This window comes from Thermobia domestica, chromosome 4 (genome assembly GCF_964235325.1).
Source record: "Thermobia domestica chromosome 4, izTheDome1.hap1.1, whole genome shotgun sequence".
Classification (NCBI taxonomy): Eukaryota; Metazoa; Arthropoda; class Insecta; order Zygentoma; family Lepismatidae; genus Thermobia; species Thermobia domestica.
In genome coordinates, this window is record NC_137457.1 from 309,972,507 (window position 1) to 310,111,105 (window position 138,599).

At 34.6% G+C, this 138,599-nt stretch overlaps 3 protein-coding genes across 5 annotated transcripts; 2 read left to right on the forward strand and 1 right to left on the reverse strand.

The window, feature by feature from the left end:
- Positions 1-716: 716 nt before the first annotated feature.
- On the forward strand, positions 717-42,123 carry LOC145684297 (uncharacterized). Of its 3 annotated transcripts, none has more exons than XM_081756469.1 (2): positions 717-1,414; positions 41,725-42,123. In XM_081756469.1, the coding sequence occupies exons 1-2, from the start codon at positions 927-929 to the stop codon at positions 41,759-41,761; spliced, it is 525 nt and encodes a 174-aa protein (XP_081612595.1). In that variant the 5' UTR covers positions 717-926; the 3' UTR covers positions 41,762-42,123. The 3 variants fall into 3 exon arrangements, with proteins under 3 accessions (XP_081612595.1, XP_081612596.1, XP_081612594.1); XM_081756470.1 differs by lacking the exon at positions 41,725-42,123 and adding an exon at positions 9,970-20,263; XM_081756468.1 differs by lacking the exon at positions 41,725-42,123 and adding an exon at positions 9,965-20,262.
- An 8,201-nt stretch (positions 42,124-50,324) lies between these two features.
- On the forward strand, positions 50,325-76,142 carry LOC145684298 (uncharacterized). Its single transcript, XM_081756471.1, has 2 exons — positions 50,325-51,026; positions 71,909-76,142. Exons 1-2 carry the CDS (start codon positions 50,539-50,541, stop codon positions 72,888-72,890), a joined length of 1,470 nt encoding a protein of 489 aa, XP_081612597.1. The 5' UTR covers positions 50,325-50,538; the 3' UTR covers positions 72,891-76,142.
- Positions 76,143-102,711: 26,569 nt separating this feature from the next.
- Positions 102,712-114,950, reverse strand: LOC145683196 (uncharacterized). The gene is made up of 4 exons (XM_081754559.1): positions 114,904-114,950; positions 108,632-108,747; positions 106,843-106,965; positions 102,712-103,354 (listed from the first exon to the last, which is right to left on the reverse strand). The coding sequence occupies exons 1-4, from the start codon at positions 114,948-114,950 to the stop codon at positions 103,266-103,268; spliced, it is 375 nt and encodes a 124-aa protein (XP_081610685.1). The 3' UTR covers positions 102,712-103,265.
- Positions 114,951-138,599: the final 23,649 nt, after the last annotated feature.

A 138,599-nucleotide genomic window follows, 5' to 3' on the forward strand; every position in this document is an offset into this window, starting at 1 on the left:
TATCTATACCAAATTTCAACTCCAGTCTTGCAAGTAGTTGCAACAAGTGAAACCGGGTACTAGCAATCGACACAAACGAATCTTCACCTCAACCTAAACATTATTTTTGTAATGACATTTACTGTATTTCTGTAAGGTTTTTTATTTTGTTATGGGAATCAAATTAATTAAGCATGACTCAGGTGCTTTTTTCTAGCTATTTTTAGCTATGATTTTAGTCAATTTTTCTCGTTGAGTATTGGCAAAACTAATGTATCCGTGGTTTCGCAGTATAAACAACGGAGTTCGACAGTGTCCGTTAAGTCGAGTACCTCTTGTGTTTTGGTGCACTGTAATGAAGAGAGGAGTGGGATTTCCTTTTTCACCTACACTACACTTACACTTTCTTTTACATTTGCACGTACATCCTTCCCCTTCTCTTTTATAATCTTTCCTTTTTCATTTTATACTTTTCACGTCTCTTCAAGTTTTACCTTGTTCAACTTGGCTTTCAGCTCTCTTTCACTGTTTGAATTTCCTTTCCGATTTTACCTTTTACCCGATTGTGTCCTTTCTTAACAGTTGTGTCCTATATTTTACTCAATTTTGTTCCTGAATCATAAAAACTCTGGGAGATGTACACATGAGAATATTCTGCAATTGTAGCACATAGACTTTAATGCTGGTGCACCTACCTATTTGACCGATAATGGTCTCAAGCGGCTCTTGAGTCAAGACAAGACTAGATAAACCAGCGAAAGCGTATAGACGTCTTGTTTCCAAACAGCAATTTTCTGTATTTGTTTAAAATCTGCTCAGATGTTTGATTGTAAGTAAAATGTAGCTTCTATGAACGTTATGGTAAGTCATTTCATTAACACTGGCAGCATAAAATAAAATGGAAGTATCTAGCACAGTTGAAAACTCGTTCAAAATGTGAAGTCATAATGGCTGATGAGGCGTCTGTTAAGTTGGAATTGATATGCAAAAAAGAAATCGAGTATGGGTTTCCTCAAGAGGATCCACTCGAAGGGAAAGGGTGGACATACGAACTGATGACTAACAACAAGGAGTTAATGTTATCTACAACGGAAGGACAGCAAACAGTGAAGAAGGATGAAGCTATGTATTCTACAGATGTGAAGTTAAACATTCATACGGTAAAATCAGGATTTTCAGAAGAACCTTCATTTAAAAGTAATATAGAAACGCTAAAAAACGAAGAAGAGCAAACAATGGGGAAGGATATAGCTACGTATTCTTCCGATGTGAAATTAAACGTTGACACGGTGAAATCCGAATTTGCAGAAGATCCTGCATTTGAAAGCAATATTGAAACGCTAAGAAAAATAGAGGTTAAACAAGTTTACGCGTCGTACTTTAATGACTACAAACAAACAACACCAGAAAGTTTTAACTCAGTTGAGCCAGAAAGGTAATGTTAACTTTTTCTTTTATGTGGTAATCGGTTCAGATGGACAATATGGTTACATGCGTTCGGATATTTCAGAGATAAAATGCAATACTTTGCGTGAAATAGTTAGATATGGGAGATACCTCCAACATACATTAGTAGTCTATAGTTCGTCTCTTTACCACTGTTATTACATAGTTTCCTCTTCCCATCTACAAATTAATCGCTGTGAAGCACATATTGCACTCGAAACGGATATTTAATTCTAAACCGAAAACTAGAATTTGCACGTTGATCTTCCTGTGATCTACATGATTCTTTAGCTTTACTGGAAAGTGTTATTTTTATCAAAAACATTGAAATTTGCAAAATTGACAATGGAACAAATTAATTTGTTTATTCGCGCCAAAAATCTCATTTCTAATGAGAGCAGACATGGGAGAAAAAGATACGAAATAAAGATAAATTGAAACCGGTCCTAAGCCAAAAAACACAGAACAGTGTGTTTTGTAAAAATCATTTCGATAGATTTTATCTTGTCTGTAGAGGCGCTTACAGGGTCCGTAGAAATATTGTTTGGTACGTTTAAAATTATTTGAAGTCAAGTTGAACAGTATACCACATTAGATCTTGGCGCTCGGTAAATAGTTTGACATACTCGCTTTAAGTTAAACAACAAATATCTAAATAAGGAGTGTTTCCTGGCTGTTGACAAAAACCAGTACTATTTTATAAACTGTTAGAAATCAAAAGATCTACACTTTAGAGGAATGAAACCCTTTTTTTTCAGCTATTCACCTTTATTTCCACAAAAGAACGTAACACAAGAAAAATAGCTTTTACAAGCACGATGCGGCCACACTTTATAGTCCTTCTTCTTCTTCTAGCAGCTGAACTGCAAACAAAGCACAATGTTGCCAGCTCCTATTCCCAACATCCTCCCACCTTGAGTCACGTAAGGGAACTAGTGACTCAACCATCCCATCATTAAAACTGTGGATTACAATACGTAAAAAGAGACAATCTTTTGGGAGGTTTCACAGCTCTTCCAGTTCTAGTAGTGATAATTTGAGATTCCTTTCCACCTTCACATTGATCAGTTTCACTTCTCGGTTCTCGTACCACCAGTCTTCTCTTAAGTACATTCTGTTCAACAGCTTCTTCTGGCCTGATTTCCAAAGGGAAGATACGTTGAAGAGGTCTCACCATCATCCCCGCGCCGGTCTTTAGTCTCACCAGACGAACTTTTCCATCACGGCCAGGTATAAGTTCCACAACACGTGCTAGGGGCCATTGGAACCGCTTTAAGTTGTCGTTTCCCACTAGAACAACCTCTCCTACTTCTATCTTCTTACAATTTACTCTGGTTCTCCAATGTTGAACCAACTGTCCCAAATATTCCTTTCGAAACCTACTGCGTAAAATCTTCCGTATATCCTGAATGTATTTCAGTCTTCTTCGTAGACTCCCCGCTTCTATGACATCAATGTCAGGTACTCCAATTTCAGCATTGTGTTGTAGGAACATTAGAGGAGTTAAAGGCACAAAATCAGAACTTTCTTCCGAAACGTATGTCAAAGGACGGGAATTTATAACTGCTTCACAGTCACAAAGAATTGTGTTAAATTCTTCATAAGTCAGGGAAGCTCTTCCAAGTACTCTTCTCAACAACTGTTTCATTAGTCTAATCAGACGTTCCCACCAGCCGCCCCACCAAGGTGATGTGGGAGGAATAAATTTCCATTTGATACCTCTGCACCGACAAAATTGGTACCATTATCACAGTAGATTACTGATGGACGTCCTCTTCTAGCGACGAATCTCCGCAACGCTTGAAGGAAATCGGCCGTTGACAATCCAGATACTAATTCTAGATGTACCGCTCTATACACTGCACATGTGAAGATACAAATCCATGCTTTCTTGCCATCTCTTAGTATTACTGGACCCGCCATATCCAATCCTGTAACTTCAAAGATTGCTGATTCCTTAACTCTATCTTCTGGTAAGGCCACGGGACAGGTCTCCATCTTCTTGGCGTTGTATCTTCTACAGACGACACACCTTCTAACAACGGATCGAACGCCTTGCCTTCCTCTTATAATCCAGTACCGTTCTCTGAGAAGACTCATCAGACCCTGCACTCCAACGTGACAAGATTCTACATGTTTGTCATGAATCAACCGCTTGACCACAGGATGTGCGTTTGGCAATACAACAGGATACCGAAACACTTCTGAATCTGAAAGCTCTACAATTTTCGTCTTCAGCCTAATGATCTGATCTTTGTCTTCAAATGGGCATAGTGACTTCAACTTTTGGTCTTCTACGCCGTCGAATGACTCTTTCTGAACGAGTTTAAGGACTGTTTTCTCAGCAGCTGTCACTTCTTCTACCGATAATTCTCCTTGTCTTCTCTTCTTTCCATTACGACAATTGAAGATGAATCTCTTGATCCAACCAACCATGCGGATTATCTGTTCATATTTTGAAAAACGGCGGTAGTACCAATCACGGTTTTCTTCTTTGGCATTAATCATTACAGATACAATGTTTTTTCTTATTTCTTCTGAGATTATTTCTTCTTGATAAGTGTACTTCTGCTCCGGCCACTCTTCGATTGGTCGTCTTAACCAGTCAGGACCCTCCCACCATTTTGACGCAACTAACTGTTCAGGTGAACATCCTCGTGAGGGCAGATCAGCTGGATTCATGGTTCGTGGAACAAATCTCCAACACTCGTTGCCTGAATTGCTTAATCTTCTTATTTCTTGTATTCGATTCCACACAAAGGTATTCCATGGCATATCCCGCTTAATCCATGCTAAAACGGTGGTAGAATCTGTCCAGAAATAAATTGGTACATCTTCAACATCCAATGTTTCTCTCACTGTAGTAGCTAACCTTGCGCCAATTGTAGCTGCCAGTAATTCCAGTCGAGGAGTGGTTAACTTCTTCATCGGAGCAACCCTGCATTTCGCCTGTATCAATTGCACCTTCACTTGTCCTTTTTCTTCAGTTCTGAGAAAGACAGCCGTAGCATACGATCTCTCACTAGCATCGCAGAATGCATGTAGGCTCCAATTCTTACAATCTCCAGCAGCCCATCTTGGAAAGACAAGTCTCTTTAAATGAGGCAACTCTTTGATCCATTGTAGGAATTTCTTCTCAACTTCCTTTGGTACCGCTTCGTCCCAATTTACCTTCGATGACCATACTTGTTGTAAAAGAATTTTCGGGCTTAACGTTACTGGACACGTGACACCAATAGGATCAAATATTCTGTTAGCAAATAACAAAATTATTCTCTTCGTGACAACCGCAGGTTTTGTACCCTCAAAACATTCTGGTCGTAATTCCAACATATCTGAAACAGTTTCCCATTGTAGGCCAAGTACAGGAACTCTATTCTCTTCTAGTGTGTTTTCTAAAGAGGTATGCTCCCACCCTCGAAGTTCGAATTTTGCTTCCGCCATTAAGTTCGTGGCTTCTTCTCTAAACTGACGAAGCTCATCTTCATTTTTGACACTAGTGACACAATTATCTACATAAAAACTATTCAATAACTTCAAAATGACTTCCTTAGCATAACTACTCTGACCCTCATTACACTTTTGTAGTGCTCGCCTAAGATGATGCTCTATTACGGCTCCCAACAGGAAAGGACTGCAACTCACGCCAAACACTACTCTTTTGTGACGATATATTTTTATACCACCTTCTCCATTTATCCAAAGAAATCGTAAATAGTCTCGGTCACTCTTACACAGGGAAATTTGTAGAAACGCCTTCTTTATGTCAGACACAACTCCCAACTTGTTCAATCTAAAACGTGTCAGAATCGCTGGAATAATTTCTATCAAATTGATTCCTTTCTCTAAACACTGATTTAAAGATGGATGATTTTTCTCTCTCGCTGAGGCATCGAATACTGGACGGATCTTCGTCGTACTACTAGTCATCTTAACAACATGACGATGAGGTAAGTAGTAGCCTTTCTTCTCTATCTCTTCCGCAGGAACTTCCTCTACGATGTCTTCATCTTCCCACTTCTTCAGAACCTTCTCGTACATTTCGTAGTAGTTTTCAGCCTTCAATCTAGCAACTACATTCTTCAGTCTTCTTTTACAGGTATCTATGTTGTTGGGGAGAGGTGGATGTTCCATTAGCCAAGGCATTTTTACTTCATACCTCCCGTCAGCGTTAATGGTCGTTGTCTGGTTAAAATATTCCATTACTTTCTGTTGCGCCTCCATTTTCGTTTTCTTTTCCGCTGGATCAGTTATGCCTAAAACATCCAATTTCCACAAGTCTGAAACAGGTGTTGATTTGCAAAACATCGTTGTGACTTGCATTGTAGAAAACCTAACAGAATCCTTCCTGTTTATTTTTCCCATTAAAATCCAGCCGAGCAATGTCTCCATAGCAATCAGGCCAACTTTCAAAGCAATTCTCTTACCTGTGAAAAGTTTACCGGCAATGTCCGCTCCTATTAAAATTGCGATTGGGCCAGGTTGATTATCGGATATTTCTATACCCATTTCCCGTAACTCTGATAACCAAGGACCATCTATGATTGATGTAACACTACTACAAATAACATCCTGATTCAGTGCTTCAAAATTACATGCATAATCACCATTGAGGTTGGTTAGCCTAACTCGAAAACAGTCATGTTCACATGGTTCTGAAAATACACCTCCAAAAAGAGCGTGCGCTACAGTTTCTTTTCGTAATACTTCATAGTTCATTTCCTGCGCTAAGCTAGTACAGATATAAGATAGCTGTGAACCAGTGTCTATAATCGCCCTGACGTTCTTTTCTGAATTCCGCCCTCTCACTTTTACTACCAATGTTTGTAAAAATGTTTCGGAACGTTCATTGTTTGTCAGTGTGTTTTCGATAACATGCTTCACATGAGTCTGTTTATCACCGTTACTTGACGCATTCTTAGATTTATTTCTGCCACTACACATAACACTATCGTGACGCCCCTTGCATGCACTACAAGTCAACTTAGCATAACATTTTGAACTCTTGTGCGAATTCTTAAGGCACCGAAAACAGCATCCCTTTCCCTTCAAAATGTTTATTTTTTCCTCGTATGTCCAATTACAGGCTTTTACACAGTTTTCACTTGCGTGCGATTGATCACAAAAAATGCACTTTGCACTATTTTTACAATTAACTAATTCAGCGGCAGTTGGTACAAAATCGGAACGATTACTGCGTTCTTTCTTTTTCTTTCCCACATTACTGGTGTCTTGTATATCAAACCCGGACACAGCAAGAGCTATTCTTTCTTCATTTTCTACTTCTTTCCGCAAAAATGACATAAAGTCTTCCAAACGTTTTTCTAAAGTTGCGTCTGCACTGTTTGTACTGTCCCTCTGCCACGTACGCAATAGTTCAGCAGGTAAGCATGACTCCACAAGGGGATACAGCATGGCAGCACATTTATCTGTTGTGACACCTAAAGTACTTAAAGCGCGAAGTTGAGATTCCAACTTGTCATACAGGTCTATCAATTCTAGATTACCATTGTTACTTAGATTATGAAACACTAGCTTTAAAAGTTCACGAACATATACCTCTACTAACATATCGTCACGTCCAAAACGCGCTTTCAAACCCTGAATAACCTTCGGGTAGTTATCTTCACACAGGGGAAAACTTTCTACGAACTGACGTGCACGTGTGTTCGGTACAATAGCTTGAATGAGATATTGGAATTTGTCTACATTAGGAATCCGTTTATCTTCGTCTATGCGCACAAACTGTGACCAAAACGGAAGCCAGTTTTTCAAATTACCATCAAATTTCTTAATTTCCACTTCTGGAAGTTTAAAGTTTCTTTCACTACTCGTGCTACCACTACTCTCGTTCGTTTTACACGCATGCAACGCAGCCTCAACCTTGTTTTTAATTTGGTAGAATTTTAAAGAATACTTATCTGCTTGCTCCGTTTCTTCTAGTAGTTCTTTCTCGCTCCAATTATCTTCTATTGCTGATGTCATTATCTTCTCATCTATCTCCTTCATTTTCATGTATTTCTCTTCTAACACTTGAAATGTACCACTAATATCACTTTCGTTTTTAAGTTCTGCGCTACACAGTTCCGAACAGTTCGTATGCAACCTAGTGAATGCTGCTCTCAAGATTTTACGCTGTTTTTTCATTTCCTCCATGGTCTATTGTGCCCTGTTACAGTCGCCAGTTGTTAGAAATCAAAAGATCTACACTTTAGAGGAATGAAACCCTTTTTTTTTCAGCTATTCACCTTTATTTCCACAAAAGATCGTAACTCAAGAAAAATAGCTTCTACAAGCACCATGCGGCCAAACTTTATAGTCCTTCTTCTTCTTCTAGCAGGTGAACTGCAAACAAGGCACAATGTTGCCAGCTCCTATTCCCAACATAAACTGTTGGAGCAACGAACTGCATATACTGAGAGGAACAGAAGAGATTCAGATGCTTCACAAGAAGGGAAAATATGCTATTTAGGAATTGAATCCCGAGTACCATCAAAAATTATAGTAAATTGCCGCAACAACATTCGAACACCAGCCTCGTCTTTAGCAGTCCATGACTTTACTGTATGAGCTTCCTCCATTTGCTTGTTTTCGTACCATATATCAACGTATTTCGGGCACCAATTTAGTACATGAATATGAACATTGAAGTGAAATAAGTAGAATGATGAGATTGAAGGTTTCAACTGCTCTCTATTGCAAGATTGGTGGAGCAAACTCTCTTTCATATATAACCATTATTATACATTTCATGTTCATAAATTGCCTTTCGTAAAAAAGAAACTGATTTCCTAATAAAATGCAATGTGTAGACATTTACAAAAACAAAGAAAACAAATAAACAATCATTGTAAATAAATAAAAAACCTAAGATATTACAGATTACTGTAATTAGGATTTAGTTCAAATTTAGGAAGTACACATCTTTAATATGATTGTTCAATTCTCTGTATAAAAGTGCAGAACATGAATTACAAATTTTACGTCCGACGATTCTGTCTTCTACGCTAAAGGATACGGTGATTATGAAGAATGAATAAAAATGGTAGAATGAAGAAAATTGGAGGAAAGGGGAGAACTCCCAGAAAGCCTACGCTCACGGTGTTTGTCTACTACAAAGCTCACTTGGTGGAAGCTTGGATCGAACCAAGGGCCCATGCTTCAGATATGATCGCCCTATCACTAAGCCACCGCGGCCTTATAAAAAACAATGTTTATTCTCTCTTCCCCTCTCTCTCTCTCTTTATCTCCCTCTCTCTCCGTCTCTCTCCCTCTCTCCCTATATATATATATACTTGTATATTGAAACATATATCAAAAACGTGAAAATTTAAATGTGCTTTCAAATTGGCATTTAACTCAAAACATTGTTAATAAGTTGAGTTGATTTACAGTTTGTCTCTTGAAGAAACCTGTCTATATGAGGCCTGTACGTAGTGATTAACATAGATTCAAACTACCTGAGCTCCTGCCGGGAATCGGAACCTGTTCTCATTATAAGAATGTTACCTTTCCGTATATATTTGATGGCTTGGCGAATAAATGTGACTGAGTTTTGAAACGTTACTCTTCAACTAATATTTCTATCTTCAAGCATTTAAATTAGACATTTATGACTTTAAAATACACGTCTATGTATTCAAAGAAAATAAATAAAACAACTTACTATACTGAGGCTCAAACTGCCACTCTTTATTTCTAGTTGTTGGAAAGCACTAAAACACGCTTGACCACAGAAGAACTTGTACGAAAACCGTTGTGATGTTGCTAATGGAATTGTTCTCGGTTTCTGTAATTTCAACGAAAGAAGTTGATTGATTTCGGATATTAGAAGTGTCGTTCATGTGCGAATTGTATGTTCGTCCCAAAATATATAATTTTCTACACTTTTAATTTTACGTATTTATGACTTTTCCTAATACCTGTGGCGAGTCATTTTCCCTCAAATTTCCCCCAGCATATTCTTCAAGCAATTATCTAACAGACTACATTTTCACAACAGTAAAAGCTTTTTGCTTATGATTTTTTTTATTTTGCTTTCTTTGATTTAAAAACTGAAAATAACATTTCTTTACTCCACTACTTTATTAATAAATCCCAAAGAAAGAGTAAATATAAGAAGAAAACCGAGTTTGTAATAAAAATGTGAAATTTACAATATACAAGAACTCATTTTTTTTTTTTTTTTAGCTGACGATGGTAGTTTCGGATTAACTTAAGTCTGGTATCGTATATGTACTTATATGTAAAAATTTGATATAGAAAAAAAAGGGCATTCTGGAAAATAGAATACAGTTGTTTTCCATATTTCTACAAGAATTCACAAAATAGCATATTAGTACCATACTTCATTTTATGACGAATTACTTATGAGTAACTGGCAGTTCCTCATATTTATGATGCAATTTAAAATTGTATACAATACAAGTATTTACCCATTATTGCTGTATCTTACATGGAAGCATTTTCCATTATCTGGATTGATTTCTTTTTCTTTTTTACTCAATTCCTCGCAGTTTCATAAACATATTCTTTCCAGAAAAGCCAGAGCCGCTATTAAACGAAAAGAAGCTATCAGTGATGAGAAAACAATTCCAGATGAGAAATCTCATACTTGCAAGAGCATTAAAAAGGGATTACCTCACCAGTGTCAATTTTGTGGAAAGGGATTTACTAAAAATTCGCATTTGGCAACACACACCGGTGAAAAACCTAATAAGTGCAATGTCTGTGGAAAGGGATTTATTAGAAAGTGGGAGCTGGCAAAACACACGATAACACATACAAGTGAAAAACCTCATAAGTGCACGATATGTAAAAAGGAATACAAAGATCGTTCTTATTTGATAAAACACACGTTAATTCACATAGGTGAAAAACCTTACAAGTGTAAGGACTGTTCAAAGGGATTTACAGAGAAATCACGTTTAGTATCACACGTGCGAATACATACAGGTGAAACACCTTACAAATGCAAAGTTTGCGGACAGAAATTTAGGCTGCGTTCATCTTTGGCAAGACACGTGTTCATTCACAGTACTGAAAAACCTCACACATGCCGAGTTTGTGGTAAGGGTTATATTATTAATTCTGAATTGACCCGACACATGTTGATATATACAGGTGAGTACCCCCATGAGTGTGCAGTATGTTCAAAGGGATTTAGAAGGAAATCACACTTGGCATCACACATCTTAATACACACTGGTTACAGACCTTTCACATGCCAAGTCTGTAATAGAGGATTTACTACAAAAAATTACTTGAACAGGCACATGATAACACACACAGGTGTAAGGCTTCACACTTGCAAATTGTGTGATAAGAGATTTGCGCAAAACTCTTGCTTGGAAAGGCACGAGATAAGATACACAGATGAAAAGTCACACACATGCCAAGTGTGTAATAAGAGATTTTCTAGAACCTATCATTTGGAAAGGCACGTATTGACACACTCTGAAAGAAATCAAATATGCAAAGTTTGTGGTAAAACATATGCTAAAAAAACACAATTGGAAATGCATATTTTGTCACACACCTGGAAGGGGAGTTACGAAAAACGTCAGTTTTTTCTAACTGCTTGATACACACAAATGAAACAGGTCACGTGCAAAACAGTGCGAAATGCGATATCTTCCAATTTCATGTTTCGTAATGCGCGTCGTGTGAAAGTGACTCTGTGTGTCTGGCTTGTCATATATTAGAAATTAAATACTAGTACGTGTATATACAATACTGGTAATATTTCGTTTTAAATTTTGATAAGTAATATGATGTTTTCAGGCCTGGGTATCATTATTTCATATATTCAAATCAGCATCTTAAAATTATGCAAGTTAGTCAAATTCATATCACTGAATGAGACGAAAAAAAATATTTAATCTGTACATACATCTATCGGGAAGAATGTCAGTGATATAATATACTTACTATAGGTACTAAATACTTGCGAGCTCACTGAAGTCGTCTTAACCTGTTCACCACTAAGTTCAAGATATAAATACCAAGGACCGTTTCATGTCAAGTATCTGCACACTTTTCATGGGGAATAAATGATATATCATCCATTATAGGTCATTTAGGTGGTTAATATCCCGAAGCTTCGTACTGTAAATACGCACGTTCTTCCCCATAACTAGAAATCGCATGTTGTTAAGTCAGGGATCAGAAAAGAACCAACTACTAATGGATATAGGAAGACCTGTGTTCTAGAACCTTTCCCTATTCCTCCATGGATAAAACATGCATCCGCTCATTTTAACCGTAAAATTAGTTGTCGACTAGCTCACTTTAGCCTCCCATATGCTTTTATTATTATCTAAACAAAATTTCATTAACTTGTACAGCATTTGATTAAGTTATTTTATGTAATCCTTATACATACTGACTTCTAGTATGTTGTTCACTGTTCTTGCTTTGTCGTCTTCTTCACTGTTTAGAGTAGTTGATAGATGCACCAGACTTCAAATTCCTCGTGTGCTGAAATTGCATAGACCTTATATCACTTCTTGACTTAAATAAAATAATTTAAATCGAAAGGACTAAAAACTGGTTTTGAATTTTCAGCTCCGTTATGATTATTACGTAAATACAGCATACCTCAAATTCAACATAGCGCGCAGGATATGCCGCTTCAGATTTAGGCTCAAGCTATTTTCCTTCTTTCTGTTCAGATGTTTGGTTCCTGAAAAAAATTTAAAAATAGCAAAAAATAATGTACTGCTCTTTTTTCACTTGAAGTTTTCCATTTTCTTTTTCCACCAAAATTCAAGAAGTTCTTTTTCATTTTATTCTCACTTAGTTATTTTCCATTTACATTAAAGCCTAGCCTCCAAGCTAATTTAATCAAATATCCTTCCTTTTCCAAGTCACCGTTCAGTTTCCATGTTTCCTTAATTTTTATGGCTTCTTCACATTTTAACAATAAGTGTTCTATTGTTTCGGATTCTTTAATACGTAGTTGACATTTTTCCTTCATTTCTTCATTTTTTTTTCAATCTTATCCTTGTTTCAAGGCTCCCTGACCTGGCTTTGAAAAGTAAAATGCTTCGTAAATCATTGTCCACATAATTTATTTTCTCGTAATGCTTTTTATGTGTGTATATTCCTTTCAAACTGCTCTTCTTGACAACTTCTTCATACCACTTTTCCTGCGCTTTTTGCTTAATTGTTTTTTCGGTGATTTTTACCCAATTTTTATAATTTTCTTCTCTGTGCCAGCTGGTAGTTTGACCATATTTGCTTTCTAATTTCCTAACTCTCTCAAACAATTTTGTTTTTTCTCTTTTTCTTGTATGTTTAGTGGCCTCATGCACAACTTTAACTAATCTTGTTTCTCCAATAAATTTTAATCTTCCAAGATATTGTTATTTACTTTTAACTTCTCTTTTTACAAAACCACTAAATCTCTTCTCTCCTGTTATCGTTACATTTGAACGTAATTTATTTGTTCCTAGGGCAAATCTTCTATTTGATGTTGTGCTTCTTGTAAATACTCATATTTTTTTTCCCATTAAAGTTATCGCGTCATTTGCATATGTTAGCGCCGGTATTGCTTCTTGCGTTCTAGTATTCTTGACACCTCATATCTGTTGTATGACCACATTGCTTTATATTTTATAATTGCAGTATATTTTGGTAGTTTATTTTTCAATTTTTTTCTCCTGTTCAATTAAGTATTATACTTCTTCAAGTTCAATTCCTAAAAATTCTTCTATTTTTCCAGCGTTGCTTATTACTATGTTTCCTGCTTGTATATTTTGATCATTTATGTCTCCACAAAAACCATGAACTTGCTTTTTTCTTCATTTATTTTTAAACCAATTTCATCTCTTTTCCTAACTACTGTTTCTAACATTTCCTTAATGTCTTCAATATTAGTAATCATCAATGCTACATCGTCTGCAAATAGAGTGTCAGAAAATTTTCTTACTTTTCCTTTTCCTTGGAATCTTAATTCTAACTCTCCGTTTGTTTTGAACAATGCTTCTTCCACTTCGTGTATGTATATCAGGAATAAAACTGGTGATAGAGGACATCCTTGTTTCAAACATTTGTTACTGTCTATCCATTTTGATTTTATGTTTGCCATTTCATATCTGTATTTGTTATCCTTATATACTTCCTTAAGAAGCATAATTAATTTCTTTGATCTTCCTAAGTTGACCATTACTTCCCATAATATCTATCTCTTGACTGTATCATACGTCTTTTAAATATCAATAAATACTACTATGAAATCTTCTTTTCGTTCTCTGGATATTTCAATGAGTAGTGTTGTAATGTTCTTCTATCGGTTCTGAATCCATTTTGTAACTTACTTAATATTTTGTTTTTCTCTAGCCAGTTCATTAATCTGTCTCTTAGAATAATTGCAAAGAACTTATATACGCAGCTCATAATAGCTATTGGCCTATAATATTTATGTCATGTTTATCTCTCCCTTTTCCTTTATATATTAACTTAAACTTTGTTTGCTTCCAACTTGGAGGAATGGTTCTTGATTCAAGTATATTGCTCATAATATTCTTTAAATTTCCAAAGATTTATTATCTAGGATTATTAACACCCCATTTGATACCTCATCTGTTGCTATTGCTTTTCCTCTTAGCTTTTTCCTAGCCTTTTCTATTTCCATATTTTTAATATATGTTAATTCCTGACTTTCTTCTTCTGCACTCTTATTACTAATTTTTGCTAATTTATTGGTTTCATTTTTCCGTCCTTTATAATTTCCCTTCATCGCCCAATTTGTTAGGTATACCACAATTTTCGTCGTGTCTTTCAGCATTTGTCCCTTTTCATCCCTAAGAATATTTTCTTCTTTGTTTTGTTCTTTTCTCACATATCTCCAAAATCTTTTCCGTGCTTCTCTCCCTCCTGACTTATTTTCCTCTGCTATTTCATCATTGAAATTTCTTATTTCCTTCATTCCAGCTATGTGTGCATCTTTCTTGCTATTTATATATTTGTTCCATGCTTGAATTAAATCCTCTTGCCCAATTTTTTCTATTCTTGAATTTCTTTAGTATTAATCGATGGGTTCGGCTTTTTTCTTTTCTCGTATTAATTTTTATTTCTGTATTTTCGGTCCAATTGAACTTACTACTTTCTCTATAACCTTTCTTGCCTTTCTTCGCATTTGTGACTTCAGCTGCAACACTATTGATTTTTTTTACCAGAGATTCATAGCTTTATTCATTTATGTATTCTTTTTCTAACTTCTCTTTATATTTCCTTATATATTCTTTTTCCAGCCTTTTAATAGTAGGTTTGTTTTGATCTCTTTTATTTATTTCTTTTTTTCATTTTATTTATTTATTTTTTTATTGAGTATTTTCTCTTGTCATGCTGATCAAATAGCTCCATTTTTACTAATCTATGATCACTTCCTAAACTATAAATTCCGTTTTCATCAACATCAAATTCTTTAATAATTTTCCTGCTTTTTTCACTAACAAGAAAATAATCAATAGTATTAGCTACCTCTCTTTTCAAGTATGTCTTTCTTATCTGGTGTTTGTCTTATGTTCATTATATCTAAATAAGAATCCTCTACTAGTGAGTATAAAAGTTGCTATTTTTGTTTACTTCTCCTTCCGTTTCCATCAAATGGCATTTAAACCTGTTCCTATTATATAATCTACATTTTCTTTTGATAAAGAAATGACGGTTGATGTAGCGATGCTAATTTGCAATCACACATAGATGTTTATGCGATGTCATACAGGATCTCTTGATTTTCAAATTTTTAACAAATATATTTCTTTGATGCTGCTATAATTAGTACAATGATTGGTAATAATGCTACTACGATACTCTCGTGAGAGAATTAATTCAACGTTCTATAAAATATTCTGGAAATAATTGTAAAATATTGTATCAAAATATTTCATTGAAATTACAGAACAAGATAACAAAAACATTTCCATACAAAATTAATAGGCGTTTTAAAAATATTTCGCATATTTTTGGAACTGGGGGCCAGAATATTTTGCTTAAATTTCGTGCTTTGTTGCTATATTATCTGTATTTTTGGATGGTTTAGGTAGGATAGGTTAGATTGGGTTGGGTATGGTTATGTTAGGATATTTAGGATTTGGGAAACCAGAGTTCTCTTATAATTCGTAGTGTCTTCCTATATTTTCTGTTTTTGATGTTTAGGCTAGTTTAGGTTAGATTAAGGTAGGCTAGGCTAGTTTAGGATAGGTTAGGTTATGCTAATAGTTAGTAACTACATTTACGTAACATCAACTCATTTCTCCTGTAAACATGGTGACTTTACCTTATTTTGAACCCCCAGTTCCAAAATTATCCCAAATATTCCTTATGTTACAAACAGCGGCAGATAGGCCCACCGGGCTGCCGGAGCGGTACCCGGTGCGCCCACTCAACGTATCACCTGCCGTTATGCAGTACATAAAAGAATATTTTGGACTGAACGGACCAAGCTTTAAATCGTAAAACTCGATGCGGCGTCATGGAAAGAAGGCAAAGTTATTAGATGCCGATGCTGATGCCTGCAAAATGGTCATATACCTATTTATTTAGTCCCTCCAAGCCTGCTACTGACTGCCAAAAAACTGAATGTTGTGTTGAAGTTACCAATCCTACCTCACCTGCTACTTATGCCACTGTCAGAGTGGAAAATGAGCAAGAAGATTCCACTTCTATGAGTCTTGAAATTAGTGTGCTTCAAACATTAGCTACGATTGTTACTATCAAAGAAGAAAATGAACAGAAAAGCTCTAGTTCTAGCAATGGCGATTTCGAAGTCCCGGGTTCAGACTAGTGATGGCTAAATTCCCGGGAAGATATTTTTCGGGAATATTCCCTGGGAAGATTCCCAAAATGGGAATTTATGTTCAATCAGAAAGAAAATTGCATTCTATTATATATTATGATTTCAAAGTTGAATTAATTTTTATATCACAGCATATTATTACTGTTGTCCACAGAGAATTCTTTAAAATGTATATTCTGAACGATACCATGTTACGTTATTAACACTTTATTATATTTAGAAAGTACACATAAATGTATATTTATTTACAATATGTTATATCAATTAAATATGTGTGAAAAAATTATATTATCAATTATATAGTAACAGTTTAAATGTATATGTAAGTGCATTTGCTCAACTTGACTCTATTACTGATAATATGAACACATTAAAGTTATAAATGTTATAAACCAATTAGATTGGGTAAATGCTAGAAGATATATGTCTCACCAATTTATCAACATTTGCGCATACATATTTATGTTCACAAAATTTGCAAGATACTTACTTATCTTTATATTTTAGCACGTAACATTGCCATACACGACCTTTCATTCTACCTATTTCTTGAAATTCCATACGTTAATTCACATGTAAAAGAAGTCCGAGTACTTCTTCAGAAATTCGAGTCAGAGAGAGGTGACAGACCGACGTCTATTACTAATGGTGGTTCAGGGTTTATTAATAGTACTTCATCTTTATTTCTACGTAATTCTAAAATACTTTACAAAATGGTTCCTTTTCATCATTTGTAAATTAGCACTTTGCTAATTTTGGCTGTACTTTAGCATTGGGGGCCAGCTTTTGCACCTACTTTCTTTGCGATATTCTATTCCGATGCGTTTGTTTTATGGTTTCATACGTTAAATTACGTTACCAACATTAAATTCAGACAGCGTTGCAGAGCAAGAGTGAGCGAATGAAGGTGGGTTAGAGCCCAGCATGGCACGTTGTTTGCAATCTTCGTTACCAACAATTCACTTCATTTTCTGACATAAATCACTTTCACTTACCTTTCCGTTTTGTATAAATCCCCTACTGCCCTAAAAAAAAAAAAAAAAAAAAAAAAATTAGTTCGATACTTTGTTGACTACTTGAACATCACTATCAACTCATTTCTTCCGTATATCATCCTACTTTTTCCTGGTTTTGGTCCCCCAATTCTAAACAATTACCTTACTTTTTATTGCAAATGAAAATGGAACAAAAAATATATTATTAGTTTTATAAAGTACAGTCAGAGAATTTTAAATTTTTTAACCTCCAAATTCTTTAAAACCTAGAATTAAATCATAATATATTAAAATAAAGTAATTAGTCATATTGTTCTTATAATTTGGAAGATAAAGTAAAGAAATTGAAATAAATTCATTCCCGGGAATTTATAGGCCAGGGAAAAACCCGGGAATATTCCCATTTTTTAAATTCCTTCCCACCGGGAATATTCCCACTGCCCATCACTAGTTCAGACCCTGCTCGCCAAGTGAACTTTCTGGTGGACAAACCTTGTGCGTGGGTTTTCTCGGGGTTCTCCCGTTTCCTCCCACTTTCTTCATTCCACCATTTCACTCGTCTTTCATCATCACAGTCTCTTTTAGCCTAACCGGCATAACCGTGGGACGTAAAACTTAAAGATTTCATTTTTTCCTTGAACTTCAAATAATATTTTGAACAAATCGTAATAATATACTGATGAATGAACATAAGGTTTAATTATTAATACTATTGACTTGTTGTACAAAGAAAACAATAGGATAGATTGCAAATAACATGTTGGAAAATATTTGTAAAATATATGAAATACATTTCATATTCTCTTTTAATTATCATGCATGTAAAACATTTTTAGTATTACTCCGAACACATTTTCTCTCTCAACATTCAAAACACATTACATTCAACACCAGGGGTAAAAATGGATCTGCAAAGGTGGGGGGCCGGTAACTACCGGTATGATGCCACGCCGTTCCCCCTGATTATCTTTGCCCATTGTATTTTTTTTAGGAACTAGGGGGACGCGTACAGGCGTCCATTGTATTTTTTTCGAGGTGGGGGTACGGCGTACTCCCTCGTTCCCCTTCATTTTACCCTTGTTCAACACAATATTTCTAGTACAACTATTGCGAAAATTTTCCTTACATTATTTTCCTGCTAACGTTCTAAAATGCACTTCCTGTCAGTGGGGTATTTACGATATTTTGTGGGGGAGGTTTGCTAACTTTATTGCTGGAAATGTGAAAATTTTGCAAGGTATTTCATTTACTTTAATATAGTAAATAAAATTTCTGGGGGGTCTTAAGACCGGAAACCCCCTAAATACGCCACTCCTTCCTGTACTTCATTAAATGTTTTCCGAACACTTTTTGAAAAATATTTCCGGTAAACATTTGGGATACTTCTCAGATATAACAAGGAATATGTTTTCTCCAGTAACGGAAGAGTATATTCTGAAAACAATGTAAATATGTATCTATAATATATCAGAAAATGTTGTTCACTAAAAATAAAATATTTTCCAAAACACAACGGAAAACATTTTCTATTCATTTTTAGTATGATTTTTTTTCTGTGTTTTAAAGTTTCATAATCCAAATTCGATTGGAAATTTTATAATGAAATTGGTGGTAGGAGTCGATTCCGGACGCTCTTTTTATTAAATGCTCTAGCTACAAGCTATATGAGGCAAACTTTTACAATATACCTTTGATGTTAAAGACTTAAGTTTCTTAAGATAAATATATCTTTGTAATGTGTGCTGCTAGTAATGATATTGAAGTGAGAATTATTCCGAGTATTTATTCGTCGACGAGTATATTTGTGTATTGAATAGTTTTATGTGTTTATGGAGCTAAGTTTTCCTATAATGTACGACATTGCCTATTCATAATGTAAGACAGCATTTAATTGATATTAAGCCCTGCAAACTGCTATTGTCGAGATTGTTACAACATTAATTTAAATAAAGAAACTCTAAAAATAATTAACAAAAATACATCGGAAAATTGTACGTTTTGCTTAAATTTGCTCGAAAATTCGCATATTGGTCGTCTGGGTCCGTACAGCGTTAGTTAAATGAATAATTGTAAGCTTTTCTACTAACTAGTAACACGTTTAGTCAATTCGGTATAAAATACAGGTTTTTTTTTCTTTCTTTTCTCTGAGGTATTTTCGAACATTGTCGTAAGACTTTCGACGGCAAGTGGAGTTTTAAGTCTTGTCATCTGCCTACGTAATAAAGTATTTTCTGGTTTTTCTACTCAAATTATAAATCCACAGACAAAAAGTTCCATTTGCTAGACTATAAATAAATAAAATCCTTTCTTTTTCTTTAAATAGAAATAACACGTTTTTATTATATAACACCACCACCAGGCTTGCAAGTTCAAAACCTTTTGGAAACAGTGGACAATTCCGTTTTTATAATGTTTATTATACTTACTTCTATAAAATTTAGTGTTATACCTAAGCTTGAGTTTTAAACTGTTAAGCAATAAAATAAATAATATCGTACTTTGTATCTATATCCGTTAGCTGAAAATATTTTATGGTTTCTACTGCTTCTCTTATGTGTTATCCAACGATTATTTAAATAAACGTGTTGTGCTATTTCATGACAAACGAAATACGTAGTTCGTAACCTCCATAATCAATTATTTTAAGTATTATTCATAAAAAGTCATTTCGTTAGTAAGTTGAGTGAATAGTTAATTGTACTAATGCCTTTACCTACAATGTATCATGTTCGTATTCTAATACGCATAATCCAGCGAATATAAAAACGTTTATCAAGTAATCCTAGTTTATAAATTTAGTCGATGTCATTAAATATTGTTTGTGGCAATTCAAAGTTAAATCACATATGTATAACAGTTTTAAAAGTCCATCGTAAATTTTTTTACTATATCACATTACAGCTAAGTTAAGTGTTCATTCACTAAATATTATCTATCAGTGGCGGCCGGTGGATTGTGGTTTCGAGTTTTGCATTACGAACGATAAAAGAATGAAGATATAACTTGGACTCATTGACTAATCAGCATAATTTTAGATGCAAATGCTATGTGACATGTTAAGTTAAATAAAATTCTGTTTTCAAAAAAAAAAAAAAAAAAAAAAAAAGCAGAACATTTTATCCGATTAATCACCTTAATTAATTAGTAAGTTCATTCTCCTCTCTTTGATTGGAGCAAATCTGTCTAATACATGCTGGTTGAACTCTGGTATTCTTATTGTCAAGTCCCTTTCGATGGAAAGCATAACCAATGGTGATAACCTATCTTGGAACATTCAATTCCTTGAAAGTGTCAATTCTTTCTCATGTGGAAAAAAAACTTCGTCTTTGGCTGGCACCATAGATACAGTTAATATTAATTTCAGAAGCTTTGTAGATTCACTAAATATTTTTTCTAGATTATTGCGTACGATTCGTTCTAGCAAACTCGGTCCATGACAGTGATCCGAATTCCTCTTCAACGTTGACTGAAGAGAGTTTGTAGCAGATATTAGTGTTATTAAAACATGTACATTGAACACACTTTATTCACAGTTTATCCAGGAAAATATAAAATAAATTGAGGAAATGTATCTGGTGCAAACAACACTACTGCCATAAGATATCGTGTAAATTTAAACTGGATTCTTTTTTCGAAAACTCTCCTGAATTGCCCTTTGCTTGTTTTGTCTAAGCCTTAATTACAAATTTTTCCTCAGTTGAAAGCTGGTCAATGTTTTTGTAAGTTATTTACAGAGGTCATTGTATACAATTCATTCAGAATTTGTAGGTTATTTACAGAATTAAAACACACACAATAAAATTAAACATAATAATTAAAAACCAAAACATCTGATACAATATAGGTACTGGTATATGAATTCCGAATGTCACATACTCATACATCAACACATACACATGTGCGTAAAAGAAAAAACTACATTCCAAATCATCCGTCTTAGTTGTTACGCAATGCACGATGAACACAGTATACTTCAGCATGAGGCAAAACAGTGCTTACTAATGTGATGTGTTCTGGAAAGGAAACCTCGCAACCCGCCAGATGAAGGATCAGCATGTAACAAGCCAAAAACCAAAGAACTTCAAAACAAACAGCACTGCCAGTTCTACACCCAAAAATGCTAACTGGGAGGGGTCCAAAGTATTTGAGGGAGGTCCAATACGTCTACGTAATATGGAACATGCCTTATACTGCACCCGAAAAGACGATAAGTAATTCTTACTTACCGTCATCTATATTTTTAGAAAAAAATGATAGAATAATTATTTTTATAAGAAAAAAAATACTTGATGAGGCCTTAAATAAAATATTTAGCCTACATCAATCGTTTCTCTGTTAAACAAATGTAGTTCGTTAAGAAAATCTACAAATGTTAGTCAAGTGTCGAAATTTTTGGGAGGTACGGACCCGGTGGACCCCCCTCGTGGCTACGCCCCTGAGCATTGCTAACTAGTCCCAAATTCCATGTGGCGTTCCCCATTATACAGTTCCATGTGGAAATTATCAAGAGTATAAAATATACTTATTTTGTAAAACAAATACGTTTATAGGGGGAAGCGATTTTAAATACTGACTTATTAATATTTGATTCACAATTTACTCTAGAAGAAGCCTTCATTATCAATATAAGCTAAGAAATAACTTGTAAATGCGGGCCTACTTTCATTTGTTGTCTCCTCTACTAGATATTTTATTTGTTACTTTGTAATTCTGCAATCGCTTCTTTTAATTGTCACTATATTGATTTGCTTCAGTATGGTCCCGTAATTTAAAAATATGAATGTATAAAAAAAATCCATTTGTTAATTGTTAGTGAAAAATTCAGAAATTGTATTTAGCGTGAAAAACCTCGTTCACTGGAAATCGTGCTGTGTTGCAGAAGCACTGCAACCACCAGTCCCTTTAACTTCTGAGATAGGGGAAAGAAGACTCAATATTCGCTCCAATTGCCGCGCTGAAGGAATCTGGTCGTTGTATGCTCGCCGCAACACAATATAAATTACAGACTCTGTGACGGATTATTTTTCGCTTTTTAAACGGATTAACGGAACGCACAGTTACAGAAGTAAAAAAAAAAAATGTTATTTAAAGTGTATATATGCAAGTATTAAAAAGTATTTTTTTTCTGTTCTTTACTACTATTGATGATAATATTTTTTTCTTGAAATACTTTGGTCGTTGCGCAACGCTCCAACACTAACACTAGCCGCCACTGTTATCTATTATATATATACCAAATAACGTGTTTTGTTTTGTGCCTCAAACACATGTGTCAGGATCAAGCTATGATTCCATACTGAATTTGTGAATTATCGTACGATATAAAAATGATGACTTGGTGAATAGCCAGTTGTGTTTCTCTAAATAAAAAATCCTATAAACGTGAATTATAAACTTCAATTCACCTTGCTTCTAACTAAAAAGTCTACAACCGTGGTAAATTGTCGTTTTAGTCTGGAACTTCAATATAAATAGCATATTTGAAACTGGGTATCAGTTCGTTATGAACGTTACTAGTGACGTCCACACCGTTCGTAATGGTGTTTTCTACATTCTTCCCATACAGTATTCACTCTAATGATTATTTTTTTAAAAAGTGTGCCCTCATCTTACCCCATTAGGAAAATTTTAAAAAACTTAAAAACAATTAGTGCAGTAAATCTTGCATTTCCATATCATCGTTTCAATAAATTAAAGTAAAAATCTAAACTAAAATAAGCTTACGTACTAATATTTGCTTGTGCCATTCGTTAGTTTTATATTTCTTCATTAATACATATATGATAAATCTTATGATATTTCTTTAATTTTCATTTCTTTCTTCTTGCTTTTGTTTCTGTTATTTAAAATAATTCCAATAATTAATGTTCTGTAAACTAAATAACGAAATTAGCCTCTTAAATTAAACTTATCCTTCCTATTTAGGTGATTATTTTAATTTAAAAATCTATAACATAATAATGTGTTAATACTCTCTCTCTCTCTCTCTCCGTATATATATATATATATATATATATATATATATATATATATATATATATATATATAAAAATATGTGTGTGTGTGTGTGTGTGTGCGTGTGTGACTTATTAACAAATCATAAAATATAATAAAGTTATTTAGTACAAATAAATTACTTAAGTAAAATTACTTCCAAAGTATTTCGTCCACTTCCTAACCGGGTAAACTAAAAAAAATTAAAATAAAATAAATAACTGAAGTAGAATAAAAATATATAAAAATATGAAAATTTAATTACGCTTAATTCGGTCACTATCGAAAATGTTAATAAATAAGAAGTAATCATTATTAAAACTTAACCACCATTAACAAATAACCATTTCTTCAACTTTTCCCAAATAATCGATCTTTGTTCAAACTATTTATACTAATTAAGGTTTACAATCCTCTCTTCCCCAAATTAGTTTCTTTGTGCAATGCATAGTGCGGTTCAAATAAACTTCGTACTTCTTCAAATAAAGTTTGCCACATGTAGTTCCCATCTACTATTTGATAACAAGGAAACAAAAAAGATGGCAAAGAAGGTTAAGGTAACAATCTTGATGTATAAACAAATCGAGAAACAGGGTTAGGTGTGTGAGTCACTCAGGATTTATCGCTAGTTTAGTTAATTTTGAAGACAACGTTATCATCACAGAACGTTAAATTTTAGTAAGTTGCTTAACCTTAAGGCTTAATGTTCTTAACATATTTCGGATTCTCTCAGGAAAGGAATTCAAGATGAAACTTCATGTTTTTATTCAAGAAATTTGTGTTTCAGCATATAAAGAGGAATATTTTTGCTACCTTTCCTTGCTGCCCACGCCATTACAAATTATTTTACTATAAACTGTTGCAAAAATTTATTACAAAATTGTTTATCATATTCGCCACTTCATCTTCGCCATTTTCAGGTATAAATTTATTCAATTTTTTATTTATTTATGCAATGAAATGTTAACTCCCTCGTGGCTAAACTCTTAGCGTGCTGTTCTTTGTCGTGGAAGCCACGGCTGGGATTCCGACGGGAGTTCATGTAGTTTGGATTCCACGTTACGCTGTAGAACCACATTTCATATAGTCTCCATTGCAAGTATCGCTTATCTCCGATCAAGGATCCAACCATTTTTTACTTCTAAATAGCTTAATCAAAGCATCGAAAACTTGGTACGGAATGGAAGGAGTCACAGATTTCATAGAGCACATGTAAATTTATACTCAAGGAATCTGACATAGACTATCTCTGATTTGTCATTTTCAATCTTTACTTATTAATAAAATTCCAGACAGAATCGACAGAGGCTATTTCATGGGGACATATCATCTCGGAAGGGAATTTCAGTGGATAGTAAGTCGAACACTGTTTCCTCGCATATGGCATGGAAATCAAGGGTTTAAATCTTCGTGAGAATACATGTTGTTAAGATTCCACATGAAACAACAATTTCGTGTAAAAATTTTAATTAGTTACTGGCCAATGCGAGAAACTTCTCCGCGTGTATGCCCACATTTGAATCCTAGTAAAAATATTTCTGTTGGATACAAAGCCAATTTAAGGGTTTCACATTAAAGATTTTTTTAAATTATTATTTGATACTTAATTTATAATTGACAGGTATTCGCTGTGTGAGTCCCACTTTTGTTTTCATACACCCTCGGCACTACAAGAGAGAAATAAACGCTAGCAATAAATAAATTTACATTTGATGCAGTTTCTGGTAGCTTTCTTAAAGTATAAACATACATAACCATTAAGAACTAATTCCGAAATGCACATTTCGATGAGAAGTCGGGTAAAAGACTAGATATTATACATATCAGCTCATCACATTACTTGTGAAACTGAGGTACAATATCGAAAATTCTGCACTTGAAGTGGGAAGGTCCAATTTCTCTGATATTGAAACTCCTCCTTATTTATTTTCAAAATGCTGAATGTAGGAATTTCCTTAAGTTGGCGATGAAAATATCTGTTTGTAAACTCATATGTTACTAAGATAACAGATGTTTCTGCGATTTCGAAAATTCCATTCCAGAGAGTCGATTTTATAACATCCAATTCCTTTTATTTTTGGAACGTTTCCAATGTGATGGAATGTATAAGTTGAAGGTGTGATATTCGGTACATAAAGTCGTGTAAAACTAAATTAAAACACGTTTTAGCGTTTCCGAATATTCTGTTCCTGAAGCTGGTGTCACATCGATTCTATAACACTTGAAATCTTTCATTATCGACAAAATGTCCATTGTAAGCCTTAGCTTAAGTATGAAATATGAAAATCGATATGTAAATTTCTAATTAAAAAAAAAAAACTAAATAATTATTTCAGCATCTACGAAAATTTCGCATCTAATAAGGGTAATGGACCAATTTCTTTAAAATTAAAGGGGTTGCGGTGGTTGAGTGGTAGAGCGTTCACCTCTGGTGCTTGGGGTCGCGAGCTCGATACCAGCCCCTGCCAATTGAACTTTGTGGTGGACAAATACAGTGTAGTGGACAAATACAGTGGGTTTCCTCGGGGTTCTCTCGTTTCTTCCCACTTTTCTCATTCCATTTCATTCATTTCTCATCATCAATGTCTCCTTTAGCCTAACTGGCATAATCGTGGGACGCAAATCTCAAAGATTTCATATTAATTATTCAAGAAATCTTTATTCAGGAACTCACTTGAGTTGGAAGTGTCAAATTCGTTACGTAAACTGTGCACTAAGAAGAAAGCAAACACGAAATTTAACGATCGAACATTGATTTAAATGTTTTACCCAGAATAGAGTATTACGTAAATCAATGAACTTTCGGAGATAAAACTTATTATAAAATTCTTCATTAAAAATAAGTGGACGCGTGTAAAACTGTTTCAAAAACTCCTCTCGAAAGGAAAGAATCAATATCTAATTTTGTTTGTATTGAAACAATGTTGTCTTTTGTTTTGATCGCATCAGACGAAAGTGGCTGAAACGTTTCAGATTGATTAAGGAACATCCTTACTGACTACCTTGAGCTACATTTCAATCACTACTTTGATTAAGGAGCAGTAGATAAAGCATATCACTTCTAGCACACTTTTACTTTTTAAACTTTCTAGTACAAAAATATATAATTAAAGTCGAGACGTTCTATTAGTCCCCAACCGGCTTCCCTTGTACTCAAGCTGAAAATTTACCCTAACCGCCCTCATAAATAACACTCCAAATAAGCCATAAACGGTACGTGTGCGGGGTCGAAGTAATATGTTGTTGCCAACGTTAAACTTTTATTATCGATGGATACATTATATAATAATAATAATAATAAACACAACAATCATTAAAGGAATTCAGTATAATAGTATGTACAGGGGCGGTCAAGGACGGATTTCTGGGAGCGACAAAGAAATTGTATTATTTTCTCATCAGACTTTTGCGGCACTGCCTTGCGGGGGGGAGGACAGGGGCGAACTACTTAACATGTTTGGTTCGTACAAGCGTTATCGTTATGAATGTTACATAATATTAAAAATATGCTGTATATAAGAGTAATATAAGCACATATCATGAAACTAATGATTGATTTATTTTTTCTCTTCATTACAACGAATTCAAATTAAATGAAATATTTCAGTTTAATGCCCCAGAATTATACCCTTAAAGCTAAAGGAGACGCAAGGAGGAGGATGCAATGAAAACAAAATAACGAAAAAGCTAAATAAATCTGTCTTTCTGCGAAGGCTACTGAAGAATCTATAAACAAGAAGTTGAAAATTGCAAAATAGCTTTCTTTTTCAGCAGGTCGAGTGACAGGCCAACCTAACTGGAAGTACATGTTGAATTATCCCTCCCACGTAACAAAGAAACACGCGGTTTCCTTCAATTGTGTTCCACTTCCTTTGTAGCCACCTGGGGATGGTTCGAGCGATTTTACTATATAATTTAGGAAATTACTACACCGAAGTGTCTTTACGTAAAACTATAGCGTACATATCATAGCCAATCTTTGCTTATATAAATACTATTTTTCCTCCCTCAAATCTGAGTGACTTAACTCGCAGTTTAGCGCACTTTCACTTTTTAACCGTATTATATACCAGCATGCATAACGTAGTTTCACGACAGTAGTATGATAAATCGACATCACGATGGTCTACAATTAAAGGAATTGAAGCGCAATTACACTTTGATCAATATTATTTACTACAATACTTTAACATACATAGCATGTACAGGGTGGTAGGTAACTCCACCGACAAACTTTAGGATTTTATTTCTTATATGAAACGAAAGAAAAAGTTATAATGAACATGGGAATAAAAACGTCTCCTTTGAGAGTTATGAGCCGCCGAAAATTCACATATCGAAACGCTCTGCCTTAGAAACTACAGGATCGATCCCAAGCTGTTTAAGGAATTACAAAGGAACTAGTATGCGTACTATCTATATATCTATGTTTTACCATCCTCCATTATCGGTGAAACGAACTGTAAAAAGGAGATTGAGGTATAGGAATACTCCTTTAAGTGCTAATAAGGCGCTCGTTTCGCCGATAACGGAGGATGGTAAAAGATAGATATTTAAATAGTTCGCAAACTAGTTCCTATGTAATTCCTTAAACCGCTTCTTACAGATCCTATAGTTTCTAAGGCAGGGCGTTTGGAAACATGATTTTTCAAAGTTTCGGCGGTTCATAACTCTGAAAGGAGACGTTTTTCGACCTATGTTTATAAGAACGTTTTCTTTCATTTCATATAAGGAATTACCTCCCAAAGTTTGTCGGTGGAGTTACCTAGCACCCTGTATATATACAGCGCAAGAACATTTACCCAATATTATTGCACATAGATTCTCTGTATAAAAAAATCTATTTTTAAAATTTGGTTGAGTAGTTTTTCTACTCTTCCTGCATACGATTCTACTTTTAAAGGCTTACATATTTTCTAATATTTTTCTATTGTATTCCCGAATACACTGTTATTCATCAGTTTATGAAAGTCGTGTACCAAATTATTTGTTACTTAATTTTCATTTATGCGCTTAAATCATAGTTCTTTAACCAATATGCTTGTTCAAACTATATTACTCGAGCATTTTTTAATTTTAAACTAATTGATAAATATTGTTTTAAATTTCAATATTGAGTGACATATATTTCTTTAATGTAAAAGACGTTAATAGCTTTGATTGTTTTGAGCAAGGTAGACAGATATTTTAAGGAGCTAATATATAGTCTTTATAACAGGTATGTAATTGTTCTGGATAATTAAGATCTGCTTCTAAAATCTAAAACCAGTATTGCAATTATCAGGTCTCTTTGTAAAAGTTGTTTCTATTACTTCTTTCTTGCTTCACCATTTAAATCCTTTCTCCGGTGGATATTGACTCAGCCCACCCACACAGATTGTTTGCATTTTAATACATTATGTAAGAGTCTTCTTTGTTCTCATCATAATCTTCCATATAATTATTGTTTACTTTTGTGTATCTTTACGAGCATTGACTAATTCCACCATTTATAGATTTTTCATTACGACCATATCGTAAACTGGTAACAACTCTAATTTCATATTTGTCATTTTTAACATTGTATCACAAGCTAAACCTGGTGCTGTCATATACAAAGCTGGATTAAGAAAATATGTTTTTCTAAAATTGTAAAATACACTTGCTAATAACAACACATCAGTTTAAAGATATAAACCAGGATATTATTAATTTTAAATGCTTTCCACACTTTCTTTGCAAGCTCATAGATCTCATGACAAATATTTGTGTTATTCTGTAATTGAAGAATCCTTCTTTTGGTGGTAATTTTCTATTTCTAAACTCATTCCAATTATTAACATAATTATATGAATAAACACCTTTTGTTAATACAAATTTAATTTTTCCTTCATCAGAATAGAAGTGTTTTTTGTCAGCCATTTGTTCTCCTGTTTGGTTTGATGATAATTTGTTTAACCTAAATGACATAAAACTAAATTAATGTATAAATTTTAATTTGGTAATGCCAATTTTTTCCTGAATATTATATATCGTTTTTCGTTATTAGATAATGAATTATTTTTTCTTGATTACCTCCCAGCTCTTTAATAAATAAGAGGGAATCATATCCTGTTAGGTTATTTACAATCACTGGTACGTACTTAGGTAATTTAACTTTTAAATTTCACTTATTTCATAATGCTGTTACGAACTCTTCTGTTGTATGATCTGATGCTTAAATTTATGATTTTTACAGTATATGGCACTTCTCAGGAAGAGCAGCATTCAGATTTCTTAAATTCTTTCTCTGTTTACATGTTAAACCTAGTTTGCAATATTGTTTTAATATGTTTGATATTTATTTGGCTTCTTTCTTTAACATTCTTATAAATTTTTGAGCTGCATCTTTACCTCTATACACAACTGAATCTGTTACAGTTACATCATTTTTACAATATAATAACAATCCAGTTGGCTTATATTGCTGATGTTTTTCGTATGTGATTCGTTTTCTGGATAACACTCTTTTCAACCTATAATGTTATGCAGTAAGCTCTCAAAATCATCATAAATCGCAAACGGCATTTTAATCTTATGTTGGTAGTTCTTGAATTTAACATACCCCTTATATATTTTCCTTTTGCATTTCTTTTTTAACATCTTCGTGAGTAAGTCAATATTTCTCATGTTTATCTAATGAATTTTGTAAGTCAAAGTATAACAAACATATATAACATAAATATTATCGATCTCTCCTTTTAGTTATTCCATTACGAATCTACTAAAGTCTTTAATTCATCAATAATATGTTTTCTCTTCTTTTGTGTATAATAAATTCATATGTATTCGTTTTTATCTTGAGTGGCATATAAAATTTACACCATAAACTTTTCATTGTATGTTTGTACGTTAACAGATATATTGAGTCTTCTTTCAATTATTGAAATGTCGCTTAGTTTAAGTACAAAATGAATATATTTTACTTTATGTTGGAAGCCAACAAAAACATGCTTGTATTTTGATGGTCGTAGACCTTTCTCAACCTAATGTAATGCAGAAGACATTGCATATAAAATATTTTAGTTTTTTACAATCATAAAAATTTTTCCCTCTTTAATTTCGTTTGGCATTTCTACGAAGAATGATCTTCTATATGGTGCATATTTACTAAGTGGTAATTCTAAAAAGTTAATATCCATAACAGCACAACCAGAACCTCTAGCTCGAAACACATCCATTCTTGTTCTTAATACTTCTTTAGGAGTAGTTCTACTTTTTGAACATTGGTTGATTTGTGTACTTCTCACTTATTGTGTTAAAATATGTTTTGAGTTTCTTTTCCTTTTGAAATTGATAGCTTTTCCAAAGATTAACTTTTAACGAACCATGTTTCTTCAAGCTGATATTTAGACTATAAAAACCTTTGATGTTGAAATATATTATTCTAGAAGATCATGCGCCTTATAAAGTGTTTTACATTTCCCTGTTTCTAACCTTGGTATAAATGCTGAATTTTAGAGCTTTACATCGATTGGTAGTGATTCAGTTTTTACTTTTCGATCTTCAAACATGTCTTCTTCAAATGGAGATATGTTTTGTATTTCTTGACTTTCTTTAAAAAATGTAATATTACCATTTCTTAATAAATAAATAACTTCCGATTTTTACCGCTAACCCTTAATACCTCTTTTTCTGCAGAGCTGTTTTAATTAATTAACCTATCCTTATTATAAATCATCTTATTTTCTACTTTCATTTCATTTTTATTACATCATTTTTAACAGTACTATTTAACTCTTATCCGGGCAAGACATTTTTGTAACGTAAACGGGCAACCGGGGACTATGAAACCCAGTACGTATTTTAAGTGCAGAATACACAAAATCAATGCCTATTGTCACTTACTGTTTAGACTAGTCTACAATGTACCGGTATATATTTTTGTCAAGTAGCGAAACTTCGTGTCACGCTTTTGTAAGCCGCCAAGCAGAGTAGCAAATCCGGTCCAGACATTTTTGTAACGTAAACGGGCAACCGGGGCCTGTCAGGCCCAGTATATATTTTAAGTGCAGAACACTGAAAATTCAATGTCTGTTGCCGCATACTGTTTCGACTAAAGGTTACAATAGTCACGTGTTCAATATAATTATGTGACAATTTGTTCTAATATTTGACAGGAATTTCACTTAAGTCACGGTTACGTCAGGAAAAGATTTTCAAATTAAAAAAAAACATTAGCTTTACCAACTCGATATGCTCATGATTTTAACTTCGACGAAAGATAGAAGAATTCAGTATTTTATGTCTTCGAAATATGTATGGTTATTGAGAAATTTTAGAAAAATGAAGCTACTGGGACTGGGAGGCCCCGCTTGCCCGGATAAGGGTTAAACTCATATCCTACTTATTATAAAGAAAATCATTCTTAGCAAAAATACAACATATAATATCACCTGCAAAATTCTTTATGTTTATTAACATGTTGCGTTAAAAATTCGGATACCTTTATATTCCTTTCTGTTTACATATTTCTGTTAATTCTAGTACAGTTAGATTATTCTTCTTATATATGTGTCATTTTCATTTTTTAGTTTAAAACTTATACGGTTTTAATGGGTACACCTCATTAAAGTTGAAAATACATTTACTAAACCTATTTCATTCTAAACATGTACCTAACTGCTAAAAATTAATAGATCTTGTTCATTTCTACATACTCACTTCCAATTATTGCGTCAATGACATCATCAGAATATTTTCTCTGTAATTCTTTAGTGGTTTCTCGTTCATCATCATCAGTAACATTATTCCATTACATCAGTAACTCGCCATGTGAACTTTGTGGTGGACAAACACCGTGTGCGTGGTTTTAATGTGAGTTTCCCGTTTCCTCCCACTTACTTTGTTCCAACATTTCATTCATTTCTCATCTTCACTGTTTCCTTTAGCCTAGCCGGCATAATCGTTGGACGTAAAACTCAAAAATTTCATTTAATTCTTTTTTTACATTAGTAACTACATTATCACTCTTATCTTTAATTGCTGAATCTCTTAAAACCTTCCTACACATAGTACAAGAAATATTTTATCCTAACCAATAAGATATACAGTCAACTCATAATCTATGAAACAGCTAGTTTTTTTACAGTACATTTCAAATTTTGATTCCTTATATATCGGACATTCATTTTTCTCTTTACTGATTGGAAATAGCTTGATATTAATATTTCATATTTTTAAAAGATTTAATTATATGTTTATTCACTCTTAAGAAACTAAATATATCTATTTTTCTAATTTTCATTATAAAGTCTTCATTATTTACTATTATAACATCCTATTAGTAAATTTAAGTTTATACTTTTAGTTTGATAATTAGGAAAGAACCCCATGAGAAATTACTGGATGGCAAACAGTCGGGCCACCGGTATGCATACCGGCCCAGAGGTAGGGGATCGGCAGAGAGCCTTCGAGGTACAATTTCAGCTTCTCGAAAATGACTCGGCAAAAAGGCAGCAATTAGCGGCGGGGCCTCCCCTTTCCCAACGATTCCCCAACCCTTTTCCGACGGTGCGTCGGCAAAGGCACTATGCAGCGGCAGTGCCGACGGTTTTCCAACCCTTTGCCATCGAAAAAGAAGGGCTCCTTTCCAGTGGTCCTCCCACGTGTATGTCAACTGGCAAACTACAGTCGAAACTACCAATATCCGCCGATGACGCCACCGCGTGCCGCAGTCTTCCCTAACGTCTGCCACCTCAAAACTACAGTTGGATTCCCCTCCATTCTCTGACTTCGCCGCCACTTGCCGCTGCCGTCCCTACCGTCTGTGACCTCAAAACCACCGTTAGATCACCCTTGATCCACTGATTTCGCTGCTGCTTGCCGCCGTCCTCCCTGCAGTCTGCCACCTCAAACCCACTGTTGGATCACTCTCGATTTACTGGTATTTCCGCCGCTTGCCGACGTCGTCCCTACAGTCTGCCACCTGAAACTCACCGTTGGATCACTCTCGATTCATTGGTATTGTCGCCGCTTGCCGTCGTCGTCTCTTCTGTTTGCCAACCCAAAAAAGGCTGTAAATACTAGCCTTCCCAACTCCAAATATATCCTCCGCAAGTAGCCCTTTCAACTTCTTGCCCCCGTTTACCATATAGGTAGGCCACTTGATCTCCCCTTCTTTTTCTTAGAGAGATAAGGGGAGATCATGTGGCCTACCTATTAGGTGAACGAGGGCAAGAATTTGAATGGACTACTTGCCAATGATACATTGGGGGTCGGGGAGGCTACTATTTACAGCCTCTTTTGGGTTGGCAAAGAAAAGGCAAGACGGAAACAAAAGCAGTGTATGAGACAAAAGAGACATAAATACGTACAATCGTGTTCAAAAGTGTGTGCCAAAATCCATGAATAATATTGCAAAGAACAAATGAAACAGTGCCATATTAAATTAAAGTCACCACGATCTGCATGTGTGTTTATAAGATAATGATTACACTTTTGAACATGACTGTACATACAAATGAATGAGAATGTCTTTCTGCGTTCCTGTATGCAAAGGAAAAGAATTTTGAATAAGAATCAAATGTACAAGTATAAAGAAAGGAAAATACAGTTCATCTTTTTTGAAACCTTTGTTACTTTTAGTGTAAAAAGTATGAAAAAAATACCAATGCAAAATAATGCAAACATGAAATACGAATGTACAAAATGAAATATTCACATATTTACATAAAGATACAAGCAGTAAGACGTTCCTGTCCCCTGTCTATCTGTAACACGATTACGAAATTTAAAAAATGGAAAAGAAAATTTAAAGAAAAGAAAATATTGAAAATATTATAGTTTCTGAAGTACATATGTTAAAGTGCAGGTGAAGTTAACAATGTGTAAATAAACTTTTTTATAACATATAAAACTATCACATGAAAGCGGAAGGCGCTGCTTTACTGAATGCATTATAGTTACTAGGTACATGTTACAATGCACGTGAAAGTAAAATGATGCAAATTAGAAATTTATTGTAGGGCACTGCTTTATTGAATTTCATGCAAAGAATGTTGAAAAATTGCGTCAAGTAATTACGGTGCTTAATTACTTCGTTTAATTTATAACAGTCCCACCAACAGAGAAAAAGAGGGAACTAGATAAAGCATGAACACTATAGAATTTAACATTTTGCACCAATAAGAGACTAGAAAAATAAGAAACTCGAAAGGAAGTGCATACTAACTTTGATATTTTCACCATATTTTGTGGTTTATTTTGGCGAGTGCAGGCAATTACTTTTCACATACAGCATTACGAAGGATACATATATATCACTAAAAGTGAACGTTATATTTCCACACTTGATATAATTCCACTTCACTATCTATGTAAGAAGTTTGTAAGAACTCTTCTTCAACTAAAGACGTTATCAAACATACAAAACATGAAATCAACATATAAAAAAGAGCATATAACAAAATATTATTTCTACCAAAATAAAAACGTTTGTTGCTGTGTTTCCTTGTCACTGAAATCACAGGTGTAACTTCTGCAAACGATTGGCTTGTATAATGTTCATTAAGTAAAACTCACTTTTACGAAGAAATGTCATGAAAACCGTTCTCCGTGACATTTCGTATGAAGTTTTCTCACTACTTTCATGTGCTCCTTCTTCGCCGTCCACTTCATCCTTCCGCTCCTGTTGATCTGTTGGGTTTGGATATGAAAAATATCCCTGAGTGCCATCTCTGAAGCAGAGGCTGTCGAATTGAACGATAACCTGGCAAGAGTGGCAGCTGCAAGTAAAAAGAATAGCGTAATTTGTTACCTATCGACGTACCACATGGAAGAGAAAGTACATGCACGAAGAAATACATACTCAGACACACGTACCTACGTACATTGACATGCCTCAGGTTAGAAACGCTAAAAGTATGCATACTGGGAATAATCAAAATATTCATATGAATGCATAAGACTAAAATACCAGGGAAATAGTAAAATCCTATACATTAAAATCCGTCTCCCTTACTCCATTCAATGTATTACTGTCAGCGAAATTACGAATGAAGTACGTTCATAGTGAAGAACTTAGGGACCAAAGCCTAATAAAAACTTCAATTGATAGTGTGCAAGTATATATAGAAGAATGAACCAAATGCATACATAAATTATTAAAGTAAATGGAGGACAGAAATGAAATCACATTTTTCAGTTTTACGTCCACGTTATTTCGTGTAGGCTAAAGGCGACGGTAATAGCGATAATGAGAAATGAATGAAACGGTGGAATGAAGACCGAGGAAGGAAACGGAAGATCCTCTAGGAAAGCCAGACACACGGTGTTTGTCCACCCCAAAATTCACTTGGAGCGAGCTAGGATCGAACCAGTGATCAAATGTACCAAAGGTGAACGCTCTACCACTGAGCCATTGTGGTCCTAAGCCCTTAATATAGGGTAACTGTTTTTATCAGAGTTACTACAAAATGTAAAAGGAAAAACCACCTACAAATATGATGTTTTTAATCTAAAGCGAATGATTTTTTTAAATGAATGCAACGTTAAATGAAAATGCAACTGGCCATTTACATGGACCCACAACATAAATGAATGAAGTTATTTTCTTTTACGCTAACATGTCGATGGCCAACCCCCATTTCAAACATAATTTCATTCACTTATGTTGTGGGTCCAGGTAAATGGCAACGTTGCATTTTCATTTAACATTGGGTGCATAAAGAGTGTACAACCTAAACGGCTCATTCGATTTAAAAAATTCCTTCACTTTTGATTGAAGGAACATCATATTTCTTGATTCTTTTTCCCCTTACATTTTGTTAAAACTATGGAAATAACAGTTATCTTATATCAGTGGACTTTTGATACATCCTGTATATGAAGGAAAACGGGAGGCAACAAGTGGACAAGTCACAAAATGTAATTTTACAGCGAAGAGGTTTTTAAGCATTAAAAATATGTCTATTATATTGCCTGCTTCCTAGTGCGATACTTCTTTTTTCTATGTATGACATACATGGGAACACAAAGAATGAACTTGTACAAGAATTGCAGACATACAACAATATGCTATTCAAAGAAACAGAAGGATTTTCACAAAACCGTGACTTGACCAACCTTTACCCGAGTTTTCCCCTTACAGTGATTTATTTCTAGGGGGAAGGCCAGAAATAAATCTGCACTAGCACTAATTTAATTACTGTTTCCCAGAATGGGAATATTTTTTTCCACTCCTGTAACAATTACATATGTAGCAAAAGGTAGCATCCATAATGTACATTTTAAACAACAAGGTATAAAGATTTAAAAAATCATGAATAGCACTCATAAGCATCACAGAAAGCAAATGATAATTACCAAGAGCGCCGATCCTGGGGGCAATCCCCCCAAAGCTAATGTAGGCCCCCTCATTGCGTTTGTGAATATACAATATTTTGCATAATTTGAATGCAATTTGTCTTAAAATCCTCATATATATGCCTCTGCATCCGAATGCCTCCCTCCCAAATTTACAGAGAAGTCGATGCCCTTGATAATTACATAAGACACCATTGATTGCTTATTACATGCTGATACCTTTTTCTTTCTGTAGTGTTACCTATGCTGCCTTCTAGTATATGCACTGCTTTACGCTGCTATATTTTGCTTCATGCAATGCTTTATGGAGTAAAATCGATTACCTGATTTTATTGTAATAGCTATATCAAAAACTGCTTACATATTACAGTGGATCACAATGTAAACACGCAACCAACAACAAAAACTAATAGTACGAAATAGTGTCCTTTTCCAAAGAATTTTGCTACGTTTTGCATTACTGTTACCGACTATCTTGTGAAAATATCCGTGTTACATTATTTACATTACGTATTATGCTATGTACGAATCTACATATATATATATAAAGATGAATATGCATCCATGTTTATGAAGTCAGGCTATTATTTATATGTGAAGGTTGTTGCTTAACTCTCTCATGCCGTTTTTCTCTTGCACCTAAACGATCGTTGCTTTATTTAAGCCATCTAAGTGTGGTGTCTTGGACCTCAAATTCGGAGCATCTATCGTCCCCAAAGTAGCGATATACCGCGTCTTGAAGGATAGAAAAAGCGTGTGTTAAGTGATGAAGAGAAGCACAAACTTACATGAATAACAACTATACCTAGAAAAGGTATCACTATCGTAAAATGACACTTCGACAGTTCGAAAATAAAAGCAAAATGAATTTATGTTAAATATATGTTTACGATAAATAGAGATATTGGAAATATCGAAGTACAGAATAATGCACAAATGTAATGTGAACCAAGTATGTAAAAGGAAGAGACAGTACAGGTGAAATGAAAGGTCGAAAAAATTTAATGTAACACCAGGAAATACAGCACAAAGACAGTGAAGCACTTTGTAGGAAATATTTCAGAACTTCCAGTGAGGGATACACAACAAATTTTGGAAGGTCAGGTGATGGTGTGAAGTTTCAATGGTGAATTAAGGGTGACATCGACATTGTTAATGAAACTAATGTTGTGAAGCTATTACTTGAGCTATGAATTGAACGAAGAGAGCACTGCTCTTTGGCAGTGTTGGTTGCTATGTACTTACGAAAATTGTTAATATTGTATAACTTCCATAACGATAAAGTTTGTATGAACTAACCGTATTAAGTTGTAACCCCCCTCAAACGTATAGGCTGCAAAAGGGAGAATGAGAAAAAAAACAATATTTCGTTACCACCCCAGAAGTCTGTCCTTGAACCGCCCCTGTCCATATTATTATATTGGATTCCTTTAATGATTATGTTAGTGATATTATTTATATTATTATTATTTCATAATGTATCCATCGTTAATATAAGTTCAGCGAAGGCAACAACGCATCACATCGACACCACACATAGATTTTCACGGGATTTTCCCGTTTCCTCACACTTTCTCATTGCAGTAATTCTTCCATCATTATTAACACTATTACTTTCTGTTCAGTACTAATTTGCATAGTGAAACAATGTCATAAAGATGTGACAATTGATTCAGCGTTCCGTGAATAGGTTTGATCATTTAGCCCTCCATTCAAACGAGAAGTGGTTGAATTATGCATTTTCGTTTCAACATTTTTTGCCATAGAACGCAAAAAATGATAGCGACTAATGGCTGTTTGATATACATTCATTGTCTGAGGAACAGGTTCTATCGTTGATCTTATTCTTCCATTGCATCTAGTACTTATAGATGCATTACCTCATATTTCAGTACTGATTTTACATTGTTTAGAGTCTTAGTTCCACACTGTGAAATGATACTCACTTGTTTTCAAATTTCATAACGGAACCCAAGTCAACCGTTTTGTTATTTAACGAACAATATCTTTGTTTTAAAAGGGTAGAGTTATATTTACAAAATAAAGTTGTTGGTTAACTTAAAGCTGGCCCTCTCTTTTAAATTTTGACTCAAAACCAAAGTCTGTATTTATATATTTTTATACTTCTAGATATAATGTCTGTTATTACGTCTATATTTTTCTTTATATTTTTCAGTTTAACGCTGGCTCAGGATTTTGAACGCGTCGAGTCGAGACAGAATTTTCTCCATACGAGTAGAGACAATCTTAAATTTCGACTCGACTAAGGCGAGTCGAGTCGAAATTTAAAATTGTCTCTACTCGTATGGAGAAAATTCTTTCTCGACTCGCGTATTCTTAGTTTTGAAAATGGAAGGAGTGTGAAGCGTGAACTTATTTTTTTATATATCTATTTTTTTGTTTCTAGAAACAAGCGATTATTTCTTCAATCAACCAAACATAAACAGAAAGCAAATGATTGAGTAGAATTTTAGAAGACGATGGCTTAATTTCACACACGTCTATTTCACTTATTTCTAATTCTTTTGACTGCTTTAACATACTTTAATTTGCTATAATATGTGCACTGAATTTTTTCTTTGATCATAGTCATCAACCATTGCCAACTACTTATATTGTCTAGCGAAATTTAGTTCGGCAATGCTATTGTTGGATAACATTACGGCTTATGTTATACGTCCAGTTTCTAAAATGCTGTTGTTGTATTATCGTAATTTGAAAATTAGGAATCAGCAAATTTCTAACAGCACGTGATAGGAAAGAGTGTGATAATTTTAGTAGTGTCGGGAATATGGGACGCATCCAAATTTTTCACAACTGAAGTGGCTATAAAATGTGCGGCTTATATTACCACCAATACGGTATGTGGTTTATGAGAATCCTATCTTGAGTTGTATATTATGAAAAACCAAATGTCAGGTAGAGAATGTTACTTGTTTTCCATTTGAAATAACGAAACTGGCTAAATATTGACAACAAAAATTCGATTATTGTGGGTTCAAACATTTATTAAAAACAATAACTTAGTGCTAAAAATCATATTTTGAAGTACCAAGTGCCAAATCACTAGTTTGACACTAAGCAATACATTTGAACATAGTTTGCTTAGGGAATGGGAGAAAGAGTCTATACGAGACGTGCGGCTACAATCTTGCGGTGATACTATTTGGGGCCGTGCTTTACGTCGATCCACGAATCAGATATTTTCGAATAAATAGTTAGATCAGATACAGGAATTTTGAGTCAGATATTTTCGAAAAAATAGTTAAATCAGATATATAAATACCGAAAATTTTATTAATCTACATTTCCGGTATTTGATATTTACGATATTCAGTGTTTTCGATTTTTTATATTTCCGATATTCGTAGTTTTGGATGTTTTGATATTTCAATATTTTTAGATATTTCCGTTTCGCCTTTTTTCTTATAACATTACCATTTAAAACACAGTTCTGATAAGAACAAAATGAATTATATTACTAACTATACGTTTTTTTGTTACAGTTTCAAGGACCTAACGTCCTCTTCATCAGACATTTAGAAAAGACAGATGACACCAAATCTTATATCTTCCTCAGCCGTTAGTTAGCATATTCGTTTATATAATATTAATTGTTGTTTTTATATATAAATTTAAATTTGTAATATGTAACAATATCATATAAATACATTGTTAATACATGTTAATTTTCAATGCAATTTCATAATTATATTGATCTTTATATAAAACAAAATAACAGAAATTTGGAATTATTCAAATTTCACTAACATCCTTTATGTACTTTTCTTTTTACTTTTCTATAACTTCTGACATTTTTTCCCCATTGCTCATGTATGGTTATACCACTTATCCAGTTCATTAAGTTCCCCTCTTGATCTTTCTTTATTCTACTCGCTTTCTTCCACTTCTGATAATCTTTCTTTATTCTCCTTCTGAAACTGTAGCCCCTTCCCAATCTATCCTATGTCCCGTTTCTTTCACATGCTTGTAAATAACGTTATTTTCTCTTTTAATTCGAACATCATCTTTATGTTGTTTTACTCTGTCCATAAGTCTTTTTCCCGTCTCTCCCATGCATCTCATGTTACACTCACTACATTTCACTTCATAGATAACTCCTTCTTCCTCTATATTGCTTTCCCTCCTTTTCTTTTCCTTCCTTATACACCTCAACAACGTTTCTCCTCCTTTTCTATATATCTTAATACCTCCTTCTCTTAATAACTTCTTTATTACTTCCGTCTTTTCTCCTATGCTCTGAATTCCATACTACTTCTTATTTTCTTCTTTCATTTTTATATTTTCTTCTTTTCTCTTTCTTTTTATCTGTTCTATCTTATATCCATTAGTTTTAAGTTGTTTATAGAACTTTTCCAAATCTTTCTTCCTTCTCTCTTCTTCACTGTTGACCCCAGTAGCACAATTGATGGGCCGATGTTGATCAACATGGGATTTGTTGGTGGGATCGATGCCGGTGTTGATGTCGATCGATGCAGAATGGCAAACATTTTACTGACATTGGCCAAGATCGGCAAATCTATGTCGATCGACATCGGCGTCCATGTTGATCTATGTGGGTCCCATGTGGATTCTTCCAAATCAATGTTGCCTCCACATTAATCCATGTCGCCCCATCTAGATCTGTCTTTTGTCAACATAATCTATCTTGATTCCTGGTTGAACAATACTGGCCTATGTGGGATCAATGTTGGCCCATCTAGATCTTCCCCATACCCACATCGTCGTTCGAGCTCCCTAGTTGACCTATGTAGGACCTATGTTGAACCACCCAGATCTTTCCTGAACCCACACCTTCGTTCTAGCACTCATAGTTGATCGATGTTGATCTATGTGGAATCCATGTTGGCCCATCTGGACCTTCCCTATACGCACATCGTCCTAGCTCCCGGGTTGACCGATGTAGATCTATGTGGAATCTATGTTGAACCACCCAGATCTTCTTCATACCCACATCGTCGTTCCATCTCCCATGGTTAACCGATGCAGCTCTATATGTTCCTTGTAAAAATGTTCCTTGTAAAGAGAACGGAGCTCAAGAACTGGGATAAAGTGTTCTGTATTTCTTTGATTAAAGATAATAGTGATTGGTGCCATCATGTACGTTGTGTTTCGAAAGAACTTTTAGTTTCTTATTTTGCCTTTTTTCCTTTCTTTTTTCAGCTATTCCACAACGGACACGGTCCATACCCATGCCTGAATCTTTAGCGTGCTGGGGCTATGATTGCAGTAGATTTGGATGCAGACAACGTAAAAGAGATTATACTGCACTGTGTGTAATTATATTATGCATTAAATTTGCAACAAATGATGAAATTAAAATTTAGATAATGAAAATATAATATTACTCAATAAACACACGTATTACATGCACATTGACCAAGAAAATAAATAAGTTAACAACCCTTTTGTTTCATATATCAACGAAGTAGGTGGCTTGATATATGAACTAAAGAACTCACGTCGTTCTTCGGCTAGCCCATGGTGCTGTTCCCTCACTGTCCTGAGGTCGAGTCCCAGACGCTGCCTCCGTGATTCATATTCCAGGCTGGCGTTAGTGAATACAATTTTTAGTGTATATGGTAGCAGATGAGGTGGTGCTCCAGGGTTCCATTTATTGTGATATTCCATTTATATTGAATAATAAATTGACTCGACGTATTATTTACATTAAAGTTCTTCACAAATGAAACTGTTTGGTACTCACATTTAAAAATACTTTACAAACAAACTGTTCGTCACATATTAAATTAATTAAGCGCTGAGGTCCATCCCGTAGAGGGATAAATCGTACGTTTATCAGAAAGTATTCAGAGATGCGCACAATCTATGATTTTAGGCAGCATGGACGCTGCTTTCGAGTAGATGCGGACCGCACCGCCTAACAAACAGCAACGAGGAGGTAATCCTCACAAAGGGTGTCGAAACACTGAATTTCCTTTGAGTTGGCTATTGCGTATGAGTACTTGGGGCTGGAGTTTTCCGTTTATGACGTATAGTATTGAGTATAAGCACTTTGGCTGAAGAGATGCAGGTGCTTCGAATGAACCAACCAGCAATGGGCGATAACAACATGTAGGTGTTATTGCAAGTGTTCCGTTTTCTGGACTCAAGAGATCAATCACAAACGGAGTTGCTGTGTTTACATTATATGTTTATATATAGCAACGAAATTGAACTGAGGCTTACCAACACAAACGAAGAAACATACCAAAGCGATGAGAGAAGAGTTTCTAGAATATTTGAAAATAAACGAGGCTTGGTTAATAAAGTTTGAAATCAAGTTTGACTTTCCCAATATCTTTTTAAATTTAAAAATGAGCCTCAGGTCGATGATATCGTATGCCTGCGAACGACGACCGAGCAAATTGACTCAATTTGTGAAGAGGGCCTGGCCGTCAAAGGGTTAATGGTCTATACTGAAGTGTTACTGAAAAATTACTGTATTGTGGAACACCCTGTATATGAATTAAATATCACTTGGGACTTACCATGAAGATTTGGTATATTGGAACTGCACTGTATATAACTAATCACACTTCACTTTATAACTATAAGGTTCTTTAACCTGTAGGACAATAAGCCACCTTTTGTTAAAGCCACCTATCATGTTCATAAAGCCACGTTTATGTTCCGATTAAGCCACCTTTAATAAAATGTTTATTATTATTTTTTCGTTGTATTTTCAGTCTATAGTTTTTTATTTATGTATTTATTTTTTAAGTATCGGATTTTCACCATAACTGTCCATTTCAGTTTATTTTTCGATCATTTTTACTAAACATATGACATATTTAAACATGTTAAACCAAGTGAAAACACAAATAAACAATAACACAAAAATACCTACTTACTAAACAATATTAAAATGTGTGTATCGATTTCGATAGTGTTGCCTGACGACGGTGTGAACGATAATGTTGAAATTCCTCATATGTGTACCTCGTGTAATGTAATGTGTGTGTATGCACCTTTTTTACAAGAAATTTGACACTTAATATTTACTGAATACTTACTGAATACTTAAATTTTGTTATTTAAAATACTTATAATATTCGAGTACCAAATGTAAACATTTAATATAGCATTAAAATGATTATATCGACTAACATATATATTTATACACATAAAAATATTAATAACGCAAAAGAATTTTCAAAACAAGAATTCTTAAAATGATTATGATATTAATTACATACTGATCATTTAAAATACTCTGTTACAATTTATTAAGTGTTAAAATACTAAAAGAATACAAAATCATTTAAAATCTCAAGTTTCAATAATCATATTGTTTAAACAACAAACAAAACATCCATTGAATTGTTTCAAATAAATTTGGAATCACATGTCAATTTTTTTAAATTATCAGCATTACTCACAACAAACATAAAATTTTATTTTTATCAAATCATTAACTGCAACAGGTTTGTAGGCATTAACACTAGTGCACGGATTTTTATAGCATTAGCGAACGCACGATTATTGGCTGCTACCATCATTACTTAATCTTATTTTTAACAAAATTCCTTATTGGCAATGGCAAAATACAACTGTTTAACACATTTATGGGCATTAATTGCAAACACATAAAACAAGAGGGATATATCATCCACCTTTAAAAATATTAAATATTTACAATATACTTTTTTTTAATTTTTCTAGTATTTCCAAGCTAGGCTTTCGAGAAGTAACAAGGAGTAGCTATTTCCAAACGTGAACCGCCCTCTAATGACCTTTGGTTTCACGTTAAAATACGCATGCATCATAACAGTAAATTTCGTAACCTGTCCCTTTCCTCTTCCGCTTCCTGATTGTCTCTAATATCGCTCTTGTCTCTCCTGTTTTTTCCAAGACTTCTCGATTCGATTTCCTCTTTACTCAACTGACCTTTTCCATTCTCCTCCATACCCACATTTCGAAGGCTTCCAGTCTTTTCTCGTCACTTTTTCGCAAAGTTCACGTTTCGGCCCCGTAGAGCACAACGCTCCATACAAAACACTTAATAAGTCTTTTCCATAATACTTTATTCAAAGGTCCACAAAATAAATTTTTCTTCTTTCTAAACATTTCCTTCGCCATTCCTATTCTAGCTCTTATTTCCTGTTCACACTTCATGTCTTCCCTAATAATACTACCTAGATATCGAAAACTAATTACTTGTTCTACTATTTCACCTCCTGTTTTAACAGTTAGCTTAGTTCCATTCGTGCAAATTACCATTGCCTTAGTTTTCCTAACATTTATTTTCATCCCATAGTCTTCACAGCTTTTGCTTAATTTCTCTAACATCGTATTGATTTCAATTTCAGATGCCGCGAGAAGAGCCATGTCATCTGCAAAGCGAAACAACTGACCCGCCTACCACCCAACTACACACCGACTTCCTTACACAAACTCGCCTTTACTATTTGTTCTAAATAAATATTAAATAAAGTGGCTGAGAGGCAGCATCCCTGACGTACTCCCCTGCCATTTGCACTTTCGGCCGTCATTTCATCTCCTATTCTAACTCTTACTCGTTGGCTCATATATAAGTTTCTGATGAGTCTCCTGTCCCTCCATTCTAAACCGACCTTCTTTAAAATTTCCATTAACATTTCCCAATTTACTCGGTCAAATGTGTTCTCTAAATCTACGAACACAACATATACGTCCTTCCCTTTTTCTATGAATCGTTCACCTATTACTCTCAGCAACCTAATAGCGTTCCTTGTGCCCTTCCCTCTCCTAAACCCAAACTGTTCTTCCTCTATTTCCCTATCTGTTCTAGCGTATAGCCTCCTATTTAGTATTCGTAGTACAATTTTTGCTGCGTGTGATATTAAACTAATCGTTCGGAAGTCTTCACATTTTTGCGCGTTTGATTTCTTCTCTAATGGGATCATCACCGTCTGCAGAAAATCTTTGGCCCACTCTCCCGCCTTATATATATCATTACACAACCTATATCATCATCAGCATAAAGGTATCATTATTATTACTAGTATTAACGTTCTTCGAACAGTAGATCTCACGATAAACCTCTGAATGTTTTTACCCAGATTCGTCAGATCTCATTTATGGAACAATCAGTTTTCGTTTTCTGGCTACATCCTTATTTGATTTTACCCCCACCCTTCTACGTAGCAACGCTCCGTAATCCCCGAGGTATGTTTGCTCATTTCCTGTGAAAGTATCGTTTTGATGCGTCTGTTTTCATTTTTGATCGCCTCCTTTTTCATTTTCTGGCTACACACTTAACCTATTTTACCCCATCTCATCCGACAAAATAGGCCGTGATCCTCGAAGTAAGTTTGTGGTTTCATGTGAGTTTCATTTTGATTCGTCAGTTTGTTTTTTTTGATCATTCTCTTTCTCATTTTATGGGTACACCACTATCTTATTTTGTCCACCTCCGAAAAAATAGTTCGTAATCACTAATTACCGAAGTATGTTTCTTCATTTCTTGTGACAGTTTCGTTTTGTTTCGTCAGTTTTCAATTTTAAATCACATCCGTTTTCATTTTTTGGCTACACTCTTACCCGATTTACCACCACCACCCTGGCCTCCTCCGAAGCAATAGGCCGTAATTCATGAAGTGTGTTTTGTGATTTCCTGTGAAAGTTTCGTTTTGATTAGCCCGCTTTCATTTTCAGATAACCCTTTTTTCCATTTTATGAATACACTCTTATCCGATTTTATCCCTCCACTTTCCTCCCTAACAATAGCCTTTTAATTGCTTATTTATTAAGCTCTTGTAACAGAAAGGAGTCCATCAAATTTGTTTTTAATTGTGATATTCTTCGTTTTTCTCCATTTTCGCATTTTCGCACGTCCCTCTACCCCTGATTCGATTTTGTTCACAACGAACTTGACCTGTCGTTTGAACCAATAAATACTGGTAAACGAACAGTAGACCTCGCGATAAACCTGTGAAAGTTTCATTGGGATTCGTCAATTTTCATTTTTCGTTGACCCCTTTTTTAACTTCCTGGCTACAACCTTGTCCGATTTACCCCCATTTCAAAGCAATAGCCTGTAATTCCCGAAGTATGATTATTTATTTATAAAGCTCTTGCAACAGAAAGAGCACATTAAATTCGTTTTTAATTGAAGGGGTAATTTGGATAAGGGTGTATCGACCTATTTCCGGTAAAATGAGATATTTATATTTTCTGCAAGTTTGAGTATGTCCGTATGTGTCTGGGCGGTGTTTAGGTAATACATTTGCTCTGTAGCGAAAGCCTGTCTCCAAAAGTATTGTGTGAATACGTTGGTTTATTGGATAAGGCCGTTCGTTTTTCTGCTCTCCTGAAAAATTGAAGAATTGCTAGTTACGCCCTTATCTAAATTTACCACTCAATTGTTGTGTTCTTCGTTTTTCTACATTTTTTCATTTAAGAGGGGTTTTACCCCTCCCTCCTCTCTCTGGTCTGATTTTGTTCCCCAACGAACTTGGTGTGTAACTTGAACCAATAAAGAATCTGTAAAAGTTTCATTTGAATCGGTTCACGCGTTCGACTTTTATTGTGAGACATATGTATACGCACAGGCAGACAAACAATACACACGTGCCAAACGTTTAGACTTGAAGACCTTCGCTCCGCTCGGTCAATTATTATTATTATTATTATTATTATTATTATTATTATTATTATTATTATTATTATTATTATTATTATTATTATTATTATTATTATTACCCTATATAGCACTGAAAAATATTTTGTAAGCTCGTGGAAGAAGAAAAAAGTAAGGCGAATGATTGCGCAGATGAGAGATAGAATCTGGTTTATTTCTTCTGAATAAAAGCTTTGAATGCTTACTTTTACGTGGTGTAGCTTTAGATTCTGCAAATAAAAAATCCTCGATTAGTCTAAACAATTATCTCAGACAATTGATAATTAATTATGGCAAATGATAAGATATGAATATGGAGGACATTGTATTCAAATTTAGGATTTGCACAATTCTTGATCACCATTGGTGAGTAACGTTAATGCAAGTAATGTGTTATAAAATTTAAAGTAAAGTATTGTTTACTTATATTTTTGCGGTACATTTCGTATGGTTAAATGCACTCATTAACATAGCAATGATTTTCATTTGGAAGGGGCCAAAAAGAGACCAGAAACACACACAAATATCTATTTATCCATCCATCCATCCATCCATCCATCCATCCATCCATCTATCTATCTATCTATCTATCTATCTATCTATCTATCTATCTATCTATCTATCTATCTATCTATCTATCTTAAGAACGACTAAACCGATTTGAACGAAACTTGGCACACATATACGATACCTTATAGTCTGGCGGATAGTAATGTTGGAGTGGAACACTCCTAGCGCGTCCAGAGGCGGAGGTGGAGGGGCTGAAATGTAAAATTTGTCGAAAATGACCAATATTAGTGTCGTTTAAATAGGTTTTGAGATCACATAGATCAATGTTAACACTCCAAACGCCGTAATAGTAGTAGTTGCTGTTGTTGTTGTTGGAGTAGCAAGTAGTAGTAGTAGTAGTTGCAGGTAGGTGTAGTAGTAGTAATAGTAGGTGTAGTAATAGTAGTAGTAGTAGGTAGTTGTAGTAGTACTAGGTAGTTGGAGTGTTAGTAGCAGTAGGTAGTTTCAGTAGTAGTAGTGGTAGTATTAGTATTAGTAGTAGTAGGTAATTGTAGTAGTAGGTAGTAGTGGTAGCAGTAGTAGTAGTAGTAGGTAGTTGTAGTAGTAGTGGTGGTAGTAGTAGGTAGTTGTAGTAATAGTAGTAGTAGTAGTAGTAGTAGTAGTAGTAGTAGTAGTAGTAGTAGTAGTAGTAGTATAATGTAGGAGAAATAAGTAATAGTATTCCAAAATATTTTTAAGAAACCAGATCTCCCCGTACGAAGTCGGGCGTTAAGGGTAATAACCTTTAAAAAATAGGAAAATACTGGGATAAACTGCATGTAACATAAGACCAACTACAGGGTGGGCTATAATGTTTCAAACGAAAATCGGCAAGTGCACCACGAAAACCGTTACTCCCACCCCTATCTCCGAAACGAAGGGCAATAGACTCTATGTTTACATAAGCATTTTTCTTTAGCATGACCTTCCCGATCCCCCCTCCCCATCACATCCCAAAATCTTTGTATTTCCTCACCGGACACCGTGTATACATTATAATATACTTATTGGAAATATCAGTATAATATTTCCAATAAGGGTGATGTTCGTATCAGAAGTGATATTCAAAAAATCTGCATAGAAATTTTCTAGAATCTCTGGCATGAGGATCTCTAATAGTGAATTATCACCTGTTCTCACTTTGTGTGGGGTAGGATACAATAAAAAGACTGTTTATGTAGTCCCACTGCGAACTACCGTAAAATGAAATGGGGAATCAGTATTTTGCATTTCGATAATACTCGGGAAGAAGAAGAAGACTAGATCCACAGATACTACTCTATAGCGTCACACGGTGCCCCCGACACTACCTATCGTCTTGCGTAAATCGAATTTGAAAATTGTTCTTCGTTCCAAAGATATTTTGATTTGTCAAATAAAATGTACATAAAAACCCTGTATATAAAAAGTGCATACCTTTCTTTTAACTTTATGAAAGTAATTTTTAATGCTAAAATTGTATTCAAACCACATTCTATATGGTTATTACTTTTAACAAACATTAAGAAAACACCAATAGCTCAATACCCGCGAACTTGTACCTTAACATACACACGCATAAATATATTCATTTTCACAAAATTTATATTTGGATTGAAATATTTTTGGTAAAAAAGAACAAAGCAACTTTATGGAGCCTGCGGTGCTACTTTCCGGGGTATTTATCATCTCCCGAACCTGGAAACGGAACGAAACTTTTCTGGTGGAAATTCACGCAATGCTGCTCCTTCCTATTGTTACGTGCTTTGAATGCACCAAATCGGTCCATTGGAATGTGTCCAGAATTGTCGTTGGCCAACCTTGTCGTCAGCGATCCAAAATCGATCTCGACAAGCCTGGACACCTCAGGAATGTGTCCAGGCCTATCGTTGGCCAATCTTGTCGTCAGCAACCCAAACTCAGATGTGTCCAGGCTTGTCGGGATCGACTACAACAAGCTTGGACACCTCAAGAATTCGTTCGAGTCTGGCGCAAGAGGATAAATTGAGAAGTGTCCAAGCTTGTCGTCGTCCAACCTTGTCGGGAGAGACCAAAATTGAGTGCCCAGGCTTGTCGTCGTCCAACCTTGTGTGCGTCCCCTTTTAGCTATGATTAGAGTTACTTTTTCTCGTTGAGTATTGGCAAAACTAATGTATCCGTGGTTTCGCAGTATAAACAACGGAGTTCGACAGAGTCCGTTTCGTCGAATACCTCGTGTGTTGTGGTGCACTCTAATGAAGAGAGGAGTGGGATTTCCTTTTTCACCTACACTACACTTACACTTTCTTTTACATTTACACGTACATTCTTCCCCTTCTCTTTTATAATCTTTGCTTTTTCATTTTACACTTCTCACGTCTCTTCAAGTTTTTACTTTGTTCAACTTGGCTTTCAGCTCTCTTTCACTGTCTGAATTTCCTTTCCGATTTTGAACTTTTCCTGATTTTGACCTTTTACCCGATTGTGTCCTTTCTTAACAGTTGTGTCCTGTATTTTACTCAATTTTGTTCCTGAATCATAAATACTCTGGGTGATGTACACACAATAATATTCTGGAATTGTAGCACACCCAGCACAGACCTTAATGCTGGGGCACCTACCTATTTGACCGATAATGGTCTCATGACAAGACAAGACAAGGCTAGAAAAACCAGCGAAAGCGTGTAGACACGTCTTGTTTCCAAACAGCAACTTTTCTGTATTTGTGTAAAATCTGCTACGATGTTTGATTGTAAGTAAAATGTAGCTTCTATGATTATGGTAAGTCATTTCATTAACACTGGCAGCATAAAATAAAATGGAGGTATCAAGCACAGTTGAAAACTCGTTCAAAATGTGAAATCATCATGGCTCATGAGGCGTCTGTGAAGTTGGAATTGATATGCAAAGAAGAAATCGAGTATGGGTTTCCTCAAGAGGATCCACTCGAAGGGAAAGGGTGGACATACGAACTGATGACTAACAACAAGCAGTTAATGTTATCTACAACGGAAGGACAGCAAACAGTGAAGAAGGATGAAACTATGTATTCTACGGATGTGAAGTTAAACATTCATATGGTAAAATCAGGATTTTCAGAAGAACCTTCATTTAAAAGTAATATAGAAGCGCTAAGAAACGAAGAGGAGCAAACAATGGGGAAGGATACAGCTATGTATTCTTCCGATGTGAAATTAAACGTTGACACGGTGAAGTCAGAATTTGCAGAAGATCCTGCATTTGAAAGCAATATTGAAACGCTAAGAAAAATAGAGGTTGAACAAGTTTACCCGTCGTACTTCAATGACTACAAACAATTAACAACAGAAAGTTTTAATTCAGTTGAGCCAGAAAGGTAATGTTAATTTTTTTTATGTAGTAATTGGTTCAGGTTGACAATATGGTTACATGCGTTTGGTTATTTTAGAGATAAAATGCAATACTTTTCGAGAAATAGTTAGATATGGGAGAAACCTCCAACGTACATTAGCAGTCTATAGTTTGCAAGTGGCAGGCACACATAGACTAGTTGAACACTAAAACACAAGTAATCAACACCACACGTACAAATCTTATGTAGCTTATTTCGATTAAGAATGATTACACATTTCTTACCAATTCTTCTCTTCTGTAAAAGAACAGGTAACGTGTCTAGAGCGTATCTGAAAATTTCCAAATTTCAAGACTGAACTATGTTATTTTGGAGGAAAAAAGTATGTAGGGCCTACGTTTGCGATTTTACCCTCGATTTGTATTCAATGCTCCCAGCCACATTTTTTCCGGATGGCTTCAAAGATATTCGCAGAAAACGAGATAACTATGCAAAACAGAGTTCAGATTTATTGCAAGGATCCATACTTGAGCTGATTGTAGGTTTACTACTTTCTAAGGAAGTTAGCTTTTTATATTTTCAACATTCATTTTTAACGGGCGGCCTTCCTCCGTATATACTTACTCTAGAAGGCTTCCAGTCTTCGTATACGGTAAGAACTACTGTCCAAGGTACACTATCCAATTTGTGTTTTGTGGACACCAAAGCACAAATTTTTTCTAACCGAGTTAGGGCACGATCACAGCATGTTTTCCCATGGGAAAGCGACGGGATGCACCTCTTGGGAACAACCGCGTCAGAGAAGGTGAATAAACATATTAACGAAAGTAGCACTAGACACTGTATAGTAATACAGTACTATAAAATTACTATATCTACGTTTTTTTTTTTTTTTTTTTTTTTGGTACACTACGGATAACGTAATAGGAAACATTTCCATATGCTTTCATTTTTTGAATATTTGCGTTCCAAAATAGCACATTACTAACGTAAAAGATTTAACTCCCTGATATTACAATAGTTCAGGGTCATGAATTGGCATTTTTACTTCCGATACTTCACTTATTTTTATTTCTAATGGCTATTTGCGACACTGTGTCCCAATCCGAATATAAAAGTGGCGACAGTGGGCACCTACATTATTTTATTTTTACGTCGTTGTGCATCGTACAGGCAAGAAAATAAGATTTAGAATATTTACTAAGTGTGCTATTAAAATATTATTATAGTTTTTATGTATATTTTACAATATATATTTGTACCAGCGAATGTCTGCATGTTGGTTATTCTGGTATAAACATTCACACCGTATAGTTTGTGTATTTGTGCATTTCATAATATTATTTAAGATGCAATACTTTGGAAAAATCGTGGACTCTAAATAATATTTTGGTTTACCGTAAGTGAAGAATGAGCCAAAATTGAAGTGGTTCAGAATTTACTCCTTTCTCTCTTTCTTTCCATTTTTATCAGATAAGTGTAACAGATTTCAGTTTATAGCTTTCTAGAGCTTAGAAAAGTGTAACATTCCCCCTAGCCACAAGCCAAGAAGAAAGTTCCAGTTGTTCAATTTGAAATGTTCGAATTTGAGCCTCTTGTTTGCGCCGCAGTATAACCTATCGCGAAAAAAATGCTAAACCTATTTTTTTTATTTTTTTTTATTTTATTTATTTATTTTTTTATTTATTTTTTTTTCTGAATAATTTCCCTTTTAGATTAACCTTTGCAATTACCTCTCTTTTGATGGGCCGCGGTGGCTCCAGGGTAGACTGTTCACCTCTGGTACATGGGGTCCCAGGTTCAAACCCTTCTTCCACCAAGTGGTCTTTGTGTTGGACAAGCACCGTGTGCGTCGGTTTTCTCTGGGTTCTCCCGTTTCCTTCCACTTTCTTCATTACACCATATCATTCATTTCTCATAATCACCGTCTCCTTTAGCCTAACCGGCATATCCATGGGACGTAAAACTCAAAAATTTCATTTCATTTTTAACTATCTTTTGATCGATTTCTTGCGGTATTATCTCTGGCAACTTGTCTCATGCCGTTTTCCTTCTCTCTAATATTTCTTTAGTGCTATTATCTCGTTTTCTCGCTTAGTTAAACTCAGCAGATTAAGGTTATGCATTTTAGGCTTTGCATGGTATTAAACTTAAATTCGTGACTTTTTTCCGGCATTTTATTCTTATTTTAAGTTATTTATTGAATTTAAAATAATAGTTCAAAGGGATATATATCACAAACATGAAAAGTCTAAAATATTCCGGAGTGAATATAAAGAATTAATTTCTTTTTTCTTTCTCTTCAAATAAAGTAATAATGTTTCTAAGAATCCTTTGCGATTCGTTCCGGTCCGTAAAATTAATAAGATACAATGCGAGTGAAATAGAATTAAAAGAAAAAGATAATGCTGGATATCAACTGGAATATCTTTTAAGATGGATTTCGTTGTTTTTGTGTGTTTGTTCTTTAAAACATCATTTAGTTATATATTGTCCTCTTATTCGTTTGATTTGTTGCCACACTAAACACGAACATATATGTGATCACACACATATCTTATAAAGAGTAGTAGCACGGAAATAAATTGAGGCTTAAGTGTTCCATATTATTTCCAGAAAATTTTATTTTGATTATAACGGATTTCCAAGTCTTCATCTATAATGTTTTATAGTTCGTGCTAAAGTTATGTTGGACACCTTCCCCCTTTTTGTTTTATTCTTCTTGACATATTTTGGTATGTAATTTTATATTTTCGATTCTGATATCGATTGCCTCAAGTTTCAGCGTATTTCTACAGTAGTATCGATAATGTTCTCATTTGTTCCGACGTTTGTTCTAGCAAGGAGTAACATGTTTGATTGTATTCTATATTTAATCTCCTATAGCATTCAAAACGACGGCGATATGACCTGTAACAACTTCATTTCTTTCTTTGATTAATACTGTTACGTCTCTCGTTATTGTAAATTGTCTCTCTAAAATTCGGAAGTAAATTTAATTACTGCAATATAGCGCAAATTTACGATGGAATTCCCAATTCCTTTAAGTTGGGTGTTAAAAAGGAATTAATTGCGTGTTTGGAGGAATCATAGATTTCGGCCACAGATTGAACGAGCTTCCTGTATCAATTATTACAGTATGCTTTTCTTTATGAATTATTATGTTAATTAGCTACTTATGCTCCTGATTTAATAATTTTATGTTATCTCTCCTGTCAGTCATTGGAGCCACAGTGTAAAGTTATGTAAATGTATGTATGTCAGTACTTGCGACTTCCTGTTCATTTACTTCGTGTGTTACGGCCCTCAGAACATGTTCTTGAGAAAAATTGTCCTGGGACCACCTATGCGTTTCTCTATTTGTTTTCTCTATAACATGTTAGAAGAATATCCTTGTTTATAACACATACCGCAAACTGTAACTGTTTTTGGTTTGGGTATATTATTATTTTTATTATTATATTTAGAATTGCTTTTCTTCCCATTTCTATGCTTGCTATTGTTACCATTATTTTTCGTAACTTGTAATTATTACGGCCTCCCCGTCCGAACTGAGGTTTACTCATAACATTCTGAGTTACTAAAAGAGAGAATTCGGCCATGGGATTAGCAAGTTTACTAAATTCTAATGAACAATTGCCGTTCGTAGGGTTAGATGCGCTAGGCGCACGGGTGTTGGGTGGTGGGTGCGTAGTACTAACTTGAGAGGGAGGGTTTGAAGGTAATTGAGTTTAGAAGGCACCCTGTAGTTGTGGTGCTGAAGGTACAGGAAATACTGGAGCAGGTTGTTGGTAGTGATGCCAGTTAGGTGTCTGATTGCATAACGGATGAGTTGGTTGTTAGTGATTTGTGGGAAAGGACGCGCTAGCGACTGCCGAAGAATTCAACTACTATCTGTTTGATTTTGGTCACCAAGTGAATAGGTTGCTTGTTGTACTTCTACATAATCACGCTTCTTAATAAGATCGCGTGCCTTCTCTAAATTATGTAAGTATGACTGCAAAGTCTGAACCGCAGTAAATGATTCCAATGTAACTTTAGTAAAAACAAAATCTTGAAACCTAAATATAAATAATTTATTTTCTGTTCCTCGTTAGCCTGAAGCATAACTTGACAAACAACTCTTAATTTTATATAAAAATATGCTTCAGTTGGTTTGTTTTCTCGTTGAATCTGAAAAATTTCAAATTCCGCCCTATAACCTTGTAATATTTATCTGCCTAAATCTATTACTTTGGTCTTTAATTGTTCATAATTGAGTGAGTCCAACTGATTTTGTGCTTTTAATTGCAACACTAAATCAAGGGTCACCTGAAAATACCTAGGTAATAGTTTTTTCTCTTTCTCAGCTAACCAAGAATGCCATAGCGTAAGGTGGTCAAATGGCATAAAAAAACTATCAGGGTCTTCAGTAACGTCTTCAGAGTATTTAGTAAGGTGGGGCATATTAAAAGAACGTCCGGAATTCTGTTTGGTGTTTGCACTATCCTCTGGAAAAACGTTTTCATCTAATCATGTATTGGGCATACACTAAAATAGAGTCACGTCTGAGTCATTGAGTTCACAGATTAGAAAACCACATGCCTATGAAAAAACTTCACTTCCGGTTAATAATAATATCGTCCTGTAAGGGAGTATTCAGATCAAAGCTGAGCCGGTCAAAGCCTCGACCATGTAAAACTATCCCGTATAGGTTGTAGGTAGAGTGTTAAATAAAAAGTGTGTCCGGAATCGACTCCCACTACCGGCTTTTATTATGAAATTCTACCATAACAGTGTTTTACAAAAATACTACAAAGAAAATTGCGCTAAGTTTGTAAGGTTAGATATAGGTAGTCTTTGACCGCGAGGACGCAGACAGGATCACCACAAAGCCCAGAAGCAGGCTAGGCACAGTGGCGATAGGGATCCCAATGCTACGTGTAAGCAGTGGGCTAGTTAGGTGACCACAAAGCCCCGGAGCAGGCTAAATGATTGACATTAGGATTACCAACAGAGCCCCCAAGCAGGCTAAGCCACGAGAAAGGAAAAGCCAAGAATCCCAAAGCAGACTAGAGGCCTAGGGTTAGGTTACTCCTAATGCTCCGAAGCAAACGGTAGAAGGACACCACAGAACTGGTACAAGTCCGCTGCCGGACACCAAACTTATAGGGTATTCAGACGGCGGTTGCGCTGCTGCTCCGTTGTCGTCGTCTGCTTCTTGGGAGGAGCCAGAAGTCCGTCGTCTGCAGGTCGTAGTGGATCCACGTCGTGTGTAGAATCCTCTCCTAAAACGATCTGGTGATGTTTATAAACATAAGCGTGAAGAATTATTTGTACACAATATCACGTGGGACATTAGTATATATATATATATATATATATATATATATATATATATATATATATATAAATTATATATATAAAATTGCAACCTGCATCACTATATCGAAACCGAAAGTTATTGTATTTATTAGAACTTCTGGCATGGGGTTTTCTTACAGAAAACCGGTAGTAGATCTCGGGAAGTTTTTTTGCCATCAATTGAGCGTCCGAAGACAGGTTCTGTCTCCTGCCTTAATATCTACAGATTAGAAATGCTTCATATTAACGATGCTTTTTCAAGTTTTATAATCCATAGAAGAAAAGAATAAGGCATAGCCAATAATGTTTTTGAAATGCATTTTGTGTACAAGGAACAATTTATATCCTTGTTCTTGTTACTTTATTCTAACCAGTAGTTACGTATTTACTACTTGACATTTGAATATTGAATTAGCTTGGTTTAAGAATCTTAGTCTCACATCGTGAAACGATATTCGCTTGTTTAACATGGATATTGATACCTAATAACTCGTGTAAATCATTCCACCAGGTTGATACTTTTAGTCATAGTTTAGAAAATTGTAGCAATGTAACGGATATTTGGCAGAAATAATGTGAGTCGTTAAGCCAAATATCTTCACCCTTTGTCATTCAGTGCAACCATTTTAATTCTTTATTCTAATTTAATTGGTTTCGTAGTTCTAAAGCAAATGCTATTTGGTTTGTCATTCAGACAATGATCTATGTTTGACCACGACACATCGTTACTTTACCGTCATTATGTTGCGTATAACACACATTCCGCTAACATTCTTTCACTTGTTCATAAACACAAATATTTTTAACTCATATGTTTCTAGTTGTCCTACTGTAAAGAAAATGTGTCGGTAATGTGTTTTTAAACACTTCGCTATTTCCTTATTTCCATACGTATGCAAAACATTGTCCGCTTCTATTTCCATGCTAAATAGCTTATAAAAGAAACTAAAAATATTTACTCTGTAGTAAACCGCCTGGGTTTCAAGCTCAAGGTCGTTTCGGTTCGATTCCCATTTTTGTCATACTTTTTGATATGTAATGATATATTGCTTAGTGCATAGATTATTGTATCAATTAACTTTTGTCCCGTTCAAAGGTCTTTTATTCGTATGTGTGTCACCAGAGTTTACTGGTTTGTATTATTCTACAGCTTAATACCAACGATGTCACATTGTGGGAGAGAATTACTGTGGATGTATAATAATATATGTGAGAGATAGTTGTTGCTGTAATCATTTGAATAAATTTAGATATCGGAATAGGCGTATCACACAACTATAGTCGTATCTTCTAACGTATGACTTGGTAACATTACTTGCAATCCAATATGAAGTAGTAAGTGCTTCTTGAAAAGATTCGTAAGAGATAATCTCAACTTTCAAGACCACGTTGAGAAAAGAATGATTTCCCCACCAATGTTGCTTTCGTTCACGCTGGATAACGAAACATTGCAACAGGTCCAGGATGTCGTATTTTATGGACTTGACACTAACAGACAAGAAAGAAGACTGATGAATTATGAAATCAAAATCTATTACCGAGCGTGATGTGAACTAAATATAGTATACGTTACTAAAGGTATCATTGCAATAGGAACACATCACATTTTACACAAATAATGTTATCGAAATGTTTAAGATAAGGAGTCATGTCGCTTGCTTCTGTAGTACGCATGGTAATCGTAAAATTCTGGTTGAAGAAAAATTTTTATGATCGGTTTATTAGGTTAAAAAACCGTAAGAAAATATTATATAGCAGGATGTTATTAAAATGTTTGATAGGAATCTACAATGGCTTGGATTACTCCAGAAATATATTCAGTAGAGAAGTTTTATTCCCAAGGCTATGAGCCTTCAGGTTCCGTTAATCACAAATTGAATCAGTTTCGTATATAACCGAATCTCTACTAATGTCCAACCTGAAGGATATATTCTAATTTCTTCAGTTTTTATTAATCATGGTAACATTACACATCGTAAATTATTATCAAAATTTCAAATGAAATAATAACTCTTTTCGCCCGTGCTTCATACTTTCGGAAGATGGACCCCATATGCAAATGGAATTATTGGAGATTATCAGTACAAATTTAGACGAAATCTATCAACTATCGGCCAAATATTTACCATTCGACAAATACTCGAAAAGAAGTGGGAATACAATATCCCGGTATACCAATTATTTACTCATTTTAGAAAGTCTTACGACTCGGTTAGAAGAGAACCATTGTACATCATTCTTACAGAATTTGAAAGCTAATTAGATTAATTAAGTTATGTTTAATTGAATCCCAAAGTAAAGTCCAGTTAGGAAAATATTTTCCACGAGGTTTTACTTCGAGAATGGCGTAAAAGTAGGAGATGCGTTGTCACCATTATTATTCGAATTTGTCCTGGAATGTGCTATAAGGAAAATCAAAGATAGCAATCAGGGCCTAGATTTGAATGCTATTTATTATGTTATGAGGTATGCTGGTGATGCAAATTTATTAGGGGATGATAGGAATACCAAAGAAATGCAGAGGTCATATTAAACGCTTGCAGTGACATGGGTTTAAAAGTAAATGCAGAGAAAACTAAATACATGGCAGTTCGTCCGGATAGTAGTGCGTCAAATTATTGATGCGTTGAAATATCAAGTAGTACTTTGAATAATACTTTCAAATATCAAAGATCAATACTAACACACGGAAACCATATTCACGAAAAAATGAAATTTCGGCTAAATGTAGGAAATTCGTTTTATTATTCCGTTTAAAATTTGTTGTCGGGAAATCTGTCGAGGAATTTGAAGTATAAAATATATAAAACGATAATGGTGGCTGTTTTCTGTTAGGGTGCGAAACATGGACTTTCACCCTGAAGGAAGAACGTAGACTGAAAGTATTTGAAAACAAGGTCCTGCGATGAATATTCGGACCCAAGACGAACGGGAATGGGGAATGGCGGAAACTTCATAACGAGGAACTACATAATTATATAGTTTACCAAACATTGTTTGGGTTATTAATGCTAATAGGCTCAGCTCCGTAGGTGGTATAGCCTGGATGGTATAAAGTAGGAAGTTTTTCAAAGCCTTATCTCAAAGACCAATCGCAAGGCAATCATTAGGATTATTTAGGTGCATATTGCCGGGAAATATTAAGATAGGTCTCGGAGAAATATTAATACAAAATAGAAACCGATACGGTTGACTAAAAATGGAAATCAGCGAAGAGCTTCTGAGTACGTGGAATTGAACCTCCGGTTTCCATAGGCCATAGAGTTAGTTAATTATTTATATATACAGAAAATATATATGCTTGTAATTTATATTTAAAATGTTAGTGTTACTCATAATCTGCATTTATATAAAATGGTTTGAAATATCATATAAAACATTTATACTACTTAAAATCGAGTTGATTTTGAGTTTAACGTTCCTTTGAACAGCGAGGCTATATGAGACAGGACCAGCGTGAATAACATCGAATTATATCACTACGCCAGTAATCTCTAAAATTTTTAATTATTTACACTAAACGTTTACTAGCTTTATACTTCATAGTATGAGTATTATCTGCCATGTAAGACATAATTATCTAGCCAGTAAACATTGAGTTTAATTAGAAAAATGGTATGGTTGTTATAAAAACAAAGGTTTGAAAATTAAGTGTGTGAAGTGAAAATTAAGTGTATTTCAAATTCGAGGTTGGATTGGAAGTAGATTTTGCGTAATAGTGTAATTATTTCCCCTTGCAACCTCTTCAATAGTGGACAGTTCAAACAGTCAGCCTGATCATTTTACTTATTTCGCTTCAATTTTAATGGAATTTAGTATAAAATTCGGAATATGCAATAACTGATCTAGCACTAATGAGAATTGAATGTAACATTTTGTAAGATTTCATTTAGGAATGAGTAGGAGCAAGTTCGTGTGAGATTTCTTTGAAATTCGACTCGAAATAGATATCTTTGGTCTCGAGAACTGGAGTCGAAAAATTTCCTCCAACTCGACTGGAATTCAGATAGAGTTTCGAGCCAAGTTAAGCCAAATCCTGTGTGTAGTTTGAATTGCTCTGTTCAAGTATCTTACATAAACAAAATAATTATCATCTATGATACTACTATTATTACAACTTCTATTATTATTTTTTATTATTATTATTACTATTATTACATCATGTATGAACGTGAAAGAAAGAATTTTTAAAATTTATAGGGCACCGGACAAACATTCGAAATTGCTCGGTCCGGGTTAAGGATTGACAATGGCTCTACCGGCCCGGCTCACAGATTATTCACTATCGAGCTGAACTGAGAAGTGAGCCGACCCAATAGTTCACCCAATTGAGGCGGCTCGAGCTGATGGCTCACCGAGTCGAATCGAACCGAGCTGATGGCTCTTCCCAACCGAGTCGGCTCGAACCGTCGGGTCAATCGAGCCGACTCCGTTTCTCATCCCAACCGAGCCGGAAAGAGCGAATGAATTCGATAGTTAGTTTGCCTCCATCTCTAGCCCTTCTCACTACTTTTGGACTTCAATCGCCATAAACAACACATTGAGCATACACTTTTATCGTTTATCACGTGGAACTTTATAATTCCCGTTTTACTACTGCAGAACTCGACTGTGGCTAAGCATCAACAGTGATACTTTACTGTTGGATTCTTTACTGCTTTATTTAATCAAATATGGGTTGCTGCTTACTTTTCGGTAGTTTCGCGATAAGCTCGTATCCTTTGGTGATCAAAACTAGATGAAACATCAACTTGCAGTTCCAGCTAACAGCCTATTGCCCTTACTGGTAAATCTTTGGTTACGTATTTCTTGAAGCAGAATTTCTTCCTCTCAAACTTTTAATGTAAATTCTGTCAATTGCGTTAGACGACCGACTATCTTGCCCATATAGAAACCGCTGCTCAAGATGCTTTTCTTCATGGAGAACATTTAGTGGCTGTCTTTTTGATGTCGAAAAAGGGTATAGCACTACTGGTTCTTCGGAATTCAGCAACAGGTTCGCTTCTGGGTGCTGTGCGGCTCTATGGCCTTTTTTTAACAACAGTCTTTAGGCGAGTGATATTTCAGGGTATGCGTTTGGTTTCACTCACTCTGATCGCTTCATCAAAGAAAAAAGTGTCCCTCAGGGAGTGTTCTGACTGTGGCTTTATTCGCTGTGGCCATCAATTATGTCTTATATTACTACACCTGTTCGTGGCCTCCTTATGTTTATGACCTTACCATTTATTGTCGCTCCCGTGACCGTGCATGTATAGGACTGCTCCAACTTACGCCGAATCGTTTACACACCTGGACAAGGTAGACCGGGTTTCGTTTCTCTGTTGGCCATGTGTGTTTCGTTTCTCTGTTGGGTTTCGATTCTCTGTGTGTTCATTTTGGTCGGGTACGTACCTGTGTTTTAGATCCTTATTTTTATTTTCATGGAACATGCCTTTCGTTTACTAATAGTGTTCCATTTCTTGGCGTACGATTCGACCGTGAACTAAGTTGGTGTGTACATGTGCGTGATCTAATATATACTTGCTTGCAAGCGATCAACATTTTTTGAGTCGTCTCCCATCGTTCTTGGGGAGCAGTTCCTACAGTACCCTGATGCGTTCTAAAATGAATTATGGTCACATGGTTAATCCCTTTCCTAGGTACTCTGTTCTTCGTCAGCTAGACAGTCCACCATCTTGATATTCGCTTGTGTATAGAAGCTTTCCGTACTAGCCCTACAGAGGTTGTTCAGCCTACGTTTGCCCGATTTCGTTCCTTCCCCTCCCAGGCAAAATAGACTCACCCAACCTGGTGCGTGGCGTCCTGCAGTGTTGTGTAGTGGCTTCCTTCGAACGGAGTTGTTTTCCGTGCGGACGACAATAACGCACAAAACAAGACCATTGTTGTGAATGTTGTATTAAATTTGTTGCCAAGTGTGTGGGTTTCCGCTCTGTGACCAAAATGCCGCCCAAACTAAGCCGGTTTTGGGAAGGCTATGTTGCGGCTCTTTATGACGCCCACCTAATGATTCTGTCATTAGAAAACAGTGCAAGAAGAATGGTTGCAACATTAGTTTAAGTGGAATAAAAAATGTTATTAAGAAGTACAAGCACAATGAAGCTCCACCATTTGGATCACCAACGAAGTTGCCTAGGAAGCGGGAATGCACCAAGGCCACCACCATGCAAAGGAAACTTCGCAAAATGGCAGTGCAAGAAAATCCCCCAGTGGGAACGGTGAGCCGGACCTTACACCATCAACTCACGCTGGAAAAGGTCAAGAAAGCTCGCGACCATCTTCTCACAGATGCCCACCAAAAGGAACGAAAGTGTAACGCCCGGAAGCTAAACGAACGGCATCTGGCAAAACAAAGGTGGATGTACGTCGTAACGCTCGATGAAGCATAGATTTATATTTCTGACTGCGGCAAACCGCTAGACATCATGTACCGAGAGAAAGGCACCAAGAACTTCAGAAGGTGGATCCGTGTCTGTATAGAATACTTCCCAAAAGTGTTCATGGTCGTTACTAGCTACTGTTACCGAGATAAACTGGAGATTCGGAAAGTGACAAAAACTGCAAAATTAATTCGCAGTATTTTCAGGAGCAGATCATGCTGCCGATCTACGAAAATGAGATTCCAACAATGTACGGAAATGACTCCAATCTGGTGCGCATTCACATGGACAAGGCCTCATCACATACCTCACGATCGTCCTTCGTATTCTACGAGATGGAGGACGCAAGTGGTATACAGGTCATATACCCTTTAATGAGGTACCTGTTAAACTGTTGCTGGAAGTTGGTTATTTGTCACGTAATATGGTTTGAGAAATAAAGTATTACAGAAGATACATCATCTTTCAAGAAGCAAAGCAGCAACTATAGAAATATAGCGATTATTAAATGGATATATCCACTACCTAAAATTGAACAATAGAGAAAATGTAAATGATATTTACAAATTTTCAACATTAAATCGAGTATTACAATGTCGGGGTCATTATTAAGTAGTCTGTCCTTCATAACTCTCCTGCGTTCTCATGCGTTTATGCAGTCTCTTGTACACTATAGATTGGTCATATAATTATTATAAGCACTGATCATACTCACAAGCTGAAGAGTCCCTTAATGGTCCACGGCTTCAGCTGAGACATCCTGTAGGCAATGGAAGACGGTAGTTACCAAATGAGGTGGATTGGATATTCACAAATTGCACTATTGATGAAATCGGACTTTGGGAAAACGGCGTGAGACAACTGTGGAAGGACTTTGGAAAGTTGTACAAAGGGAATAGCACAAGGATCCCCTCTCAGTTCTTCAGCGAAGCCTATTACAGTGAAAATTACGCTGTCGGGTTATTGTTAGGAACCAAGCTAGGCACATGGAGCACTTACAGACCTGGCGCCATGGATTCTTCTAAATTTTTAGGTAAATCGAAATTGGCAAAATGTAGACTGAACAACCTCTATATACTTGAATGTTGATGCAGATTAATCTTCCCTTCATCATCGCAGGAGATGTTTGATCCTCTGTTATTTTAAGCCTTCCTGGTCACCATTTCCACCACGCCTTAAAGCACTTCCTGGTCACCCTTCTTTCGTTCTTGAAGCGGGTGATGGCTATCGTTTCTATACGACAAGGCCTCGTGTCGGCCGGCCTTTTGCGGTTCGTGCATTACAACTGTCAGATGAATTAGCTCATTCTGTGCCGGATACTTATACGTTTTTTCCACCCTGGCAGCTTCATTGTCCTCCTATATCATATCCGTTGGTGTGGTTTAGTAAGTCTATCACGAATGATCACCCGTATCGTCAGAAGTTTCGCTCTCTTACAACACTATGCTGATTTCTCAAAGCTTTGTGCAGATGATTCGATACTTGAAGACTGTTGTCTGTGGGTTTGTATTTGGCCCAGTCCACTATGGTTACCGACTCCCTTCGTGTATATCCGTCTTCAGTTCCAGAATGAGCTACTGGCTATTGAAGCCTCAGACTATGCTATGTCTCATAACAGTGCCTGTATTCTAATCGTGTCTGACACAAAGAGTGCTCTTACCAGCCTTAGTAATGTTTATAATAGGCATCCTCTGATTGAAGCTATTCTGTTAAAATGTCATTCTTCACTTCGTGCCGGCTCAGTCGTCCACTTTCGTTGGATTCCTAGCCGCGTTAACATTCCTGGTAATGAGCAAGCGGACCTTGTGGCAAAAGATGCAGCTCTTCAAGGTGCACTGGCGACACAGCTCCCTAGCACCGACTTTTACCCGTTGTTCACCTCTCTCTTTTACACTAATGGCAGTCGGAATGGGATCTCGCAGATAACAGCAAATTACATGCCATTAAACCACGATTAGGAGTCTGGACCTTTAGTTTCCAACAATCTCGTTGAGAAGAAATACTTTAAATTCGACTGTGTATTGGACATAGTCATTTGAAGTATGTATTATATATCTTTTACGTGGCGATCCTGTTCCACAATATGTGTTTAGTGGAGACCTTTTATCTATTCGTCATCTTGTCAATTGTTGCGCTCTGGCTCGGCATCGATAACGTTACAAGCTTCCAGAAGACGTGCCCTTGCCGCTTGGTGACCACACTTGTTTCCTCCGTAGAATACTGCTATTTTTAGGTAAGCTTTAGGATTTCCATGCAATTTAATTCTAACCCGTGTGTGGATGTATTTTTGTATTTGTATTTTTGTATTTTAATCAAATTATTCCTAGTTTTATTATTATTGGCTTTCGTTTTTGGTTTGTTTTCTGATTCAGTTACGTCAACAGGCGGAAGCAAATAGACACGTTGTTGGCCCACACAAAATATCTCTCTACATCTACCGTCCAACCGAACCGGCTCGAGCTGTTCGCACGGTTGAATTGAGCCGAAACAATTGATATCGCTACAAAGAATTGGTCTTCTGTTTCGACCCAAAATTCGACTTCGCAGGTCTCAGCCTTAATGGTGACAACGTCACTATATACTTATATTGGTACTCACGATATTATACGCTGCCTTGTTATAAAAATCTATTGTCATATCGTTATCCAAACGAGACGAATTGTGAATTCTGGAATAGTGTTCCCTCTCGTGAGCAACACAAAAATAGAGGACATTGCTACTTATATTTCTTACGGCTTTGGCTTTCCAGTATAATCAGGCCATCATCTCAAAACGAGTTGAGTTTAACTAGCGAGCCATTTGTCAAACTCGACCTCAAAAACAGAATTGGCGCGGATCTCGACTCAAGAAAAGTATCTTGCACTTGACTTATGCCCATCCTTAATTACGTTGAAAGTCGTGACTGTGAATCACGAGATTCTGAATTCATTTACCGATGGAACAGCTTTGAACGCATTACGGAATGTCTGGAATTCTCTTTTGAATGTAAATCAACTTCTCATACAGTCTCAATACTGAGCGACGTTAACCTGTGAATTTACTATCAGTTTGGCAATGTTTTTTTCCGCGATTTAGGAATTGAAGATCCCAATTTGGATTCTTCACTTCGTCCTTGAAACTGTTAATTTTTGCGACACTTAACATTTTAGTAACCCATGTGAAAAAAAAACTCAGCGAATAATATATTTTATTGTTAAATTCATTTATTTTGTCTCTTCATGTCAAATCTTCCTGAGTAAAATCCTTTGCTGGTACGAATATCCGATTTCTTTTCATGATGATTGTAATCTATGATACAGATTGAAGTAATAATATTGTCTTGAAATGCTTTATTATCCAGTTGACGTTTTTATAATGTCATTATGTTAAATTTATTCTTAAATATTTATTATGATTAACATGTAAAAGCTCACTACCTCCAACTGAAACATTCCATCCTTTATGAAAAGCACTATCATACATCTATGTATCTATCTATCTATCTATCTATCTATCTATCTATATATATATATATATATATATATATATATATATATATATATATATATAACTTGCTATGTTGAAATCTCACACATAATTATTAAAAAGGAAGTAAGAGAGCTTCCTGGGTAGTTTAGACATGTTATGAGAGATTGTGGAATTTGTGTTTCATCGAAAAGAATATATCAAACTAAATGATGTGGTGAATTGTAACGAACTGGAAAGAGGATAGGGTATGAGAAGAAACAAATTAAACAAAAGGGTGGTAAACAGTAAAAGCAGCGACAGACAGAGAAGAAATATAGTGACAAACAAACCAAGTACGATTGACTGCGTCAAGTGGCTGAAAATTATATACTTTCGATACAGCGTTCACCCAGTGAAACCGTTGCTAGACCCTATTTCTAATGAAGTTTTATTCAAAAAGAATAGTTATACGTATCAGAGAAACATAGATAGATAACATGGTGACAATAATAATATTTTAACCATAATAGTGACAGATTCTGGACTTTATGTTAATGGCGTGCTTTATGATTAATTCAATCTTCGTTTACCATGAGTAGCTCGCTTGCTGCTACTTCACTCCTAAAGTGGTGAAAGTCCTTACTTTCCTACGAAGTCAGAAACTATTTTACTCTCGCATTATTATGGATGAAATATATAAATAAAACTGTGAATTATACAAAACTTTTTTGTTCACTTTCCAGATTTGACCTTGGGAACATTCACTTATAAGTTTGATACTTAAATCACTACACTAATTTCTTATTTTCGTAACTCTTGAGAAGAAGTAGATTTGAAGTGTATGAAGAAAATTCCTAGATTCAGTAAAGAAGGTATACTTTTAATATGAAAAATTTTTATAGAAGAATTAAAGATCTCTTTGCCACACCGTAGCGTATATTGCGAGCTCTTGATAATGTTTTATTTTCTTAACAATTTTATAGCCAAAGGCTATATTAAATAAAGAAATAAATGTTTCGTTTTAACGTCCCACTACAGTGCTCATTCTCATTAAGCGGTAAGGTTTTAGAACAACATTCCGAACGTATGTCTGAAGTCGTGTTAGTTCGCAGGTTGTTTTTTTTCTATTAAAGCTCAATAAATTATTCATATAGTAATCCAAGCGAGCGACATTGAGTAAAGGCGTATTGATAGCTTGATCCATTGCTTTCTTTATTACGATTCAATTAGTATTTATTAGATTCAATTAGTAGGAGATGGTGATTTAAGCAAGAACAATGATGGAAGAATTGGCGGAAACAGGAAGTTGACAGAAACAGGAATACTCCGAGAAAACCTACGGACACAATATTGTCCAGCACAAGCTTACTTAACCGGGATAGATTCACAGACTCTTGCGCATTGGAGGTAAGAGCTTTACCACTAATGGACCATGCTCCAAAAATTAAAGAAGAAAGACAAGTAGCAGGCCCTACATAATTGAATATTATGTTTATTAACCTTAAAGTTTATAAAACTTCTTTTCGTCGATACTTTGTAATTAATGTCGCAAATTATCCGATAGTTTGTAATATGTGTCAAAGAAATAAATGCTTGATTCTCGCAGGGTAGTATCGTCTGCTCTTTGCTAATAGTAATAGTAAAAAATAAATTACCACACATTATCGCATATCACACCAAAGAGAGATTTCTGTTTTGCGGTCAGTTGAAACAGTGTTTCTGAATACCACAGAGAAAAAAAAAATCCTTTTTTCATGAATTGTAGGAAAAAATGAATAAAAAAGAAACAAGGAAAATGGTTCGATGTAAAGTGCTTTGTATCTCTCGAATAAATCACTAACTGTATTGCCAGTGCATAACTGCCTCGAGCATTTTTGTAGAACTACTAAAACGAGGTTTCGCTACAACGTAGTGGCCGACGGTTAGGTGCCCGCTCAGGATTTTTTTTTTTTTTTTTTTTTTTTTGAATATAAGGATAAAGTTATATTCTGAACATGTGAAGTAGTTAATAAAACAAAATCAGATAAACTGAGTTTTTCAAATCTCTTGTCTTTTTATTCACCATTTTCGTGTATATTGGTGATGATAATGTGGGAAATACTAGCAGTCCTAAAGAGGAAACAGATTTCTCAGTTAACATTATATTGAAACCACACGTACAAAATAAGCATTGAAGTTTCTTCTTTATATGTATAGTTATTATTTTGTTTAGGATTAACAATAGCTATTGTAATTCATAATATAGTGTTTTTAATAAAACAATACGAGCAATCATATAAAAATACTATTTAATATGAAATTAAATCGAAATCCTAAAAAGTTGTAATAACTATTTATTTCTTTTCTAGAATATTTACATATACATACCATGTGTATTATCTGATGCGTAAAGTACTACTATTATCTATAAATTCAATTTCATTAGGAAATAACTCTATTGATCTTGCGATCAAAAGAAGTATATGAAACGGTTGGTTGTGTTTGCGTTGTGATACAAATAAATATTTCATCTGCTTTCAAAGGAATAATGTATAGGGATGGTGCCATGAGGAACGCTAGCACTATTAGAGTGAGGATGGATTTCCGAGATGAACAGCAACCTGAAACCAACCGTCTATATTCGAGATAAACTTACATGGGCAGTTCCACCATTGTGTTGGGGTTTAACCTCTACCCCATTAGCTCCGCGTTCGCGTCTCTTTACCACTCCATATGTAATGGTTGTGCTTTACATTAAAAGTTGCAAGTGTAACTCATAATTGTAGAATTTCATAAAATGTATTCAAATCCTAATCAAATTCCGTTTCCAAATACAAAATTCCTACTTTCTCTCCCGTAGGGTTTTAAATCGGGATACAATTAATAATAATCAGTTTAGCTAATCGGTTCATTTATTAAGAATATTCACCTATTAGCAGTATTCTGATATTACCATACCAATACAACATTTCAGATTAAAGAACTCACGCTGTCTCTGTCATTGGTTTGATTCGGTCTTTGAGAGTGGGTATTTAAAAGTGTGTTTTTCTAGTGCGTAAAGTAACAGAAAGTAGAGGTTTTATAACAAATATCATGCTAAGGAGAAAATATGTCCAATGATTATTTTAAAAAAAATTTTCTCTCGCGTCTAGAATTTGCACCTGGATCTTCCTGTGATCCACATGATCCTTTAGCTTTACTGGAAAGTGTTATTTTTATCAAAAACATCGAAATTTGCAAAAATGACAATGCAACGAATTAATTTATTTATTCGCGCCAAAAATCTCATTTCTAATGAGAGCAGACATGGGAGAAAAAAATACGAAATAAAGATAAATTGAAACCGGTCCTAAGCCAGAAGACACAGAACAGTATGTTTTGTAAAAACCATTTCGATAGATTTTGTCTTGTCTGTAGAGGCACTTACAGGGTCCGTAAAAATATTGTTTGGTACGTTAAAATTGTCTGAAGTCAAGTTGAACAGTATACCACATTAGATCTTGCCGCTCGGTAAATAGTTGTAAATACTCGCTTTAAGTTAAACAACGCATATCTAAATAAGGAGTGTTTCCTGGCTGTTGACGGAAACCAGTACTATTTTATAAATTGTTGGAGCAGCGAACTGCATATACTGAGAGGAATAAAAGAGATTCAGATGCTTCGCAAGAAGCGAAAATATGCTACGTAGCAATTGATCCCGAGTACCATAAAAAATTATAGTAAATTGCCGCAACAACATTCGAACACGAGCCCCGTCTTTAGCAGTCCATGACTTTACTGTATGGGGCTTCCTCCATTTGCTTGTTTTCGTACCATATATCAACGTATTTCGGGAAACAATTTAGTACATGAATATGAACATTGAAGTGAAATAAGTAGAATGATGGGATTGAAGGTTTCAACTGTTCTCTATTGCATGACTGGTGGAGCAAACTCTCTTTCATATATAACCATTATTATACATTTCATGTTCATAAATTACATTTTCTAACAAAACTGATTTCCTAATTAAATGCAATGTATTGACATTTACAAAAACAAAGAAAACAAATAAACAATCAATGTGAATAAATGAGAAACTTAAGATATTACAGATTACTGTAATTAAGATTTAGTTCAATTTTAGAAAGTACACATCTTCAATATGATTGCTCAATTCATTTAAAAAAGAACAGACCATGAATTACAAAGTTTTTCGTCCGACGATTCACTCGGCTACGCTAAAGGATACGGTGATGATGAAGATTAAATGGAAATGGTAGGATGAAGAAAAGGGGAGAACTCCCAGAAAGCCTACGCTCACGGTGTTTGTTTACTACAAAGCTCACTTGGTGGAAGCTTGGATCGAACCAAGGGCCCATGCTTCAGATGTGATTGCTCTATCACTAAGCCACCGCGGCCTTATAAAAAAACAGTTTATTCTCTCTCTCTCTCTCTCTCTATATATATATATATATACTTGTATATTGAAACAAATATCAAAAACATGAAAAATTTTCATTTAAGTGTGCTTTCACATTGTTATTTAACTCAGAAAATTGTTAATAAGTTGAGTTGATTTACAGTTTGTCTCTTTGAGAAACCTGTATATATAAGTCCTGTACGTACTGATTAACATAGATTCAAACTACATGAGCTCCTGCCGGGAATCGGAACCTGTTCTCATTATAAAAATGTCAACTTTCCGTATATTAACGTCTCCGTATATATTTGATGGACTTGGCGAATAAATGTGACTGAGTTTTGAAACATTACTCTTTACTAATATTTCTTTCTTCGAGCATTTAAATTAAACATTTATGATTTTAAAATACACGTCTATATATTCAAAGAAAATACATAAAACAACTTACTATACTCAGGCTCAAACTGCCGCTCTTTATTTCTAGTTTTTGGAAGGCATTACAATACACGTTTGACCACAGAGAAAACTTCTACGGAAACCGTTGTGTTGTTGCTAATAGAATTGTTCTCGGTCTTCTGTAATTTCAACAAAAAATGTTGATTGATTTCGGGTATTAGAAGTGTCGTTGATGTGCGAATTGTATGTTCATCCCAAAATATATAATTTTCTACACTTTCAGTATTACGTATGTGTAACCTTTCCTAATACCTGTGGCGAGTCATTTTCTCTCAAATCTCCCACAGCATACTCTTCAAGTAATAATCTAACATACTATATTTTCATAACAGTAAAACCTTTTTGCTTATGATTTTCTTATTTTGCTTTATTTTATTTAAAAAGTGAAAATAACATTTCTTTACTACACAACTTTAGTAATAAATCCCAAAGAAAGAGTAAATATAAGAAGAAAACCGAGTTTGTAATAAAAATGTAAAATTTGCAATATATACGAACCCTTTTTCTTTTCTTTCTTTTTTTTTTTTTAGCTGACGACGGTACTTTGAAATTAACTTAAATCTGTTATCGTATATGTACTTATATGTACAATTTGAGATAGAAAAAGGAAGGGCATACTGGAAAATAGAATATAGTTCTGTCTTCCATATTTCTACAACAATTGAGAAAATAGCATATTATTACCATACTTCATCTTATGTTGAATTATTTATGAGTACCTGGCAGTTCCTCATATTTATGATGCAATTTAAAATCGTATACAATACAAGTATCTACCCATTATTGCTCTATCTTACATGGGAGCATTTTCCATTTCTTTGTTGTTCCTTCTTATCTGCATTGATTTCTTTTTCTTGTATACTCAATTCCTCACAGTTTCATAAACATATTTTTTCCAGAAAAGCCAGAGCCGCTATTAAACGGAAAGAAGCTATCAGTGATGAGAAAACAATTCCAGATGAGAAAACTCATACTTGCAAGAGCATTAAAAAGGGATTACCTCACCAGTTTCAATTTTGTGGAAAGATATTCACTAGAAAGTCGCATTTGGCAACACACACGCAAACACATACAAGTGAAAAACCTCATAAATGCACGATCTGTAAAAAGGAATACAAAAATCGTTCTTATTTGAAAGAACATACTTTAATTCACACAGGTGAAAAACCTTACAAGTGTAAAGACTGTTCAAAAGGATTTACACGGAAATCACTTTTAGCATCACACGTGCAAATGCATACAGGTGAAACACCTTACAAATGCAATGTTTGCGAACAGAAATTTAGGCTGCGTTCATATTTGGCAAGACACGGGTTTATTCACGGTGTTGAAAAACCTCACACATGCCGAGTTTGTGGTGGGGGCTATATTTTTAACTCTGAATTGGCCAGACACATGTTGATACATACAGATGAATACCCCCATGAGTGTGCAGTATGTTCAAAGGGATTTAGAAGGAAACCACAATTGGCATCACATATGTTAATACACACTGGTGGCAGAACTTTCACATGTCAAGTATGTAGTAGAGGATTTACTACAAAAAACTACTTGAACAGCCACATGTTAACACACACAGGTGTAAGGCTTCACAGTTGCCAAATGTGTGATAAGAGATTTAGGCTAAAGTCTAACTTGGAAAGGCACGTGTTAACACACACAGGTATAAGGCTTCACACTTGCCAATTGTGTGATAAGAGGTTTACGCAAAAGTCTTACTTGGAAAGGCACGTGTTAACACACACTGAAAAAAATCAAATATGCAAAGTTTGTGGTAGAAAATATGCTAAAAAAACACAATTGGAAATGCATATTTTGTCACACACGTGGAAGGGGAGTTACGAGAAACGTCAGATTTTTCTAACTGCTTGGTACACGTAAATGAAACACGTCACATGTGCAATAGAGTGCGAAATGGGATGTTTTCCCATTTCATGTTTCGTAATGCGCCTCGTGCGAAAGTGACTTTGTGTCTCTAGCTTGTCGTATATTAGAAATTGAATATTAGTACGTATATATACAATACTGGTAATATTTCGTTTTAAATTTTGATAAGTGATATGATGTTTTCAGGCCTGGGTATCATTATTTCATATATTCTAAACAGCATCTTAAAATTATGCAAGTTAGTCAATTTCATATCACTGAATGAGACGAAAAAAATATTTAATCTGTATATACATCTATACCGGGAGGAATGTTAGTGATATGATATACTTACTATAAGTACTAAATACTTGCGAGCTCACTGAAGTCGTCTTAACCTGTTCACCACTAAGTTTAAGACATAAAAACCAACGACGGTTTCATGTGAAGCACCTGCACACATTTCACGGGGAATAAATTATATCACAATCATTATGGGTCATTTAGGTGGTTAATATCCCTTAACTTCGTATTGTAAATACGCACGTTTATGTTCCCCATAACAAGAAATCGCATGGTGTTAAGTCAGGGATCAGAAAGGAACCAACCTACCTACTAATCTATATAGGAAAACCTGTGTTCTAGAACCTTTCCCTATTCCTCCATGGATAAAACATGCATGCGTTAATTTAGCCGAAAAATTAGTTGTTGACTACGCCATTCTAGCCTCCTACATGCCTTTGTTATTGTATAAACATAAATTTCATTAACTTGTACAGCATTTAAACTAAATTATTTTATGTAATCCATATACATACTGACTTCTTGTATGTTGTTCACCGTTCTTGCTTTGTCGTCTTCTTCACTTTTTAGAGTAGTTGATAGATGCTCTAGACTTCAAAGTCCTCGTGTGCTGAGATTGCTTAAACCGCATATCACTTCTTGATTTAAATAAAATAATTTAAATCGAAAGGACTAAAAACTGGTTTTGAATTTTCGGCTCCGTCATGATTATTACGTAAATACAGCTTACCTCAAATTCAACGAAGCGCGCAGGAAATGCCGCTTCAGATTTAGGTTTTCAAGGTATTTTCCTTCCTTCATTTCGAAAGTTTGGTTCCTGAAAAAAAAAAAAATTAAAAATTAGGAATAAATAATGTACTGCTCTTTTTTCATTTAACGTTTTCCGTTTTCTTTTTCCACCAAAATTCAAGAAGTTCATTGTTTTCTTTTTCGTTTCTTCCTAAGTTATTTTCCATTTACATTAACGCCTAGCCTCCAAGCTAATTTAACCAAATTCCCTTCCTTTTCCAAGTCATCGCTCCATTTCCATATTTCCTTTATTTTTACGGTTTCTTCACAATTTAACAATAAGTGTTCTAGTGTTTCAGATTCTTCAAAACGTAGTTCACATTTTTCCTTCACTTTTTAATTTTTTTCAATCTTATCCCTGTTTCAAGGCCCCCTGACCTGCTTGATTTGGAAAGTAAAATGCTTCGTAAATCATTGCCCATATAATTTATTTTCTCGTAACGCTTTTCATATGTGTATATTCCTTTCAAACTGCTCCTCTTGACAACTTCTTCATATTACTTTCCCTGCGCTTTTTGTTTAATTGTTTTTTCGGTGATTTTTATAATTTTCTTCTTCGTGCCTGCGGGTAGTTTGACCATATTTTCTTTCTAATTTCCTAACTCTCTTAAACAATTTTGTGTTCTCCCCTTTTGTCGTATGTTTAGTGGCCTAATGCACAACCTTAACTAATATTGTTTTTTCCATAAATTTTAATCTCCCAAGATATTTTATTTTACTCATAACTTCTCTTTTTCTACAAAACCACTAAATCTCTTCTCTCCCGTTATTGTTACATTTGAACGTAATTTATTTCTTCCTAGGGCAAATCAACTATTTGATTTTGTGCTTCTTATAAAATACACCTGGTTTTTCCATTAAAGTTATCACTTCATTTCCATATCGTAGCGCCGGTACTGCTACTTGCGTCCTAGTATTCTTGACACCTCATATCTCTTGTATGACCACATTGCTTTATATTTTATAATTGCTGTATATTTTTGTACTTTATTTTTCAGTTTTTTTCTCCTGTTTAAATAAATATTCTACTTCAAGTTTAATCCCTAAAAATTTTACTATTTTTCCAGCCCTGCTTTTTACTATGTTTCCTGCTTGTATATTTTGATCCTTTATGTCTCCACTAAAAATCATGAACTTGCCTTTTTCATTAATTTTTAAACCAATTTCTTCTCTTTTCCTAACTACTGTTTCTAACATTTCCTTAATGTCTTCAATATTAGTACTCATCAATGCTACATCGTCTGAAAGTAGAGTGCCAGGGATTTTTCTTACTTTTTCTTTTCCTTGCAATCTTAATTCTAACCCTCTCTTTGTTTTGAACAATGCTTCTTCCGCTTCGTGCATGTATATCAGGAATAGAACTGGTGACAGAGGACATCCTTGTTTCAAACCTTTGTTACTGTCTATCCATTTTGATTTTGTTTCCCATTTATATCTGTATTTCTTATCCTTATATTCTTCCTTAAGAAGCATAATTAATTTCTTTGATATTCTTAAGTTTCCCATTACTTCCCATAATATCTATCTCTTCACTGTATCATACGCCTTTTCAATATCAATAAATGCTGCTATGAAATTTTCTTTTCTTTCTCTGCATGTTTCGATGAGTAATGTTGTAATGTTCTTCTTTCTGTTCTGAATCCATTTTGTAACTTACTTAATATTTTGTTTTTCTCTAGCCAGTTCATTAATCTGTCTCTTAGAATAATTGAAAAGAATTTATATACGCAGCTCGTAATAGCTATTGGCCTATAATTATTTATGTCATGTTTATCTCTTCCTTTTCCTTCATATATTAACTTAAATTTTGTTTGCTTCCGACTTCGAGGAATGGTTCTTTATTCAAGTATATTACTCATAATATTCTTTAAACTTTCCAAAGATTTATTATCTAGGTATACTAACATCCCATTTGACACCTCATCTGTTCCTGTTGCTTTTCCTCTTAGCTTTTTCCTAGCCTTCTCTATTTGCATATTTTCAATATCATATGTTAATTTCTGACTCTTTTCTTCTGCACTCGTATTACTTATTTTTGCTAATTTATTGGTTTCATTTTTCCGTTCTTCATAATTTTGCTTCATCGCCCAATCTGCTGACAAGTAAACCTTACGTTTGGGTGAATCGAGTTACTGACTGAGACACATATGAGAAAGTAGTACTAATTGTGGTCAGTATTTCAGTGAAGTTATAGGTGCGAAGCTCCAGGGGTTTAGGAGATATAGCTACCAGAACATCACATGAAGTACAGAATAGTCTTCATACAGTTGGAGGTAAAAGCTCTGTAAGACCTCTTGTAACGACAAAAAGTGAATAAAAATATATGGGTACATATCAGGACTAGGTGGAAGTCATATAGTAAGGGTATACCTGAAGGCGGCCATCTTGAAATCCGCCATTTTGAATTAAGGTTAAGTTTTTAAAATAGGAATAGGGTCATGTGATACATGATTTAAGGCGCAAATTTAATTAGATGAACAATGGTGACGTTAATTTTGATTTACGCGCAATTGGTAAAGAGTTACAGGGAAATTAAATATTGTTGCAACATATGTATTAGTCCTTTACCCCACCTTGTAAATTTTGTGTTAATGATAATAATTAAATAAAAAGCAGTTGGATAAATATTAGGTCTATGGTAAGAGTTGCCTTGATGGCGGCCATCTTCAAATCCGCCATTTTGAATCAGACAAAAGTTTTGAACAAAACACATAACATTGACACCTTATTAATAGCAAATTTTACCATAAATCCAACGGTATAACAATTTTTGCTTTATCATTAACCAACATTTGTTATCGCATAAACAAGTTGCTAATTTAAGGAAAAATGACCAAAGTGGAATTGAGTCATAATTGAACTTGGGTCTTTCTTCCAGAAAAATCCTCAATTAGTACAATCAATATGTAGTTCAGAAAAGAGTGCATGACTTGCACAAATGCTCTGCTCACAGTGAGCACACCTGACAAAGGCAATCGAGTTACACTTGACACATTTGTCGTTAACATTTCCGTCAAAGCGGTAGTCGTAAGGAGCGATCCATTTAATTTTGTGCTGGTTAATGATAAAGCAAAAATGGTTATACCGTTGGAGTTATGGTAAAAATTGCTATTAATAAGGTGTCACTGTTATGCGTTTTGTTTAAAACTTTTGTCTGATTCAAAATGGCGGATTTGAACATGGCCGCCATCAAGGCAACTCTTACCATAGACCTAATATTTATCCACCTGCTTTTCATTTAATTATTATCATTAACACGAAATTTACAAAGTGGGGTAAAGGGCTAATACATATGCTGCAACAATATTTAATTTCCGTGTAACTTTTTACCAATTGCGCGTAAATCAAAATTAACGTCACCATTGTTCTTCTGATTAAATTTGCGCCTTAAATCATGTATCACATGACCCTATTCCTATTTTAAAAACTTAACCTTAATTCAAAATGGCGGATTTCAAGATGGCCGCCGTCAAGGATACCCTTACTATATGACTTCCACCTAGTCCTGATATGTACCCATATATTTTTATTCACTTTTTGTCGTTACAAGAGGTCTTACAGAGCTTTTACCTCCAACTGTATGAAGACTATTCTGTACTTCCATGTGATGTTCTGGTAGCTGTATCTTCTAAACCCCTGGAGCTTCGCACCTATAACTTCACTGAAATACTGACCACATTTAGTACTACTTTCTCATATGTGTCTTAGTCAGCAACTCGATTCACCCAAACGTAAGGTTTACTTGTGAGTACACCACAATTTTCGTCCTGTCTTTCAGCATTTGTCCCTTTTCATTTCTAAGAATGTTTTCTTTTTCTGTTTCGTTTCGTTTTTTTTTTTTTTTTTTTTGACATATCTCCAAAATCTTTTCCCTGCTTCTCTCCCTCCTGACTTAATTTCCTCTGCTATTTCATCATTGAAATTTCTTATTTCTTTCATTTTAGCTATGTGTGCATCTCTCTTGCTATTTATATATTTGTTGCATGCTTGAATTAAATCCTTTTTCCCAATTTCTCCTTTCTTGAATTTCTTTAGTATTAATCTATGGGTTCGGCTTTTTTCTTGTATTAATTTTTATTTCTGTATCTTTGGTCCAATTGAACTTACTACTTTCTCTATAACCTTTCTTGCCTTCCTTCGCATTTGTGACTTCAGCTGCAGCACTATTGATGTTTTTACCAGAGATTCATAGCTTTATTCATTTATGTATTCTTTTTCTAACTTCTCTTTATATTTCTTTATATTTTCTTCTTTTTCCAATTTTTTAATAGTAGGTTTGTTTTGATCTCCTTTATTTATTTTATTTTATTTATTTATTTATTTTATTTCTGTTTTTTTGAGTATTTTCTCTTGTCCTGCTGATCAAATAGCTCCATTTTCACTAACCTATGATCACTTTCTAAACTATAAATTCCGTCTTCATCAACATCAAATTCTTTAATAATTTTCCTGCTTTTTTCATTAACAAGAAAATAATCGATAGTAGTAGCTATCTCTCTTTTTAAGTATGTCTTCTTATCTGATGTTTGTCTTATGTTCATTATTTCTAAATTAAAATCCTCTACTAGTGAGTATAAAAGTTGCCCATTTTTGTTTACTTCTCCTTCCGTTTCCATCAAATGCGCATTTAAACCTGCTCCTATTATATAATCTACATTTTCTTTTGACAAACAAATGACGGTTGATGTAGAGATGCTAATTTGCAATCACACATAGATGTTTATGCGATGTCATACAGTATCTCTTAATTTTCAAGTTTTTAACAAATATATTTCTGTGATGCTGCTATAATTCGTACAATGATTGGTAATAATGCTACTACGATACTCTCGTGAGAGAATTAATTCAACGTTCTATAAAATATTCTGGAAATCATTGTAAAATATTGTATCAAAATATTTCATTTAATTTACAAAACAAGGTAACAAAAGCATTTCCATTCAAATTTAATAGGCGTTTTAAAAATATTTGGCATATTTTTGGGACTGGGGGCAAGCATATTTTGCTTATATTTCGTGCTTTGTTGCTATATTTTCTGTATTTTTGGATGGTTTAGGTAGGATAGGTTAGTTTGGGTTGGGTTAGGTTAGGTTAGGATATTTGGCTTTGGGAGACCAGAGTTCTTCCCTTATAATTCGTACTTTTTTCCTATATTTTATGTTTTTGATGGTTTAGGTTAGATTAGGGTGTTTAGGTTAGTTTAAGTTAGGTTATGTTACGTAACATCAACTCATTTCTCCTGTAAACAGGTGAATTTACCTTATTTTGAACCTCCAGTTCCAAAATTATCCCAAATATTCCTTATATTACGAACAGCGGCGGATAGGCCCATCAGGCTGCCGGAGCGGTGCCCAGTGCGCCCCCGCAACGAATCACCTCCGTTATGCAACACATAAAAGAATATTTTGGACTGAATGGACCAAGCTTTAAATCGTAAAACTCAATGCGGCGTCGTGGAAAGAAGGCAAAGTTATTAGATGCAGATGCTGATGCCTGCAAAATGATCATATACCTATCTATTTAGTGCCTCCAAACCTTCAAGACTATCAGCTACTGACTGCCAAAAGACTGAATATTGAGTTGAAGTTACCGATCCTACCTCACCTGCTACTTATCCAGTGTCAGAGTGGAAAATGAGTAAGAAGATTTCAGTTCCATGAGTCTTGAAATTAGTGTGCTTCAAACATCAGCTACGATTGTTACTATCAAAGAAGAAAATGAACAGAAAAGCTCTAGTTCTAGCAATGGCGATTTCGAAGTCCCGGGTTCAGACCCTGCTTCCCCAAGTGAACTTTCTGGTGGACAAACCTTGTGCGTGGGTTTCCTCGGGGTTCTGCCGTGTCCTTCCACTTTCTTTATTCCACCATTTTATTCATTACTGATCATCACCGTCTCCTTTAGCCTAACGTAATAATCGTGGGACGTAAAACTCAAAGATTTAATTTTTTCACCAACATGGCTTGGATGTCATATTGTTCTACCCAAAATGCGCTTTTACGGCGTGTGCACAGCTTATTCTGCAGATCGAACAAATACGTTTCTTAGAGATTCTGTACGTCAGAGAGTAAGAGAGCATGAGTCTTCCAAGATACATCAGATCATCGTGGATGCTTACTATCTAAAAAAGGACAAAATAGTTTTAAGAAACTACTTCCTCATGAATAGATAAAACAGCGGCAGTATTAGGTCGTGAAGAACAGTCAGATAATGCATCAACATGTCAAAGTGCGGAAACTCATTGGTAAAAGAGAGCTCACTTACAGAGGAAAAGTAAATGAAGCAGCCTATAGACTGGAAGATACAGCTACAGATCATGGAAACTTTTAGGATGTGGTTCTCTCACTGAGAAAATTTGATCTTCCTCTTAAAAGTAATTTATAGAAGGTCATCGAGAAGAGTAAACTGAGTCATGTGCGAGGAAGTACGCAGGATGATGGTCACGTAACTTTCAAAAAACACGGTGAATATGTTTTCGATGCTATCAACACACTTATCAAAGAAGATACTTCGAAAGAAGTCTCTCAACTGGAATGTTTTCTGTTCTATTGGATAATACTCAACAGGCCAGTGCTCTATTGTTTTACGGTATGTTGTTAAAACCGTTCTTAAAGAAAGAATAGTTGGCATTGTAAAATGCATATCCAGTATCTTTGCAGTTTACTGTTGGAAATTTTGCAGAAGTTGAACCTTGATATTAAGAAGTTATTGAAAATTGAACCGAATGCACAAGTAACATGCAAGGACAGTATTCGGATTTTTCAAAACATCTATGATTAGTTACACGTGTCGTGTCAAACTCATATACTCAATCTTGTTATATGTGATGTGGCAAAAAGCTGTATTGATTCTATGTCATTGTTTATTTTGCTAAATGACTGTGCGATATTTATTCGTGTATATTATCTGCGAATGGACATTTGGAAGATCGAATGTCACCAAAGTCGTCTTACAGTTATTGCGCAAACAAGATTTTGGATATCATTCTACTTTGGAGAAAAATTTTGGCCATTTTTCAAACCCAGAAAGTGTTTTGTATATAGAGTTGACCATAACAATGTAGCCAATTGCTTCTGCAAATATCAAACCAGAAGCTAAGTATAAAGCAAAAGGTTATATAAAAGATGTTCTCAAGTTCAAAACAATTCTGACAGCACAGATGATCCTCAGAATATTTCAAGTGACGACCCTTCTTTTAAACTATCTCCAAACACAGGGTGCTTGTGTACTGTAGTTGTATTGAATGATCAGACTAGTCTGTCTCAACTGAAAGAACAGAGACCTGATTTTGAATGTCAAGAACGCAGAACTGGCCAATAATAAATTTGAAGAATTAGAATGTGATTTCTTTATGTCTACTGACCTGTCGACAATTTGCCTTAGGAGGTGGAAAAAAATATTTCCCTATGAATGTGAAGAGGAAACTGTTTTCTGATCCGATGACAAGGAACTGCATTCAATAAAATATTGAATAAGGTAGGAACTTCAACCAACTAAGAGAATTTCCAGCGTCCGATAAACTTACTTACCTTATGAAAATGTTCAGTAAAGAAGTTTCCAAGGATTCTATGAAAATCTTCTCTTCGACTTCCCAAGGTGGTGAGAATTCTTGAAAGTCAGTTTTGACGAACGAGTACAGCCGAGAGGAAACGACAGATTGTGCCGATGATACAAATGATTCAGAATTACAAGAAAACACATTTCTTCAGGAGGAAAGCGAGTGTAAAACGCGTTGCAAAAATTGTCCAATGTGCTTTTTAAAAAAAAAAAATTTGCAGAGATGTGATTTGTACGGTAATGCTTATCCAGGTTTGCTACTAGCATACGAATTTCTACTGACTTTGCCTGTAATTCAGATAACATACGAAAGAAGTTTCTCAAAATTGAAATACACTAAAAATAGGTTAAGTAGTACCATGTCTCACGATTATTTGGAATCATTTATGTTGATGTCTGTTAAAAAAGAGTTGATAAGGAATGTTACGAATGAAAAGGGGAAAGATCTAGAAGTATCAAAAAGTACTACACTAAAACATCTGCTTGTAATATAGTATACGTACTCCTTGTACTTCATATAATACTTTGAACAAATCGGAATAATATACTGAAGAATGAACATAAGGTTTAATTATTAATACTATTGACTTGTTGTAGAAAGAAAACTGTGCAACTTGATTTGTAAAAGTGAGATACGAGTGGCCCTTGTGGGAAAAAGTCCCCGCGGCCTCCTAGTGATGCTTATCCGCCCCTGATTACGAACGAATTTACTTTTAAAATATAAGAAATATTTTTTAAAATATATTTCATATGTCTTCTCGTAAGAATAGAAAAGGTTGCAAATAACATGTTGGAAAATATATGAAATACATTTCATATTCTATTTTCATTATCATGAATGTAAAACATTTTTAGTATTACTTCGAACATATTTTCTCTCTCAACATTCAAAACATATTACATTACATTCAACACGAGCGGTAAAAATGGATCTGCAAAGGTGGGAGGCCGGTAGTTAGCGGTATGATACCACGCCTATCTTTTTGCCCATTGTATTTTTTAGGAACTAGGGGGACGCGTACAGGCGTCCATTGTATTTTTTCGAGGTGGGGGTACGGCGTCCTCCCGCGTTCCCCCTCACTTTTACCCTTGTTCAACACAATATTTCTAGTAAAATTTGTGAAAATTTTCCTTACATTATTTTCCTGCTAACGTTCTAAAATGCACTTCCTGTCAGTGAGGTATTTACGATTTTTTTTGGGGGGGAAGGGGCTTTGCTAACTTTATTCCTGGAAATGTGAAAATTGTGCAGGGTATTTCATTTACTTTAATATAGTAAATAAAATTTCTGGGAGGTCTTAAGCCCGGAAACCACTAAATATGCCACTGCTTCCTGTACTTCATTAAATGTTTTCCAAACACTTTTTTTGAAAAATATTTCCGGTAAATATTTGGGATACTTCTCAGATATAACAAGGAATACGTTTTCTCCAGTAACGGAAGAGTATATTCTGAAAACAATGTAAATATGTATCTATAATATATCAGAAAATGTTGTTCACTAAAAATAAAATATTTTCAAAAACACAATGGAAAACATTTTCTATTCATTTTTAGTATGATTTCTGTGTTTTAAAGTTTTATATTCCGAATTCGATTGGAAATTTTATAATGAAATAGGTAGTGGGAGTCGATTCCGGACGCTCTTTTTATTCAATGCTCTACCTACAACCTATATGAGACAAACTTTTACAATATGCCTAGACTTAAGTTTCTTAGGATAAATATATCTTTGTAATGTGTGCTGCTGGTAATGATATTGAAGTGAGAATTATTCCGAGTATTTATTTTTCGACGAGTATATTTGTATATTGAATAGTTTTTTGTGTTTATGGAGCTAAGTTTTCCTATAATGTACGACATTGTCTATTCATAATGTAAGGCAGCATTCAATTGATATTAAGCCCCGCAAACTGCTATTCTGGAGATTGTTATAACATTAATTTAAATGAAGAAACTCTTTAAAAATAATTAACAAAAATACATCGGAAAATGGCACGTTTTGCTTAAGTTGGCTCGAAAATTCGCTTATTGGTCGTCTGGGTCAGTAGAGCATTAGTTAAATGAATAATTGTAAGCTTTTCTACTAACTAGTAACACGTTTAGTCAATTCGGTATAAATGACAGGGTTTTTTCTTTCTTTTCTCTGAGGTATTTTCGAACATTGTCGTAAGTCTTTCGACGGCAAGCGGAGTTTTAAGTCTTGTCATCTGCCTACGTAGTAAAGTCTTTTCTGGTTTTCCTACTCAAATTATAAATCCACAGACAAAAAGTTCCCTTTGCTAGATTATAAATAAATAAAATTCTTTCTTTCTCTTTAAATAGAGATAACACGCTTTTATTATATAACACCACCACCTGGCTTACAAGTTCAAAACCTTTTGGAAACAGTGGAGAATTCTTTTTTTTTTTTAAATAATATTTATTATACTTCCTTCTATAAAATTTAGTGTTATACCTAAGCTAGAGTTTTAAAGTGTTAAGCAATAAAATAAATAATATCGTACTTTGTACCTATATCCGTTAGCTGAAAATATTTTGTGGTTTCTACTGCTTCTCTTATGTGTTATCCAACGATTATTTAAATAAACGTGTTGTGCTATTTCTTGACAAACGAAATACGTAGTTTGTAACCTACATAATCAATTATTTTAAGTATTATTCATAAATAGTCATTTCGTTGGTAAGTTGAGTGAATAGTTAATTCTACTAATGCCTTTATCTACAACGTATCATGTTCGTATTCTAATACGCATAATCCAGCGAATATAAAAACGTTTATCAATTACTCCTAGTTATATATATATATATATATTTAGTCGATGTCATTAAATATTGTTTGTGGCAATTCTAAGTTAAATTACGTATGTATAAAAGTTTTAGAAGTCCATCGTAAATTTACTTACTATAGATGGAAAAATATAAAAAAAATAAAGTTAATAAGTCTTGAAGCAAACGACCATTCTGGATGAAATTTTCAACGTAGATTACTTTTGTGCATCGAATGCTTTTAATCATTTTACTTTGATGGTGGAATGTAGGGAAGGGGGAGGAAGGGAGACACAGAAAAATCAATGTAAATAAAATAAAATTGACTATGTTAACGAGTTAATAAGTCTTGAACCACCGGACAGATCTGCATCGAATTTTCAACCTGGGTAAAATTAGAGCCTGGAGTGGTTTTAATCATATCACTTTGACAGTAAATCTTAGGGGAGTGGAGGGGAGGAGAAAGATATACAAACATAAATAAAACTTAACCACGCAATCTATATCGATCAAATGTTTAACATAGATGAGGTTCGGCCCTGATATTTTTTTTATCATTTCATTTTGACTCTTGAAGTTACAGAAGAGGAAAGGGATATATATATATATATATATATATATATATAAACATAAACAGAAGTTAATAAGTCTTGAACCATCGTACCAATCTCGATAAAATTATCAACCTAGATGAAGTTCGAACCCGAGGGTGGTCTTCTTCATATCATTTTGATGGTGTAACTAAAGAAAGTGGGAAGGATAGCAACATTTAAAAGAGAACGAAAAATGGCCGAAATTAGTATCGAATCTATAATTTTGGAGTCGCTGAGATGAACAGTGACACATCTGAAACCGTTTAAATCCAAATTTAGCCCACAACGTGGAAGAGGGGAGAACATATAAAAATTATCAAAATAACCAATATTATTGTCGAATTCATAGTTTTCCGGGTGGCTGAGATGAACAATGACACTGAAGATGCCGTGCTCCGCAACATAGGAAGGGGAGGGGATATATAAAACTCATCGAAAAAGACCGATATCAAAGAGCGCTTTAGTAATAGTAAAAAGTGACTGAATAAAAGAGCATATTATTATTTTTCTCAATTTAGCCCAGCGAAGCGGCCAATTCATGCTAATAATAATAATAATAATTACACTGCTCGATAAAATGAAACTTTTTGAAAGCTGTTTTTGATTTGACACCTGATTTTATATAATTTGAGGTTGCTAATTACAAAAATGAAATTAGTTTTCCCCCATGAAGTCAGGTTTTTTGACAAATAAGAAAACATGATTGCGTAAATTGTGCTATTTACACAGCAATGCTGCTAATATAGAGTAACATTATGACTATATTTCTATCAAAGTAACATTGTTTACGTTAGAACTAATCTGAACATCAATATTCTAAATAATTAAGGTCATCAGTGGCGTAACTAGAGGGGTAAACGGGGCATGTGCCCCGGGCGCCGGATTGGGGGGGTCCAAATTAGGCAAATATTTGGGGAAGCGTTTTGGTTTGGTTGGTCAAGGGGGCGCTAAGGCGCGTTTTTGCCCCAGGCGACAACTAGCGTATTTATGTCGCTGAAGGTTATTGGTAAACAACTTACCTCATTTTTGTCTCTGGTTTTTCACTTCGAAGCTCCTAAAACAAGACTTCCTTTTGTGAGCAGTTCGTGAATCTTCGCGTACCAACGTTCCAACAGTAATCCGCTAACATTGTTGTTCTCCAACGTCCCTGATAGTGGAATTCAATTGCTTTGATGTCCTGGTGAAATCTTTCATGATGTTCTTTGCTCTAATCACCGAAGTTAGAAGGAAAGATGTCTAAATGTGAATACAAAAAATAGATCTTAAGACTCATTTTGTACCCTAAGCTTATAAAACTTCTGGAGCATATTAGACACATTGTACTAGTAATTTGACGAAAATCTGTTGTTCCCTAGAAAATTATGACACATGTCGCTGAATGCACTTCATGCTTCCTTTTCAACACTTGTCATACAATGTTCAAAGTCTGACTGATCTGAGGACCGATAGATATTCCTTCTTTTAACTTGAAAGTTGTGGGAATTTTGTCACTAGACACTGGAAGCACTTCCCATTTTATTCCGACCTTTGACAAATTGTTTCGTTAGGCGCAGTTTAATATGCAAGGTGGTAATATGACTTGTGAAGGGTCTACAAGGCAGATGTTTTTCAAATTTTTACTTCCTATATTGCGGCTTTCGCTGACAATCAATTTGAGTCAGTGTTTATTGCATTCTCTACTATTCCATTCGCAAAATGTGGCATGGATAATTGGTGTACCCTTACTGCTGTCCTAGAAGCATACATATCACCTTCAGATCACCGCACATTAACCACTGATGATCCTCCTATTTTATTTTCTAAAAACATTTCCATACTTTCGTAAATCTCCATTCAATGTACAGAATGAAAAATAGGTATACAGAGGGTTGTTGGTTGCTATTGTGAAGAAGAAGACCGTTCAAACTTCCCTTGTTGGAATCAATGAATAGCCTCCATTCCTCTGCATTATAGTTCTCGCAATCACAGCTTACACAGCGCTGTTATTGCGTACCCAACGTATAACGCGTTGTGATATCATTCAGTGCTACCAGATACAGTACATATTTTTTCAATGTTAGCAGAATAAGTAACTGCACGTCTTTTATTACAAATTCAAAGATAATCAGAAGGCTATGGCATCGAAACTATCGTTTTATATTTGTAATTACAATCAGTACTTCTTCCGAAATATACATTTATACAGTTATTTTTCTCCCCCTCCCCTCTATTTTAAGAAAACTGTACGTGATAGAGCAACACTAACTACATTTTTTGGATTTCTCAGATCAAAAACATTAAGAAAACCTTGATAGTTTCCAAACAGCAAAATCATTGTAGAGCAGTGTTATTACTATTATTATTATTATTATTATTATTATTATTATTATTATTATTATTATTATTATTATTATTCTCGTACTTTTGAACTTGCAGGGCGAAATTAATTCATAATATGTTTTTATTTCTGTAATTTTTCTTGGGTTGAATGTGGTTTCCTTTATTAGTGGGCACTAATTGCTCTCTAGGTCGTCGAATAAATGAATTTCGATGTGCACTTAGATACAAATAACCTTACAGGAAAAAGCCTCATCCTTCCAAAGATCAAGGCTAAAGTAAGTAATATTTACCATCTAGTTTGAGGTGACATGATAGTCAGTTTCGCTTGAGCCTTCGAGCAGTGCAGATCGCAGACGAGCCGGAAGTGACAATTTGCTTTATCCACATCTGTAGTGAATTGTTCTTCGACGTTAATTGAGGTCTATTTGGCTGATTGGTGTTGTTCTACTCCAGTGAAGTTCGTTTAAGTTGTGTTATTATTCTAGTGCGATGCCATATAAGAAAGAATTGCAATACAAACTTACGTTTGATAAGCGATACCGAAGTTCTCGACCCCATTCGAGCCTTGTCTACGAATGGTTAAATGATACTTTTCCAGGTATTTTTTTTTAAAAATGTGCATTACAGCTCCACGAACAGTCTTATAGTATTTACATCAAATTTAAATCTATTACGGCTTATGACCAGTTTTCCTCGACAGTTCCGGACACAGTGACCTTTAACACTACAGTACTCGCATGAAATTGTTGAAACATGAGTGCTCGCGCGGATTACGATTGTAGTCCATTTGATAAATATATATATCTTAGTGGTTACTCAATTGGTATTGTTCACATTACTTTTGTTGGTTTTCACAAGCAACAAAGAACACATTTCAGTGCAAACATTTTGTTTTTTAATGCACAAAAAGGATTAGAATCCAAAACTTTAGAATGCGTATACAATTTACTATATTTTTGTAAACGTTCGTTTATTTTCTTGCTATTTGATCAAAAATTGAAATGGAAGGGGAAGTTTGCATTTAAAGTGTTTTAAAACTGTTATAAAAAACAAAAAGAAGTTGTTAAATTGTTTGCAGGTTTAACTTTTGCACTTGAAAGCAAGGTCAAAAGTTTGGGTGTTTCAGTCATAAGAGTCGGTGCAAAGAGCGTGCTTGTAGTTAGAGCAGATCCACTTACTGCACCTGAAACATCTTTTTCGGCTACTCTTGTTTCTTCATCTTCCACAAAGAGGTTCGATAAGTTCCATAGCCACAGATTGCAGGAAGTCTCTACGGTTGATCATAGCATCATTGTTATTTGCTTTGAAAACAATGAGAGCGTTTACTTCAGCAACGTTTAACACGTGGAAGAAGAGAGTGAGTGCCCATCTTTATGAATTCCTGGCTGTATCACACTGGCGACACAGTTTGTCCATTATGTCAACTCCGAATTTATTGTTGTTCTATGGAGTAATAATTATGCAGTGTAGGTATGATGTTATGACGCTGTGTTCGCGTATTTCTTGGGTGCTGGATCAAAATACCATCTGGTAATTCTGCCCTTTCCAATGTAAAATTCTCCGTGAAACGTGTCTTCCTGGATAACACCGTTCCTTTCCTCATCTTCCATTTCTTCGTCACTACCACTTTCTTCAGAGTCACTACTCGACAAAGTCGTCCTATATTTGATCTTACAAGCAAGGAGCGCGATATCGAGACTCGAATTGCGCAATAAGAGTTACATATACTGAAAGAGCATCAGGTAGTTAGTAAGTAACCAAATTATTATCTGCAGTCCGCCAGTAGGGAAAAAGTTATGGGACTGTAAAGTTTAGAGCCTGGCGTACGAAAACCACACAAAACATAACATTTGGCTTGTTCCTCTTTGTATTGACAAGATATAATGAACTCTAACGTATTCCCATCACAGAACATGATGTTTGACATAAGAAAATCTATATGAGGAGAATTGTCAGTGTTGCCATCCATAGAAATTCAGTGTTGCCAGAATAAGAATACCTCGAAAAGCTTGCAAGCAAATAATACGTGATCGGGACTTGCTTATAAAGTATATTCTGAAAGAGCATTAATCATGAAGTGGCCACGTTACTAGCTGCAGTCCGCCTGTAGGGTAAAATTATGGAGCTGCAAAGTGAACATGAGAGACTATTACAAACAGAAGGAATAACCTGTTTGTGTGTGCAATAGCAAATGGTATTTGTTTGGGAGGGGGAGATAGCTATGTAAATGACAGTGTTAAGCCACACAATTGATATCAAGAGCAGAAAGTATCGAGTGATATAAACAAAAACAGTTAGTGCAATATGCCCATCGGACGATAGCCAGCGACGCGCAGTGATAATGTTATTACAAGTATATTGTAATGTTAATACAAGTATATTATAACTACTTTGATTCTTACAAACTAAATAACGTATTATGTAAAACGTAGTTCCGTGCGAACCACGAAAATATGATGTCACAAAACACCGTTGTGTTCACTCTTTCATTCGCTGCAAACCAAGCTTTTCGCGGTATTTTTATTCGGGCAACACTGTAATTTCTATGTATGGCAACACTGACAATTCTTATACAGATTTTCTTATGTCAAACATCATGTTCTGTAATGGGAATACGTTAGAGTTCATTATCTCTAGTCAATACAAAGAGGAACAAGAAAAATGCTAAGTTTTGTTTGGTTTTCGTACGCCAGGCTCTGAATTTTACAGTCTCATAACTTTTTCCCTACTGGCGGACTGCAGATAATAATTTGGTAACTTACTAACTACCTGATGCTCTTTCAGTATATGTAACTCTTATTGCGCAATTCGAGTCTCGATATCGCGCCCCTTGCTTGTTAATGTTCTATACTCAAAACACTTTCGTCGTCACTTTCAGTTTCTGTTAGCCACTATCGTATCTGTTCTTCCTGTGACATTTTAAACTAACATATATATCACATATATTTGAGCGAATAATGTGAAATAATACATTCAAAACGAAAACAGTTAAAACGTTAGCCAGAAAACAAACTATCACGTCAGTACTCGCACGGATTACAATAGTAGTCCATGCGAGAATAACAATCCGTATAATATCAGTGCGTTGACTTTGGGTGCTATCACTCGACTAATAGTGTTCTAGAAATGGGGGAGGAAGGTAGACGATCGCTCAAGGTCACAAGTGTTGCCAACCCTCAGATACCAGAAAACTGAAACCCACTGGACTACAATAGTAATCCGCGCGAGCAGTGTAGTGTTAAGCATGCTGACGGTAACACAAGCCTTGTGCGCATTCTACCAGCTGAAGACCCAGTGAAAATGGTTCGCGTTTATCATTTTCCACTCCAAGTGCCCTTAACAGTGTTACAGGATCATTTTCGGGCCTATGGTACGAACTCTGGTATTCTTATTGTACGGTCTTTTTCGATGGAAAGCATAACCAATGGTGATAACCTTTCTTGGGACATTCAATTCCTTGAAAGTGTCAATTCTTTCTCATGTGGAAAAAACTTTTCGTCTTTTGCTGACACCATAGATACAGTTAATATTAATTTCAGAAGCTTTGTAGATTCACTAAATATTTTTTCTACATTATTGCAAACGATTCATTCTAGCAAACTCAGTCCCTGACAGTGATCCGAATTCCTCTTCAGCGTTGACTGAAGAGAGTTCGTAACAGATATTAGTGTTATTAAAACATGTATATTGAACACACTTTATTCACAATTTATCCAGGAAAATTTAAAATAAATTGAGGAAATGTATCTGGTGCACACAACACTACTGCCATAAGATATCCTGTAAATTTAAACAGGATTTTTTTTTGGAACACACTCCTGAATTGCCCTTTGCTTGTTTTGTCTAAGCCTTAATTGCAAACTTTTCCTCAGTTGAAAGCTGATCAATGTCTTTTGTAAGTTATTTACAGAGGCAATTGTATACAATTCATTCAGAATTTGCAGGTTATTTACAGAATTAAAGCACACAATAAAATTAAACCTAATAATTAAAAACCAAAACAGTTGATACAAAATAGGAACTGGTATATGAATTCCGAATGTCACATACTCATACATCAACACATACACATGTGCGTAAAAGAAAAATAACTACATTCCAAATCATCTGTCTTGGTTGTTACGCAATGCACGATGAACACAATATGAGGCAAAACAATGCCTACCAATATAATATGTTCTGGAAAGGAAACCTCGCAACCCGTCAGATGAAGAATCAGCATGTAACAAGCCAAAAATCAAAGAACATCAAAACAAACAGAATTGCCAGTTCTACACTCAGAAATGTTAACTGGGAGGGCTCCAAAGTATTTGAGGGAGGTCCAATACGTCTACGTAATATGGAACCTGCATTATACTGCACCCGAAAAGACGATAAGTAATTCTTAATTACTGTCATCTATATTTTTAGAAAACATGATAGAACGATTATTTTTATAAGAAAAGAATACATGATGAGGCGTTAAATAAAAATATTTAGCCTACATCAATCGCTTCTCTGTTAAACAAATATAGTTCGTTAAGAAAATCTACAAATGTTAGTAAAGTGTCGAAATTTTGGGGAGGTCCGGACCCGGTGGATCCCCTCGTGGCTACGCCCCTGAGCATTGCTAACTAGTCCCAAAATTTAATGTGGCGTTCCCCATCATACAGTTTTACCCGGAAATTATCAAGAGCATAAAATATACTAATTTTATAAAAGAAATACGTTTATACTAAAATACTATCCACAGAGTGGGAAGCTATTTTACATACTGACTTATTAATATTTAATTCACAAGCTACTCTAGAAGAAGCCTTCATTATCAATATAAGCTAAGAATTAACTTGTAAATGCGGGTCTACTTTCATTTGCTGTCTCCTCTACTAGATATTTTATTTCTTATTTTGTAATTCTGCAATCACTTCTTTTAATTGTCACTATATTGATTTGCTTTAGTATGGTCCTGTAATTTAAAAATATGAATATATAGAAACAAATTCCATTTGTTAATTGTTAGTGAAAAAATTCAGAGATTGTATTTAGCGCGAAAAACCTCATTCACTGGAAATCGTGCTGTGTTGCAGACGCACTGCAACGACCAGTCCCTTTAACTTCTGAGATAGGGGAAAGAAGACTTAACATTTGATCCAATTGCCGCGATGAAGGAATCTGGTCGTTGTATGCTCGCTGCAACACAATATAAATTAGAGACTCTGTGACGGATTATTTTTCGCTTTTTAAAACGGATTAACGGAACGCACGGTTACAGAAGTAGAAATATGTTATTTAAAGTGCATATATGCAAGTATTAAAAAGTATTTTTTCTGTTCTTTACTACTATTGATGATAATATTTTTTTCTTGAAATACGTTGGCCGTTGCGCAATTCTCCAACACTAACACTTGCCGCCACTGTTATCTATTATATATATACCCAAGAAGGAGTTTTGTTTTGTGCCTCAAACACATGTGTCAGGATCAAGCTATGATTTCATACTGAATTTGTAAATTATCGTACGATATAAAAATGATGACTTGGTGAATAGCCAGTTGTGTTTCTCTAAATAAAAAATCCTATAAACGTGAATTATAAACTTCAATACACCTTCCTTCTAACTAAAAAGTCTACAGCCGTGGTAAATTGTTGTTTCAGTCTGGAACCTCAATATAAATAGCATATTTTAAACTAGGTATCAGTTTGTTATGAACGTTACTACTGACGCCCACACCGTTCGTAATGGTGTTTTCTACATTCTCCCCATATAGTATTCACTCTAGTGATTGTTTTTTAAAAAGTGTGCCCTCATCTTACCCCAATTAGTAAAATTTAAAAAAAACTTAAAAACAATTAGAGCAGTAAATCTTGCATTTCCATATCATCGTTTCAATAAATTAAAGTAAAAATCTATAGTCAAATAAGCTTACGTACTAATATTTGCTTGTGCCATTCGTTAGTATTATATTTCTTCATTAATACATATATGATAAATCTTGAGATATTTCTTTAATTTTTATATCTTTCTTCTTGCCTTTGTTTCTGTTATTCAAAATAATTCCAATAATTAATGTTCTGTAAATAAATAACGAAATAAACCTCTTAAATTAAACATATCGTTCCTATTTAGGAGATTATTTTAATTTAAATATCTATAACATATACTAATGAGTTAATACTATATATATATATATATATATATATATATATGTGTGTGTGTGTGTGTGTGTGTGTGCGTGTGTGTGTGCGTGTGTGTGTATGTATGTGTATGTATGTGTCTGACTCATAAACATAAATCATAACATCTAATAAAGCTATTTAGTACAAATAAATTACTTAAAAATTCCTTCCAAAGTATTTCGTCCACTTCCTAAGGGTAAACAAAAAATAAAAAAATAAAATAACTGAAATAAAATAGAAATATATGAAAATATCAAAATTTAATTATGTTTAATTCGGTCACTATCAAAAATGGTAATAAATAAATCACTGTTAAAACTTAACCACCATTAATAAATAACCATTTCTTCAACTTTTCCCAAATATTCGATCTTTATTCAAACAATTTATACTAATTAAGGTTTACAATCCTCTCTTCGCCAAATTAGTTTCTTTGGAAATGCATAGTGCGGTCCAAATGAACTTCGTACTTCTTCAAATAAAGTTTGCCACATGTATTTCCCATCTACTATTTGATAACAAGCAAACAAAGAAGGTGGCAAAAAGCGTAAAGTAATAATCTTGATGTATAAAAAAATCTAGAAAAAAGGTGGTGGTTGTGTGAGTCACTCTCAGGGTTTACCGCTAGTTTAGTTAATTTTGAAGATAACGTTATCATCACAGAACGTTAAATTTCACTAAGTTGCTTAAACGTAAGGCTTAATGTTATTAACATATTTCGGATTCTCTGAAGAAAGGAATTCAAGATGAAACTTCATGTTTTTGTTCAAGAAATTTGTGTTTCAGCATACAAAGAGGAATATTTTGCTACCTTTTACTGCTGCTCGCACCATTACAAATTATTTTACTATAAACTGTTGCAAACTTTATTACAAAATGGTTTATCATATTCGGCACTTCATCATCGCCATTTTCAGGTATAAATATATTCAATTTTTTATTTATTTATAGAATGAAATCTTAACTCCCTCGTGGCTAAACTCTTAGCGTGCTGTTCTTTGTCGTGGAAGCCACGGCTGGGATTCCGACGGGAGTTCTTGTAGTTTAGATTCCACTTTACGCTGTAGGACCACGTTTCACATAGCCTCCCTTGCAAGTATCGCTTATCTCTGATCAAGGATCCAACCATTTTCTACTTCTAAATAGCTTAATCAATGCATCGAAAACTTGGTACGGAATCGAAGGAGTTGTAGATTTCATAGAGCACAAGTAAATTTAGACTCAAGTAATCTGATATAGACTATATCTGATTTGTCATTTATAATCTTTGCTTATTAATAAAATTCCAGACAGAATCAACAGAGGCTTTCATAGGGACATATTATCTCGGAAGGGAACTTCAGTGGATAGTTAGTCGAACACTAAGTTTCCTCGCGTATGGCATGGAAATCAAGGGTTTAAATCTTTTTGAGAATATATGTTGTTCAGATTCCACATGAAACAAAAATTTCGTGTGAAAATGTTAATTAGTTACTGGCCAATGCGAGAAATTTCTCCGCGTGTATGCCCACATTTGAATCCTAGTAAAAATATTTCTGTTGGATACAAAGCCAATTTAAGGGTTTTACAATAAACATTTTTTATTATTATTTGTTACTTAATTTATAATTGACAGGTATTCGCTGTGTGAGGCCCTCTTTTTTTTCACACACCCTCGGCACTACAAGAGAAAAATAAACGCTAGTAATAAATAAATTTACATTTGATCCAGTTTCTGGTAGATTTCTTAAAGTATAAATATACATAACCATTAAGAACTAATTCTGAAATGCACATTTCGATGAGAAGTCGAGTCAAGGACTAGATATTATAAGTATCAGCCCATCACATTAGTTGTGAAACTGAGGTACAATATCGAAAATTCTGCTCTTGAGGTGGGAAGGTCCAATTTTTCTGATATTGAAACTCCTCCTTATTTATTTCCAAAATGCTGAATGTAGAAATTTCCTTAAGTAGGTGATGAATATATCGGTTTGTAAACTCTTATATGTAACTAAGATAACAGATGTTTCTGCGATTTCGAAAATTTCATTCCAAAGAGTAGATTTTATAAGATCCAAATCCATTATTTTTGGAACGTTTCCAATGTGATGGTTCGTATAAGTTGAAGGTGTGATATTCCGTACATAAACTCATGTAAAACAAAATTAAAACACGTTTCAGCGTTTTCGGAAATTCTGTTCCTGAAGCTGGTGTCACATCGATTCTATAACACTTGATATCTTCTTTCATTATCGATAAAATTTCCACTGTAAGCCTTAGCTTAAGTATGAAATGTGAAAATCGATATATAAATTTCTAATTAAAAACTAAATAATTATTTCAGCATGTACAGAAATTTTGCATCTAATAAGGGTAATGGACCAATTTCTTTAAAATTAAAGGGGTCGCGGTGGCTCAGTGATAGAGCGTTCACCTCTGGTGCTTGGAGTCGCGGGTTCGATCCCAGCCCCTATCAATTGAACTTTGTGGATAAACACAGTGTGCGTGGGTTTCTTCACGGTTATCCCGTTTCCTCCCACTTTTTTCATGCCATTTCATTCATTTCTCATCACCAGTGTCTCCTTTACCCTAACCAGCATAATCGTGGGACGCAAACCTCAAAGATTTCATTTCATTTTTCATTCAGATTAAGATTTCATATTAATTATTCAGGAAATCTTTAATTCAGGAACTCACTTGAGTTGGAAGTGTAGAATTCGTTACAAACATAAAAGGAAAAAATAAAAGGAAATTGGATCTTATAAAATCGACTCTTTGGAATGAAATTTTCGAAATCGCAGAAACATCTGTTATCTTAGTTACATATAAGAGTTTATAAACCAATATTTTCATCACCTACTTAAGGAAATTCCTACATTCAGCATCTTGAAAATAAATAAGGAGGAGTTTCAATATCAGAGAAATTGGACCTTCCCACCTCAAGAGCAGAATTTTCGATATTGTACCTCAGTTTCACAACTAATGTGATGAGCAGATACATATAATATCTATCCTTGACCCCACTTCTCATCGAAATGTGCATTTCAGAATTAGTTCTTAATAGTTATGTATGTTTATACTTTAAGAAATCTACCAGAAACTGGATCAAATGTAAATTTATTTATTACTAGCGTTTATTTTTCTCTTGTAGTGCCGAGGGTGTATGAAAAGAAAAGAGGGACTCACACAGCGAATACCTGTCAATTATAAATTAAGTAACAAATAATAATAAAAAATGTTTATTGTAAAACCCTTAAATTGGCTTTGTATCCAACAGAAATATTTTTACTAGGATTCAAATGTGGGCATACACGCGGAGAAATTTCTCGCATTGGCCAGTAACTAATTAACATTTTCACACGAAATTTTTGTTTCATGTGGAATCTGAACAACATATATTCTCAAAAAGATTTAAACCCTTGATTTCCATGCCATACGCGAGGAAACTTAGTGTTCGACTAACTATCCACTGAAGTTCCCTTCCGAGATAATATGTCCCTATGAAAGCCTCTGTTGATTCTGTCTGGAATTTTATTAATAAGCAAAGATTAAAAATGACAAATCAGATATAGTCTATATCAGATTACTTGAGTCTAAATTTACTTGTGCTCCATGAAATCTACAACTCCTTCGATTCCGTACCAAGTTTTCGATGCATTGATTAAGCTATTTAGAAGTAGAAAATGGTTGGATCCTTGATCAGAGATAAGCGATACTTGCAAGGGAGGCTATGTGAAACGTGGTCCTACAGCGTAAAGTGGAATCTAAACTACAAGAACTCCCGTCGGAATCCCAGCCGTGGCTTCCACGACAAAGAACAGCACGCTAAGAGTTTAGCCACGAGGGAGTTAAGATTTCATTGCATAAATAAATAAAAAAAAATTGAATATATTTATACCTGAAAATGGCGATGATGAAGTGCCGAATATGATAAACCATTTTGTAATAAAGTTTGCAACAGTTTATAATAAAATAATTTGTAATGGCGCGAGCAGCAGTAAAAGGTAGCAAAATATTCCTCTTTGTATGCTGAAACACAAATTTCTTGAACAAAAACATGAAGTTTCATCTTGAATTCCTTTCTTCAGAGAATCCGAAATATGTTAATAACATTAAGCCTTACGTTTAAGCAACTTAGTGAAATTTAACGTTCTGTGATGATAACGTTATCTTCAAAATTAACTAAACTAGCGGTAAACCCTGAGAGTGACTCACACAACCACCACCTTTTTTCTAGATTTTTTTATACATCAAGATTATTACTTTACGCTTTTTGCCACCTTCTTTGTTTGCTTGTTATCAAATAGTAGATGGGAAATACATGTGGCAAACTTTATTTGAAGAAGTACGAAGTTTATTTGGACCGCACTATCCATTGCACAAAGAAACTAATTTGGCGAAGAGAGGATTGTAAACCTTAATTAGTATAAATTGTTTGAATAAAGATCGAATATTTGGGAAAAGTTGAAGAAATGGTTACTTATTAATGGTGGTTAAGTTTTAATAATGATTACTTATTATTTATTACCATTTTTGATAGTGACCGAATTAAGCATAATTAAATTTTGATATTTTCATATACTTTTCTATTTCAAATACTATTTTATTTCAATTATTTTATTTTTCATTTTTTTGTTTACCCTTAGGAAGTGGACGAAATACTTTGGAAGGAATTTTTAAGTAATTTATTTGTACTAAATAGCTTTATTATATGTTATGATTTATGTTAATGAGTCAGACACATACACAGACACACACACACACACACACACACACACACACACATATATATATATATATATATATATATATATATATATATATAATGTGTGTGTGTGTGTGTGTGCGTATAATATTAACACATTAGTATATGTTATATATATTTAAATTAAAATAATCACCTAAATAGGAACGATATGTTTAATTTAGGCGGTTAATTTCGTTATTTATTTACGGAACATTAATCATTGGAATTATTTTAAATAACTGAAACAAAAGCAAGAAGAAAGAAATGAGAATTAAAGAAATATCTCAAGATTTATCATATATATATTAATGAAGAAATATAATACTAACGAATGGCACAAGCAAATATTAGTACGTAAGCTTATTTGAGTTTAGAATTTTACTTTAATTTATTGAAACGATGATATGGAAATGCAAGATTTACTGCTCTAAATTATTTTTAATTTTTTTTTAAATTTTACTAATTGGAGTAAGATGAGGGCACACTTTTTTAAATAATCACTAGAGTGAATACTATATGGGAAGAATGTAGAAAACACCATTACGAACGGTGTGGGCATCAGTAGTAACGTTCATAACAAACTGATACCTAGTTTAAAATATGCTATTTATATTGAGGTTCCAGACTAAAACGACAATTTAACATGGTTGTAGACTTTTTAGTTAGAAGGAAGGTGTATTGAAGTTCATAATTCACGTTTATAAGATTTTTTATTTAGAGAAACACAACTGGCTATTCACCAAGTCATCATTTTTATATCGTACGATAATTCACAAATTCAGTATCGAATCATACCTCGATCCTGACACGTGTGTTTGAGGCACGAAACAAAACACCGTATTTGGTATAGATATAATAGATAACAGTGGCGGCTTATGTTAGTGTTGCAGCGTTGCGCAACGACCAAAGTATTTCAAGAAAAAAATATTATCATCAATAGTAGTAAAGAACAGAAAAAATACTTTTTAATACTTGCATATATACACTTTGGATAACATATTTTTTACTTCTGTAACTTTCCGTTCTGTTAATCCGTTTTAAAAAGCGAAAGATAATCCGTCGCCGTGTCTCTTATTTATATTGTGTTGCAGCGAGCATACAACGACCAGATTCCTTCAGCGCGGCAATTGGATCAAATGTTAAGTCTTCTTTCCCCTATCTCAGAATTTAAACGGACTGGTCGTTGCAGTGCTTCTGGAACTCAGCACGATCTCCAGTGAACGAGGTTTTTCACGCTAAATACAATTCCTGAATTTTTTCACTAACAATTAACAAATGGAATTTATTTTATACACTCATAGTTTTAAATCACGGGACCATACTGAAGCAAATCAATATGACAATTAAAAAAAGTAATTACAGAATTACAAAATAAGAAGGAAAATATCTAGTAGAGGAGAAAAAAAATGAAAGTAGACCCGCATTTACAAGTTAATTCTTAGCTTTTATTGATAATGAAGGCTTCTTCTACAGTAATTTGTGAATCAAATATTAATAAGTCAGTATGTAGAATCGCTCCCTCCCCCTCTGTGGATAGTATTTCAGTATAAACGTATTTCTTTTATAAAATAAGTCTATTTTATACTCTTGTTAATTTCCACATGAAACTGTATGATGGAGAACGTCATATTGAATTTTTTAACGCCATTTGATCTTTTAACGAACCATGTTTCTTCAAGCTGATATTTAGACTATAAAAACCTTTGATGTTTAAATATATTATTCTAGATGATCACGCGCCTTATAAAGTGTTTTACATCTCCCTGTTTCTAATCTTGGTATAAATGCTTTACATCAATTGGTAGTGATTCAGGTTTTATTTTTCGATCTTCAAACATGTTTTCTTCAAATGGAGATATGTTTTGTATTTCTTGACTTTCTTTAAATAATTTAATATTACCTTTTCTTAATAAATAAATAACTTCCGATTTTTACTGCTAACCCTTAATACTTCTTCTTCTGCAGAGCTATTTTAATTAATTAACCTATCCTTATTATAAATCATCTTATTTTCTACGTTCATTTCATTTGATTTCATTTTTATTACATCATTTTTAACAGTACTATTTAAAGTCATCTCCTATTTATTATAAAGAAAATCATTCTTAGCAAAAATACAACGTATAATATTTATATCACTTGCAAAATTCTTTATGTTTATTAACATGTTTTATTAAAAATTCGGATACCTTTATATTCCTCTCTGTTTACATATTTTTGTTAATTCTAGTGCAGTAAGATTCTTCTTCATATATATATATATATATATATATATATATATATATATATATATTCATTTTTTAGTTTCGAACTTATACGGTTTTAATGGGTACACCTCATTAAAGTTGCAAATACATTTATTAAACCTATTTCATTTTAAACATGTACCTAACTGCTAAAAATTAATAGATTTTGTTCATTTCTACGTACTCATTTCTAATTATTGCATCAATGACATCATCATAATATTTTGTCTGCAATTCTTTAGTGGTTTCTCGTTCATCATCATCAGTAACATTAATCCATTACATTAGTAACTCGCTATGCGAACTTTGTGGTGGACAAACACCGTGTACGTGGTTTTAATGTGAGTTCTCCGTTTCCTCCCACTTACTTTGTTCCAACATTTCATTCATTTCTCATCTTCACTGTCTCCTTTGGCCTAGCCTACATAATCGTTGGACGTAAAGCCCAAAAGTTTCATTTATTTTTTTTACATCAGTAACTACATTATCACTCTTATCTTTAATTGCTGAATCTCTTAAAACCTTCCTACACATAGTACAAGAAATATCTTATCCTAACCAATAAGATATACATTCAACTTCTAATCTATGAAACAGTAAATTTAAGTTTATACTTTTAGTTTGATAATTAGGAAAGAACCCCATGAGGAATTAGTCGATGGCAAAAAGTCGGGCCACCGGCCCAGAGGTAGAGGGTCGGCAAAGAGCCTTCGAGCTACAATTTCTGCTTCTGGAAACCGACTCGGCAAAAAGGCAGCAATTAGCGCTGGGGCCTCCCCTTTCCCAACGATTCCCTAACCCTTTCCCGACGATGCGTCGGCAAAGGCACTACGCAGCGGCAGTGCCAACCGTTTTCCAACCCTTTGCCATCAAAAAAGTAAGGCTCCTTTCCAGCGGTCTTCCCACGCGTATTTTAGCTGGGAAACTACAGTCGAAACTACCGATATCCGCCGATGACGCCACCGCGTGCCGCAGTCTTCCCTACCGCCTGCCATCTCAAAACCACAGTTGGATTACCCTCCATTCTCTGACTTCGCCGCCACTTGCCGCTGCTGTCCCTACCGTCTGCCACCTCAATACCACCGTTAGATCACTCTTGATCCACTGATTTCGCCGCTGCTTGCCGCCGTCCTCCCTACAGTCTGCCACCTCAAACCCACTGTTGGATCACTCTCGATTTACTGGTATTGCCGCCGCTTGCCGACGTCGTCCCTACAGTCTGCCACCTGAAACTCACCGTTGGATCACTCTCGATTCACTGGTATTGTCGCCGCTTTCCATTGTCGTCCCATCTGTTTGCCAACCCAAAAAAGGCTGTAAATACTAGCATTCCCGACTCTGAATATATCCTCCGCAAGTAGTCCTTTCAACTTCTTGCCCCGTTTACCTTATAGGTAGGCCACTTCATCTCCCCTTCTTTCTATGAGAGAGAGGAAGGGAGATCATGTGGCCTACCTATTAGGTGAACGAGGGCAAGAAGTTGAATGGACTACTTGCCAAGGATACATTGGGAGTCGGGAAGGCTACTATTTACAGCCTTTTTTGGGTTGGCAAAAAAAAAGGCAAGACGGAAACAAAAGCAGTGTATGAGACAAAAGACACGTAAATACGTACAATCGTGTTCAAAAGTGTGTGGCAAAATTCAGGAATAAAATTGCAAAGTGCAAATGAAACAGTGCCAAATTAAATTAAAGTCACCATGATCTGCATATGTGTTTAAAGATAATGATTACACTTTTGAACATGACTGCACATACAAATGAATGAGAATGTCTTTCTGCATTCCTGTGTGCAAAGGAAAATAATTTTGAATAAGAATCAAATGTACAAATATAGAGAAAGGAAAATACAGTTCATCTTTTTTGAAAACCTTTGTTACTTTTAGTGTAAAAAGTATGAAAAAAGTACCAATGCAAAATAATGCAAACATGAAATACGAATGTACAAAATGAAATATTCATATATTTACATAAAGATACAAGCAATAAGATGTTCCTGTCCCCTGTCTATCTGTAATACGATTACGAAATTTAAAAAATTGAAAAGAAAATTTAAACAAAAGAAAATATTGAAAATATTACATTTTCTGAAGTATATAGTTTAAAGTATACGTGTAATTAACAATATGCAAATATTTTCTTATAACATATTAAACTATCATATGAAAGCACAAGGCATTGGTTTATTGGATGCATTATAGTTACTAGGTACATGTTACAATGCACGTGAAAGTGAAATGATGCAAATTAGAAATTTATTGTAGGGCACTGCTTTATTGAATTTCATGCAGGGAATGTTGAAAAATTGCGTCATGTAATTACGGTACTTAATTACTTCATTAATTTTAGAACAGCCCCACCAACAGAGAAAAAGAGGCAACTAGATAAAGCATGAACACTATACAATTTAACATTTTGCACCAATAAGAGACTAGAAAAATAAGAAACACGAAAGGAAGTGCACGTTAACTCTGATATTTTCACCATATTTTGTGGTTTATTTTGGCGAGTGCAGACAATTACTTTTCACATACAGCACTACGAAAAGCACATACATATAACTAAAAACGAACGTTATATTTCCACACTTTATATAATTCCACTTCACTATCTATGTAAGAAGTTTGTAAGAACTCTTCTTCAACTAAAGACGTTATCAAACATACAAAACATGAAAGCAATATGAAAAAAAGAGCATATAATAAAATATTATTTCTACCAAAATAAAAACGTTAGTTGCTGTGTTCCTTGTCACTAAAATCATAGGTGTAACTTCTGCAAAAAATTGACTTGTTTAATATTCATTAAGTAAAACTCACTTTTAAGAAGAAATGTCATGAAAACCGTTCTCCGTGACATTTCGTATGAAGTTTCCTCACTGCTTTCATGTGCTCCTTCTTCGCCGTCCGCTTCATCCTTCCCCTCCTGTTGATCTATTGGTTTTGGATATGAAAAATATCCCTGAGTGTCATCTCTGAGGCAGAGGCTGTCGAATTGAACGATAACCTGGCAAGAGGTACATCTGCAAGTAAAAAGAACAGCGTAATTTGTTACCTATCGACGTACCACATGGAAGAGAAAGTACCTGCATGAAGAAATACATACTAAGACACACGTACCTACGTATATTGGCATGCCTCAGGTTAGAAACGCTAAAAGTATGCATACTGGGAATAATCAAATTATACATATGAATGCATAAGACTAAAATATCAGGGAAATAGTAAAATCTTATTGTTTAAAATCCATCTCCCTCATTCCATTCAATGTGTTACTGTCAACGAAATTACGAATGAAGTACGTTCATAGTGAAGAACTTAGGGACCAAAGAGCCTAATAAAAACTTCAATTCACAGTGTGCAAGTATATATAGAAGAATGAACCAAATACATACATAAATTATTAAAGTAAATGGAGAAAAGAAATGAAATTACATCTTTCAGTTTTATTCCCACGTTATTTCGTGTAGGCTAAAGGAGACGGTGATAGTAATAATGAGAAATGAATAAAACGGCGGAATGAAGACCGAGGGAGTAAACGGAAGATCCTCTAGGAAAGCCAGACACACGGTGTTTGTCCACCACAAAATTCACTTGGGGCGAGCTGGGATCGAGCCAGTGATCAAATGTACCAAAGGTAAATGCTCTACCACTGAGCCATTGTGTTCCTAAGCCCCTGATATAGGATTTTTATCAGAGTTACTTCAAATTGTAAAAGGAAAAAACACCTCCAAGTATGATGTTTTCAATCTAAAGCGAATGATTTTTTTTAATGAATGCAACGTTAAATGAAAATCCAACGTGTCCATTTACATGGACCCACAACATAAATAAATGAAGTTATTTTCTTTTACGCTAACATGTCGATGGCCAACCCCCATTTCAAACGTAATTTCATTCACTTATGTTGTGGGTCCAGGTAAATGGCAACGTTGCATTTTCATTTAACATTGGGTGCATAAAGAGTGTTCAACCTAAACGGCTCATCCGATTTAAAAAATTCCTTCACTTTTGATTGAAAACATCATATTTGGAGATCCTTTTTCCCCTTAGATTTTGTTGTAACTACGGGAATAACAGTTATCCTATATCAGTTGACTTTTGAGACATCCTGCATAGAAAGAGCTCGAGGCAACAAGTGGACAAGTCACAAAATGTAATTTTATAGCGAAGAGGTTTTTAAGCATTAAAAATATGTCTATTATATTGCCTGCTTCCTAGTGCGATACTTCTTTTTTCTATGTGTGACATACATGGGAACACAAAGAATGAATTTGTACAAGAATTGCAGTCATACAAGCAATGTGCTATTTAAAGAAACAGAAGGATTTTCACAAAACAGAGACTTGGCCAACTTTTACCCCGAGTTTTCCCCTTACAGTGATTTATTTGTAGGGGGAAGGCAGAGAACTTTTACTGCACTAGCACTAATTTAATTACTGTTTCCCAGATTGGGAATAATCTTTTTCCATTCCTGTAACAATTATGTATGAAGCAAAAGGTAGCATCCATAATGTACATTTTAAACAACAAGGTATAAAGATTAAAAAACCATGAATAGCACTCATAAGCATCACAGAAAGCAAATGATATTTACCAAGAGCGCCGATCCTGGGGGCAGGGCCCCCCAAAGCTCATGTGGGCCCCCTCATTGCGTTTGTGAATATACAATATTTTGCATAATTTGAATGCAATTTGTCTTAAAATCCTCATATATATGCCGTCTGTATCTGAATGCCCCCCCCCAAAAAAAATGCAGAGAAATCGGTGCCCTTGATAATTACATAAGACACTATTGATTGATTATTACATGCTGATAGCTTTTTCTTTCTGTAGCGTTACCTATGCTGCCTTCTGGTATATGCACTGCTTTACGCTGCTATATTTTGCTTCATGCAATGCTTTGTGGAGTAAAATCTATTACCTTATTGTAGTGGATGGAAAGTGTTTGCATATTTCGTTAGTAGCCGTTTTAATAATGTAGAAAAAAAGTGTGTAAATTAATTTGTCTGTGAGCTTGTTGTCGTTTATTATTCGGTGAATAAATAAGGAATTATTAGAGTAAAATGATTAATTATTACTTTTCCAGTTCTTTTCAACTAACTATACTGGAGGGTTATGTCCAAAGTATTTTCGGTGTATTCCTGGGTCTATGTCTTTTGATAATTGGAATTCTTTATCATGCACATTTGTCCATCTCTGTTTCTTTTTTAATAATTCAAATAAGTGAGGCAGTTTTAAAGAAAAATTTGGCAAATGCTTGTGAAAGAAGTTTAACATACCTAAATACTCTTTTAATTGAGACACTCTTTTTGTGTTTCACATTTTAAAATTGCCTCTTGATGTTTCACCATCGGAAAAATATCCCTTGGAGAAATCGTATGTCCCAGATATTCAATCTCGGGTTGTAAAAATTGACATTTATCCAAACGTACTTTAACGTGGTACTCTTGTAAACGTTTTAGCACATTATTAGTGCGTTCAAAACACTCTTCTCTATCATGCCCAGCTATTAAGATGTCATCTAGAAATGCAAATACACCCGGAAAATCTTTTAAAATTTGCTCTATTATCCTCTGAAATATATGGGGGCTGCACGTTAATCCAAATGGTAACCGTTGTGGCTGAAAAAGTCCCCAAGGCGTATTAACTGTAAGAAAAGGTTTCCAGATTCCTTGTTTGACTAAAACTTCGACATCCTTCTTTACTTGGTCAGTAATAGTATAAGGTAATTGGTAATATTTTCTAAATATCGGAATGGCATCCGGCCTAACTGGAATCTGACATTTGAATCCTGCAATTGGCTGACTAACAGAATCCGAGAATACGTCAGAAAATTTCTGCCTTAAGGTACCCCTAATATCATTCAGCATTGTATAATTCATATTAAGAACCGTAGACTGTTTTCTATTTTGGTTCGATTTCACCATGCATCGTCGCCAGTTGATAACTTTAGACGTTTTCATATAATTCCATATGATAGTTACACATTCTGCTATGACACAAAGACATAGACCCAGGAATACACCGAAAATACTTTGGACATAACCCTCCAGTATAGTTAGTTGAAAAGAACTGGAAAAGTAATAATTAATCATTTTACTCTAATAATTCCTTATTTATTCACCGAATAATAAACGACAACAAGCTCACAGACAAATTAATTTACACACTTTTTTTCTACATTATTAAAACGGCTACTAACGAAATATGCAAACACTACACTTATTTTATTATAAGAGTTATGAGGAAAACTGCTTACATATTACAGTGGATCACAAAATAAACACACAACCAACAACAAAAACTAATAGTACGAAATAGTTTCCTTTTCCAAAGAATTTTGCTACCTTTTGCTTTAATGTTACAGACTATCTTGTGAAAATATCCGTGTTACATTATTTACATTACGTATTATGCTATGTACGAATCTACATATATATATAAAGATGAATATGCATCCATGTTTATGAAGTCAGGCTATTATTTATATGTGAAGGTTGTTGCTTACCTCTCTCACGCCGTTTTTCTCTTGCACCTAAACGATCGTTGCTTCCTTTAAGCCATCTAAGTGTGGTGTCTTGGACCTCAAATTCGGAGCATCTATCGTCCCCAATGTAGCCATATACCGCGTCTTGAAAGACAGAAAAAGCATGTGTTAAGTGATGAAGAGAGGCACAAATTTACGTGAATAACAACTATACCTAAAAAAAAAGTATCACTATCGTAAAATGACACTTCGAAAAAAAAGAAAAGCAAAATGAATTTATGTTAAATATATGTTTACGATAAATAGAGATATTGGAAATATCGAAGTACAGAATAATGCATAAATGTATTGTGAACCAAATATGTAAAAGGAAGAGACAGTACGGGTGAAATGAAAGGTCGAAAAAATTTAATGTAACACCAGGAAATACAGCACAAAGACAGTGAAGCACTTTGTAGGAAATATTTCAGAACTTCCAGTGAGGGATACACAACAAATTTTGGAAGGTCAGGTGATGGTGTGAAGTTTCGATGGTGAATTAAGGGTGAAATCGACATTATTAATGAAACTAATGTTGTGAAGCTAATGTGACTTGAGCTATGAATTGAACGAAGAGAGCACTGCTCTTTGGCAGTGTTGGTTGCTATGTACTTAAGAAACAATAAGCTACCAAACTGAAAGACAGATACCCATCAATTCAGTTACAGGCTAATGTTTTTGTTATTAGAGGTACATGTCAATGTGTAAATAACATTTAGAATAAAGTATTAGAAATCATTTGCATATTAAAAGATAATATTTCATCATTTCTTTGTATTCTCATCATGAATACAGAGAAAAAGTTATCCAATGAGATTATTTTTAGTGCCATTAAATCCAGTCTACTGCCACAATTGACTGGTCACAGTGACCACCCCTCCCCTTTTTTCTTGTGTTACAACTTCCATGATAAGAAATAGAAACTGGTTCAATACGTGACAATTTCACAACTTCCCAAGCAAAACTCCTAACATGTATTCGCACGTACAGTCATTTCGCACGTACAGTGATGCAATGGTAAGAACATATTTGCGGCTATGTGTTAACTACAAATCACTACAGTGCAGCACACTTTGATGTAGCTTATGTCAATAATTACCTCTACTTGTGACATACACATGTACATGGCGCAAGCAATGACAACTTACTCTATATCACGTCATTTAATTTGCTGCTTTTAAATCCAAATTTGTTGTTCACGCCTATGTAGTTGATATCTTGGCTAACTCAATTGTTAGTAGTTTTGCTAATACATTGCGAGTGCAGGACTTCACGTCCTTTCCATCCACTGTTGTTAAGGAGAAAAACTAATGAAATGAATAAAACAAACATGAGGAGTAGAAGATAATGCAAGAATGAATTCATAACATTGGAGTACAAACTACATTGGAGTACATAACATTGGAGTACAAATGCGAATGTATGCTATTTCCTTAAAAAAGAGCAAATTGATACTTTAAGAGTGAATAGTGAACATAAATTGCTTTTAAATACAACTAGAACTTCCGCCAACTGAGGAACGTCAGCATAAGGTGAAAATTGTTTTTTAAAAAACTTTTACCTTAATTAGCTGGTATAGTTGAGATTTTGACAGTAAATAGCAAATACAATTCATTTTCAAGTAGAAGTTGTTATTGCTTGCATGTAATTCGAGAATATCAGCAAAAAAAATGCAGAATATTATATTCAAATTAATGGCTCGTTCCGAACTGCAATTCAGATCGTGAAAAAGTTAACAACATTACGGGACATTTCACATATTACACATTACCAGGTAATGAATCATCTGAAGTAACGTTATTCCTAAGAGTACTGTTTAGAAGTTCACTTGAAATATACGGAACAAACAGGTGAATATACAAACCAATCTCTTTCTCGAGGTTTCGTCTGCACAAAGGGAGTCCAAGTATTTGAAATCTTTCAAGTGTTCCACAGAAAGATGTGAAAGAAAGCGGGCAATCTATCCCTATGCAGCTTCCTCTACTCAAGTGCAAGCAGAATGGTGTAAGATGTGCACCAGTGTCTTCAGGCCATCTATGCTCTTCAGTACGTTTTCAATATCAGCCTTTGTTGCAAAATTGGAGTATACTTTTGACTTATTTACATTTCATATACTTTGTCCTTGACTGTCACTCTGGACGTATAACTGCTTAAAGACGTCAACGGTGTGAAGCCAGGAGCAGATCGTGCCCAAGAAGAAAGACGCTCGCTTCTGAATTTCCTGGGGCTGACTGGGTTTTCGAACTAAAAGAGGTGAAAGGGGAAAATTTTAGCTTGCCAAATATTAGGATGTATTAGGGTCACGTAGCATATCCTCTTGCAAAGGGAAAACGTCAAAAAAAAAACTGAAATTAAAAATTTTAAAAGTGGACATGGGGAAAAATTACAACCACCTACAGTCGTATAAAGAGCTACGAGAAGTGGGACTGCATTTCTTTCATTTATAAGTTTCAGTGTACGTTTATCGAGAAAGAAAATCCTGGTAAATTTGAGCAAAATACAAAGAAACTAGTAGTAGCCATCAAAGATAGATAAAAACCATATAGAATGAGCATGTAAGTATTGCTTCCAATGGCTGACATACAATTTGCATTACAGCTTAGTTAATGTAATATTTGCAGCTATATTTTTCACAGGAACCGCCTACTAAGTTCTTTAAATACACAATTCGTTTTGTTACATTTTCTGCTTACATGTGTATGCAAAACACATAAACAATTAAAAAAAGAGTATTCTCAAAAGTAATCGCAACTACCCGCTTTTTGATATTTAGAATTCAAAGTTTTTGCACAGAGTAATTTTCTTATAAAGGTTATGGTGGTGAGGAACAACAATAAAAAAAATAGCGTAGAAATCGAGTCGGGGTATGAGGTACCACTATGGAAATTTATCCTAAATGACCAACTAAAGTATTACTATGAGTACATAATAAGGTCACTCCAGTGATAGGACATGTGTGATAAAAAACTATACTTACTACAGTATGTTATGCTGCTTACACACTCATTTCCATGTGTTTTAGCGCATTCATTGCAAAAGTAAAAGGTAGCATATCTATCGAACATTACATGAACACATTTCATTAAATGGTTAAACGTGGTTCAAAGAAATTAAATCACTATCATGTTTTATTGCTTAATCATGAAAAGAAGTAACTTGCACCCAAAAAACGTGGCTACAATTACAATGCTTTGAACCCCCTCCCCCCAAAAAAGCAATCATATTCAAAACATATTTAGAGAATGCTGAGGAACCACAATGGAAGTTTAATCGTTCAATAACAAACTTAAATTTCATTCCGCCCGCTCCAGGGTTGAGTGTGGGTGCCCTTGTGACCATCCAATTTTAGAAAACGCCAAGTGAACTTTGTGATGGACAAACATCGTGTGCGTGAGTTTCCTCGGGGTTCTCCCGTTTCCTTCCACTTTCTTCATTCCACTATTTCATTCATTTCTCGTCATCACCGTCTCCTTTAGCCTAGCCGGCATAATCGTGTTACATAAAACTCAAAGATTTCATTTTATTTTCATAATAGAAAAGTTCCTCTCTGAAAAATTCTACCTTTTTCTTCATTTTTTTCGATCAGTGAATGAAAAGCAGAATAATAATGTCACCCGAATCAAGGGATATACTTCATGATTTTTTGAAAAAAGGAGCAAGAACACACTATTAACAATTTCAATCGAGTATTGGCAGTGTTGTTAGCAGTTTAGGTACACAGCCTTAATTTTCAACCAACTTGCTGTAAACAGCTGAACAACGACGCTGCTTTATTTCACAAAAAAAGCACATCAAGCTCTGCATACAAAGAAAAGTATAACATTTTCCGGTAAGGGTTTGGCTCTTGGGTCTAGCCTAGAAGTTGATTGATTGAAACGAAACTTGCAGAATTCATAGCTCTTCGCTCTTCCATTAAAACGCGGAAGTTAACATTTTCTATTTGCACACACAAAGGGTCGACGGGGGCATAACAGTCAAAAATTGTTTAAAGAATAAAAATTGCAAAATTTATTCCATTTGACGTTCTGAAAACATTTTTTTATCTATTCATATTAAGAGGGAACAGATGGGACATATTCTCTATAAAAACCTATGGTTCTTAGGACTAGACTAGAAAAAGTTAAGCGATTGGAACGAGACCTGCAGAATTGTTAGCTCCCCGGAGTACCATTAAAACGCGAAAAATAACATTTTCTATTTATACACAAAAGGGGCAGGGGACACAATCCTCGAAAATTGTCCAAATAGGATAAAACTTGTGAAATGTATTCCACCTGACGTTCTCGGAAAATTTTTATACCTTATTTAGAGGGAACAGAGGGACACATCTTTTACGTCCCCAATTGGCGTGTGTAAATAGAAAATGTTATTTCTACCGCGTTTTAATCGTTGGCCTAAGAGATCTAACAGTGACGTAACTAGGGTTGGGGCAAACGGGGCTTGTGCTTGGGACGCCGGATTGTGACGGCGCAAAATTAGGAAAATATTTGGGGGAGCGTTTTGGTTTGGTTGGTGAGGGGGCGCTAATGCGAGTTCTTGCCCCAGGCGACAACTAGTGTATTTACGTCGCTAGCTACGAATCCTGCAAGTTTCGATGCAATCCCTCAACTCCTTTTAGACTAGACCTAAGCCCAACTGTAGGTTTTTATGAGGAAATATGCTCTCTCTGCTACCTGTAAATAAGGATAAAAAAATCTAAAAGTTATTTCTGTTCCCAGGACGTTAGAGAGCGTAAATAAATTTTGCAAGCTTTATTTCATATGAACAAATTTTTAGAGTGACACCCCCGTCTCTCTTTGTGTGTATACGTAGAAATTGTTTTTTTCGCGTTTTAATCGTAGGCAGAAAAGCAAGTTTCGTTTCACTCCCTGAACTCCTTTACGCTAGACCCAAGAGCCAAACTATATTTTTATGGTAAAATATACCCCTCAAAATATATATATATATATATATATATATATATATATATATATATATATATATATATATATATATATATAAACTCTATGGCCTATGGAACCCGGAGGTTCAATGCTGCGTTCACAAAAGCTCTCCACTAACTTCTATCCTTAGCTAACTGCATCCAAGTTCTACTTTGTATTCCAATCTCTGCTAGATCCATCTTAATATTATCCTCCCATCTGCGCCTAGGTCTTCCTAATGGTCATTTTCCGATTGGTCTTCCAGTCACGACTTTGAAAGCGATTCTACTTTCTTCTATTCTAGCTACATGACCCGCCCACCTAAGCCTCCTAGACTTGACGACCCTAACAATGTTGGATAAACCATATAAACTATGTAATTCCTCGTTATGAAGTTTCCGCCATTCCCCATTCCCGTTCCTCTGAGGTCCGAATATTCGTCTCAGGATCTTGTTCTCAAATACTTTCAGTCTATGTTCTTCCCTCAGAGTGAGTGACCATGTTCCGCAGTCATACAAAACAACAGGCATGATTATCGTTTTATATATTTTAAGCTTCAAATTCCTCGGCAGAATTCGCGACAAGAGATTTTGAACCGAATAGTAACACGAATTCCCTGCTTTTAGTCGACATTTAATTTCTCCGTGAATATGATTTTCCTCTGTTAATATTGATCCTAGATATTTGAAACTATCCACTTTATCAAAAGTATTATTTAATATTTTAACGCATCCATAATTTGATGTATTCCGGTCCCAACGCACTTCCATGTATATAGTTTTCTCTGCATTTACTTCTAAACCCATGTCCCTGCAAGCGTTTAATAAGATCTCTGCTTTTCTTTATATTGTTCTCCTATCATCCCCTATTAAATTTACATCATCAGCATATGCCATAACCTGGTGAACCGTTCAACTGTAGGCCCTGGTTGCTATCTTTGATTTTCCTTATAGCGTATTCCAGAACGAAGTTAAATAATAATGGCGATAACGCATCTCCTTGTTTCAGGCTATTTTCGACGAAAGCTCGTGGACAAAAAATTTCCTACCCGGACTTTACTTTGGGATTCATTTAACATATCTTAACTAATCTAATTAGCTTTCTCGGTATTCCAAGTTCTGTAAGAACGTTGTATAATGTTTCTCTCCTAACCGAGTTGTACGCCTTTCTAAAATCAATAAATAGTTGTTGTACCGGGATACTGTATTCCCACTTTTTTCGAGTATTTGGCGAATGGTAAATATTGTGACGCTGAGTTCAAAAATATGGTTACATTGCTCTTTATTGAAGGAATTGAAAAAGATAATTTTGATTCATATGCATTTTAAAAGACATTTTTCTCTCTTGACTTGCTACAGGCTAGCAACAGAAAAAGGAAATACGTAAAACCTTCTGAAGGTGACTAATGTTGCTTTTGCTGCGCAATTTTGTAGGAAGTTTACATGTCGAAGGTTACTCATAGTCATCCTACAGGATATATAATCATGATTTTGGCAACGTGACACCGCATTAATATGTTGAAATTGGTTATATAGATATGAATCTATAGATAAGTCTACAGATCACGCTATTGAATTCTTCCGGTTGTGACAGTACACGTATGTACATGTGTGTCACGCCAAGTATTTTGGGTGCGGCAGTCTCTAAGAGCCAATCAAAACACAAATGAGCAATAAGATTCCATATTTGTGGAGATGATAAAACGGATGTACTGACGGATGTGAGGCTTGGGTGTGACCCTCGAGAATAATATAAAAGAACCTCAAGGTCTCAAACGGTTGATTGAGAAGTTCAGAAGTTCCGGTGCAAAGGTGCAGAGGTTCGAGACGTCGGTTGTGACCAGACAGAATCATCGTCAAGGTTTCTAAGAGTTACAAGAATACTACCATAAGGTATGTATAATCTCTTGTTGCATCATAAAATTCAAGTTTAGAGATGTCATGCGGTACTTCAAAATGAATTGTGTACCTACCATAAAACTTTCAAGATTACGAACTGTTGTCACATACTTGTATTTCATCTTCCGTTTCTTCTAACTTAAATCTCTAGTCTGTCAATCAATCAATCTATATATATATATATATATATATATATATATATATATATATATAATTTATCAAATGAATTATCAGATATTCCATTACTTTTGTTGAATCACTAAATCAAATGTTGTTATATATTACCATTTTAGTTATTTAATAAACTTACTTTTTATAAATAATTTTGTCATTCCCCTAGATTAAAACCACCTTTTCCCATGAAAATAATGGTGTAATTTAAGTATTTCTTTGTGACATCCGCTACAGAATTAGCGTGAGCAGATCTCTACATTATGGTGGAATAAAACGAGCTAAATAATTAAAAAGAGTCTGCACATCGTCACAAATGGGGGATCGTCCAAAGCTTTTCTTCTTTTTTTTCATTTTTCGGGACGAAAAATTTTGTGGTGCTGCTATGACATCTTTCCTTTTCTATTTTGTGTCTTATGTTTAGGTGTTGATATTATGTTCATAGTGCATGTTAATTTAAGTGAATTATGTAAATTGTCGCATTACTGCAATTGTGTTATTTTGGATTCTAATGGAAATTAATGATCTGATTATATTGCTCATAGTGAAATACCCCCCCCATTATTTTTTTTTGATTTGAAAAAAAATAGTGAAAACAGTAATTCGAAATGTCTTCCCATTGGTTCCCCTTTTTCAAACCTAAGAAATCTCCGCCGAAGTTTCATGCTTGGTATATTACAAAATCGGGTGAGGCAAATTGCAAATATTGTAGGAAATCTCTTGCTCAGAAAACTGCGCTCACGAAGACTTTGCGTTCCGAGTTATGTCCCATGGCAAAAGAAGCAACCGATTTGCCAGTGCAGCAGGCTAGTTTGCCAGTAGCTAGTTCGCCTACTTCTCTTGAACCGCGGATAAATCATCCACAGCAGTATAGTTTACCAGATCCTGTGGATAGGCAACCAATAACGAAATCGCAGCGTTATAAGGAAAATTTAGCCAAGTTTGAAGAAACTTCTAATAAAATGTCATCCTTGACTCCTTTGGACAATACACAGTATAAACCAGTGGTCGCGAAACGCACAATTTTCCTTAAGCCAGAACAACTTACTGACCCTTCTAATGACGGTGCAGATAGTTCATCCGAAGAGTCTCCTGGCATTATGACGAGTGATTTTGAGTTTGACCCTAAATTAGCGTCAACACCTTTAAAGAAAGAAGAACAGCAGCAAGTAGTTGCTTCAGAAGCGGTCAAAGATGAAGTTTATTTTCCATTTGACATACCACCTCATGTGGGCGAACCCTTGAAAAGTAAACTCCCAGAAAGTTCACCACCTGAATCAAGTAAATATGATTCAGAAGACGAAATTAAACAATTGGCAAAGAAGGAGCTCTACCAGGAAAAGACTGCACATGACGTACTAACACCAAGTCCTTTCTCATATGAGTCAAGTGAAGAATTCAAAGATTTTGCAAATGACAAACCTTGTATTGAAAATCTAAGTTTTCTTAAATATCCGCAAATTGCTTCTCACCCTCCTCAAGTGACATATTCCCCCACTGCCGATAACGCACTTGCACTTTTGTTATACAATAATATTAGGCAAGAAATTTTAGATAATCACGAAGTGAACACTCCCTCAGAGGATTCATTACCCTTGGACGAGAATAAGGCAATAAATGTTAATTTACTCCCTCCGAAAGGACCCCAAATAGAAAATAGACAGGATCCTGATGAATCAAGTGCACGGGAAGAAACAGAAGATCGAGTAGCCAGTGTCCCGGTATTGAAATTGCCAAAATTTAAAGGAAGCCCTAAAGAATCTGTTACAAGATTCCTTGATGAATATCAGACTGTATCTCGTGCCCTCGATTGGCTCGACCAGGAGCAATGTATATATCTAGCGGCCTGTCTCGAAAATTCGGCCCTTGATTGGTTCCTATGTCATAAGGATGCCATCCAACAGTTGCAGTTTCGAGAATTAAAGCAAATGATTTCTCGAGCATTTCCTGACGATTTATATAAAGGTCAGCTTGAACAAAAGTTAAAGAGAAAACGACTCCCTCCTCGTTTCCCACCTGATAACTTCGCATATACTTTAATACGAGACTGGAAGTTCGTAAGACCTGAAATGGGAGAGAGAGAATTGTTACGTCTATTGTATAAAGCGTTGCCTTCAAATTATGTCCAGGCCTTAGTATTAAAGAAAGTATCGACAATAGATCAAGCTATTCATGTGTTGCGTTTATTGTATTTAGCTGACATTTATACTGAATCTCATCGGGAAATGAAGAAAAATGTAGAGAATTAAGACCACATCATGTAAAACCTTATATGGGTGCTAAAAACAATTCGTTTGTTAAAAGAATGTGGACATATAAACGTGAAATCGGGAGAGATGGTAGGCCAATTGAAGTGAAAAGAGCTCGAACGAATTTGTGTGATCACAGATTGCCCACGATACCAATTCGAATTTTTAATAAAAAAGTAGATGCATTATTAGACAGTGGTTCGCAAATCTCTGTTTTGGCTGAAGAAATGATCCCTCAAAATTTTCCAATTGCTAAGCGAATGCGTACCACTATTCGTTTGCGCACATTAGGGGATAAGTTAACTGAACCACTCCCAGTGGTTAGGTTAAGTTTCCAAGTTGGAACTTATGGTCGAAGATCGCGTCGTTTATGGTTAAATGTGGCATTAGTTAAACAGTCTCAATTAGACGAGAAAATGGTTCTAGGAATAGATTTCATTCAGCGTTACACGTACGGTATAGGGTTACAGTTTATAACTATTAATGGCAATCAAAGACATCCTAACATGAAGTTTTATGTTCAGTATTTGCCAAGCCGCAAGGAACAAACAGTATTAAATCTGTCACATGTTCAGTTTTACAACAAAAATGGTAACTCTAGGACGAATAGAAACGTTAGCTCAACATCAGTATCATCTACGAACATTGACGTGCCTCAAAGTAGTTTAGAACTTCATGATTCAATCTCCCTTTCTGAAGACGCACATTGTGATTCCCAACCTGAGAACGAATGTCCTATATTGAAAATCAACTGTATTGAGCAGCAAACATCTCGTAACTTGATCACAACTGCCGAGCGCATGCAAATACCTACTGGGAAAGTTGGTTTAGTGCAAGTTAAGCCATGTTATCGTATAACTGGAGATCATTATGTTGAACCGAATGATGTTTTGCATCGAAGTTACTCATGTTTAATACCACCTACAATGTATGTAGAAGAAAATGGGTATGCTAAACTGCCTGTGTTTAATTTGAGTAAGCGGGACATGACTATTCCAGATGCTCAAATCATAGGACATTTGGAGAAATGTGTTCCTACACCAGAGATAAGAGTGAACACGGTTGAAGCCAGCCCACTCTCCGCTGAGAAAGTCGAAAATTCGAAATCTAAATTACAACACGATGTTGGCAAAGAAATTGACATTTCCCCTGACCTTTCGTCTGAAGATCGAAAAAGGGTAGTAGATGTATTGAATGAATTTCAAGATATTATTGCGTGGACAATAAATGATATAACTGTAACACACGAATATGAGCATAGCATAGAATTAATTAATTTCATAGAATAGAATTAATTTCAAACATTCCTGTATCTTCACCACCCTACAGAGAGACATTAGAGACAAAAAGAGCCATGAAAGAAGAGATTGACAATTTGCTTAAACAAAACATCATCTCTAGTTGTCGGTCTTCATACGCATCACCAGTTATTTTAGTTAAGAAGAGAGATAATTCTAAGAAACTCATAGTGGACTATAGAAAATTGAACTCCGTCATATCTCCTGACAGTTACGCTCTTCCATCACTCAACGACCTAATAGATTTATTCACAGATACTCAATTTATAAGTTCAATAGACCTCAGATCTGGTTTTCTACAAATTCCCTTAAAGGAAGAGGATAAATTGAAAACTGCATTCATTTGTAGTGCCGGTTTGTTTAATTTTAATGTGGTCCCAAAAGGTCTCTCCACTTCCTCCGTAGCATTTCAAAGAATGATCGACAAAGTGTTTGCAGGATTAAAATTCAATATTGTGGCATGCTCCGTGGATGACTTGATTTTTTTTGGAAAATCTATAGACGAAAAGTTAGATAGACTTCGGAAAGTATTCACTCGTTTGCGAGAAGCCAATCTAAAACTAAATCCCTCAAAATCTCACTTTATGTATGCTGAACTACCAATCTTAGGATTCGTCGTAGGACGCGAAGGGGTTAAGATAGATCCTAAACGAGTCGAGGCTATCACTAACTTTCCCGAACCAAAAACAGTTCGTGATGTACGCAGTTTCGTTGGATTGGCTAGTTATAATCGAAGATTTATTAAAAACTTTTCAGTTATCGCGAAGCCCTTAATAGATTTGATTAAGCCTGATGTAATCTTTCAATTTGGAGATAAAGAACGCCAAGCCTTTAATATCTTAAAGGAGAAGCTCGTTACTGCCCCAGTATTAGCCATCTTTGATCCTGAAGCAGATGCTACCGAATTGTATGTAGATGCTTGTGAATACGGAATTGGCGCCGTATTAATGCAAATCAAAAATTGAGAGAAGAAACCGATTGCTTATTATAGCAGAAAAATCTCAGACCATGAAGCTAAGTCCTTAACGATCCCAGAAAAAGAGACCATGGCTTTGGTACAAGCCGTGTTACACTTCCATGAATATCTAATAAGAGTGCCTCACTTCACTGCATTTACTGATAGTTGTTGTGTTTGCTATTTAAGGAACATGAAAAATCTAAAAGGAAAATAACTTCTTTGGTTAATCAGGTTGCAATCTTATAACTTCTCGATTAGAGCGATAAGAGGTAACCCCTCTAATCGACATTCGGACTGCATGTCCAGATATCCAACGCAAACCCTAAGTGAGGAAGAGAATGCAAATCGCGAAGAAGGACTTTGTATAAATACAATGAAGATTGACGCGACTGATGTAATTAAGGCACAGAAAGAAGACGAATATTTTGGTAGAATTCGTGAATTAGTAAAGTCTGATCCTACTAATAATGAGGCTCGTCCGTATGTATTAGTAGATGAGGTGTTATATCGTAAGTCTAATAATGATTTAAAACAATGTGTTCCTCGAAGTCTGGTTCTTGAGGTGCTATATGCTACACATACATCATGTCTAGAAGGCGGACATCTTGGAGAGAGCAAAGTGTTTTCTCGTGTCAATGAGCGATTTTATTGGCCTCGAATGGGATTCGATATCAAACAGTATATTAAGACATGTCGCGAATGTCAAGAACGTAAAGACTCAACCACTACACCATTATGGTTGCATGAACCAATTAAACCACTAGCTCCTTTCCATACCTTAACTTTGGAAGTATTTGGCCCACTGCCCCCCTCTAATGGTTATAAGTACGTCATCACCGCTGTCGATATGTTTTCAAACTATGTAATGGCACGACCATTAAGAACAATAACAGCCAAGAATGTTGCAAAGTTTTTATTGGAGGATATTATTTGTTATTTTGGTCCACCCCGCCATATATTGTCAGACCTTGGTTCTAAATTCCACACACAAGTAACTAGCGAAATTATGACTGTACTCGGTATACATCAAAAGTTTAGTATTAATTACCATCATAGAATAAATTCACGAATGGAGAAATATGATCAAGCTTTGGTAAACTATTTGAAGAAATATATGTCTACTTCCCAGAAGGATTGGTCTCTATTTGTTAGAACTGCTTGTTACTCTTATAATACTATAAAACACAAACACCATCCTTGAACTCCTTTTGAATTGGTGTTTGGTAGAAAGGCTGAATTAGGACTCGAACTCGAGACTCCATGCCGAACCCCGTATGGAAAACTCGTGAAAAAGAATCTTGATCGTATAAAGAAAATGACCACAAAGGCCTTAACTAGTCAGCAGTAAAAACAAAAAGCCAAAATCGATAAGCGTAGGAGAGCACATACGTAAAAAAAAAAGATTAAACCTCATTACAAATTTGGTAACTAAGCCGGGGTTATTTCCTAAATGTATGCAACGGGCATCATTAAGAAAGTTAATGTTGAGCGAACGAAGTTATATTGTCCAAGTTCTCTAGTTTCAACCTGATCGAATTGTTCAATCATTTCATAGTTAAAAGAAATGTTAAGTTATCGCGATAGGCGTAGAAACTTCTAACGTGAAATTCAATGTTGATGCAGGCTTTCTGAAAGAAATGTTATATTAATACTTAAATAAATAATTAAGTAAGTAAATGGGTACCCAATCAATTAAGTAAATATATTTATATGTATAGAAGGAATAAATAGAGAAAAGAGTAGTTTAGAGAAGTACAAAATGGTTTTAAATCCATATATGGTCGGAAACCCTGCTACAAAAAAAAGAGAAAAAAGAGAATAAGAATATATATATATATATATACAACTAAGGAACCAACTTGATTCCTTGCGTAGGTATTATATTCCTGGTGTTGACAGACAGACCGATGGCCAGACAGACAGACAGACAAACAAAAAGAAAAACACCAAGAGAAAGAAAAAAAGAGAAGTGGTTAGAAAAACAAAAAATATTTTTATTTGCTAAAGGTAAAACTTCCGTTAGAAGGATTGAAAATCGCATTGATGAGAATATAATTAAAAAAAAGAGATATTTTAATACAAGGAGAGAATAATAATTAAAAACAGGATACGCCTTTGTACTTTGTAGGTCCAGATAGGCTTTTGCTCACGCAACCTCATCTGAGCTTAGTGAATCATTGCCTTATTGGCAAGACGGAATAAACGTTTTCGAATTAAGTATGCAGTTCTAAGAGCATGTAACAAACTAGAGTTAATTATGAGTACACATTACATATTAAAAATGGTTTGAACCCCGTGTATTGGAAGTTATTTTACTCGTGAGCCAGGTCGTGTGTAAATGAAGTAGAGAAACTACTTAATTGTATGAATTGCTAAGGTTCAAGCAGGTTTACGTGTCCTTTCTGGTGTTCCCTTGGAACTCAATAATGTGAAATACAGTCAACCCAAATTAAAATCAGTCGACAGAGTGTACTGATAAATCATGGAGGACAATGATTCCATAATAATAGAGGCCGTGGTATAAGAGGTCATTATAATAATAGAGGCCAGCCGTGATAGATTAACAATAAGGATAGAACTCTCAAAATGTAAGATCTATAGATAAAACTCAAAATAAGCGAGCATTAGTATTTTTTTCTTCTATCTCATTCATTGTATTTCTTTTAATTTTATTTTCTTTCCTTTTACTGTCTAAATTCCTGCGCAGGTAATTAGTAGCTAGAAGAGATAGCTAAGGAAATAAAAATATATAAAAGGGACTGATATAATAATTTATATTCCCTTATATCATAAGATAACCAATCATGAAACACTGTGTGCTTCGTCCTCGTATAGCAGAAAGGTGTACGTTTCCATATTTCTATTAGTATTATTCTACTCTAAAGCATTAGATAATGAAGCAGTGAGAACGATGAAATTGTCATTTGAAAACAGAAACAGAGAAGAAAAGAACACGAGCAACAACAATTTTAATTTTGTATAATCATGTTTTGCTTCCTTTTACAGATAATGCCTCTATAAATTGTCATCGGTCGTAAGTAATTACGTCTTGCTTTGTTTGTATTAATGCAATGCAACATTATGGTATATTCTATAAAAAGGTATTATAGTTACATACATCATTGTATTACAGATACTGCAGATGGATGACAATTCACAATTCACCGTTTGTTTGAGCACTATAGGTAGCCCCGAAATACCTGTGTACCCCTCCCTCTTTATTTTTTTGGATTGGCATGAATGTAGGTATAGTACTCTGTTACGAAGCAAGGACGCCTTCTTCCCCTTTACTTCTTTTTATATCCGGTTTATTTCCGGCCTGATCCAGCAACGTTCTGTATTTTTTTAAAGGTCTCTCTCTTTAAGCAAGTATATGTTTTGTAATATATTTCATACTTGTTTTAAAAAAACAATATTGTGATATACTCCATAATTGTTAAATCAAACATTGTTCTTTTTTTTCAATGATCTTACTTCATAACAGTATTATCTGCTAATATGTAATAGTGTTTTCTTGAGTAGTTCTACATTCCGGAAGTAAGTTATCTACTTATTAATTTTTTTAATCTTATTATTGTTTCCAGATTATAGAAGATTATAGAATGCTCATGACTATTCATTTGTTTCCTTATTCAGCTACTTCCATGACTACTTCCTTATTCAGCTGTTATCAGCACACACTCTCAGGACAACAATCTTTATCTACAATTTGCATGCAATGAAGTGCAATACTTTAAAAAGAAGAAGGTTCTAAATTATAACATCACCATTATTACTAATTGAGATTAATGCTCTATTATTGGAATTAGGTCAAGTTGAATGGCAGCAGCCTTAATCAGAAAGTTTTCATGCAATAATAATAATAAAAATAATAATAAAATGGTAACTAAATTGTACCGTACATTAAAACAAATGAATAGTCATGAGCATTCTATAATCTGGAAACAATAATAAGATTAAAAAATTAATTAACAGCCATTAATAGGCATAGTTCATTCATCATTGCTAATTACAATGCAGTAGTCACTACACATACATTTTATTTTCTCAAGGGTGCATATTATGAAAACGTATTCACTTTCAGACCACTAAATTCATGGTTTGGATTGGTCCTATTCTGCTGGGATCTCTATTTCAGCAGTACAGGAGCTGCTCTCCACCTTACTCACACCAAATAGCAAATTATATTGCAAAAAAAATTAATAACATTAAATGAATTCTAAAGTTATTTAATTAAAGCTGAAAATTTAAAGAATTTAGGATGCTCTCGGATAGGAAGCCTTCCGTTCTCGAGTGAGCACGGAATCGCCTTTGATATTGTGTTACAAAATGGAGGCTGATCCTTGTTCGCCCACTGCTCCATTTCGAACTCTGTTTAGACGTTTGTTTTTAATCATGACCTTTAAATGGTTATCTAATTGTCACCATTAAATTAGCTAAAAAAATATTATTGTTCCATTGGCTAATAAGGAGTATGTGCTCCACAGTAGCCTCTCCCAAGAAGGCTTTCTGCGTACGAGTGCTCTTACTCTGACCGCTTTAGATTGGATGAAGCGTCAGTCCTAAGAGTGATTTCCACTTCCTAGACAGCTTGACTCTTGCCTGTGCTGATTATCTGAATATATCAAATGTTATTGGGTTATGCGCCTTACTACTCCTTATTAATGTACTATTATGAACGTTATATTGCTTTGATTACAGATGAGCTTTGATTACAGATGATAATGTAGTTATGGTGATATTATTAGTACATAATTGTATGTGTTGCGCAAGTTATGTTTCAGGCTAATGTTGATTATCTTTGTATTATTGATTAATATTGATTTACTGTTGTTTTATCATTAGAAGTGTAGAAATAACGTTATATAATTGCTAGATTTATTTGAATATGTATATGTAATAGTTATTTAGTTAAATTGTTAGATTATTATATATTTTGCACATTGTTGATATATATATATATATATATATATATATATATATATATATATATATATATATATATATATATTGCACAAAATGCTATTAGATTATGATGATTTTAAGCAAAGATCGAGTCGTTATCTTTCCTTATGTGTAATATATATAGAGTATGGACTTCGTTCACATATGTTATATAAGAACACTATGTTCAGTAACTTATAGGCTAACTTATTAATTAGTATATTACTTATATATCCCAATAGTATATTACATATGGGTACAGTTAGCACACATATAGATATAACTCCCTTGAGTGCACTACTAATTATGAAAAAAAAGAAACTAAAATAAAATAAAAAAACACTCAACAAAACCTTGCACATGAAACATGCATAAAACTTTTGCGTTGCATCTGTTATATAACTGATAAACTATATTGTGATAATAAGAAAAGTGAAAAGGAAATCAAGCAAGTTATGTCAGTACTACATATTACCCTACTACATGCATTACATGTCATTACTCATACTACATTTCCTCTAATTACTAATTCTACATATACTCCAGACTCCATGCATTCAAGTCTTGTTCGAATGTGTAGGTGTGAATTAGTGAAATTCTTCAGTCCTCTCTACATCCACTTCCTAAGAGCATGCGAGGTGAATTAACAACATTCCCCCAGGGACACCCCTGCCTAACAGAGTTTAATTAAAATCACGCTAGAGTCAGGGTTGCCCCTAACGGAAGTTATTAGTAATCAACATAGTGCCATCAACCCCATTGCAGCTGTCAGGGTCCATCCACACACAAGCAGGGCGTTACATCATGCAAACATCTATGGTATAGTTTAACTTTCTGCTACCGGCGTCACCGAATAATTGGCGTAACTTTTCCTAAATTGTACCAGAAGTATTTTGAGCGGCCAGTGAGTATGTCCTCTTAAATGTCATTGAATGTTGATGAGTGCCTCTTTCCTCTTCAACGTGCATTCTAACCTTATATTCTAAGTTCTTACTCATTAGTGTTCTTGTCTTAATAATTATGGTGGACAACACCGTGTGTTTCCTCGAGATTTTCCCGTTTCTTCCCACGTCCTTCATTTCATCATTTTCATTCATTACTCATCGCCACCGTCTCCATTAGCCTAACAGGCATAATCATGGGACGTAATTCAAGAAATTCACTATCTAATAAATTTTCATTATCTAATATTATTTTCATTATCTAATAAATTTTATCGCACTACTTTATATGGTACAACATGGTATTTAACATAGGAAAATAAAGTAATTTTGTAATAATCTAGTTCCTTTCTATACAGATAAAAGCTTGTTTTGCCACAAGTTGTAAGTACAATCAAGTTATTTAAAATGTATCCTCATTTCTAGCCGACGACAGACCCCTATTATCTCTTAATACAAATTCTATTATTAAAAGACACTGGTAGACTCTTGATTAGGTAAAATAGACAAATAACACCATAAATAATTAATCATATGAACAGGGGTTTGCCTAATATCAATTGTGTGGATTCCTTTATTTCTATTTACTATTTTAAGAGAAATAAAAAAAGAGAGAAAGTCTATGCAAACATTGTATACTCTTCAACTTCACTATTACTTAATCTTATGTAACAAATCATTACGTAAATTTGGAAGCCCGGAAGACTTTATCATCACAAAATTCCAACGACTCGCTATCAGCAGAACAAGGACACACATATGAATGAACAGACAAATGCATTATTATGCGATTACGCATGCACTTTAGATTATACTACCAACGTTTTCATACTCAAAAAAAAAAAAAACAAGGGGTGAACAAGAATATAAAATAACAATATAAGAATATAGAATAAATTATTTATCCTTCCTTACTATCTATCCATTCTATTAATTGTGCTGTGGTGTTATAGAAGTTATTATTAAGTATTAATGTATTAAAATTCGTTAATGGTGATTAATATTATTGTTATGTATTAATAATTTGCATTTGTTACTTAGAGTTTATTTAGTTGTTATTTAGAGCTTATAAAATTATGAATTAATATATTTTCAATTATCTTTTCATGAGTAACTCTTGACTAGAATTGAAACTTGAGTAAGAATTAAACGTTCCATCGCCACATTTTTTTTCACTAGTATATCGATATCGCACATAAACAGCTTGAAGAATATAATTGTAGAATTATGTAATACCCTATCTTGGTTTAAAACTCATACTTACAGATGGAAATATTGCTGCAACTTTCTTCGTTGCATTCACACAAGTTCCTGTAATAGCATTTTAATGCGTAAACAGGAAACCCCTATCAAGTATTGTGGTTGTCCACGGCGTAGCTCATAATACCTGTTATCTAATATTTCCTTTGATGTAACTCGTCTATGCATGCAATTATATTTTTTTTTATTCAATGCATCTGTTCAATTGTCGTGATGTTAGTGAAATAGCCCCCTAGAAACGTTGATTCCAGATTGATTCCATGTTGATTCCAAATTATATTAGGGATACGATTTAGTTCCAGAATACAAGTACTCTGAGATTCAATTCCCCCTCGTCACAGATCGACAATCTAAAATCCTCTCTCCTCGCTCCATTGGCTACTTAAAGTAAATAATAGGAGAAAGGGGAGACGATTGCTACTTAATCGAAAGGTTACAAAAACGACTATTGCCCCTGCTCCTCCTAAATCTAAGGTTGCAAATAACCGCCTATGGCAATATACTTTGATGCCGGCAAGAAATTAAAAATATGTGAATGATTAAACTTCTTTAATTGGCTCAATTCGGTATACCTAAAAACTCGCCCATGACCAGGCGGAAGTAAAAACCACTAGGTGTGAAGGTCCCAAATCTAACTAAGTATTGGTTCGATTCTCCGAAGTTATCGAAAAACAACAAAGGATCCTTTTCCTTCCTCGCTCCTTTGAATACACCTGTAAACTTTTAAAACGCACAAAAAAAAGGAGAAAGGAGAGAGAGGATTATTCATTATTTTGGAGGATTACTAAAACGAAACAGGGTTCCAATAAATTTTAAATTCATGAGACTCAAGGCAATTTCTACGAGTCAACTCAGTATTGAACTATTATTCGTTGTTTGTCTCGCTTAAAATAATATAACCTATAGTAAATTAAAATTCAAGATCACAATATTAACAGTTTGACGGTAGTTCTTCCTTGAATCTACATGAACTTAAATATTGGAAATTCATTATAATAAATTAACAAATCAATGGTAGTCAATAATAGTAATTCAACCCTTGTTGATATCTCGAATCCTTATGTAACCAAATCTCTACGAGCTATGTAACTGTAGAGATCTCTATTTAAACCCCATTAATAGTTTACGTTACTAATTACTCATTACCAATTACTTGGGGTGACTAAATTGTAATGATTCATTTATCTTTGTAAACAACGAAACACGGCTGTCTTGCTATGTAATTACCACAAATTATGTATTGGCATATCTTCTTTTCCATTCATCTTAGGTGCCAATCTCTTAATCAATGGTTTATGTTCTCTTATTTCATTCAATCACTTCATAAGCACAATATTGAAATTAAAATATGTGTATAATGTAATGAAATAATGCAAACTATTGTGCTCCTGAGTATATTACATTGTTACTAATTATAACAATACTATTTCTTACTTACTTGTGTAGTGTTAAATTTCTAATGGGACCCTATTTCGTTACATATGAGATGGTACACATCTCACTAGATTGTAGTATTTAACGTACGTAACCGTATATTAATACTTACTTTTATTAAAGTTCAGAATTTGTCATTAGTGAATCTACTGTACTAAAGAAACTGAATTGAATCTAAGATAGTGTGCTGAACATTACAAAATCACCGTTAGAATGATAAACCGAACGGTTCCCTGTTATTGTCCAGTAATCTAATTCACTCTCTGTCATTACTTTATTCTCTGTCCTTTTTGCATATATTACAATTCCAATAAAATGTAGATGTTTGTCATTAAGGTTTTTATGCAAGATTTTTTTTAATATTGAATCTTTAGAACTGAGAACTCTTAGTTGTTAATGAACATATGTAGGTTGTTCTCCTGTTGCATTCTTGCAATCGTAGCATTTATGATAATTGAGAAAATTGACTTTTTCTCTTAATGTAGCATGTTCAATATGTCATTGACTTTTCAACTTTAGTGTAATATTTCATTCAAGTGACTTCTTGCAAATTTTAGCACATTGAAATGTTGTTCATCCTTACTTTGATATAGTACATCAGTAATGTTATATGATGTGTCAAACTAAAATATTTTTGTTAGTTGATGTTACTCATTCCTAATCACTAAAATATTCTTGTTGGTTGATGTAACTCATTCATAATCACCTGTATTTCCATTTTCGTTGTGTTATGTGAAGGAACAGAGACACCATTTTGTTATAAACGTTCTCTGTATTATTGTTAAGAAAAGATGAAATGCGACTATGCTGACAACAGACTCATAAATATACATAACCTATGCTTTCTTCACTTCGCGAAACTTTTTTTTTAATATATTTTTTACGAGGGTCACTCGAAAAGTAAGGACATCTGTATTCCAGCTTCACCGCTCGCTTCTTGATGATTTTCGAGGTCGAAAATTATGAAGCAGTGGGAATGTGAGTAGGAATAATGTACTTAGGTCGGGCGTGGGACAATTTTCAAAATTTTACCATGGGAACGTTCCCTGGACGCTGTTGCTAAGCTGGTATACGTATGGTCATAGTCTTGGATGCCTACCAGATGTAGAAACAAGCTGAAACATGCCTTTTTTCGTCTCCTCATCTTATATTGTCTAGTTATTTGACCCACCGTTACCCCCTACTCCTCCTGGAAAGCCAAAGAGCATAAGCGATTAAGCCCCTTGGTCCTATTCCCACGAGATGACTGTAGATTATGAACTGAAAGGATGAGATTCAAATGATCGAAGCTTCTCAGCAGATTGTATGAAATTGGTCTTAGTTGCTAAGGTAAATATTATATGACATGATTTTTTTTAAAAGCGTGAGATTAGACAGACTATATGAGTCTCAGAACGAAACACATACCCATGCAAAATCGTGTTGAATAGCCCCTTGGCCCTATTCTCACAAAGTGTCTGTAGAAGACGTGATAGTCAAATGATCAAAGCTTCTCACGAAATTGACTTAGTTGCTAAGGTAAATATTGTATTTCACAATTTTTTTAAAGACGTGAGACAAGGAACCGTATATGAGTCTCATAACGAAACACATACCTATACACTCATCCCCCCAGACCTCCTGCGAATGGATTCTAATAACGGTAGCTTCTCATAGCATATCATATTGTTTAAATCGTAGAATGTGAAATGTGTTATATGAATATTCACATGATGATGTCTGTTATGACAAGTAATTAAAATCACTTATGTAGAGAAATTAAAGATCAGATTATGCCAAATGAATTTGCTGCTAAGTCGTGACGAGAAATTGCAATATAATATATTCCCATAGCAGAAAAAACTACGTCAACGAAATTTAGAATTGAAATACAGTCCCATATAGATACCTGTGTAAACAAAATGAAACATGACTTTCTCAAGTCTTGATGTGAAAGATTTTATCTTATGTATTGAAATCGTAACGAGATATGTTTTCGATTATGGTCGGCATGATCGAACTTGTTGAAACATGTTTCTCTAAGACAAACACGTGTGTGTGTGTGTGTGTGTGTGTGTGTGTGTGTGTGTGTGTGTGTGTGTGTGTGTGTGTGTGTGTGTGTGTGTGTGTGTACAGAGAACATTTGTGATTCAGAGTTAGAAGAGTAAAGTGTGTGTCGATCCTCTTCCGCGTAAAAACTTTCACTTCATATTTGTAATAGTGAGTGAGTGTGTGTGTGTCTTTGTACGTGGTTGATCCGTTGGATGCCTAAAGCTGAGAATAAGTGCTATCATCAGACGATTTTATTAAAATAGGTAAGTAAAAAAATATATCATTAAAAATATTACGGTCTATGATTATTCCTGAAAGAATAAAACAATATGTTAGGTTTTCATTTAACTATAAATGTACGTCAGACAACGTATTTACTTCGCGTTTCCGTGTTTCGATAGAGAAAGCGAGTTTGTATGATACTGAACGTTGATTTCTGAGAAAAAGATAAGATGAAATTCTTGAATGTTTTCTGACGCACATTGCAATTAGATAGTAGTTGACGACATATATGTGAATGTCTGTTTTGCTAGTCTCTTTCTTTTCTCTGCTTGCTAGTACATTGAACTACATCTTAAAATGGTTTAGTTTCAGGAGCAACAGATAAGATGCCATTGTCAAATGTTTTGATGATTCGTATTGCAACGAGATAAGACTGACCTAGTTAAAAACACACATATATAAGTGAGCTTGTATGATACTTCTCTTCGCTGTACGTTTTTTCAAAGAAAATGATAAGATGGAATTCTTGAATGTTTTCTGGTTCGCATTGCAATTGACGCAAGAAGTGTCTGTAGACTTGGTGTTTTAATTTTGATAATATGATGTATACCTGTCTGTCTTTCTGTCTGTAAATGAAATCTTTTGAACAATGAAGAGTTTTACGTTCAACAATAAAGCCAACAAGGTCTGTCTGTCTTTCTATGTCGGCTATGCTAATGGAGGCGATGGTGATGAGTTGATTTTAGTTCAGCGTCCCTTTCAGCTGCGAGGCTATATGAGACGTGGACCTACTGATTAACGTGGAATCCGAATCACATGAGCTCCCGCCGGGACGATGGTTATGAGAAATGAATGAATGAAATGTTGGATTAAATTCATGTACACGGTGTTTGTCCACCGAGTTTTACGTACTACGGTTACGTCTACTAGGCTAATGAAGGAGAGGTGATAATGAAAAAATGAATGAAATGATGTAATGAAGAAAGCGGAAGGAAACTGGTGAACTCCGAAGGGAAATCCACGCATACGACGTTTGTCCACCACAAAGTTCATAGGGCACGAACTGGGATCGAATCAGGGACCCAAGCACTTGAGGTGAACGGTCTACCACTGAGCCACCGTGCCCTCTGGAACGTAAAAATGAAATGATAAGGACGGTTTTCCGGGGACAGTCAATAGCATCTTTTCGTTAAGTTGTAAAGGAAGCAGGGAATTTGTGGTCGCTAAAATTAATGACAAGTATATAGAAAAAAGACATGTGATTTGAACACGGGACCTCATGCACCAGAGGTGAACACTCTACCACTGAGGCACTGAAGTTAATTTCATAATTTTCTAATGTTAATAAGAGTGAAATCTAACGTTAAATACACATACATAAGTCAACGAACTGAGAGAGTTTCTGTATCTGCACTGTCTACTTGGAAAGAGCAGAAAAATAAGATAACAGAACATGTTTTGTATTTCAATGTTGTTCTCCAGCTGTCGCGTCAACATTATCTTAGGTCATGGTTTGAGACAACACGAAGCGAAGATATGTATGTATGTATGTGTGTGTGTGTGTGTGTGTGTGTGTGTGTGTGTTTTAGGTAATATTAAAACAGTGTTTGAGATCTAAAACTTGACAAAACTAGTGTTGCCTATTCATCTCGGATGTCGTTACCCATGTACACATGATGTTGATTGATTTTTGAGTTTAACGTTCCGTTCAGCAGCGAGGCTATATGCACCACAAAGTCCACACGGCGACAGTTAGGATCAAACCAGGGACCCCAATCACCGGAGGTGAACGCTTTATCACTGATCCACAGCACCCCCACGATTTCAACATGGACACAAATCTTCAAGTTAAAACAATTGTCTATTCTCAAATAAGAAAACATTTCTCCATTTCTTTAAGTTGATCTAGGAAGTTGAACTTTGTACAATTTTCTCCATATTATAGTCTAAGCTGTATGTGATATTACTTTAAAAGGACGAAAGTAGTTAAAATATTCCCTTAGATCAAAGTACAGTACTCATGTAATAAAATTATCTAACATAAAGTTCACTTGTCGAGGGGCTCCCTGGGGGTAATATTCATACACGTAAAATATTTTAAAATAAACAATATTAGTATCGATTCCATAGTTTTCGAAGGTGTTGTATTCAATAAAGACACTTTGAAAACAGTAACATGACATCTAAGGGGTAAAAAAGTGGTGAGCTCCCGGGGGTGATATTCATACACGTAAAATAATTTAAAATAAACAGTATTAGTATCGATTCCATAGTTTTTCGAAGGTGTTGTATTCAATAAAGACACTTTGAAAACAGTAACATGACATCTAAGGGGTAAAAAAGTGGTGAGCTCCCGGGGGTGATATTCATACACGTAAAATAATTTAAAATAAACAGTATTAGTATCGATTCCATAGTTTTCGAAGGTGTTGTATTCAATAAAGACACTTTGAAAACAGTAACATGACAACTAAGGGGTAAAAAAGTGGTGAGCTCCCGGGGGTGATATTCATACACGTAAAATAATTTAAAATAAACAATATTAGTATCGATTCCATAGTTTTTGAAGGTGTTGTATTCAATAAAGACACTTTGAAAACAGTAACATGACATCTAAGGGGTAAAAAAGTGGTGAGCTCCCGGGGGTGATATTCATTCACGTAAAATATTTTAAAATAAACAATATTAGTATCGATTCCATAGTTTTCGAAGGTGTTGTATTCAATAAAGACACTTTGAAAACAGTAACATGACATCTAAGGGGTAAAAAAGTGGTAAGCTCCCGGGGGTGATATTCATACACGTAAAATAATTTAAAATAAACAATATTAGTATCGATTCCATAGTTTTCGAAGGTGTTGTATTCAATAAAGATTCTTTGAAAACAGTAACATGACATCTAAGGGGTAAAAAAGTGGTGAGCTCCCGGGGGTGATATTCATACACGTAAAATAATTTAAAATAAACAATATTAGTATCGATTCCATAGTTTTCGAAGTTGTTGTATTCAATAAAGACACTTTGAAAACAGTAACATGACATCTAAGGGGTAAAAAAGTGGTGAGCTCCCGCGGGTTATATTCATACACGTAAAATAATTTAAAATAAACAGTATTAGTATCGATTCCATAGTTTTCGAAGGTGTTGTATTCAATAAAGACACTTTGAAAACAGTAACATGACATCTAAGAGGTAAAAAAGTGGTGAGCTCCCGGGGGTGATATTCATACACGTAAAATAATTTTAAATAAACAATATTAGTATCGATTCCATAGTTTTCGAAGGTGTTGTATTCAATAAAGACACTTTGAAAACAGTAACATGACATCTAAAGGGTAAAAAAGTGGTGAGCTCCCGGGGGTGATATTCATTCACGTAAAATATTTTAAAATAAACAATATTAGTATTGATTCCATAGTTTTCGAAGGTGTTGTATTCAATAAAGACACTTTGAAAACAGTAACATGACATCTAAGGGGTAAAAAAGTGGTGAGCTCCCGGGGGTGATATTCATACACGTAAAATAATATAAAATAAACAATATTAGTATGGATTCCATAGTTTTCCTAGTGTTGATTCCATATCGTGACAGGATTCCAACCTGTGACTTCCCGTGCACTAAAGATGAACGCTGTATCACGTAAGAAAAAGAGATGAAATCTTTTAGTTTAAAATGTCTTCCCTCCCTCATTCACACGTTAAGGGGAGCATATGAATAAGACAAGTAAGACACATGTAGGAACGGTTTTCCGGGGAAAGTCAATAGCATCTTTTCGTTAAGTTGTAAAGAAGATAGCATTGAATTTGTGGTCGCTAAAATTAATGACAGTATAAAAGAAAGACGTGTAGAGAGGAGGAGGAGGAAATGCGGATTTCGCGTTCACTAAAATTAACGATAAAATTATAAAACAGAATAAGTATAAAAGGCCGTGTAATCTACATATCTTCATTAGTCAATACATTTGAAAGAGATTGTGAGCATACATTTGTTTCACTCCTCATCCCGTGGAATAGGAAGAAAAGTTAAAAATATTTAAAAGGTATGATGAGAGATTATTTCATTGACATCATAAAGTTCTGTCTTATATAGTATATATTTATATATCTAATATATATTGATTTATAAGTAACAAAATTCATTTCTTTTTTATTTTAGGTTGCATACAAATAAAGATAAGTGTAATCCTTTTCCCTATTCCTGTTGATATTATTATTATTCATTTTTAATTACTTATATATCACAGTTTTACTTACTCGTATGTTCTTTTAAACGCTTATATATCCTTTCAAAATATATATATATATATATATATATATATATATATATATATATATATATATATATATATTCCATTTAAATAAGATTTATATATCCTATTACATATACTATTATATATCATATTCATATACTATTACATATACCATTTACATATATTGCATTACGTATATACATCTGAGGAAGAAAAATGGCAAAAGAGAGTACGCAAGATTTACTGAAGGAGATTACGGTCTTCATTAATGACATTGAAGAAGAAGAAGAGGTAATGGACGTAAATAACGAAACGCAAGTTCTTTTAAGTGAAATAAATGCCATAATCGGGATAGAAGAAGAAGAAGAAGAAAAAATGCAAGAAGAAGAAGAAGAAGAAGAAGAAGACGCAAAAGAAGAAATGGAAATAGATCATCATGAAAAATGCAAGAAGAAGAAGACGGAGAAGAACAAATGAAAATAGAAGAAAGAATAGAAGAAGCAGCAGCAGCAACAGCATCAGCATCAACAACAGAAGAAGAAGAAGAAGAAGAAAGAGAAACTATTGAAATTCAAATTCCAGTAGAAAAAGAAGAATATGATGAAGAAGAACTATTACAAATATTGAACAGTGCTAGCAATAGAACGATAACAGAAGAAGCATCAGGCCGTATTAAAGAAATTATAAAGTGGTTACAAGAAGGAACAGAAGAAGACGTCGAAGAAAGGAGAAATGAAGAAGAGCTGCTAAATCTCACGTTTTCCCAAATAATAGGAGAGGATTACAATAAGGAAGAGATGAAGATAGAAGAAGAAGATGATAAGTTTTACAAGAATGAACTAGAAAATTGGATTAACAATTTGTTTCCCGATCCCAGAAAAGAAGAAGAAGAAGTAATATATCCCTCAATTATAGAAATATTAGCAGAGGCTAGTACAGAACACGAAGAAATGGAAGTCGATTTAGACGACATAGAAAAAAGAATGGACGAATTGCTAGCCGTATTTCAAGCACAACGAAATTCAAATATACAAGTAGGATTCGGAAATAACAACCGTAATGATGGACACAATAGATTTCATATACGTAATAGAAGAACGAAGAAGACAATACAGAAGATACAATATGGAGGGTAGAATGCTACGATTCCGTCTAGCCCCCGTGCGTGCAGATGAAAACCCTTTTACGGCAATTGAAGCAAGTCTACGGGATTTAATAGATTATTTACTACGTAATGTGGACCAGCATGATTACGTAGGAATAACAATCACAAATTAGAGAGAAGGACATCGTCCGTTTTGGTTATCGTTCAGAGAAGCAAGAAATCTCTCAGCAGAAGTTCTATGGACAAGTTATGAGAAAGTACTGTAAAGTAATGCGGCTTTTCTTATAAATGAAGATTGCATCGTGAATTTTCATCATGTACGCATGCCGAGAGGACAAGGACGTTTGAAACAACATGTTATGAATACCGACGATTATGTAAAGGCAAAACGTGGTATTATCACAGTTAAGAATACAGGTACAAAATGTTTAGCACATGCAATCGTCGTTGCCATAGGACTGAAAAAATACAAGGGAAGAAATCAAACTCAATATAATAGATACGTTAAACATCAAAATAAATATTTAATTCAGCAAGAAGCAGAAGACCTGTGTGAAGCTGCCGGTGTAGATCTTAGTCATGGTGGTGGAATTCCTGAAATTCGTAAATTTCAGGAATATTTAAAGGATTATAAAATTACAGTGTATAGGGGATTTTCAGGAAGTGATGTTATGTTTGAAGCACCACCAAGTGATAACGAGAGAACTGCTTTAAATTTACTGTTCATAGATAATCACTACAACGTCATAGAAAGCTTGACAGCATGTTTTAGCTGTGGATATTATTGCGAAAGCTGTCATAAGAAATATGAAAACAAACATGAACATTTGAAACATTGTACAGCTGTAAGTTTTCGTTGTCATCAGAAGCCACCATGTAGTGATGGGCAGTGGGAATATTCCCGGTGGGAAGGAATTTAAAAATGGGAATATTCCCGGGTTTTTTCCCTGGCCTATAAATTCCCGGGAAGGAATTTATTTCCATTTCTTTACTTTATCTTCCAAATTATAAGAACCATATGACTAATTACTTTATTTTAAAATATTATCATTTACTTCTAGGTTTTAAAGAATTTGGAGGTTAAAAATTTAAAATTATTTGACGGTACTTTATATAACTAATAATATGATTTCTTAACTGCCATTTCCATTTCCACTAAAAAGTAAGATATTTGTTTAGTATTGGAGGGCCAAAACTAGCAAAAAGTAGGATGATTTACGGAAGAAATGAGTTGATAGTGATATTCAAGTAGTCAAGAAAGTAACGAACACATTTTTTTAGCAGTAGGGGATTTATACAAAACGGAAAGGTAAGTGGAAGTGATTTATGTGAGAAAAGGAAGTGAAGTTTTGGTAACGAAGATAGAAAACAACGTGCCATGCGGGGCTCTAACCCGCCTTCATTCGCTAACGCTCACTCTGCAATGCTGTCTGAATTTAATGTTGGTAACGTAATTTAATATATGAAAACATAAAACAACCGCATCGGAATAGAATATCGCAAAAAAGTAGGTGCAAAACTGGCCCCCAATGCTAAAGAACAGCCAAAATTAGCAAAGTACTAATTTCCAAATGATGAAAAGGAGCCATTTTGTAAAATAATTTAGAATTATGCAGAAATAGAGATGAAGTACTCTTAATAAACCCTGAAGCACCTTTAGTAATAGACATCGGTCTGTCTCCTCTCTCTGACTCGAAGTTCAGATGAGGTACTCGGACTTCTTTTACATGTGAATTAACGTATGGAATTTCGAGAAATAGGTAGAATGAAAGGTCGTGTATGACAATGTTACGTGCTAAAATGTAAAGATAAGAAAGTATCTTGCAAATTTTGTGAACATAAATATGTATGCGCAAATGTTGATAAATTGGTGAGACATATATCTTCTAGCACTTACTCAATCTAATTGGTTTATAACATTTATGAATTTAATGTGTTCATAATATCAGTAATAGAGTCAAGTTTAGCAAATCCACTTGGTCAATGTTCCGTTAAGGAAGTCCAGTGTCTTTGACACCACCACTTTCTATTGATTTTCGTTTGATTACATAATATAACGTTATATTAGGTTATGTTAGGATAGGTTAGATTAGATTAGGTTAGGTTAGCCTAGGTCAGGTTAGGTTTGGTTAGCTTAAGGGAGTCCAGTGTAGTTTTGGACCCCCTTAACGGAACATGGACCATCCACTTACATATAAATTTAAACTGTTACTATATAATTTTTTCACACATATTTGATTGATAGAACATATTGTAAATAAATATACATTTATGCGTACTCTCTAAATATAATAAAGTGTTAATAAAGTAACATAGTACCGTTCAGAGTATACATTTTAAAGAATCCTCTGTGGACAACAGTAATAATATGCTATGATATAAAAAATAATTCAACTTTGAAATCATAATATAGTAATAGAATGCAATTTTCTTTCTGATTGAACATAAATTTCCGGATAAATTCCCATTTGGGAATCTTCCCGGGAATATTCCCAGGGAATATTCCCGAAAAATATCTTCCCGGGAATTTACCCATCACTACCACCATGTGACTTTAAAGAAACCCATATTACTTGCAATGATTGTAATCGAGAATTTTATGGCCAGTCATGCTATGACTATCACAAATCAGCGCCGTATCAAAATGGAAAGCCTTTATGTTCCATTGTGAAATGTTGTGCCCAGTGTTTGAAAATTTATGTAGTGAAAGAAAAACGTTCTCACGTATGTGGAGAAACTTATTACAACATTTGCTATGATATAGTACCATCCGATCATGAATGTTACATGAAAGTGAATGAAAGAAGAAAATCGAAAAAAGCCAATGAAAAAATCATCATGGAGAAGAAAGCTATGATTCTGTTTTATGATATTGAATGCACACAAGATACGAAAATAGAAGACGAGGACGCAAACATATATGAACACATACCTAATGTCTTGGTTAGTCAACATGTATGTTACCAATGTTATGAAGATAACAACATCAAGAATGATTGTGTCATTTGTGGAAAGCGGGAAAATATTTTTGACGGAGAAAATGTAATAGAAGATTTTCTAAAACATTTTCAACAATGTCGACCAAACATTAAATCAGTAACCTGTGTTGCCCATAATTCAAAGGGATATGACGCACATTTCATCATTAAGACCATGGTTGAGAAGATGAATTGGACGCCAGAAGTAATCATGAATGGAGCAAAAATTCTCTCTCTTAAAATAGGAAACGTAACCTTCATCGATTCACTAAGCTTTCTTCCTATGCCCTTAAGTAAATTAAGTGGTGCATTTGGGCTTCAATCGTGCAAAGGATATTTCCCACACTTCTTTAATCGACGTGAGAACCAAACCTATGAAGGGCCGCTTCCAGACATTAAATATTATGGAGCAGATACTATGAAAGTAGACGAAAGACGCAAGTTTCTCGAATGGTATACCGAACATCAAAACGACACCTTTAAAATGAAAGAAGAACTCATCAAGTATTGTGTACAGGATGTCGAAGCATTACGTCAAGCCTGTATTTCCTTTATGAATACATTTGAATCTGAAACTAATGTCAATCCCTTACTTGAATGTATTACAATTGCAAGTGCATGTAATTTAGTGTATCGTAGAAATTTCTTAAAGGAAAATACAATTGGTATCATACCAAAGAACGGATATCGATGGAGAGATGTACAATCAATTGAAGCAGTACAATGGATAGCTTGGGAAGAAAAAAACAGAAACATCCAAATTACGAATGCTGCACGTAGTAAGGAAAAACGAATAGCATCAATGAAAGTAGATGGTGTATGGACAGAACCCAATACAGGAAAAATACACGTGTGGGAGTATGAGGGATGCTGGACGCATGCCTGTATCAAGTGTTACCCTAACGACAGAGATAAACCCATCTATAACAATGCTACAGATACCATGGAATTTCGATATGAAGCAACAAAGAAGAAAATCCAAAAATTAAAAGATTTTGGCTGTGAAGTGCATGAAATATGGGGTTGTGAATTTAAAAAACAATTGGCAGGAAATGAAGAGATGAAGAAGTATGTTAGT

Coding starts and splice junctions, on each gene's coding strand:
- LOC145683196 (XM_081754559.1), bottom strand. CDS start 114,950: ATGCCAGGAGACTCTTCGGATGAACTATCTGCACCGTCATTAGAAGG. Junction 108,748..114,903: donor TCTGCACCGTCATTAGAAGG/GTCAGTAAGTTG, acceptor CCCTTTGTGCAG/ACGAAACCTCGAGAAAGAGA. Junction 103,355..106,842: donor AGAAAAACGGCGTGAGAGAG/GTAAGCAACAAC, acceptor TTTTACTTGCAG/ATGTACCTCTTGCCAGGTTA.
- LOC145684298 (XM_081756471.1), top strand. CDS start 50,539: ATGGCTCATGAGGCGTCTGTGAAGTTGGAATTGATATGCAAAGAAGAA. Junction 51,027..71,908: donor AATTCAGTTGAGCCAGAAAG/GTAATGTTAATT, acceptor TATTTTTTCCAG/AAAAGCCAGAGCCGCTATTA.
- LOC145684297 (XM_081756468.1), top strand. CDS start 927: ATGGCTGATGAGGCGTCTGTTAAGTTGGAATTGATATGCAAAAAAGAA. Junction 1,415..9,964: donor AACTCAGTTGAGCCAGAAAG/GTAATGTTAACT, acceptor TATTCTTTCCAG/AAAAGCCAGAGCCGCTATTA.